At 43.2% G+C, this 142,645-nt stretch overlaps 1 protein-coding gene across 4 annotated transcripts; it reads right to left on the bottom strand.

Annotated features, from left to right (window-relative positions):
• Positions 1–22,597: 22,597 nt before the first annotated feature.
• SPIN1 (spindlin 1) lies at positions 22,598–89,765 on the bottom strand. 4 transcript variants are annotated; one of them, XM_040416960.1, is made up of 7 exons: positions 89,538–89,765; positions 49,444–49,650; positions 48,488–48,536; positions 40,354–40,607; positions 36,648–36,881; positions 25,610–25,642; positions 22,598–23,633 (listed from the first exon to the last, which is right to left on the bottom strand). In XM_040416960.1, the coding sequence occupies exons 2-7, from the start codon at positions 49,493–49,495 to the stop codon at positions 23,434–23,436; spliced, it is 822 nt and encodes a 273-aa protein (XP_040272894.1). In that variant the 5' UTR covers positions 49,496–49,650; positions 89,538–89,765; the 3' UTR covers positions 22,598–23,433. The 4 variants fall into 4 exon arrangements, with proteins under 4 accessions (XP_040272894.1, XP_040272896.1, XP_040272895.1 ...); XM_040416962.1 differs by lacking the exon at positions 89,538–89,765 and adding an exon at positions 89,137–89,330; XM_040416961.1 differs by lacking the exon at positions 89,538–89,765 and adding an exon at positions 89,042–89,155.
• Positions 89,766–142,645: the final 52,880 nt, after the last annotated feature.

The raw sequence follows: 142,645 nt of genomic DNA, 5'->3' as shown, positions 1-142,645 counted from the left end.
GTGGGCACCAGCCCCACTTTCCACGTTGGTGTGGGAACACCGACTTTGCCATCTATGTAAACAGCCAGGCCACTTCAAGTGTCCAAAATGCCCGAGGGACCAGTCCCAGTCATCCACCTGGAAACCGTCCACTGTGTTGTGTGTGGGGGTAGGTCCCTTGACAATGTTCAACCGGTCACCGTGGGCCAGGCCGTGGCCTGAGATGAGACTGGTACGGCCTGAACTGGTGGCACCCCATGATTTACTGCCCGGGAGATCCCTTACTGTCTCCGGGATCATAGTAGTAGAAACGGCACTGCCCGTCGCCAAGGTCTATTTGGACTGGGGCGCCGATGAAGAAGTAAGGGAGGTGGGGTATCCGCAAATATCCCTGCCAATGTTTTGCTGGGGACGGAACTGGGGCGACTTGTGTCTAAGTATGTGGCCGATGACACCCAGAGGTCCGATTCCCCAGAATGTGATGTAATTTCCACCCCTGATGATACTGTGAATGTTCATAACATGCTTGTTGATGGGGATGTGGGATGTAATGTGTACCTCTCCCCTCACTGGGGAAGGGGTCATTCCTGCCAGCTGTGCTGAGGCCCCAGGGTGTGGCCAGCAAGCCTGCTGGAACCTGTTGTCCTCTGGTGTTGTGACTGAGGGGACAAGCAGGGGGCAGACAGCTGTAGGGGAAGAGGATGCAAATGAGGTCAGGAGAAATAGGGCTGCCAGGTAAAGCCTCAGTGCAGGGTTCCTCCACAACTGGGATGTCAGAGGGCTAGGTTAGTCCGTCTGGACTGGCGATTTGGTCAGGAGCTGAGGGGAAGCAGGCACTACCAGCGGTGGCAACGGCCATAGCTGCTGTCACGCGCAGTGGGAGTGCTGGGGCCCCTCAGGGGTCTGATGGCTTTCCCCCTTCCGATCCAGTGGCTGCCGAATCAGATGGAGGCCCGGAGACAGGTCCCAGGGACCTGACAGTGGAAGTGGCAGTTTTGTCTATTCTGGCCACGTCCGGTCAGGGGGTTTCAGGTGGCGTTAGTGGCAGACATCAGCCTGAACGCTCTCAGGGAGCAAGCAGCCCTGCCTCCCTCAGACTCGGACTTCGAGCGGGTGGTCTGGGACCAAGGATGGCTGAGCCAGGTCACAGTCTAGCAGGGCTCACCGGAGGAGTGGCCTAGGGACCAGCAGTTAGTAGAACTGACAGGGTACGTGGCAGTCTCATCTATTCTGACCACGTCCCACCAGGGGTTTCAGGTAGCACCAGCTTGAAAGCTCTCACAGAGCAGGTGGCACGGCCTGTGCATGAGATTCCGGTGGCCAGATACCCAGGGGCCGATAAGACAGAGACGTAGTCACCCCTGGGGCGTCGGTCATCGAGTGTGTCATGCGCTTCCAGGAAAAGGCGCAGGCCTGGTCACGATTGGTGCATGACCAGACCGACCAGAAGTGGGGGTACAACCAGGAGGCCTGTAAGAGGACCCACGTGGGTCAGCAAGCGTGGATACTGGTTCCCGTACCTCAGGACAAGCTTCAGGCAGCCTAAGAAGGCCCGTACCTCACGCGCCAACGGCTCAATCCCAGGATGTACCTGGTCACCTTGGACCACGTCTGGGGAAGGCAGAAGGCCTTCCCCGTGAACCTGTTGCAGGCGCATCAGGAGTGGGAGTCAGGTGCCGCCCCTTCCGGGAAATGTTAACCAAAAAGCCCAGAAGTACGGAGTCCACCGAGATGCCCTTGGGCACGCAGTATGCCCCTGTCACTTCTAAACAGATGGTCCACCTGCTTAAGGGACTCGAAGGGTACAAGGCCACATACCTGGAGATTGTTTCCGTCTTTCGGCCCAACAGGGGGGATCCCCGGAAGTATCTGGCGCAGATCTGCCAGGCAGGCTTAACCATTACGCCAGGAAAGTGCCAGCTGGGCATAAGTGAGGGGCCCTGGGCAGGCGGGGAAGCTTCGGAACCGGAGCCCGGTAGTGGATGCCAGTGCATCCTGGCCCACCCTCCAGGACAAGAACCAGGTGATGTCCTTCCTGCTAACCGGGTACTATAAGGGGTTCACGCCCCACTATAGTAGCCTGGCAAGGCCCCTGATGGACCACACCAGGAAGAAGCTGCCCTCCACAGTCGATTGGACAACAGACTGCGAGACGGCCTTCCAGGCGCTGAAGGCTGCCCTTTCCAGCTTCCCGTTACTACAGGCAGCCGACTTCCCGCGGTCGTTTATAGTACCAACTGACGCCAGTAATTTTGGCCTCAGTGTCATGCTCAGTCTGGGTGACTATTGGCCAGGAACAAATGGAAGGTGGGTACACCGGAGACTGGCGCTCCAGCTGTACCACTTTGCCATTCGCCACCAGAGGGTGCAGCGGGGCACATAGGGAAACACAGAAATGTGCTTCCCCTAGCACCCTGTAAAGGGGGGAGGTGTGAGGAATATGGTTTATCATTTATTGGCAGCCCTGATTGTGTACATGCCAAAAGGTGAATCAAATGACAGTTAGTGTACATGCATAATAAGTTCTCACCCCTCAGCCATCTGATGTCAGCTAGCAAGGGAGGAAGCCCCAGGCTTCAAGTCACACCTCAACCAGCCAGGTTGGAGGCAAGCTAATCCTACAGGAAAAACCCCAGCAGGAGGTCTAAGCTCTGGCCCAGGATCAATGATACCTCCCAGACATGTTGCTGCTTTTTTTTTTTTATGGTGTCCTACCATGACCACCATGTTTGTTCACTGCTTTTCTAACAGTGGACAAATGAACAGTCACCTCTGGGTTTTTCCTCACCTCTTTCAGGATTAATGGTTGTGCTCTTGCATGCCCATGACAAGTAAAGTAGCAACAGTTCTGGATTTAAGAATTAAGAAAGATTAAAGGGAATAAATATTACACATCGTGCCTTAAGTAAAGACAGATTCAGGTTGAAAATCTTAACTGACAAATTGTGTAACGCAGCAAGAACAAATTCATTTATCAACAGTTAATGGAAACCAAAATCATCGATTAAGTGAGGGCTGGATTCCAAATCATACCAAAATAAAAAGTAAAATATATAAAATCAAGGGTGGATCCAATCTGTGTTAATTTCATCACAGTGACTCAGTAATGTGTACCACCCCACAGTCCTGTATGCATGCCCAACAATGTCTAGGCATAGAAACATAGAATGTGTCGGCAGATAAGAACCATTTGGCCCATCTAGTCTGCCCAATATATCTGAATCCTATGAATAGTCCCTGGCCCTATCTTATATGAAGGATAGCCTTATGCCTATCCCATGCATGCTTAAACCCCTTCACTGTATTTGCAGCTACCAGTTCTGCAGGAAGGCTATTCCATGCATCCACTACTCTCTCAGTAAAGTAATACTTCCTTATATTACTTTTAAACCTTTGCCCCTCTAATTTAAAACTGTGTCCTCTTGTGGTAGTTTTTCTTCTTTTAAATATGCTCTCCTCCTTTACCGAGTTGATTCCCTTTATGTATTTAAAAGTTTCTATCATATCCCCTCTGTCTCTTCTTTCTTCCAAGCTGTACATGTTAAGGTCCTTTAACCTTTCCTGGTAAGTTTTATCCTGCAATCCATGTACCAGCTTAGTAGCTCTTCTCTGAACTCTCTCTAGAGTATCTATATCCTTCTGGAGATATGGCCTCCAGTACTGCGCACAATACTCCAAGTGAGGTCTCACCAGTGTTCTGTACAGCGGCATAAGCACTTCACTCTTTCTACTGCTTATACCTCTCCCTGTACATCCAAGCATTCTGCTGGCATTTCGTGCTGCTCTATTACATTGTCTTCCCACCTTTAAGTCTTCTGAAATAATTACTCCTAAATCCCTTTCCTCAGATACTGAGGTCAGGACTGTGTCAAATATTCTATATTCTGCCCCTGGGTTTTTACGCCCCAGGTGCATTATCTTGCACTTATCCACATTAAATTTCAGTTGCCAGAGTTCTGACCATTCTTCTAGTTTTCCAAAATTCTTTTCCATTTGGCGTTTCCCTCCAGGAACATCAACCCTGTTACATATCTTTGTGTCATCAGCAAAAAGACAAACCTTACCATCGAGGCCTTTTGCAATATCACTTATGAAGATATTAAACAAAATTGGTCCCAGTACAGATCCCTGTGGAACCCCACTGGTAACATGACCTTGTTTTGAATGTTCTCCATTGACTACAACCCTCTGTTGTCTGTCACTCAGCCACTGCCTAATCCACTCAACAATATGGGAGTCCATGCTCAATGACTGCAGTTTATTGATAAGTCTTCTATGTGGGACAGTGTCAAAAGCCTTACTAAAATCTAGATATGCGATGTCTACTGCACCTCCACCGTCTATTATTTTAGTCACCCAGTCAAAAAAATCTATAAGATTTGTTTGACATGATCTCCCTGAAGTAAACCCATGCTGTTTTTCATCTTGCAATCCATGGGATTTTAGATGTTCCACAATCCTATCCTTTAATAGGGTTTCCATTAATTTGCCTACTATTGATGTCAGACTCACTGGTCTATAGTTGCTCGATTCCTCCCTACTACCTTTCTTGTGAATGGGCACGACATTTGCCAATTTCCAATCTTCCGGGACGACTCCTGTTACTAATGATTGGTTAAATAAATCTGTTAACGGTTTTGCCAGCTCACCACTAAGCTCTTTTAATAATTTTAGGTGTATCTCATCAGGCCCCTGTGACTTATTTGTCTTCACTTTAGACAGCAAACTTAGAACATCTTCCTCTGTAAAGATACATGCATCAAACGATTTATTAGTCATCCTTTCTAGTCGAGGTCCTTCTCCTTTTTCTTTTGTAAAAACTGAACAGAAGTATTCATTAAGGCAGTCGGCTAGCCCTTTATTCTCTTCTACATACCTTCCGTCCTTTGTTTTTAATTTTGTTATTCCTTGTTTTAATTTCCTTTTTTCATTTATATATCTGAAGAATGTCTTATCCCCTTTTTTCATAGACTGAGCTAGTTTTTCTTCTGGCTGCGCTTTAGAAGTTCTTATAACTTGCTTGGCCTCTTTCTGCCTAATCTTGTAGATTTCCTTATCTTCATTGCTCTGGGTTTTTTTATAATTACAAAATGCTAGCTTTTTATTTTTAATGATTTGGGCCACTTCTGCTGAGTACCACAGTGGTCTCTTCCTTTTTTTGCTTTTACCGACAAGTCTAATGCAATTTTCTGTTGCCTTCAATAATGCACCTTTTAAGTAGTCCCATTTCTCCTGGACTCCATGTAATCCGTTCCAGTCTGATAAGGACTCATTTATGACTAATTTCACTTTTGAAAAGTCTGTTTTTCTAAAATCTAAAACTTTTGTTTTTGTGTGGTGGGACTCTTTCACAGTTCTTATATTAAACCACACTGACTGGTGATCACTAGATCCCAAGGTTTCGCCTACAATGACATCATATACCGAATCCCCATTTGTGAATACAAAATCCAAAATGGCCTCCCTCCGGGTTGGCTCCTCAACCACTTGTTGTAGAGATAACCCCAGTAGGGAATTTAGAATATCTGTACTCCTGGTAGAACTTGCTATTTTGGTTTTCCAGTTTATATCTGGAAGATTGAAATCTCCCATAATGATAACTTCTCCTTTCATTGTCATTTTAGCTATTTCTTCAACTAGTAGATCATCTAGTTCTTTAACTTGACCAGATGGTCTATATATCACACCTACACGAGTTACTGCATGGTTAGCAAACTGCAACGTAACCCAAACTGACTCTATGTTGGCCTCACCAACTTGTATTAGGTTAGATTTAATGCTATCTTTCACATACAGGGCCGCCACTCCTCCTTTCTTGCCTTCTCTGTCTCTTCTGTATAAAGAGTACCCTGGTATGGTTATGTCCCAGTCATTTCTTTCATTAAACCATGTCTCCGTAACAGCCACTAAATCTACATTCTCAGATGCCAGTATTGACCCAAGTTCATTGATTTTTTTACCTAAACTGCGAGCATTTGTAGACAGGACTCTGAGCTTATCATTTCTTAACCTCTGTGCTTCTGACCTGTTCTGGCATTGTTTCGGGGGGCAATTGGACTCTTTTATTTTCACTCTTTTGCCCCCCCCTTCCTAGTTTAAATACTCTTTTGCAAATTCTTGGAGTTGTTCACTAAGTACATTTGTTCCTTTAAAAGAAAGATGCAAGCCATCTTTTTTGTACAGTTCCTTTCTATTCCAAGTAGAGATATCATGAGAAACAAAGCCAAATCCTTGCTCTTGACACCATTTACCAAGCCATATGTTGAACTCCTTTATGCGCCTCTGCCTATCATTCTGAACATTATGCACAGGCAGAACTTCAGAAAATGAAATGGTGGATGCAAAATCCTGTATGTCATTACCAAGTGTGATAAAAGATTTTTTTTCACCTCTGACACTTCATTGCAAGCCAGGTCATTTGTCCCTAGATGGACAAGAACATCCACGTCCCCTTCCTGCTTTGCTTGCTTAACAATATTAATAATACGTCTTCTATCTCTTCTAGCAGTAGCCCCAGGGAGACATCTCACAAAACCATTTTCTTTAAGCTCCACACTTCTTATGATTGAATCACCCAGCAACAGCTGCTTCCTTTGAGACTTCACTTTATCTTTTTTGTCCTTGGCTGCAGTCTTGCATACATTAGACATAGCAGTCGATGGTTTCACACACCCTCTGTGCTTGAGTCCATATCGATGTTGTCCTTACATTCTGAGAGTGCTGCAAATGAATTATGGAGAACCACAGACTGTGGGACATGTCTTCTATCCACCACTCTAAGTCTTCCAGAACCTACAGTAACCCATCTGCCATTTCTGGGGGTCCTCTGTGGCAGTGCAGCAGTCCTAGCTGGAGTTTGTTTAACAGATAATTTAAATATTTCAGCTTTCAAAAATGCAATTTCCTGCTGCAGTAAGGAGACCTGTCTACAGATCTGACAGCATCCGAATCTCCAAAGAGTGGAACATGAAATAAATGCACAACTATTCCTGCACTGAACCAAGTCTGCCATTTTAACCACTTCAGCCCCCAGTGCTTAAACACCCTGAAAGACCAGGCCACTTTTTACACTTCTGACCTACACTACTTTCACCATTTATTGCTCGGTCATGCAACTTACCACCCAAATGAATTTTACCTCCTTTTCTTCTCACTAATAGAGCTTTCATTTGGTGGTATTTCTTTGCTGCTGACATTTTTACTTTTTTTGTTATTAATCGAAATTTAACGATTTTTTTTGCAAAAAAATGACATTGTTCACTTTCAGTTGTCAAATTTTGCAAAAAAAACTACATCCATCTATAAATTTTGCTCTAAATTTATTGTTCTACATGTCTTTGATAAAAAAAAAATGTTTGGGTAAAAAAAAAATGGTTTGGGTAAAAGTTATAGCGTTTACAAACTATGGTACAAAAATGTGAATTTCCGCTTTTTGAAGCAGCTCTGACTTTCTGAGCACCTGTCATGTTTCCTGAGGTTCTACAATGCCCAGACAGTACAAACACCCCACAAATGACCCCATTTCGGAAAGTACACACCCTAAGGTATTCGCTGATGGGCATAGTGAGTTCATAGAACTTTTTATTTTTTGTCACAAGTTAGCGGAAAATGATGATTTTTTTTTTTTTTTTTCTTACAAAGTCTCATATTCCACTACTTTGTGACAAAAAATAAAAACTTCCATGAACTCACTATGCCCATCAGCGAATACCTTGGGGTCTCTTCTTTCCAAAATGGGGTCACTTGTGGGGTAGTTATACTGCCCTGGCATTCTAGGGGCCCAAATGTGTGGTAAGGAGTTTGAAATCAAATTCAGTAAAAAATGACCTGTGAAATCCGAAAGGTGCTCTTTGGAATGTGGGCCCCTTTGCCCACCTAGGCTGCAAAAAAGTGTCACACATCTGGTATCCCCGTACTCAGGAGAAGTTGAGGAATGTGTTTTGGGGTGTCTTTTTACATATACCCATGCTGGGTGAGAGAAATATCTTGGTCAAATGCCAACTTTGTATAAAAAAAATGGGAAAAGTTGTCTTTTGCCAAGATATTTCTCTCACCCAGTATGGGTATATATAAAATGACACCCCAAAACACATTCCCCACCTTCTCCTGAGTACGGAGATACCAGATGTGTGACACTTTTTTGCAGCCTAGGTGGGCAAAGGGGCCCATATTCCAAAGAGCACCTTTCGGATTTCACAGGTCATTTTTTACAGAATTTGATTTCAAACTCCTTACCACACATTTGGGCCCCTAGAATGCCAGGGCAGTATAACTACCCCACAAGTGACCCCATTTTGGAAAGAAGAGACCCCAAGGTATTCGCTGATGGGCATAGTGAGTTCATGGAAATTTTTATTTTTTGTCACAAGTTAGTGGAATATGAGACTTTGTATGAAAAAAATAAAAATAAAAAAAAATCATCATTTTCCACTAACTTGTGACAAAAAATAAAAAATTCGAGGAACTCGCCATGCCCCTCACGGAATACCTTGGGGTGTCTTCTTTGCAAAATGGGGTCACTAGTGGGGTAGTTATACTGCCCTGGCATTTTCCAGGGGCCCTAATGTCTGGTAAGTAGGTAAATGACCTGTGAAATCCGAAAGGTGCTCTTTGGAATGTGGGCCCCTTTGCCCACCTAGGCTGCAAAAAAGTGTCACACATCTGGTATCTCCGTACTCAGGAGAAGGTGGGGAATGTGTTTTGGGGTGTCATTTTACATATACCCATGCTGGGTGAGAGAAATATCTTGGCAAAAGACAACTTTTCCCATTTTTTTTATACTAAGTTGGCATTTGACCAAGATATTTATCTCACCCAGCATGGGTATATGTAAAATGACACCCCAAAACATACTCCCCAACTTCTGCTGAATACGGAGATACCACATGTGTGACACTTTTTTGCAGCCTAGGTGGGCAAAGGTGCCCAAATTCCTTTTAGGAGGGCATTTTTAGACATTTGGATACCAGACTTCTTCTCACGCTTTGGGGCCCCTAAAATGCCAGGGCAGTATAAATACCCCACATGTGACCCCATTTTGGAAAGAAGACACCCCAAGGTATTCAATGAGGGGCATGGCGAGTTCATTGAAAAAAAATTTTTTTGGCACAAGTTAGCGGAAATTGATTTTTTTGATTTTGTTCTCACAAAGTCTCCCTTTCCGCTAACTTGGGACAAAAATTTCAATCTTTCATGAACTCAATAAGCCCCTCAGCGAATACCTTGGGGTGTCTTCTTTCCAAAATGGTGTTATTTGTGGGGTGTTTGTACTGCCCTGGCATTTGAGGGTCTCCGCAATCATTACATGTATGCCCAGCATTAGGAGTTTCTGCTATTCTCCTTATATTGAGCATACGGGTAATGAGATTTTTTTTTTCCGTTCAGCCTCTGGGCTGAAAGAAAAAAATGAACGGCACAGATTTCTTCATTCGCATCGATCAATGTGGATGAAAAAATCTCTGCCAAAAAAAGAAAAAGGAGGGGAAAGGCGTCTGCCAGGACATAGGAGCTCCGCCCAACATCCATACCCACTTCAGCTCGTATGCCCTGGCAAACCAGATTTCTCCATTCACATCAATCGATGTGGATGAATAAATCATTGCCGGGATTTTTTTTTTTATATATACAAAGTGTTTGCCAAAGTATATGAACACCGCCACCTCCTCAGCTCATATGCCTCGGCAAACGTATCTTTTACTGCAGAGGAGAAATCTCGTCTTGCAGCGCCGCATACACCGACTTGCGTGTAATCTGACAGCAGCGCAATGCTTCTGTCCGAATGCACATCAGTGCTGCAGCTGGTCGATCGGTTGGTCCACCTGAAAGGTAAAAAAAACAAAACAAAAAAGAAAAAACCAGGCCGCAAAGCAATAACTTTATTAACTGTTGAACAGAACATAGAAACTTTTTTTAAACTTTTTTAACTGAACGTTTAACTTTTTTACTTACCGGTATTTTTTTTTTTGTTTCGTTTTTTTTTACCTTTATAGAACAAACCTCTCCTTCCCCATGGGACAATGTGCAAAGCGCAAATCGCCCAAAGATGTGGCGAAGTACGTTATGCACTTTATCCCAGGTGAAAGGAGAGGTTTGCAGCAGCTGTGAGTGAATGGGCCCTAATAGCCCTGTGTGCCTGTCCTGGTGAGATGTGATCCCTATGCTAGGTGTACCTGTGTGTGGTACTTCCGGAAACACTCTCCATAGCATAGGGCAGGGTGGTCAGCACAGTCAGGACAGAAATAGCGGGTGTCACGCCTTATTCCACTCCTGCTACAGACACGACATCTTTTTCGGGGTGACGGTTGGGTTGAGGTACCAGGAACGACACTGGGGAAATGTCGCTCGTGTAGACGGCTAACTACACTGGTGGATGGGGCCACGGAACCTCCTGGGTAAAGGAGGTTCTCGATGATCTCTTCCTGGAATTTGAGGAAGGATCCTGTTCTCCCAGCCTTACTGTAGAGAACAAAACTATTGTAGAGCGCCAATTGAATTAAATATACAGACACCTTCTTATACCAGCGTCTGGTTCTGCGGGAAACTAAATACGGAGACAACATCTGGTCATTGAAGTCCACCCCTCCCATGAGCGCATTATAGTCGTGGACACAGAGGGGCTTTTCAATGACACGGGTTGCTCGCTCAATTTGTATCGTCGTGTCTGCGTGAATGGAGGAGAGCATGTAAACGTCACGCTTGTCTCTCCATTTCACCGCGAGCAGTTCTTCGTTACACAAGGCAGCCCTCTGCCCCCTTGCAAGACGGGTGGTTACAAGCCGTTGGGGGAAGCCCACGCGACTAGTTCGCGCGGTGCCACAGGCGCAAATCCGTTCTAGAAACAAATGCCTAAAGAGGGCCACACTTGTGTAGAAATTGTCCACATAAAGATGGTACCCCTTGCCGAATAAGGGTGACACCAAGTCCCAGACTGTCTTCCCACTGCTCCCCAGGTAGTCAGGGCAACCGACCGGCTCCAGGGTCTGATCTTTTCCCTCATAGATCCGAAATTTGTGGGTATAGCCTGTGGCTCTTTCACAGAGCTTATACAATTTGACCCCATACCGGGCACGCTTGCTTGGGATGTATTGTTTGAAGCCAAGGCGCCCGGTAAAATGTATTAGGGACTCGTCTACGCAGATGTTTTGCTCAGGGGTATACAAATCTGCAAATTTCAGGTTGAAATGGTCTATGAGGGGCCGAATTTTGTGGAGCCGGTCAAAAGCAGGGTGGCCTCTGGGACGGGAGGTGGTGTTGTCGCTAAAGTGCAGGAAACGCAGGATGGTCTCAAATCGTGTCCTGGACATAGCAGCAGAGAACATGGGCATGTGATGAATTGGGTGCGTTGACCAATATGACCGCAATTCATGCTTTTTTGTCAGGCCCATGTTGAGGAGAAGGCCCAAAAAAATTTTAAGTTCAGAAACTTGGACTGGTTTCCACCGGAAAGGCTGGGCATAATAGCTTCCCGGGTTAGCGGTTATAAATTGTGTGGCATACTGGTTGGTCTCTGCCACGACTAAGTCCAAGAGCTCCGCAGTCAAGAACAGCTCAAAAAATCCCAGGGCCGAACCGATTTGAGCTGTCTCAACCCGAACTCCAGACTGGGCGGTGAAAGGGGGAACTACTGGTGCGGCTGAAGTTGGTGACTGCCAATCAGGATTTGCCAGCACCTCAGGGACTCTAGGGGCTCTACGGGCCTGTCTGTGCGGTGGCTGCGACGGGGTAACTATTGCACGTGCCACCGTACCAGCTTCAACTGCCCTTTTGGTGCTCGCTACTTCACCAGGTTGTACGGCAGTGCTGGTACTAGGTCCAGGAAGGGCTGCGCTGCTGGTGTATGCCTCACCACGTGATCTGGCAGCGACAGCCCCACTCTGCTGCTCTTGAAGCGGATCCTGCGTAACCTGTGGTCTAGCGACATGGGGCCGGGTACGCCTGGTGCTGCCAGGGACCTCCACCTCCTCGTCCGAACTTTGGGTCAGAGAGCCACTGCTTTCCACAGGTTCATATTCTGACCCGCTAGATTCGTCAGATGAGGGTTCCCACTCCTCATCCGACTGGGTCAGAATCCTGTAGGCCTCTTCAGAAGAATACCCCCTGTTTGACATTTTGGACTACTAAATTTAGGGGTATTCCCTGAGACTACCCAAGAAAAAAAGCAAACCTGTCTTACAAAAGGGGAGGCTAGCGAAGTACCGGAGGCCGCTGCGGTTGATAAAAAATATCAAAACTGATTTTTTTATCGCCGCAGTGCGTGTAAAATGAATGTGCAGTGATCAAAAAATATATATTTTTTGTCACTGCGGTGGGGCGGGCGTGGGTGAACGCACGTGTGGGCGACCGATCAGGCCTGATCGGGCAAACACTGCGTTTTGGGTGGAGGGCGAACTAAAGTGACACTAATACTATTATAGATCTGACCGTGATCAGTTTTGATCACTTACAGATACTATAAAAGTACAAATGCTGATTAGCGATACGCTAAACAGCGAATAAAAGTGACTGCGGTGCGGTGGGGTGGGCGCTAACTGACGCTAACTACCTAACCAAGGGGCCTAAACTATCCCTAAAACCTAACAGCCAATACCAGTGAAAAAAAAAAAGTGACAGTTTACACTGATCACTTTTTTTCCTTTCACTAGTGATTGACAGGGGCGATCAAAGGGGTGATCAAAGGGTTAATTGGGGTGCAGGTGGGTGATCTGGGGCTAAGGTGTAGTGTTGGTGCTACTCACAGTTCAGTCTGCTCCTGTGCTGGATCCAACCGACGAAAAGGACCAGCACAGGAGCAGACAAGCCATATAACAGATCATATTTACTAATATGATCTGTTATATGACTTTGGATTGGATTTTTTGAAAATCGCCAGCCTGTCAGCCAATGATCGTTGCTGGCAGGCTGGTGACGAAATACTTCTTTTAATTTTGCCGGCCCGCGATGCGCATGCGCGGGCCGGCTTTGAGCGAAATCTCGCGTCTCGCGAGATGACGCGTATATGCGCGACTCTGCGCATCGCTGCCACCTCCGGAACGCAATCCTGCGTTAGGCGGTCCGGAGGTGGTTAAAGAGGGAAAAAAGAAAAAAAAAAAATTGTAAATTTAAATCAAACAAATCTTACCTTTTTTTTTTTTTGTATTGTTTCCACCTTCCAGCCTACCTCCTGACCATCTCCTGCAATATCTCTTCACTGTACTTTAATGTAGTACTTGAAGGTAATGAATTAGGCCAGCTAATGAGTCTGTCTCTATATATACACACACTCCTCCCCCAGCAACAAATGTAACACCTTAGTGAGCTAGGCTCATTAGCAAACGCACAATAGGAAAAACCTGACCAAATTCCTTACCTCTTCTCAAGCAATTGTCAGCAAAAAAAACACAGATGAGCCAGTTGCAATCTCTTGCAGTGTCTCTTCAGTCTCCTGCAATATCTCTTCACTGTACTTTAATGTAGTACTTGAAGGTAGTACTTGCAGCTAATGAATTAGCATGCTAATGAAACACTGGTGTCCTGGTCTGTGGCGCTATTTGATGATGTTGGATGCCTTGATAGAGAACATCCCCAAGCTTGTAAACTGGATTCAGGTCTGGGAACTGACTACACACTCTGATTACATTAGGCAGGTATTATTTAGATAATTCTAAACCCGAGGTGTTCCCATGGTGATGGGGACGCACCTCTGACAGGGCGCTGCCATACGCGGCACCTGAAGGGTTAACTGCACAGACGGGAGCTCCCTGTCAGAGTTTGGGTGCCGGGCAACCCCCCCATCCCAGTATTTAAATCATTGGTGGCAGCCGAAGTTCTGATCGGAGTCCCAGCTGTATAATGCTGTGGGTCCGATCGGTTACCATGGCAGCCAGGACACTGCCCACCAATGCAAACATTGTAGAAACATTCCCGATACCTGACCTCTGAAAGGGAGCTGCTGTCCGTGCAATTAACCCCTCCGGTGCCAGCTCCCTGTCAGAGGTGCATCCCCATCACCATGGGAACACCTCGGGTTTAGAATATACCATCGGATCAGAGTTTTCTCCAATCCCATGGTATATTTTAACTTCAAGCATCCCCATCACCATGGGACGCCTCTGTGTTAGAATATACCATCGGATCTGAGTTTTCACGATCAGGGGCGTGGTGTAGTGATAGCGTGGGGAAGAAGAAATGACAGAGCTGGAGGGGTGGAGCAATGAAAGGTTCTGTCACGTCTCCAGCTCAGGGGGAGGGGCAGTGACAGAGCGAGGGGCATTGATATAACTCTCAACTCTGCCAGCATCCCTCAGAGGACCCCCTTTCTGCAGGTGTTGTCAAACTGGGAAGGTGAGGAGGGTCCTTTCCTTGCCACATCAGCAGCTAATTTGCCTAAACCACCTAGAGGTACGGGTAGTAATGTGCTAAGAGTAAGGCCTAGTTCACACAAACGTTTTTTTTGCAAGTGTACGGGCAGTTTTTTTGTGTTCCGTATACATAACCATTCATTTCAATGGTTCCGCAAAAAAAACAATGTACTCCGTATGCATTCCGTTTCCGTATTTCCGTTCCGTTGAAAGATAGAACATGTCCTATTATTGCCCACAAATCACGTTCCGTGGCTCCATTCAAGTTAATGGGTCCGCAAAAAACACGGAACACAAACGGAAATGCATCCGTATGTCTTCCGTATCCGCTCCGTTTTTTGCAGAACCATCTATTGAAAATGTTATGCCCAGTCCAATTTTATCTACGTAGTTACTGTATATGCCATACGGAAAAACGGAAACAAAAAACGGATCCGTGAAAAACAGACCGCAAAAAAACTATAAAAGCCATACGTTCGTGTGAACTAGGCCTAAGAGTTTGCACTAAACTAATTGCTGTGATCACATTAAGGCCTCGTTCACACCAGGCAGTGCGTTCCAGACGGATTCTGTCCAGAATGTACTGCACCGCATTGTGGGCGTCTAACTATATTGTGGGGCAGGAGGGGGGGTAGTGGTCTGTTGAAGTGATTGGCACCATAACCATACCCAACGGCTGCAATGCGATCGGCTGCACAGGATCGCAAGGCACATTATGCCTGCGGTGCAGTCCAAATAAAATGCTGCGAGCAGCATTTTGACCGGACCTCAGGCCTAATTGTGCATTGCAATCACGTGCATCCGATCACCTGCGGCTGTGGCTACGGTGCCATTCACTTCAATGGATTGTCACGCCCCCTCCTGCCCCACAACATAGTGAGCCGGCCGCGATGTAATGCATTTTGGACAGAATCATCTGGTGTGAACGAGGACTAAACTTAGAGTCATTTCACACCACAAAGACTGGAACGCAAGCCAGCCACCTCACTACATAAGGAGGCGTGGCAGTGCATTGAAATATGGTTTTGATTTAAAATTATTTTTTGTATCAGGACAAGTAGATTGTCATGAGGGACAAGTAGATCGAGCCCCCGCTTTAGTCCTTCCACAAGTATTTTATTTATTTTTTTAATTTCCACACCCCTGAATCAGTGTATAAATTCTAATGTGCTGCATTATGGTTAGAAAGTAGAACTTCAAGTAATCAATTAAATTCTTCTAAATAGGACCATCTACTGTATGTAGTAGTGGACAGCTTAATGCAATCTATAGATTTTTCGAGTTCATTGTGTTGATATCTAGGATAGTGTCTAATTGGTGTGTCAAATTTTGATACTTTATGACCAATGTATACTTTCAGCACGTAAGAGATTAACCCCTTGGTGATAATCAATACACGGTCACTAAGGGACCTCAGGTTGGGCTGCCGTAAAAAGGCGGCCCAGTCTAAGTGCTGCACAGGTCTCCAGTGCAGCAGAGAGCTGGGGCTTGGCTCTCCCGTGAGAGCTGCACTTCTGCTCCAACGCCCTGGACAGACAGGAGCAGTGCTGGAAAACAGGGTATTACAGATAACACGTCATCACTAAGGCCTCTTTCACACGGGCGTCATGTTTTTGGCCCGGATAAGATGCGGGTGCGTCGCGGGAAAATGCGTGATTTTTCCATGCGAATGCAAAACATTGTAATGCGTTTTGCACGCGCGTGAGAAAAATCGTCATGTTTGGTACCCAGACCCGAACTTCTGTGAAGTTGTGTAGATTGCTATTATTTTCCCTTATAACATGGTTATAAGGGGAAATAATAGCATTCTTAATACAGAATGCATACTACAATAGGGCTGGAGGGGTTAAAAATAAATAAAATTTAACTCACCTTAATCCACTTGTTCGCGCAACCCGGCTTCTCTTCTATCTTCTTCAAGGAATAGGACCTTTGATGACATCACTGCGCTCATCACATGGTCCATCACATGATCTTTTTACCATGGTGATGGATCATGTGATGGATCATGTGATGGACGTAGTGACGTCACCACAGGTACTTTTCCTGTGCACAGCAAAGATGAAGACAGAAGAGAAGCCGGGCTGCGCGAACAAGTGGATTAAGGGGAGTTAAATTATTTTTTATTTAATTTTTTAACCCCTCCAGCCCTATTTTACTAAGCATTCTGTATGAAGAATGCTATTATTTTCCCTTATAACCATGTTATAAGGGAAAATAATGATCCGGTCCCGATCGTCTCCTAGCAACCGTGTGTGAAAATCGTACTGCATCCGCACTTGCTTGCGATTTTCACGCAGGCCCCATTCACTTCTATGGGGCCTGCGTTGCGTGGAAAACGCACAAAGAGGAGCATGCTGCGATTTTCACGCAACGCACAAGTGATGCGAGAAAATCACCGCTCATGTGCACAGCCCCATAGAAGTGAATGGGTCCGGATTCCGTGCGGGTGCAATGTGTTCAGCTCACGCATTGCACCCGCGCGGAAATCTCGCCCGTGTGAAAGGGGCCTAATAGTGATTTGTTTGTTTCCTGTCATTTAAAGCTGAAAATTGCAAAACCAGAAGACCCCTATAAGCAAAGTTTATCTCCTTATCGGTTATTGTTTGGCTATGTATTTGCTTGATAATATTTGGTTGAAAAACTAAATAAAAATAACCGCTATATAGGTTATATACATGTGACCAAATGGCCAGTACGAACATCTGCAAACCAAACTGCATGTACAAGATTTATTTTGAACATTTTCAGAATAGTCACACCAGAGACGTAGTAAAAAAAATATTTACAGTAGCATATCGATATGGGATATATTTTCAAATACAGCAGACAGGTTAACATTAGTAAAATAAAACGGAGAAGAAAAAAAAAAAAAAAAGTCAAGAGATCTGAGCTACATCCATACATACGGCATAAAAATGCTGACAGAAGTCAATCATTAAACTGGCTTCCTGAAGGTTTTACCTCTTAACTTTCAACAGGAAATTGCAACACATCATGCTTGTTCAAGCTGCATAGAGTTCTGCTTTATGCAGAATTTATTTCCATACAAAGAATGCCCACGGAAATCATTAAAATGCCTAAAAAGACAAAGTAGTGTTCTAAAACAATTTATGTAGCTTACTATACACAAAATTGTAAAAAAAAAAAAAAAGAAAAAGAAAAAAAGTAAACCCTCATGCACACTGCCATGTTGCAGATCCATTTTGTACTACATTAATAAGGCTTCCCATTCACTGATGAACACAGAGGCTTTTTTCTGCTCCATACATATGGAAGCTCGTAGGAGAGCATCACTCAGTATACAACCTTCCTTAGAGCAGACACTGCAATGGCGCCCAGTCCATACATCGCTTCCCTCCTCTTAAATATTTCTTCATTTTGCTATTCGCTGATTTCCCTGTTAAAAAGGTCAGAACAGTGTCAATTTAGATTTCATCTGAGAAATCTGATAAAGCCAAAGTGCTAGGAATCTACTGCCTTCATTTTTTAAGCAGTGCATCTCTAGAAAACAGGCTCTCAGATTAAGCTAGGTACACATCTGCGGTGGATGTCCTGGCAGGAACTCCAGTCACAGATTCCAGCAAAAAAATTTAATTTTTTTTTAAATACTTCCGTCTGCATCCAGTGGTAAGTTGTCTGGCATAATGCCAGCATTTACAGCGGAAACCAAAGGACCCAATTCTAGTGAATGGGTTTTGTGGGGCTCCAGCAGTGTTTGGCATATGTTAGATCAGGAGGTTTAAGTATTCTCTTCCTATGCCTAACTACAGATGTGCACTTAGTCTTTTCAGTAAAGTCTAAATTGGCACCAACCTGAGGGCCAAGAAACTAAACTAATGACAAGCGTTGATTTTCTTGATATTTCATAAACATTAAAGGGATTCTGTCACCAGGTTTCACCCCTGTCAGCTAAACATATGCTGATGTTCAGGGCGTCTTCACGATTCCCAATGTGGGCTTATAAATGTCATCTGTGGGCTTATTTAGCTAAAAAACAGCTTTTACTAACCTGTCAGTCAAACAAATAAGGTGCCCAAGGGGATGTTAATGGGTGCAAGATGCCCGCCGCACCCACCGCCATTTGTGCCCAGCGCCGCCTTTCCGGACTTCTGCGCCGCCTCCTAATCCTCTGTGCCGCCTCTCGCTCTCCCTCCCTCCCCCTCCTCCTGCTGTAAGATCTCGCGCTTGCGCACAGGGCTCTGCCTGATGCGCCCATGCGGACTTCTCCATTTGACTTCTTACAGCGAAGTGCGCATGCGCCGGCACTTCGCTCAACCCCTGTATGCGCAAGATCTTACAGCAGAAGGAGGGGGGAGGGAGAGCGAGAGGCTGCACAGAGGATTAGGAGGCAGCGCAGAAGTCCGGAAAGGCGGCGCTGGGCACGAACAGCAGTGGGTGCGGCGGGCATCTTGCACCCATTACCATCCCCTTGGGCACCTTATTTGTTTGACTGACAGGTTAGTAAAAGCTGTTTTTTAGCTAAATAAGCCCACAGATGACATTTATAAGCCCACATTAGGAATCGTGAAGACGCCCTGAACATCAGCATATGTTTAGCTGACAGGGGTGAAACCTGGTGACAGAATCCCTTTAAGCCCTCTTTTACACGACAGTATTCTGGTCATTATTTTGCAATAATATTTGTAAAGCCAAAACCAGGAACAGAACCTGAAGGGGAAAAAAAACAAAAAAACACAACAACAACAACCTGGCTTTGACTTAAATATGGATGCAAAAAATTACCAAAATTCTGTTGCGTGTATCAGGATTATGCTTTCTGTAGAATATGCTACACAAAAATATTTTCATAGGGTGACATCAAATAAAAGATGTGAGAAATAGTCCAGTTAGGGTGGAAGATCCTCTTATCTGCAAGAGCCACAGTAATGTGCATGAGAAATAGGAAAGATTTTGGTAAAGACAAGTTATAAATGTATTTCTATTGGTTTCCCAGTGGAGGGGAGGTTCCATTGCTATACAATTATCTCAATGTTGAAGCCGTTTTTTATTAACCTTTGTTTATATTTCAACTGGAGACAATTCTCTGGATAGGTCATCAGTATCTGATCAGTGGGGGATCCCTGCCGATCAGCTGTTTGAGAAAGCACCTCTGCTTGGAGTAGCACTGCTGCCTTCTCGCAGCTTCGCTTAGGCCATGTGACGTCACGTTCATCGGTCACATAGAAGCGAACAGGACTGAGCTGTGATACCAAGCACAGCCGCTATACAATGTACTGCACTGTGCTTGGTAAGCTGCGAGCAGGCTGCAGCTTTACTGCAAATGCCAGTGCCTTCTCAAACAGCTCACCGTTGGGGGTCCTGTGGGTTGGACACCCACCAATCAGATACTGATGACCTATCTAGAGGATAGGTCCTCAGTTTAAAATTTCTTGGAAAATCCCTTTAATGGTCAATCTGACCCGATCGTTGACCTGAACAGGTGCTCACATTTTGAGTTACAATTTTGAGGAGGGGGAAGGAGGGGTGGGATTGAAAAAATAAATAAAATATTGTTCCTTTATTTGCTGACCGCAAGAGTGCCTTTTGAATCTAATTCTCTCAAAGCTAGGCAAGCAAATTTGCAAAAGTAAAAATTATATGGGGCAGGGAAGGGGTGGCAGTTAAAAAAATAATAATTTAGGAATGAAAAAAAAAAAAAAAAAAAAAGCAACAGTTCACACATGCACCTTTATTTTGTAACAGTAAGCATACTAACTAAGCATGCAATAAAGAATGGTCTGGTCAATTATAGTCTTCATATATATTTTTATGTATTATTACATGGCAGCCTGACATCACGCACACAAAATACAATTATACATCAGAAAAAAGGGTTGAAAATAGGATTACAAAACAAAACAAAGCTTGCAGTTCAGTCCGGTGAAATTTCTGGACAATGACTTCAAACCACTTGTATCCAGGTAGCGAGATGTAACGTAACTTTAAATGCAAGCACTGCATGCAGATCTAAAACGTGAGCCCTAACAAAAACCTGAAAAAAAGAGATGAATGGTGAAAGTTCTTTAATGTACATGCACCTGACTTAGGTGAAAACAAGTAACAGAAGCCTAAAAAAAAAAAAAAAAAAAAAAAGTACAGAAAAATGTATATAAACAGCAAGTATACATGTAACCATAAGGACAAAAGGAGTTCTTTAGCATCCAAAAGAAAAAAAGCCCAATTTGACAATACATACTGTGCGTTTCCAACTGCGCGCACACACACACACATTTACAATGTGTTACCAAACTATAGTGGTGGGCTCACGGAGCCAGGCTCTGCTTTGAGATTTACATGCAGGACTCTCCAGAGTCAATATAAGCCACTTTAGAGATCTGCAGGGTAGAAACACTGTTGCAAATCTATGCACTTTGCTGAATACACAAAAAACATGATTCAAGACCTTTTTTTAGTGTGTAACACAAAAAGACAGATGGATAAGCTATTCACTGTACACTCTCTGCCTCTGCTTGCCCGAAAGAACATTCAAGGAAGTACTGAAATAGCAATGGACAGTTACACAGACAAAAAAAATTAAAATAATAAAATACAAGGCATTTGCCATAAGGCTAAATATGAAACATGGCAAAAAAAAAAAAAAAAAGTTGTAAAAATAACGCCACAAGGGTTTTGAGTAACAGTTCAGCACTCTCGTGCACCGACAGGAGGTAAGTGCTAAAACTTAGCAGCACATGGGGACAAAACGAAAACCCTATAAGCTCTGTGGTTACAAAATCGAAAGCTATATGGGAGGACACATGCGGCATTTCTGTATCCATTGCACACAAGTCGCAACTCTTGCAATACTTGGTAGCAGTGGGTGAAATACGTGGTACACTACATGATCATTCATTAAGTACCAGTAAGATGCTGATATAATGCATTCATTTCCAATGCAAGAGCTTGAAGTTCACAGAGGAAAAATTATTATAGGTTGGCACCAACACAACTTGTAAGCCAGGTCAGTGTTGTAGACGGTCACAATTACGCTCCTATTACACTGCATTTTTGATATCCAATACTTCTAGAATTGTGGGGAGTGTAAGGTTACGTTGACTCTACAAGTCAACATACAGAAGGCTTAAAATGATCTGTGCAAAATAATGCAGAATGCAACATATAGGTGAAAAAGCCACCCCTAATAGAAAGAGGCTTACATATAAACCTGCATTGCAAGCCCTCGCTGCTGGAGCAGACACCATTCGTGTGTAAGAACGAGTTCTCACTGGCCATTTCCCTACTGGAGGAAAAGGATTTGAAAACGTATGTATTTCACCTGTAACAGAACCTGATGAGAATGCACTTTTAATTTGGCACAGCCAAAATTTGTGCCGTTTTTTTTACTGCTATGTTCAAGAAGCTTACATGCTTGTCTCAAGCTATAGATCAGAACTGTACTTGAGGGGGTGCAAAACGTAGTCATAACTCAAGTTCTGTATAGGTCTTAAAGGGAACCTGTCACCTGAACAATGGGTATTAGGCTGGCTGACAACAGAACTATATTAGTGCCATCTCACTGCCTGCCGCCGTTATTGAGAAAAACAAAACTTTTATAATATGCTAATTAGCCTCTAGGAGCAGGGGGGGGGGGGGGGGGTTTGCGTTGCCCCTGCTCCTAGAGGCTCCGTTCTCCCACCTCTGGCCACACTAGATTGACAGGGCCAGGCATCGTTTGTCTCCTACCTCCGGCCCTGTCTGCAGTGTAAATCTCGCACCGTTCAGTATTCGGCGCAGTGAGAAAGCTGGCGAGATCCCTTCACTCACAGCGCCTGCGCCGAATACTAAACAGCGCGAGATTTACACTGCAGACAGGCCCGGAGGCAGGAGACCAAGGATGCCTGGCCCTGTCAATATAGTGTAGCAGGGCGTGGCCTATAGAGGCTAATTAGCATATTATAAAAGTTCCGTTTTCTCAATAAACGGCGGCAGGCAGGGAGACGGCACTAATATAGTTCTGTTCAGCTGACATTAGCACATCGCTAATGTCAGCCAGCTGAATACCCATTTTTCAGGTGACAGAAACCCTTTAAGATTTACTACATCGGATAGGAAAATGTTATTTCCATTCTGTCACTTGTTTTTCAGCATTTTCAAATTCTTTTTTAAGATAGTCGAATCCATAAAGGGCACACCATTTTGATAGGACTTGAAATACAAAGTGACCAGCAGCAAATGACAAAAAAAAAATAAAACAAAAGCGTGTAGCCAAAACACAACGGAAATAAGAGGGGGGGATGGGGGGGAAAGAAATAAAAAAAATAAAAAAACTTAACAAAAAAAACACGTGGGAAGCAGAGACACTTCTCACTCACAAGACAAACATAACACTGGAAATATGCTTTCAACACAGTTTAACTTGGGGCAGAACTGCCCCACAATCTAAAACATCATGTCCACGGTAAAGCAAAAAATTAGGAAATGTTAGGTCTTTATTTTTGCATCAATACATTTTCTCTCATTTACACAGCTGCACTAGTGTTGCCATATTGAATGTGGAGCTTCAGGCCAATTTACAGCCAATTAACATCCCGCCGATACTCAACTGGATTGTGCCAAGTATTTGGCACAAAGTTGGTGTGAACGAAGTCAATACTTCACAGTGCAATGATTTGCTGGGACTCACAGCACAAGTATCAATTACCCCTACGGCCTTCAACAAAGACGCTGAAAGCTAAAATATTGGACACCTAGTTTACGGACGTTAGACATACCAAACAGTTCTCTGTAGAGCAAGGAATGAGTGCTTAGAAATACACATCTATCCCGTTATTTCGTAATCTGCATGGCTGGGCTTGCTCGTCTTTGCATGGAGACGCCTTCAGCTCGTCTTTGCACTGAGACACCTTCAGCTTTAAAGATTCATGTTCAAAAACGTAGCATCCTCTAGATCCAAACATGTCAACCTGTGAAAGTGGTTTGCTCCTGTTTAAGAGAAAGATGGGCAAGTATGTTCTTCAAAAGAAAAATGACTTTTCCCTTTCTTTTGTACGCAACACCAGGGATTGTGGGTTCGCAGGAATATCTGAACATTTCTGTAACCAGAAAACAAAGTCTTTCTACAAATTTTTACATATATTTAGATCCACAAGTTTGGCAAGGCTGTCCACAATCCTACTTAGGATGTCTTCACCAAATCGTAGACATAAATATGGAAATCGTCATCAAACTTTATGAAGTAAACAGAGGGTTTGGCTTCAACTTGATGAATAACCATGCCAGTCCTTTTTGAGCCATCTTCTTTGGCATATTCCACTTGCTTCCCCACCAGGCTGTCAACAACCTCACCAGGTTCTCTTTCAGCCGGAGGAGAATCATCTATTGGTAGCATAAGAAAAAAAAATAAAGAAAAAACAAACATTAGTACACATCTAACAAAACATTAGCTATCAACTTCCTAAGGCCCCTTTCACATGAGCGATATGGAATGGGTCAGCGAAAAATTGCTTTCTATACAAGTTGAATTAGTTTTGTCTGCAATGGCACTCTCAGTTTTTTATGCGTTTTTCAAACATGTGAAGAAGAACTGAAGAGTAACAATTTACATCTCCTACCAACCATCAATACAAAAAATAATTGCATCCGGACGCCTTCCGTTTTTCACACAAACCCCATTCACTACTATCAAGCCAGGGCTGCATGAAAATGCACAATATAGAACATGCTGCAATTTTTTTCTGAACACCGAGATGAACAGTGATAGTCCAGATGCTAAGCGTTCACTACACACATCTCATCAGGACGGAGAACTCGCTTGTGTGAAATTAGACATGTTTTGTTTTTTCCCTCCCTGCCTTAGGGGGCTTGCATATGCGATCTTCTGATCACTTATACCACAGACTGCAATATGGGCAGCCTATTGGATTTTTACAGGCTCGCCTGTCGGGCCATACTATGACAGGCCTGGGAGCCTTCACAAGGCCACGGGCTGTCATAGCAACTGATCTGAGCCCAGTGATACTGCCGCAGAATTTCCAATTGGAGGGCAGAGGAAGTCCCCTCCCTCAGTCTAAATGCTCAAATGCCATGGCAGCGATTGACCATGACATCTGAAGGGTTAATGACCAGGATTAAAGTTATCTCCCAGTCATTGTGCCAACTGTATGGAGCGGGACCAGCTGATAACCCAGCTCCATACACCGCTCGTACTCTGCTGACATACTAGTAACATCAAGGGCCGTGAACGGGGTTCAACTTTAAGGGTGGGTTTCAAAAAAAAAAAAAATTGTGGTTTGGAAAAAAAAATAATGCAATCTGTTTCTATGGCATTTTTTCTGTGGTAGAAAAACACCAGTGCAAAATCTAAAAGTGAGCCAATTTTAGGTGCATATCCATGAAGCAAACATAATTACAAAAAACAAGATGGCTGCACACCGTTAACTATATAATGGTGTGCAGCCATCTTGTTTTTTGTAATTATGTTCGTCTGTTGCTATGCTATTTATTACTGTCTGAACCCCTGAAGAATTGTAAAGCAATGCGGAATATGTTGGTGCTATATAAAGATTATTTAGAAAATGGGTCAGTCGCCACCACCAGGATTCCAGTGCATCCTGATAAAGGAGGGATATCTGTAATGAAGTCTATGGCCACGTGCTACCAATTGGCTTCTGGCACTGGCAAGGGGAGTAGGAGACTTGCAGGTCTCCGTTTTCAGTTGTGTTCTGGGCACAAGTGGCACATGCGGCAACATAATCCCAGACACCCTTAGAGATGGTGGGCCCCCAGTAACGTTAGGCAATTAGGCTAGCAGTCTTATGGAGACCTGGGTGACCTACGACTTTGGTGGAATGCCTCCAGACCAGAACCCCTCTATGTAAATCATACTGGGCACAATACATAAGCTTTTCTCCATTAAAAGGCATTCTACTGTATTTGACTAAATCTGCATTGATAAAATAAAAATTGATTTTCATTTGATTTTTTATACACATGTAAAACCAGATTCTGCAGCTGAACAAATTTTAACAGACACAGTAGAAGTTTTCTGACACAAGAGGAAGATGTGAAAGGGGTAATTAAAAAGTACCAAGGAACACGTTGAAAACAAACTCATGGCCACCATTCCTTATAATACATGAGTAGTAGTTTTAGGACAAAGAAATTAGTACTTCAAAATATCAATGTTATATGGCTTTATGATTTTTTGTCCCCAGAAACGAGGTATATGAAATAGTCACCCAGTTTTTCAGCAGATGGGACTCTTGATGTAGCACATATACAGGAAATATAATTTAAAGAACTTTAATATGGCATATTAAAATGATGATATGAACAAATGCAAAATGTATTACCTTTGTCATTCTTTGGCATGGATGAAGAATGTCCTAATAGGTATAACGATATGATTAATAAGGTTGTAAATGATAACAAGAAAATAAAAGTGATAGCCACCATCTCTGGATGGATCAGTGAAACCAGAGGATGAAGCAAGGACATAGTTCAGAGGCTTATATGCTTTGCACCACTCATGTATTATACAAGGAATAAAAAGAATGATATAAAGGAGCCACAATTTAAACCCCAAAAGGACCTAGGGGGAGGTTTATTAAATCTGATCCAAATGAAACTGGCCTGCCTATAGCAAGCAATCAGACTGATCCTTTTCAGAGTTCCTTTGGAAAATGAAAGGTGGAATATGATTGATTACCAAGCCATTTTTCATTCGCACCAGTTTTGATAAATCTCCCCCTCAATTTTTTTTTAATGAAGACTCATGGAAAAAGTGATACACTGTTATACCTAGCGCAGGGCTTAACGGTGGGTTGCAAGACTGAGATACCAGCAGAGGATAGTCATGCTCCACCCCCTTCAGGATTTGCCTTAAGCGTTCCCGTAAGTAGTACGCACAACCCCTTACATGCCACACAATCTGACACAGCCATGACAAAAACCAAAACCACTTCAAGGATCTCACTTGTGAATAAAGAGTAATCAAAATGTTACGGACACTCCAAAACTATATCAATAAAAACTACATATCACCCCACAAGAGAGCCCTCCCTCCCACAGCTCCATAGACATAACTAGAAAAACGTTATGTGGGTCAGAATATGGCATTGTAAATTTAACCACTGAACAAAACCCATAAAACTATGGCTGAACTGCATTTTTTCAAATTCCACACCATTTAGATTTTTGTTCCAGCTTCTCACTACTTCATATGCAATATTAAATAGTGCCATTAGAAAGTGCAACTTGTCCCACAAAAAACAAGCCTGCAAAAGCTTTGTGAAAGGAAAACTAACATTTTTGGCTCCAGAAGGGTAAGGCTACTTTCACACCTGCGTTAGGTGCGGATCCGTCTGGTGTCTGCACAGACGGATCCGCACCTATAATGCAAACGCTTGCATTCGTTCAGAACGGATCCGTTTGCATTACCATTTTTTTGTTCATGATAATGCATTGCAAACGGATCCGTTTTGACTTACACTGAAAGTCAATGGGAGGCGGATCCGTTTTCAATTGCACCATATTGTGTCAGTAAAAACGGATCCGTCCCCATTGACTTACATTGTAAGTCAGGACGGATCCGTTTGGCTCCGCATCGCCAGGCGGACACCAAAACGCTGCTTGCAGGAATGGAGGCTGAACGGAGCCAAACTGATGTATTCTGAACGGATCCTTATCCATTCAAAATGCATTGGGGCTGAACTGATCCGTTTTGGGCCGCTTGTGAGAGCCTTGAAACGGATCTCACAGGCGGACCCAGAGACGGCAGTGTGAAAGTAGCCTAAGGAGTAAAAAACTAAAATGTAAAAGAAAAAAAAAATGCTAAAATTGTTAGGTCAAAGACGGGTTAAGGGGAATGTATCACCTAGATTTTATTTTTTACCAATTAAAACTAGATACTGAAACTTTTTCTAATCTGTTATGTTCTGACTGGTGACTGGAGATGCACCTGACTTCTACCGGAGTGTTCAAGCATGCTCTGACCTTTGCAGAGTTCACTGTGCAGGGAAGGGGAGGAGCTGTGAGTGGTGTCATCCTATAATACAGCATTTACCTTTCAATCTAACCATGCCCTGTAATGCGATGACTGCAGAGAAGAGATCTTTACAGATCAGGAAGTGCCAACCTATCGATAGGCTTAGAGGTCTGTGTGAAAAGATTTCAGGATTTTTTTTCTAGCTTTTAGCCTTTTTTTTTTTCTGTCTTAACTCTACCCTTTTGAAACATAATAGAATCAAGTTTAAAGAGGGCCTGTCACCTCTGACACGTCTTTTAGTAACTACTTGCATTCCTCATGCAATAACAATTCTGAAGCATCTTTTCATATAACTGTTGGGTTATTTCTTTAATATTCCTCACAAATTTCAAAATGAATTTCCAAATGGGTGTCACCTGCAGTTTACCACTGATATAAAAGGGTTCTCTCATCTTGCCGTTACTAGGGAGAGATGAGATACAGTCCCGACCACCAGCCGGCTGGCAAACAGCAGAGCGCTCCGGTAGGTTAGGGAAATAGTACAGCTTGCTATGCTACACTGCTTCTATAACTCTCATGGACTGCAATAGGAACTACTGAAACAGCGAGCGCCAGAGTGCTCTACTGTTTCCCGGCTGGCTGGTGTTCGGGACTGGGTCTCATATCTCCCTAGTAATGGCAAGATGAGAGAACCCTTTTAAATCAGTGCTGTCAGTGGTAAACTGCAGGTGACACCCAGCTGGCATTTCATTTTGAAATTTGTGAGGAATAAAAGAAATAGCACAAGTTATGTGAAAAAAATGCTTCAGAATTGTAAGTTAATGAGGAAAACAAGCAGTTACTAAAACAAACACCAGGGGAAATGAAAGGTCCTCTAAAAGAGCCGCCATCTGAGATTTTAGAAGAGTGGAACCACAACAGAGCAAAGCTGACCATAAACACAAGATATTTCAGTCAGCTACAGTGCCTTGAAAAAGTATTCATACCTCTTGAACTTTTCACATTCCACAAACTTCAATATATTTAATTGGAATTTTATATGATAGATCAACACAAAGTAGCAAGTAAGTGTGGAGTGAAGAGAAAATGATACCATGGTTTTCAAAATTTTAATAAATAAAAATCTGAAAAGTGTGGCGTGCACTTGTATTCAGCCCCCTGTACTCAGATTCCCCTAAATAACATCCAGTCTGACCAATTGCCTCCAGAAGTCACCTAATTAGTAAATAGAGTCCACCGGTGTGTAATTTATTCTAAGTATAACTACAGCTGTTCTGTGAAGGCCTCAGAGGTTTGTCAGAGAACATTAGTGATCTAACAGCATCATGAAAACAAAGGAGCACAACAGACAGGTCAGGGATAAAGTTGTGGAGAAGTGTAAAGCAGGGCTAGGTTATAAAAAAAATCTACATCTTAACCTCTGAACATCTCACGGAGCACTGTTTAAGCCATCATCCAGAAATGGAAGGAGTATGGCACGACTACAGACCTACCAAGTCATTGCCGTCCACCTAAACTGATAGCCTAGGCAAGGAGAGCACTAATTAGAGAAGCAGCCAAGAGACTCATGGTTACACTGGAGGAGCTGCAGAGATCCACAGCTCAAGCGGGAGAGAGTGTTCACAGGACAACTATTAGTCGTGTACTCCACAAATCTGCCCTTATGGAAGAGTGACAAGAAGCATGCCATTCTTGAAAGCAAGCCATAAGTAGTCCAGTTTGTACTTTGCCACAAGCCATGTAGGGGACAAATTAAATATGTGGAAGAAGTTGCTCTGGTCATATGAGACCAAAGTTGAACTTTTTGACCAAAATGCAAAACGCCATGTGTGGCAGAAAACTAACAGCACATCACCCTGAACACACCATCCTATTATGAAAAATGCTGTGGGGATGCTTTTTTTCCGCAGGAACAGGAAAGCTGGTCAGAGTTGATGGGAGATTGGATGGAGCTAAATACAGGGCAATCCTTGAGGAAAACATGGGGACTGGGGAGGAGGGTCACCTTCCAGCAAGACAACAACCCTGAGCATACAGCCAGAGCTACAATGGAATGGTTTAGATTAAAGCATAGTAATGTGTTAGAACGGCCCAGTCAAAGTCCAGAGGTAAATCCCACTGAGAATATGTGGCAAGACTGAATTGCTGTTCACAAACACGCTCCATACAATCTGACTGAGCTTGAGCCTTATTGCAAAGAAGACTTATAGCAAAAGACTTTCAGCTGTAATTGCAGTGAACGGTGGTCCTACAAAGTATTGACTCAGGGGGGCTTAATACAAATGCACGCCACACTTTCCAGATTATTTATTTATTAAACATTTTTAAAACCAGGTATCATTTTCTTCTCACTTCACACATACTTACTACTTTTTGTAAAATCTCAAAATACATTTAAGTTTCCGCATGCAGTTCTCCCCCCCCCCCCCCCCATCTAAAAAATGGATCTCAGACAGAAATGGCTCAAACGGATCCCAAATTGTGCTTAAAGAGGACCTGTCACCACCCCTGACATGCCTGTTTTAATAGCTACATGCGTTCCCCATGTAATAATGATTCTAGAACATCTATTCTTATGACTATGTTATGCCATTCCTTTATTATTTCTACTTTTTACTAAGCGATGAATGAATTGCTAGCAGTCTGCAGTAAGGCTGGTTTCACACGGGCGTTGCGGGAAAAGGTGCGGGTGCATTGCGGGAACATGCACAATTTTTCAGCGCGAGTGCAAAACATTGTAATGCGTTTTGCACGCGCGTGAGAAAAATCGGCATGTTTGGTACCCAAACCCGAACTTCTTCACAGAAGTTCGGGCTTGGGATCGGTGTTCTGTAGATTGTATTATTTTCCCTTCTAACATGGTTATAAGGGAAAATAATAGCATTCTGAATACAGAATGCATAGTACAATAGGGCTGGAGGGGTTAAAAAATAAAAATATAAAATTTAACTCACCTTAATCCACTTGATTGCGCAGCCGGCATCTCTTCTGTCTTCTTCTTTGCTGTGCACAGGAATAGGACCTTTGATGACATCACTGTGCTCATCACATGGTCCAATCACATGGTTCATCACCATGGTGAGGGACCATGTGATGTGACGTCACCACAGGTCCTTAGCCGGCAGCTCAACATTACAGAAGACAGAGATCCGCAACTACGCGATCAAGTAGACTCTGAGTTTTACTATGCATTCTGTATTCAGAATGCTATTATTTTCCCTTATAACCATGTTATAAGGGAAAATAATACAGATCGGGTCCCCATTCAGATAGTCACCTAGCAACCATGCGTGAAAATCGCACCGCATCCGCACTTGCTTGCGATTTTCACACGACCCCATTCACTTCTATGGGGCCTGTGTTGCGTGAAAAGAATATAGAGCATGCTGCGATTTTCACGCAACGCACAAGTGATGTGTGAAAATCACAGCTCATGTGCACAGCCCCATAGAAATGAATGGGTCAGGATTCAGTGCGGGTGCAATGCGTTCACCTCACGCATTGCACCCACGCAGAATACTCGCCCGTGTGAAAGGGGCCTAAGGGTACAGAGGGGAGGTAACAAGTTGGGGGGTGTACCTGCACAGTCTGACTATGGCAGCACTGATTGGATAGAGTGAGTCTGTGCAGGTACACCCCCCCCCCCAACTGGTTAAAGGGTTTCTATCACTTCGTATGACATAATTAGCTGTCAGACACTAGCGATCTGCTAGTGTCTGCTCTGGCCAACCATCCTACTATAATCACTTGTGGGGCAGCGGTTTTGCTAAAAAACTAACTTTTATAAATATGCTAATGAGCCTCTAGGTGCTATGTGGGCGTCATTAGCACCTAGAGGCTCCGTCTACCTTCATACACAGCGGCCGCCCAGCGCGTCCCTCCAGCCCGCCCATGTCCTCCTCCGTGTGACGCAGCGGACGAGTTCTCGCGCATGCGCCGTGCGCGCCTGTATTTGGCGCATTTGAGATCTCAGCTCTGAGCGGTCAGACATTCAATGCGCATGCGCGGCTGTATTCGGCGCATGCGCATTGAATGTCTGACCGCTCAGAGCTGAGATCTCAAATGCGCCGAATACAGCCGCGCACGGCGCATGCGCGAGAACTCGTCCGCTGCGTTACACGGAGGAGGACATGGGCGGGCTGGAGGGACGCGCTGGGCGGCGGCTGTGTATGAAGGTAGACGGAGCCTCTAGGTGCTAATGACGCCCACATAGCACCTAGAGGCTCATTAGCATATTTATAAAAGTTAGTTTTTTAGCAAAACCGCTGCCCCACAAGTGATTATAGTAGGATGGTTGGCCAGAGCAGACACTAGCAGATCGCTAGTGTCTGACAGCTAATTATGTCATACGAAGTGATAGAAACCCTTTAACAGCCCTCTGTACCCTTACTGCAGACTGCTAGCAATTCATTCATAACTTCTAGTAGAAATAATAAATGCATGTAGCTATTAAAAGAGGCATGTTAGGAGTGGTTACAGGTCCTCTTTAACTGATGCATGGGATTTAAATTATTATTTTTTTTTTTTAAAGGATCCTGTTTTTTTTTCTGTTCCTCGAAAGGACCAAAAGAACGGAAACTGAAACCGTGATGTGAAGGTTCCCTTAGCTATTTCAATGCACATCTGATCTTTTAGATAGAAGATTGGATGAGTTAGAATCCAGCCTGCACCTTTCTTCCAAAATTTGGGATTGGGCAAGGTTCAAACCACGTCGCCATTACACAAATATGTCCCAGATGGATACAACTGTATGCCTATAAAGTTCTATATAACCACCTTTCACTCCCATTTTTTTTTGCATAAATTTGTATTAAAACAGTTGAAGCAATATATACACACACACACCATGTAGGTCAAAAGAATATACTTTTGGCATAGGTCTAGGCCAGATATAGCAGCTGAGATCCTCTGAAGTGAATGGGGTCAGGAACTCTCCACTGCCACCAATGATGGGGGAACATGATTTTAACTAGGGGGGGGGGGGGAAGAGGTGAGGCCGCACTGGCCACCAATGGTGGGGGATTCAGAACGTGATTTTAATTAAGGGGGGGGGGGGGGGGGAGAGAGATGTGAGGCCGCACTGGCCACCAATGATGGGCGATTTGGAACGTGATTTTAACTGGGGGGGGGAGGGAGGTCGCACTGGCCACCAATAAATATAATATTGGGGAGGGAGGGGGTCTGCCTGGCAGCACCTGATCTCTTATAGGGGGCTATGATACGCACAATTAACCCTTTAGGTGCGGCACCTGAGGGGTTAATTGTGAGGATCACAGCCCCCTGTAAAAGCAGGGGGCAGTCGTATACACAGTTCTCAGTATATTCTAACTTGAAGCGTCCCCATCACTATGGGAACGCCTCGGTGTTAGAATATACTGTCTGATATGAGTTTTCACGAACTCATATCTGAAAAAGCTCTCTGCAGACGGATCTGCAGATCCATCTGTGTGAAAGTTGCCAACGGCCACGGACGCGGATGCCAATCTTGTGTGCATCTGTGTTTTTTCACAGACCTATTGACTTGAATGGGTCCGTGAACCGTTGTCAGTCAAAAAAATAGGACAGGTCATATTTTTTGGACGGACAGGAAACACTGATCACGGCCGCGGATGAACAACGATGCATTTTCCAAGTTTTCAACGGACCCATTGAAAGTCAATGGGTCCGCAGAAAATCACGGAAAACGGAACAACGGCCACGGATGCACACAACGGTCGTGTGCATGAGGCCTTAAGGAAATGTTTGAGAAAGTGATTTAACCCTTTCCTGACCGCCGCCATACATGCATAGCAAAAGTCTTTAAAAATGGTTCCCACTCGCAAGCGCAGCGGCCAACATAGCAGCGGGGTTTCTGCCGTTTTAAATAGCAGACACCTGGGGCTAATGTCCCTAATCAGCAATAATGACGATCACAGGCATTTGACCCCTCAGATGCTGTGGTCATCTGAGAGCTAAAAACCTGGAAGCGCTGCGCCATGGGGTGATCGGGAGAGCCATTCATTCACTGTGAAAGACATTTTATAGGTATATTTCAATGTAGGCCAGCAAGTGGAAGACACTACATTTGAATATACTGATTATATTTAGCAATATACTGAATCCCACTGCTAAACAGAAATGTACACTGCTCAAAAAAATAAAGGGAACACAAAAATAACACATCCTAGATCTGAATTAAATATTCTTCTGAAATACTTTGTTCTTTACATAGTTGAATGTGCTGACAACAAAATCACACAAAACTAAAAAAATGGAAATCAAATTTTTCAACCAATGGAGGTCTGGATTTGGAGTCACACTCAAAATTAAAGTGGAAAAACACACTACAGGCTGATCCAACTTTGATGTAATGTCCTTAAAACAAGTCAAAATGAGGCTCAGTAGTGTGTGTGGCCTCCACGTGCCTGTATGACCTCCCTACAACGCCTGTGCATGCTCCTGATGAGGTGGCGGACGGTCTCCTGAGGGATCTCCTCCCAGACCTGGACTAAAGCATCTGCCAACTCCTGGACAGTCTGTGGTGCAACGTGACGTTGGTGGATAGAGCGAGACATGATGTCCCAGATGTGCTCAATTGGATTCAGGTCTGGGGAACGGGCGGGCCAGTCCATAGCATCAATGCCTTCGTCTTGCAGGAACTGCTGACACTCCAGCCACATGAGGTCTAGCATTGTCTTGCATTAGGAGGAACCCAGGGCCAATCGCACCAGCATATGGTCTCACAAGGGGTCTGAGGATCTCATCTCGGTACCCAATGGCAGTCAGGCTACCTCTGGCGAGCACATGGAGGGCTGTGCGGCCCTCCAAAGAAATGCCACCCCACACCATTAATGACCCAATGCCAAACCGGTCATGCTGGAGGATGTTGCAGGCAGCAGAACGTTCTCCACGGCATCTCCAGACTCTGTCACGTCTGTCACATGTGCTCAGTGTGAACCTGCTTTCATCTGTGAAGAGCACAGGGCGCCAGTGGCGAATTTGTCAATCTTAGTGTTCTCTGGCAAATGCCAAACGTCCTGCACGGTGTTGGGCTGTAAGCACAATCCCCACCTGTGGACGTCGGGCCCTCATATCACCCTCATGGAGTCTGTTTCTGACCGTTTGAGCAGACACATGCACATTTGTGGCCTGCTGGAGGTCATTTTGCAGGGCTCTGGCACTGCTCCTCCTGTTCCTCCTTGCACAATGGCGGAGGTAGCGGTCCTGCTGCTGGGTTGTTGCCCTCCTACGGCCTCCTCCACGTCTCCTGATGTACTGGCCTGTCTCCTGGTAGCGCCTCCATGCTCTGACAGAGGCAGCAAACCTTCTTGCCACAGCTCGCATTGATGTGCCATCCTGGATAAGCTGCACTACCTGAGCCACTTGTGTGGGTTGTAGACTCCGTCTCATGCTACCACTAGAGTGAAAGCACCAGCAGCATTCAAAAGTGACCAAAACATCAGCCAGGAAGCATAGGAACTGAGAAGTGGTCAGGTCACCACCTGCATAACCACTCCTTTATTGGGGGTGTCTTGCTAATTGCCTATAATTTCCACCTGTTGTCTATCCCATTTGCACAACAGCATGTGAAATTGATTGTCACTCAGTGTTGCTTCCTAAGTGGACAGTTTGATTTCACAGAAGTGTGATTGACTTGGAGTTACATTGTGTTGTTTAAGTGTTCCCTTTATTTTTTTAAACAGTGTATATTTAGCAATATACTGAATCCCACTGCTAAACAGAAATGGCAATCTGACCACAGCATCTGAGGGGTTAAATGTCTGCGATCAGTGTGGAGTGGGCACCATCTTTAAAGTCACTACTGCCAACATATATAGTCATGGGGCGGTAGGGAAAAGGTTAATAATAATTTTAAACAATTTTCTGGTGTTATTTGTAACCTTCCATCTCAATACCTACAGTAAAAAAATTAAATAAAAACACACAACATAAAATTTTGCAGTTGATATCAAAGCTCATCTATTCCCTTCTGATCTCTGCACAGGTCACATAGCAGGCATAAAAAACTCCCACAGAAGTCAATAATGTCCCCCTCCTGTCCAACGTGTCTATGAACCATGGTGGCTGCTGTAAATCATCTCTCTAAGGCCTCATGCACACGGCCGTTGTTTTGGTCCGCATCCGAGCCGCAGTTTTGGCGGCTCGGCTGCGGACCCATTCACTTGCACTCCCGTGTGCTGTCCGCATCCGTTGCTTTGTTACTTGGCCCCGCTAAAAAATATAACATGTCCTATTCTTGTCCGCGCTTTGCGGACAAGAATAGGCATTTATATTAAAGGCTGTCTGTGCACTTTCCGCAAAGTGCGGAACGTGCACAAACGCCATCCGTATTTTGCGGACCGCAAAACACCACGGTTGTGTGCATGCGGCCTAAATGTTATCAAGAACAGTTCTAGCAAAATGGCCGCCCCCATAATCATGTTCAGGGAGTAGATTAAAAGAAATCTGCAATCAAAAAATAAAAACGGATTAGAAAGAATGAATGTGCGTTACCATTTGATTTTAACCCCCTGAGGACCCTGTGATTTTCAATTTTTGTGTTTTCATATTTTATTCCCTGCCTTCCCGAAGTTGTAACTTTTATTTTTCCCATTCACATGGCTGTATGAGGGCTTGCTTTTTGCAGGACAAGTTGCACTTTCTAATGGCACCCCTTAATATTGCACACGATATAGTGAGAAGCTGGACGCCATAGCTTTATTGGTTTCGGGTTTACTGTATTCCACATGTTGTAAAACAGACCTTCATTCGCCAGGTCAGTACTTTTACAATAAACTACATTTACATAATTTTTCTTGTGTGTTAATACTTAAACATCAGAATTTTTTGCATTGCCATATTCTGACCCCAATAACTTTATATTCAAATCTACCAAGCTGAGTGAGGGCTAATTTTTTGCGTGGCCATCTGTATGACTTTTTGATCACTTTTTATTATGTTTTTGGGGAGCTCAAGGAACGGAAAAAAACCTGAAATCACCATATGGGATAAATACATTTAATTTCTAATGGTATGGGCATTTTGGGACATAGCAGTGATAAATGATTATTTTTTTTATTATTTTGTCCCATAGACTGCAATGATTTACCATTTCAGCCTATGGGAGTTTCATGAACTTCACTTTGGCAGGCCTCGAAGTGTTCACAAGAAAAAAGCTGCACTGAAAACCGAGGTGAAGCCGCTCAAGCCCCACACTGTCGCCAATCACAGACATTGCTTTCCGGTGTCTGCTGTGTAAAACGGAAGCTGAGTGGAAGCCATGTTTAACAACCAAACTTCTGCCATACGACAAAGGCCGGAAAGGGGTGAAGCAGCAGAAATTTTTCTGTGGCACATTCACGTTTAAGTGAAAAAATATTTCCATTCATATTGCTAACAAATTTAAAAATACTAGCATGACTTACTTGAATCTGGCATAATGCGAAGGTCTCCTTCTTTGTAGTCATCTAAAAGTTGATACATGTATAAGACAGGGTCCTTTTCATAGGTGATATAAAACCATGTGTTCATAATGGGTGCTCGTGCCAGTACCATCCCCCTCCATTCATCCTTAGAGCCATCTTCTGTTTCAAACATATGCTCTACAGCTTTACCAATCATTGTGTCTGCTAAATGGGCATCGCTGATTCGAGATGATGCTTTGAATAAAGAAACAAAAAAAATTGTTTCACAAAAATGACCAATCGTAACGATATAAAACAATTCTACAAATTAAACAATGCTATATTTGTGTGAAGTTAGCTCCACTGCACTGCTTTCAATTTTCTAGTCTGAGTTGTCCACCCTGCGCCCATTTTCTCTAGAAGTTGAAATATATAATAATCAGGGGAGAAGACAAATTGAGAAACATAAAAGGGAACCTGTCATCACCTTTCTGCTGTCCATACTAACAGCAGTATAAAGTAGAGACAGGTGAGTGGATTTCAGCGGTCTGTCATTTATAAGTTACAAGTAAGTGGTTGCCGAGAACCAACATCACAAACATTGCCGACTGAGCCTGGAAAAGAGTCCCTGGAGAAGAGTCCTGGTTATCCATGAGTTCCTGCTCTCCTGCCCACCTGCTGATGACTGACCGGCTTCTACCTAGTTTCCCCCCATCTCTCTAGGAGAGAACTGCCAATCATCAGCAGGTGGGCAGGAGAGCAGGAGATTATGTATAACCAGGACTCTTCTCAGGTAGATGTGACTCTTCTCAAGGCCTGGGCTGCAAGGATTATGATGCTGGTTCTCAACAACCACTTACTTTTAGCTCATGAGTGACACACCGCTGACATCAGCATGTCTGTCAGTGAGATCAGCATAAAGTTGATAACGGGTTCCCTTTAACAATTGAGGTGGTACATTCAGCCTAATGGCTCATGCACACAAATGTATTTTTTGTCCGTGTCTGTTCTTTTTGCGGCCCATATGCGGAACCCATTACTTCAATGAGGCCACAAAAATAAATAACTAAAAAATAGAACAGGTACTACTATTGTTCGCATTATGGACAAGGATAGGATTGTTCATTTAGGGGCCAGCAGTTCCGTTCACAAATACGGAATGCACATGGCCTGTATCAGTGTTTTGCAGATCTGCAATTTACAGACCACAAAACATCCAAATGGTCGTGCGCTTGAGCCCTAAAGACTGTATTAGACAGCCCAATTTAGCAGGCATTTGTTGGGAAGGATGCGTTCCTACCCGCCAATCGCCTGCTTGTTGGTGGAGGAGACTGCTGCATGTTATACCATCGCTCTTCCCTATACTAAATCATTGTTTGTCACAGCAGGTAGTGATTGGGCACCACGATCTGCCACCTGCGATGATTTTATAACCTGTCAAAAAGGCAGACTGCCCGATGAGCAATCGGCAGCAGTATTAGACTGCCAGATGATCGCTAACAAGGATCACTACAAACGCTCGTTGTTAGCCATAATCTGCCAAAAAAACACTAAACGGTAGGTGTAATACTGGCTTAAGGCCACAGATCCCACGGTCAGTGGAAAAAGCATAATAAAAATATTTTTGCCTCTTCATGTTTTGGATACATTACAATCTTATTTTACTGGAATGTAGAGTGCTGCATACTGCACTAGTTTTGCTGTGGTAAATATAGCGGCTGTGAACAATGTCTAAAGGCCCTTTTACATGGGGGCGGGGGGTGTCGATGTTTGGGAGCCAACTTTCATACAAATGTTTTTGTGGCTGATCGGCCCATATAAACACCACCGATCAGGGGACAAATGTGTCTGTTGGATGATCGGATCTTTTAAGGAAGCTACAAAAGCATTGTGTGTCTGCAGCACATTGCCTCGTGTTAACAGGACAATGCTCATCCTCCATACAGTTTGCGCAATTATTCTAACCATCGTCCATGTAAAAGCCCTTTAAATAAGCGCCGATCTTCTTATATTGTCACTCTCCGCTCATTATGGCCCCACATCAGGCCGCATTAGGGTACTTTCACACTAGCGTTTTTCTTTTCCAGCATAGAGTTTTGTCACAGGGGCTCTATACCGGAAAAGAACTGATCAGGCATATCCCTATGCATTCTGAATGGAGAGTAATCAGGATGTCTTCAGTTCAGTCATTTTGACTGATCAGGCAAAAGAGAAAACCGTAGCATGCATGCGCAGACCTTGAAAAATGAGAAAAAAATAAATACCTGATCCGTTTTGCCTGATGACACCGGAAAAACGGATCCGGTATTGCAATGCATTTTTCTGACTGATCAGGCATTTTTCAGACTGATCAGGATCCTGATCAGTCTGAAAAATGCCTGATCAGTCAGAAAAAAAATGACCTGCGTTTGCATACAGTTTGTCTGATCAGGCATGCAGTTCAGGCAACGGAACTGCCTGCCGGAATCAAACAACGCAAGTGAATCCGGCATTCAAAATACCGGAATGCCGGATCAGTCCTTCCGGGTTGCGCAGACCGGTAAAAATGTGAAAAAAAAAGATACAAGACAGATCCGTCTGTCCTCATAACAAGCGGAGAGACGGATCCGTCCTTGCAATCCATTTGAGAGACGGATCAGTCTCACAAATGCTTTGAGTCAGCGGCAGGTCGGCGGCCAGTTCAGATGACGGAACTGCCTGAAGGATCACACTGCCGCAAGTGTGCAAGTAGCCTTAAAAGGACCCCAACTCATCTCAAAGGGTGCAATTCTCAAACTGCTTCACTGTAGGCTTCTGCATGCAGTGTTTTGATTTTATGCACACATCCACCATATTCTCCTCTGGTTTGTCATTTCTACCCTATATATCTGTTAAAACCATTAACCCTTAAAGGGTTTCTATCACTTCGTTTCACCTATTTAGCTTTCAGACACTAGCGATCCGCTAGTGTCTGCTTTATCTAACCATCCTAATATAACTGTTTATTGGGCAGCCGTTTAGCTAAAAAAATAACTTATATCTAGTGTCTGAAAGCTAAATAGGTGAAACGAAGTGATAGAAACCCTTTAATACTAGTTTTAAGGTATTGGGTCTACTTGTTCGTCAGAACCTTCACGCTTAAGTCTCAAAAATGTCTTGCACTTATCTAAACCACAGGTGAAGGTTAATATACAAAAAATGCTTATATATATATATATATATATATCTCGTATTGCAGTAAATGTAAAATATATGTCTAATGCACATGTTAGATATATGTGTAACAGGTATATATGTGCATATATATGTTTCTGCAGCTATGATACCATGCATTCGGCAATTCTCTCTTCATGTACCTTTAGCACAAATGTGGCCTTCTTTTGCTAAAGCATGCATATCTCTTTTTAGCCATGCGGTTTTAAGCTTCAGACAGCCATTTCCTGTTTAGCTTGTGTTACTAGACCTTGTTGTCATAAGAGTATAAAATATTACCTTTAAAGAAGAACTCTGCATATTTATTACAAGCATATAAAGCTGAATATATATATATATGTGAACGTGTGTGGATACAGACATAATTTCCTTACATATATCTGTTAAAACCATTAACCCTTAATACTAGTTTTAGCCTATGCTTTCCTGCTACATTTTGTTATTATAACGTACCACATACAAGGTTATTCTTTGTACATAAACTGCTGGTTTACATGATCACTTGTGCAGTAAATCATGATTTTGGTGCACTTACCAACTCTGTCTGGAAGAACTTCGAGAGCAGACACCCTTTCATCCTTGTGAAGCTCAAGTCCATACACACAGTCAAATCCATCATATTTTATAAGATAAAGAGAAGGGTTAACTGGTACTTGATCCAAAACAGTTCCTTTCCATTGAGTTATTGGACCACTGCCCTCTTTCCAGCCATGCTGTATTCTACAACCTACAATATTTCTTCTTGGTTGAGAGATTGGTTTACTTGGTCCCATATTGCTTCGATGTTTCCTAAAAATGAGAGGGTCTATTAAAGCTTAGCAGAATTTAATCCCTCCTTGAGATTGTCAGAATATTTATACTGTTCTGATGAATAGTTTTCCATTTATGAAAACAAGCAAGGATCTGTAAGTTGAGGAGATTCCAACTTCTTTCCAAAAATCCTAATTAAAGGGAGTCTGTCACCTCCATATGGCCATATACAGTGCTTGTTGTCCTATAGCACACCTATACATGAATGTAATGGTACCTTTGTTATTTTCTTTAGACTTGCAGAAGCTGGAAAAACTAAGTTTAATTCATATGCAAATGAGCACTGGCAAGTCTCTGCCTTTAATTGTTTTCCCGCCCCAGCCTCTGCCCGCCCTTCTAGTCCCTTGCGTCATCCCAGCGCCTGTGCACTGCCTCGCCGGAGAATGCACACTGCGATGCCCATTGTGGGCACGGCATCGCTTTAAGTACTGTGCATGCGCCGGCAAACGCCACATTGCCGCTGGATTTGCGCCGTTCACCGGCATGGGATCTAGGCCGAACCGAAGGATGACGCAAGGGAATAGGAGGGCTGGCATAGGCAGAGGAACAATGAAAAAAGGCAGAGCAATCTGGGCTCCAACACAGTGAACGCCGCCCCTGGACACTTGCCAGTGCTCATTTGCATATGAATCAAAGTTCGTTTTTTCCAGCTTCTGCAAGTGTAAAGAACATAACAAAGGTACCATTACATTCATGTATAGGTGTGCTATAGGACAATGTAAGCACTGTATATGGCCATATGGAGGTGACAGACTCCCTTTAACAAGAATTCGTCATCTGCGCTGAGTTGAAGACGAGAGAAACAATTGTATACAAAATATATATATTTATTTATTTATAAACCATTTCAGTGCAAAATAATAAAATATTAAATTGGTGACAAAGAATAATGATCAATTAGGTTCAATCGGAAAAATATGTAACTTGTAAGATATAAATACAACCAATAAAATAACTTTTTAAATGAAATGGGTATCTTATCAATAGCCCACAGAATAAGGCCGAATGCACACGGCCGTGAACGGTCCGTGGTATCCCGGCCTTGATTCCTGCTGACAGCAGGAGCGCACGGCGTCATTGGTTGCTATGACGCTGTGCGCTTTATGCCGCCGCTGCCCACACTCGTATAGATCATACTGTAGTGCAGCGGCGGCATAGCATAGCAACCAATGACGCCGTGCGCTCCTGCTGTCAGCAGAAATCCAGGTCAGGATACTACGGACCGTTCACGGCCGTGTGCATTTGGCCTAAGTAAACAAAAAGCTCAAAATTGACACGTGACTTCTCCCAGGAGAAAGATGTTCATAACTCAAAAATTTAACAGCACATGGGCAAAATTCTCTCCTCATGCACAAGTTTGGCTATAATCCAATATTATATTCAAAGTAAAGTTAAACTTCCACCAAATATATAACATACATATATATAAATAATATCTCCGACAAGACCATTGACTAGAAACTAAAATCAGTTTTCTGAAGATTATACAAATGTACGGTATATATCACATGTACTGTATTTTTCGCTTTATAAGACGCACTTTCTCCTCCTCTCCAGACCCCATACCGCCCCCCCCCCCGCAGGCAGTTTCTCCTCTCCCCAGGGCAGTTTCTCCTCACCCCTACGCTACTTGTCCGGTGCTGATTGGTGGAGGAAGGGGGAGCAGGACTCGCCACCAATCAGCTACCGGTACACTGTTCAGTGCCACATGACATCCCCCCCACCCCCCTCTGGGTACCGTAGATTAAATCCTAAGTCCCAAGGTGAGGACATCTTAAGGCAATTTATGGTACCCAAATTAAAAACTGTGTGCCAAATATGACTAACCCCCATAATCCATAGAAATCCAATGTACTGCAAAATATGGGTGGATTCCTATGGATGAGGGGGGGGGTTATAGTCATATTTAATATAGACACATGACTATTACAGAAGCGTGTTCATTTTAAATATGACTATAACCCCCACATCCATAGGAATCCACCCATATTTTGCAGTACATGGGTGGATTTCTATGGATGAGGGGGTGTCATATCTAGACAGATGCCAATTATAGAACAGTCCCTGGACAGTGTTCATTTTAAACATACTGTAACTACAACCCCCCTTTTAGTTCAAATTCTTTTTTTCTCCATTTTCCTACTCTGAAAAATGGGTGCATCTTATCAGGTGCGTCTTATAAAGTGAAAAATACGATATATATTTATCTCCCAAGACTGAAAGACATAATTTGCACTGCAGTTGAAATGATCTCAAATCTAGATCCTACAAGAACGATATCGTCTATTCGAATATAAAGATAGAAATGTATAATATACCAGCAAATTAGAATTTTAGTTGTCTGAGAGAAGTCAGCGGTCACAGTTCAGAAGCAAGGGATGGTCAGGTTCTATCTCCCTACCTCTAATTCCTTCCTCTCCAGTTTCTCCTCTGCCTCATCCGATCTCTCCCTTGTCGGCTCATCCTATCCTTTACTCCCCCCCCCCTCCCCCCTGGAAGGTGGACTTGGTTTGGTCTTCCACATGACCAATCACATCATAGTAGGGGTGCACCGAAATGAAAATTCTGGTCCGAAACTGAAAATTCAGGATGCCCTTGAGAAAACCGAAACTGCCTTTTTGCCCAAATACTTTTAAAATACTTTTTTTTTAATGATTTTATTAATAATTCTTTTTCATGAATGAAATTCATCTGTGGGTGGCGCTGTTATGGAGGGGGGGATATGTGCACTGTTATGGGCATAACAGTGCACAGATCCCTTTCCCCATAACAGTGCACAGATCCCTTTCCCCATAACAGTGCACAGATCCCCCCTCCCCATAGCAGTGCCATAGACCGATCCCCCTACCCATAACAGCCCCGGCCCTGCTGCTCACAGCAGACTAATCACTCACTGCATCTTTATTTTACCTTACAATCGTGACGCTCCAGTAACAACTCTGCAGGCAGAGCGGAGGGCGGCGTAACGTCACTTACTCACGTGACGCACCTGCTCCGCCCACTTTATGAATGAAGGAGGCGGAGCAGGCGCGTCACGTGAGTAAGTGACGTTACGCCGCCCTCCGCTCTGCCTGCAGAGTTGTTACTGGAGCGTCACGATTGTAAGGTAAAATAAAGATGCAGTGACTTAAAGTAAACCGCCCGCCCGGCGCGGGTGACAAATCCCACAAATCCCAAACCCCATATTTTCTGCCGATATGTACCAATATCGGCCGAAATGGATTAGGCCCATTTTCGGTGCACCCCTACATCATAGTGCATCAATCTGCTACTTATCTCTTACTCACCACCACCACAAGGGGACACTAGTGTTCTATGTAAAAGTTTGTATAATTACATTTAATTCTTCTATTTTCTAAAGATCTAACAGAAAGATAACCTTTGACCTAAGCTCTGGACATAGCCCTAAATATGAGGAAAGGGGATTGTAATGGATACCAACTGACAGACACAGTCTGCTTATAGATCTACTACTTTAAGACCATCTACCAAAGCACTTAATCTTCTTTCTCAACATACTTTGAAAATTAGGCAATTAGTTCCCAACATTAGCCTTTGCAACACAAAAAAAAAAAAAAAAAATCTAATAAAAAAAATATTGTATATCCTACCTAATTATATAGATAAAAAAAAAAAAAACACAACCTTGTTAATAAGACATACTAATACGTTTCAATGGGTATACTTAAAACAAGATATAATTTTACTTCCAATTAATCAAACATATAGATGTAGCCTATAACATCATAATACAACAACATTATTGCTAATATCACTGCTATGAATAGTAAATTTACATCAGGCAACTTTTCAATAAACCCCTTTTCTATTCATGGAGAAGAAAATAAAATAAAAATTCTTTAGAACATTCCATTCCTTGTTCATTATCTTTTGTAGAAGCCTGAAGAATCTTTTATGGTACCTGTCAGAGTCCCCCGCAGTTTACGATATGAGAATGTTTACACAAAGATTCCCAACTCTTTCCTTGTAAGTCTTTGTCCAGAAAGAATAAACTCGCATTGACCTTCTAGCAAGCAGACAAAATGGCTACCATGATGCCCCTATATCAATCTGTAAAGTAATAAGCATAGGCCTCTACAACATTGAGTCCTTTAACCCCAATATTTGACAAGACAGTACACAATGTTAAATACCAATTAGCACCGGCAGTGCTTAACCAGTTCAGGACCAATGCTACTTCGGGCTTTAGGACCAGGGACAGTTTAGCCGGTTTTCATACGTTTAATAGCTATACTATTTAGTTACATTTTTTATTTGTTCCCGCTAGCATCGTGAGTTATTTCATGAATAATGCAGGCTCCTTTTCATATAATTTATTTATTTTATTTATTTTTACATGAGAATTTTTTGACTTTTAGTTTGAAGAAAGTAGTAAAAACACATTACAATTTAGATTTTTTTTTTCTGGTAATATAGTCTCAATCTGAAATGGACTTCAGATTTGAGTTTGTTATAAGTATACTGTAAATCAAAATATTACTTTTTTAATTAACTGTTATAAGGGAGTGGATTTTTTTTTTTGGGTGGGTTATTTTATGTAATATTCCATTCTTGTACTCTGTCCCTCAAAACATCAGAAAAGACCATTGCAAGGCTTTGCTAAATTTCTTTACACTTGGACTATACAGGGGAAATCTGCCCAGATGCAGTGACAATTGTCCCCGTTAGGACTAACAGCAGCCTCCTAGTATCAGTATCCCAGCAATGACCTGATCATCACCTCACCTTTATGATCACTGCCTGATCGCTTGGCCAGCTTGCTAAAGCCTGTGAAATAAATATGTTATTTTTTGGCTTTATAAAACGCACTTTCCCCCTCAAAAGTGTGGGACAAATGGCAGTGCCTCTTACAAAGCGATCGCTTCCATTATGGAAACGCTCACTAGTATGCAGGAGGCACGGGGAGTGGTGACAGTAGCGATGCTAGCTCTTGCTGTACTCACAGCTCCCTGGTGTTCTCTGGGCACCACTGTACGTGTCCTGACTGCATACAGCAGCCCGACGTAGTGCGCAAACTGACCTGACGCTGTACGCAGTCAGATCACAGTGAGGCGCGAGCCCGGAAAAGACCGGGGAGCAGTGACTGCAGGAAAAACTGCCAGACCTGCAGCGGAGCAAAATAAGTGAATTTATTTTATCGCGGATATGGGTCTGACCTGAGCTGTGATGGGAGTCTGATTAGAGCGCTAAATTCTTTTTTTCCCTTTCTCCTCTAAAACCTAGGTGCATCTTATAAAGTGAGAAATACTGTATATTATAGCACAAACTTTAGGAACACAGGACATCCACTGTAAAATATACGGTGGGCAGTCTTTAACCGGTTAATTCAAAATGCCAAACAATACACTAATTAATCGCACTGAAAAACTTGTAATATTTAAGTCGCAAAAAAAATAAATAAAAAGCTTTCATGTTATCAGGCGAACAAGACAAGCATAAAGCAAAGGTTTATATCAGGGGCACGACAGTTTGGAAATTCTGGTGTTGCCTTCAACAGGATTTTCATAGCTGCAAAACTGCAGGAAAAGAAGCTGCTATGTAGGGCTAACTACTACTGAACAGCAGGCACAAGGGAGGACAGTCTAATATACAGTTGTGTTCAAAATAATAGCAGTGTGTTTAAAAAAAGTGAATAAAGCTCAAAATTCTTCTAATAGCTTTTATTTCCATACACACAAATGCATTGTGAACACTACACATTCTATTCCAAATCAAGACATAAAGAAAAATATATCAAATTTGTGTTGTTCCTGTAAATTCTTTTAAGAAAAGTGAATATTAGACTGTTCAAAAAAATAGCAGTGTTTGTATTCTTCTTTACAAACTCAAACATTCACTATATAAACTGAAAAATGTTTGAAGATTTTGCTTTGAAATCACTTAACTAATATTTAGTTGTATGACCACTGTTTCTGAGAACTGCTGTACATCTGTGTTGCACGGAGTCAACCAACTTCTGGCACCTGTAAACAGGTATTCCAGCCCAGGATGATCGGACTACATTCCACAGTTCTTCTTCTCTATTTCTTGGTTTTGCCTCAGAAACTGCATTTTTGATGTCACCCCACAAGTTTTCTATTGGATTAAGATCCGGGGATTGGTCTGATCACTCCATAGCGTCAATCTTGTTGGCCTGGAACCAAGATGTTGCACGTTTACTGGTGTGTTTGGGGTCGTTGTCTTGTTGGAACACCCATTTCAAGGGCATTTCCTCTTCAGCATAAGGCAGCATGACCTCTTCAAGTATTCTGATGTATTCAAACTGATTCATGATCCCTGGTATGCGATAAATAGGCCCAACACCGTAGTAAGAGAAACATCCCCATATCATGATGCTTGCACCACCATGCTTCACTGTCTTCATAGTGTACTATGGCTTGAATTCAGTGTTTGGGGGTCGTCTGACAAACTGTCTCCGGCCACTAGACCCAAAAAGAACAATCTTACTTTCATCAGTCCACAAAATGTTGCACTATTTCTCTTTAGGCCAGTCAATGTGCTCTTGGCAAATTGTAACCTCTTCAGCACATGTCTTTTTTTCAACAGTGGGACTTGGCGGGGGCTTCTTGTAGATAGCTTGGATTCACATAGGCCTCTTCTAATTGTAACAGTACTCACAGGTAACTTTAGACCTTCTTTGATCTTCCTGGAGCTGATTGTTGGCTGAGTCCTTACCATTTTGGCTATTCTTCTATCCATTCGAATGGTAGTTTTTCGCTTTCTTCCACGTCTTTCAGGTTTTGGTTGCCATTTTAAAGCATTTGCGATCATTTTAGCTGAGCAGCCTATCATTTTCTGCACTTCTTTACATATGTTTTCCCCTCTCCAATAAACTTTTTAATCAAGGTATGCTTTTCTTCTGAACAATGTCTGGAACGACCCATTTTCCTCAGAGAGAAATGCACTGTAACCAGCATGTACAACATTTGCTGCCTTCCTTCCTTAAATAAGGGCAATCATTGCTGCCTGTTTTTCAAAGAATAAATAACCTCACTCATTGAACTCCACACTGCTATTATTTTGAACATGTCCCCTTCAATTAGTGATTGAATTACAGAGAATCGGCAGCATGCATGTCATGACTGTTGGGTCTGTTGGATTTCTATTACTCTACTACACCTGCTAGTAAATTATTTGCCATGTAGAAATATCATTTCTACCAAAAACAGCGATTGATGAGGTTAGGCTACTTTCACACTAGCGTTCGGGGTTCCGCTTGTGAGCTCCATTTGAAGGCTCTCACAAGCGGCCCCGAACGGATCCGTAGAGCCCTAATGCATTCTGAGTGGATGCGGATCCGCTCAGAATGCATCAGGATGGCTCCGCTTGGCCTCCGTTCCGTTCAGCAGACGGACATCCAAACGCAGCTTGCACCGTTCGGGTGTCCGCCTGGCCGTGCAGAGGCAAACGGATCCGTCCAGACTTACAATGTAAGTCAATAGGGACGGATCCGTTTAAAGTTGACACAATATGGTGCAATTTTCAAAGTGATCCGTCCCCCATCGACTTTCAATGTAAAGTCTGGACGGATCCGTCTGACTAACTTTCACACTTAGAATTTTTTCTGAACTATAATGCAGACGGATCCGTTCTGAACGGATACCAACGTTTGCATTATAAGAGCGGATCCGTCTGTGCAGACACCAGACGGATCCGCTCTGAACGCAAGTGTGAAAGTAGCCTTAGTGATGTCTGACTGCTATTATTTTGAACACAACTGTAAAGTGTGCTAAGGTCACACTGAAGCATCCTTGTAGAATGAGGAGCTATTTTCTGTTACCAGCTGGATGCACTAGTAAAGGCCTAAACCAAACCCACAAAGATTCTTCTATACTCACTTGTGAGAGGTCCTTTTCTTCATCATATTTGCAGAAACACCTGCATGTGCTGGTAGATAAGAAAAAACAATACACAATAAATAGATACAATTTCAAGGGCATAAAAGAAATGCATATTATAAATAAATAAATACAAATCCTGCAGTTTTCACACTGGCCACTGGAAGCAATGGGTCCGGGGTCTACAGAGCACAGGTCTGCAGATATTCTGCTTATTCCTATACATCTTATAGTATACAGTTGCTAAGCGCTAAACTGGACAAATGCGAAACCACTGTTCTGTTATTGGTGACCCCTGGGTCTGGAAATTCGTCCCTAGTACTAGTGCACCCTACGCTCTATAAGCCCTATCACCTAAGCATTTTGCCAGTTAATTAACCTGCCTTGACAGGGAGGTGACTGGTAGCATGAGTTTGCGCACAGATGGCAGAGGGGAGAAAAAGGCATATTCTCTGATAAGATATATTACAATATTTCTTATATTCACCTGTACTATTGATTCATGCAAAATTTGGTGAAAGTGCAGTGATTCAACACAAAATCAAGAATATATTTCTTAGGTTTGTCAACTTTCATAATTTATAAGGATGTTTTCTAGTAACATGAAAACACATGATGCAAACCATGCTGATATGTGCAGTTATGTATGTTGTTCTGTCAATTACACTACACATGGCTTATTCAAAAATAAAACAAACCCAGTGGGCCAAATGTATATAAAAAGATTGATACTGTTATAAATACATTTACTAGAAGAACTTTTAAATGGAGGACCAGGAGTTTGTTTCTTCACATTGCTTTAGTAGACAGACTCCTGGTGCTACTACGACTTGCCCATGAGAAGTCAAAATAAAAAAAAGTGTGAAAACTCGATTAATGAATAACTGAACCAAATCAAAGAATTGTCCCTTCAGTATCCCAGTAGCACTTACAATCTACAGCCAACAAAGTTTTACCTGCATCAGCTCTTGATCGCTGAGCGGCTGCCTTTCCAAATGGAGTCTTCATTCATCTGTGTATGCCAGGGCAGCAATGCTGCCAAACTAGGGTGAAAACTAGTCACTCCAAGTTTGATGTAGTAGTTGCAGTCTACATGAAAAAGACAGCCTTTCCTTCCACCGCACAAGGGGCTCTTCAACCATGAAGTGCCATCTCCAAATTACCTGTAAAACAAAAAACAATATTTTCATGTTTCATATTTCTTGCGCCTTAAAAAATATTTTATTAATAATAATATTTTATTAATATTATAATAATTCAATAATATATTATTATTATTTAGTGTGAGTGGGATAATCACCTGACTACCAAAGCAGGTCACAATATTGGAAGTCATCGAATAACTTTTTACGGCGGCCTAGTCCAAGCGCTGCACGGGTCTCCTCATGACAGCCAGGCTCCTGCTCTAATGGCCCAGATAAAGCGTTGATCATGCCCGTTTAATACCTTAGACACTGTGGTGAATAACGATTGCAAATAAAATCATCGGATGCCTATGTCTGTAGTCAGTAGCTAGGGGTCCACAGTGAAGACCCCTAGGTCTGCCTTCAGTGTATGCCTATTTGGCCATTCCAGAAGCACAGCCTAAAAGATTGCCTGTCAGTTTTATAATGACAAAATAATACACTTCACTACATAAGTAGTACAGTGTAATATGTAAGCAATAAGAGGATTACATGTCAAAGTCCCCTTGTTAGTCTAGTAAGAGGTAAAAAAAAAAAAAAGACATTTACAAAAAAAAAATCCAAGTAAAAAAAATATTCCCATAAAAAAGCTTTAAAAAAAATAAAATAATGAAAAGAGAATCTCCTCCACATATTTGGCATCACTACATCAGTAATGACTCGAACTGTACAATTATCACAATTTATCCTGCATAGTTACGCTGTAAAGGCAAAAAGCAAAAAATATATACATAAAACAGTTAAGGGACTTAGAATGTGGTGATGTAAAAAATTTTTTTTTTTATGGTGCAAAAATAGCAAAACTAATATATATATTATATATATATATATATATATATATATATATATATATATATATAATCTATCATCACTGAAATCGTACTCTTAAAAAGGTCAACGTAAGATATGTTAACAGACATTGGTGGTATTGCCATCTATAAAATGATCATGGTACTAAACCACGCTGTACAAAAAAAAAAAAAAAAAAAAGGCGGAATTGCAGTTTTTTTTCCTTACCTCTATAAAAAAAAAAATAATTGAATAAAAGATGAAAGTCATATGCATCCCAAAAATTATACCAATAAAAACTACAGCCGATTCTCGCAAAAAATAAGCCCTCATACAACTATGTTGAGACAAAAATTTATGGGTCTTAGATTTTGGTGATGCAAAAAAAAAAATATATAAAAATTTAACAAAAAGTGATTTTATGATATAAAAGTGGTACAACAAAAAAAATACAAGTTTGGTGTCGCCATAACTGTATTAACCCACAAAATAACATATCAAATATACCACATTGAGAACCCCATTAAAAAAAACTGACAGAAATGCAATTTTAGCCTACTTCACCTCTTAATAAAAAAAAAATGGAATAAAAAGCGTTCAAAAAGTCATAGACCCCAAAAAACAAGCTCACACAACTACATTGAAGGAAAAATCTAAAAGTTGGGCTGCGTTCACACGGGCGAGTATTCCGCGCGGGTGCAATGCGGTAGGTGACCGCATTGCACCCGCACTGAATCCTGACCCATTCATTTCTATGGGGCTGTTCAGATGAGCGGTGATTTTCACGCATCACTTGTGCGTTGCGTGAAAATCGCAGCATGCTCTATATTCTGCGTTTTTCATGCAACGCAGGCCCCATAGAAGTGAATGGGGTTGCGTGAAAATCTCAAGCATCCGCAAGCAAGTGCGGATGCAGTGCGATTTTCAAGCATGGTTGCTAGGTGACAGTCTATTCACTATATTATTTTCCCTTATAACATGGTTATAAGGGAAAATAATAGCATTCTGAAAACAGAATGCTTAGTAGGTGATCAATTGAGGGTTAAAAAAAATTAAAAAAATTAACTCACCTTCTCCTCTTGTTCGCGTAAGTCCCGGTCTCTTCTTTACTTCTTTAAAGATGAACTATGGGCTAAAGGACCTTTGGTGAAGTCAGATCACATGCGCCAATCACATGGTCCATCACCGCGGTGAGTTAATTTTTTTATTTTTATTTTTAACCCTCAATTGATCACCTACTAAGCATTCTGTTTTTAGAATGCTATTATTTTCCCTTATAACCATGTTATAAGGGAAAATAATAACATCTACACAACACCGAACCCAAACCTGAACTTCTGTGAAGAAGTTCGGGTCTGGGTACCACAGTCTGTTTTTTATCACGCGCATGCAAAACACATTGCACCCGCGCGATAAAAACTGAACATCGGAACGCAATCGCAGTCAAAACTGACTGCAATTGCATTTCTACTCGCGCGCGTTTGCTGCAACACACCGGGACGCATACGGAACTAATCCGGACACGCTCGTGTGAACCGGTCTTCAATTTGGTGATGCAAAAAAATAAAAATAAAATAAAGTTTAATAAGAAGTCATTTGATATAAAAGTGGTAGAACAGAATAAAACAATGTAACTTTGGTATCACCATAACCGTATAAACCAGGCATCCTCAAACTGCGGCCCTCCAGCTGTTGCAAAACTACAACTCCCAGCATGCCCGAACAGCCTACAGGTATCAGCCTACAGCAGGGCATTGTGGGAGTTGTAGTTTTACAACAGCTGGAGGGCCGCAGTTTGAGGATGCCTGGTATAAACCCATAGAATAAAATTATCTTATCAAATATACCAAATGGAGAACCTCAAATAAAAAAAACTGTGGCAGAATTGCAATATTAGCCCATTTCAAAAATTCTATAAAAAGGGATCAAAGTCATATGTACCCAAAAATTATACCATTAAAAACTACAGCCCACCACGCAAAAAATGAGCCCCCACTTAGCTCAGTCAAGTCAACAATAAAATAAAAACGTTATGGCCCTTAAAATCTATTTCAGCAAATTCCATGTTAGAAAATGCAGATGCCGCTCCTTTCCTTTTGAATTCTGCCGTCTACTCATACAGCAGCTTATGACCACATATGGGGTGTTGCCGTATTCAGGAGAAAATGGGTAACACCTTATGAGGTGCATTATCTCCTTTTATCCCTTGTTGAAGTGAAATTTTTCATTTTCACAGCCAAGTGTTTCTAAATTTATGACACGCCTCTGAGGTAAAAGTGGTCATTGCACACCTCACTAAATTCTTTGAGGGGTGTAGTTTCCAAAATGGAGTCACTTTGGGGGGGTTTCTACTGTAGGGGTGCCTTAGTGTGCCTTTAAATATGACACGACACCTAAAAGCCATTCCAGCTAAATGTGCCCCACAAAAACCATGTTGCGCCTTTTCTTCTGAACCCTGCCTTGTGCTCATACAGCTGTTTACGGACATAAATGGGGTGTTCCTGTAAACTGCAGTATCAGTAATAAATATTGAAGTTCGTTTTGCTGCTAACCCTTGCTATGTTATAGGAAAAATTTGATTTAAATAAAAAATCTGTACAAAAACAGAAAATTGTAAATTTCACCTCCATTTTCCTTTAACCCCTTCACGCAACATCACGTACATGTACGTGGGGGAATGTGGTGCCTCACCGCATCCCCACGTGCATGTACGTGATCGGCTTTCACTGTCAGCGCAGGGAGCGAAGCGCTGAAGCTTCAGTGAAGCCGGCGTAATGGGGTTGCTAGGCAACCAGAGAAGCCGGCAGGCACTGTATAGGCGCTCTGACCCGCCCGCAATCGCTGTGATTGGTCCATTACTGCAGAGGGACCAATCGCAGCGTATCGGGGCAGGTAAGGGGGGGTTAGGGAGGGACTATGTGCTTCTCCTTCTCTAATTGCCCCAATTCCTGTCAGGGAAGCGATCAGAGAAGGAGATAGTGTGAAAATCTTCCCGACCCATGACGAGTATACTCGTCATGGCGCACTGCTACTTAGCGCGCCATGATGAGTATACACGTCATGGCATTTAACTGTCACCATGTCTGCAGACATGGTGACAGCGATGAGATCCCGGCTGTCACACACAGCCAGGCACCTTGGGTCAATGCCGAGGGGGGTCCTGTGACCCCCCCCATGTCGGCGATCACTGCAAACCGCAGGTCAATTCAGACCTGCGGTTTGTAGCGCTTTCTGCAGTTTCTGATCAGAAACTTTAGTATGTCTAAAATAAAGATTTTTCACCCCCCCCTGCACCCCTGAATGATATTATGTGGGCGGGTGGTGCAGGGGGGGTGTTGCAGGCGGTGCGGCAGGCAGGATCGCGATCCCCCGCCCGCCTCCCCTTGAATGATTGTTGGTGTCTAGTGGGTATACCAGGGTGCCAGCACATTGCTGGCACCCTGGTATAAACGGCTGACATCTGCGATGTCAGCCGTTTAACCCTTTCCATACAGCGGTCCGTACGGACCGCTGTATGGAAAAGGTTAACAGCGCAAGGAGCTCCCTCCCTCTCCCATCAGGGGGCTGCTGTGCCTTTGCAGCCCCCCGATGGGAGAGGGAGAGAGCCCCCAGAGAGCCCCCCTCAGCCCTGTGCTTACCCTTCCCCGTCTGCGCAGTTCTGACCAGTACTGAGCAGACGGGGAAGGTTCCCATGGCAACAGGACGCCTCTCAGGTGTCCTGCTGTCCATGGCGCTGAACAGATCTATGCTAAAAGCATAGATCTGTTCAGTGTAAGTAAAATACAGTACAGTACAATATATATTGTTCTGTACTGTATTATACAGACATCAGACCCACTGGATCTTCAAGAACCAAGTGGGTCTGGGTCAAAAAAAAAAAAGTTTAAAAAAAAAGTGAAAAAAGTAAAGTTTCAAAAAAAAACAACACATTTATCACTGAATAAAAATAAAAAAAATAAAAAAAATAAAAATACACTACACATATTAGGTATCGCCGCGTCCGTAACGACCTGATCTATAAAACGGTCATGTTACTTTCCCCGCACGGTGAACACCATAAAAATAAAAAAATAAAAACTATGAGGAAATTGAAATTTTGCCCACCTTACTTCCCAAAAAAGGTAATAAAAGTGATCAAAAAAGTCGCATGTACGCCAAAAAAGTACCAATCAAACCGTCACCTCATCCCGCAAAAAATGAGCCCTTACCTGAGGCAATGGCCCAAACAATAAAAAAAACTATGGGTCTCAGACTATGGAGATACTAAAACATGATTTTTTTTTTGTTTTAAAAATGATATTGTGTAAAACCCTGATAAATTATAAAAAGGTAGACATATTAGGTATTGCCATGTCCGTAAGAACCTGATCTATAAAAATACCACATGACCTAACCCCTCAGGTGAACACTGTAAAAAAAAAAAAAAAAAAAAAACGGTGTCAAAAAAGCTATTTTTTTGTTACCTTACATCACAAAAAGTGTAATAGCAAGCGATCAAAAAGTCATATGCACCCCAAAATAGTACCAATCTAACAGTCATCTCATCCCGCAAAAATGATACCCAACCTGAGACAATCGCCAAAAAACTGAAAAAACTATGGCTCTCAGATGATATTATTGTGTAAAACCTAAATAAATAAAAAAGTATACATATTAGGTATCGTCACGTCCGTAAGAACCTGCTCTATAAAAATAGCACATGATCTAACCTGTCAGATGAACGTTGTAAATAATAAAAAATAAAAACAGTGCCAAAATAGCTATTTTTTGGCAAATTTTCCATTTTAATTCATTTTTTCCCATAACAAAGCAAGGGTTAACAGCCAAACAAAACTCAATATTTATTGCCCTGATTCTTTAGTTTATAGAAATGCCCCATATGTGGTCGTAAACTGCTGTATGGCCACACGGCAGGGCGCAGAAGGAAAGGAGCGCCATATGGTTTTTGGAAGGCAGTTTTTGATGGACTGGTTTTTTGACACCATGTCCCATTTGAAGCACCCCGATGCACCCCTAGAGTATAAACTCCAAAAAATGACCCCATTTTGGAAACTACACCCCTCAAGGTATTCAAAACTGATTTTACAAACTTTGTTAACCCTTTAAGTGTTCCACAAGAGTTAATGGCAAATGGAGATGAAATTTCTGAATTTCTATTTTTTGTTACTTTGCCTTACAAAAAAGTGTAATATAGAGCAACCAAAAATCATATGTACCCTAAACTAGTACCAACAAAACTGGCACCTTATCCCGTAGTTTCCAAAATGGGGCCACTTTTTTGGAGTTTCTAACCTAGGGGTGCATCAGGGGGCTTTAAATGGGACATGGTGTCTAAAAACAATCCAGCAAAACCTGCCTTCCAGAAACCATATGGTGTTCCTTTCCTTCTGCGCCCTGCCGTGTGCCCGTACAGAAGTTTACGACCACATATGGGGTGTTTCTGTAAACTACAGAATCAGGGCCATAAATAAAGAGTTTTGTTTGGCTGTTAACCCTTGCTTTGTTACTGGAAAAAAAAATATTAAAATGGAAAATCTGCCGAAAAAGTGAAATTTTGAAATTGAATCTCTATTTTCCATTAATTCTTGTGGAACACCTAAAGGGTTAACAACGTTTGTAAAATCAGTTTTGAATACCTTGAGGGGTGTAGTTTCTTAGATGGGGTCACTTTTATGGAGTTTCTACTCTAGAGGTGCATCAGGGGGGCTTCAAATGGGACATGGTGTCAAAAAAAACAGTCCAGCAAAACCTGCCTTCCAAAAACCGTATGGCATTCCTTTCCTTCTGCGCCCTGCCATGTGCCCATACAGCGGTTTACGACCACATATGGGGTGCTTCTGTAAACTACAGAATCAGGGCCATAAATAAAGAGTTTTGTTTGGCTGTTAACCCTTGCTTTGTAACTGGAAAAAAAATATTAAAATGGAAAATCTGCCAAAAATGTGAAATTTTGAAATTGTGTCTCTATTTTCCATTAAATCTTGTGCAACACCTAAAGGGTTAACAAAGTTTGTAAAATCAGTTTTGAATACCTTGAGGGGTGTAGTTTCTTAGATGGGGTCACTTTTATGGAGTTTCTACTCTAGGGGTGCATTAGGGGGCTTCAAATGGGACATGGTGTAAAAAAAAAAACAGTCCAGCAAAATTAGCCCTCCAAAAACCAAACGGCGCACCTTTCACTCTACGCCCCGCTGTGTGGCCATACAGTAGTTTACGGCCACATATGGGGTGTTTCTGTGAACAGCAGAGTCAGGGCAATAAAGATACAGTCTTGTTTGGCTGTTAACCCTTGCTTTGTTAGTGGAAAAAATGGGTTAAAATTGAAAATTAGGCAAAAAAATGAAATTCTCAAATTTCATCTCCATTTGCCAATAACTCTTGTGCAACACCTAAAGGGTTAATGACGTATGTAAAATCAGTTTTGAATACCTTGAGGGGTGTAGTTTCTTAGATGGGGTCATTTTTGGGTGGTTTCTATTATGTAAGCCTCGCAAAGTGACTTCAGACCTGAACTGGTCCCTAAAAATTGAGTTTTTGTAAATTTCTGAAAAATTTCAAGATTTGCTTCTAAACTTCTAAGCCTTATAACATCCCCAAAAAATAAAATATCATTCCCAAAATAATTCAAGCATGAAGTAGACATATGGGGAATGTAAAGTCATAATTTTTTTTCCTGGGGTATTACTATGTATTACAGAAGTAGAGAAACTGAAACTTTAAAATTTGCAAATTTTTCCAAATTTTTGGTAAATTTGGTTTTTTTTTGTGCAAAAAAAATAATTTTTTTGACTTCATTTTACCAGTGTCATGAAGCACAATATGTGACGAAAAAAAAATCTCAGAATGGCCTGGATAAGTCAAAGCGTTTTAAAGTTATTAGCACTTAAAGTGACACTGGTCAGATTTCCAAAAAATGGCCTGGTCCTTAAGGTGAAAATGAGCCCGGTCCTTAAGGGGTTAATTCTTGTGGAACACCTAAAGGATAAACATAGGCTGTATAACCAGTTTTGAGTAATTTGAGGGGTGTAGTTTCTAAAATGGGGTAATTTATGGGTGTTTTCTATTATGTAAGGCTACTTTCACAGTGGCGTTTTGAATTCCGTTTGTGAGATCCGTTTCAGGGATCTCACAAGGGACCCAAAACGGATCAGTTCAGCCCCAATGCATTCTGAATGGATAAGGATCTGTTCAGAATGCATCAGTTTGGCTTCGTTCTGCCTCCATTCCGCTCTGGCGATGCGGAGCCAAACTGATCCGTCCTGACTTACAATGTAAGTCAATAGGGGCGGATCCATTTTCACTGACACAATATGGTGCAATTGAAAACGGATCCGTCCCCCATTGACTTTCAATGTAAGTCAGGACGGATCCGTTTGGACTTTGTTCTTCATAATGCAAACTGATCCGTTCTGAACAGATACAATAGTTTGCATTATAGGTGCGGATCCGTCTGTGCAGATACCAGACGGATCCGCACCTAACGCAGGTGTGAAAGTAGCCTAAGCCTCACAACTGAACTGGTCCTTGAGAGAGTCGGTTTTGAAAATTTTATAGAAAATTTGCTTCTTAAATTCTAACATCCTAAAAAATAAAATGTAATATTCAATATGATGCCAACATTAAGTAAACATATAGGGAATCTTAAGTAAAAACTATCTAATGAGGTATTACTATCTGACTTTAATGCGTAGAAATTCAAATTTAGAAAATTACATTTTTCCCCCAAATTTTCTGTAAATTTGGGATATTTTATAAATATAAAAACTTATTGACCCAAATTTACCCCTAACATTGAGTACGAGATGTCACGAGAAAATCTCAGAATGGCTTGGATAAATAAAAGCATTCCAAAGTTATTAACAGAAAGTGACATGTCAGATTTGCAAAATTAAGCCTGGTCACGAAGGTGAAAAATGGCTTGGTCTTGAAAGGGTTAAGGAGAGTCAATCTTCAGTTCTGTTGAGTGGGGAAGACGCCTGTGTGTAATATACAGTGGCCTCCAGCCTGCCTCTTGTCACTACCCAGTCCCAAATTATGTATATGTGCCCCATCACTAGGGATCGACCGATTATCGGATTTACCAATGTTATCGGCCGATATTCATGATTTTCTAAGTTATCGGCATCTAACCTTGTCGATAATGCGTCCAACGCGCGCGCCCCAAAGCTGTCCTGAAGTCTCACGGCTCCGCGCAGCAAAACAAGGCGTGCGCACAAATCACGGGACTTCTGCAGAGGAGCTGAAGTCCCGACCCTGAAGTAGTGCTGTCTGGAGGAGTGGCTGCAGTGCCGTGTGCCGCCCAAGTCTGCTCTGCCGCTTATGTGCCAGCCCAGTTGGACAAATTGGTTAGCCAAATTGCCACCTTTTCTTCTGGACTACTAAAAAGGTAATTTTAAATTTTCTTTCATCTAATACTATTTTATTTATTGGAGTAGTTACTAAGTCACTGAGGTAGGGGAGGGGTGGTGGAAATTGGTATTTGGCACTAGTATATTATGTACCGTAAATTATAAATTAAAGGGGTTCTGCACTTTAATTTAACTGATGATCTATCCTCTGATCGGCGGAGGTCAGACACCCGGGACCCCCGCCGATCAGCTTTTTGAGAAGGCAGCGCCGCGGCCTTCTCACCGTTTACCGCCGGCCCACTGACGTGACGACTAGTATCAACTAGCGTGGGCAGGGCTAAGCTCCGTTCACTTGAATGGAGCTTAGCCCCGCCCATGCTAGTTGATACTAGTCGTGACGTCAGTGGGCCGGCGGTAAACAGTGAGAAGGCCGCGGCGCTGCCTTCTCAAACAGCTGATCGGCGGGGGTCCCGGGTGTCTGACCCCCGCCGATCAGAGGATAGATCATCAGTTAAATGAAAGTGCAGAACCCCTTTAATAAAGCAACTATACTAAATGATAATAAGCAAGCAGGCCATGGTAGTCAATGAGGGGGGGGAGGGGTGGTGGTGCTGCTGGATATGGCACTATCTATACTAATAAAAGCCCTGTGTACGTGCTCAGGGCTGTTGTCCGTGCGTGTGCGCCGATTAGTGAAGTGCACATGCGCAGCGCACAAACCAATCAGCACACATGCAGCGCACAAACCAATCAGCACACACTCCACACACACACACACACACACACACAGCAGGGTGTGTGTGCCGATTATATACCATCGGATCGGCGTTTTCTCCAATCCGATGGTATATTTTAACTTGAAGCGTCCCCATCACCATGGGAACGCCTCTATGTTAGAATATACCATCGGATATGAGTTAGATCGTGAAAACTCAGATCCGACAGTATATTCTAACACAGAGGCGTTCCAATGGTGATGGGGACGCTTCAAGTTAGAATATTCTAAGAACTGTGGACATAACGGCTTCCTGCTGCCTGGCAGCACCCGATCTCTTACAGGGGGCTGTGATCCGCACAATTAACCCCTCAGGTGCCGCACCTGAGGGGTTAATTGTGCGTATCATAGCCCCTGTAAGAGATCAGGTGCTGCCAGGCAGCAGGGGCCATTCCCCCTCCCTCCCCAGTTTTAAATTCATTGGTGGCCAGTGCGGCCCCCCCCCCCCTCCACAGATCCCCCCATAACAGTGCCATCCACAGATCCCCCATCACAGTGCCAGCACTACTGTTCTAGCGCCAGTTATTGTAACGGGCTTAATGTCTAGTATATTATAATAAAGCTCTGGGCGTAATTGTTTGCATTAGATTTATATTATAAAACATGTTTATTTAACAGCAGATATGTAGGATTTTTTTTTTCTGATATATAAATAAAAATGGCGAATCGCGGTTTTTATTTATTTTTCTGTTACGGCGTTCACCGCATAGGAGATTTTTTAAATATTTTATAGTTTTTACTTTTCAGACGTGGCAATATAAAATATATAAACAATAAATAAACATTACATATGTAAAATTGGGAAAGGGGGATTTATACTTAATATTTTGGTGTGTCTTAAAATTATTATTTTTTTACTTTTTATTTAATAACCATTTCCCCCCTTAGGGGCTAGAACCTAGGATCTTTTAAACCCTTGTCCTATATAGGGGCAGCAAAAACTAGGCTCTGTTCGGCTCAGTTGTGTGCCGAATCCGTCCTTTCCGTTTTTCCTGCCCCTATAACGGAGTAGGAGAACGGAAAGGCTGAACGCTGATGTGAACGAAGCCCAAGTTGTTTCTTTGCCGGCAGCTTGCATTCTATAGGTTAATCTTAACCATAGCAGGGACTCCTGGAATTTTAAGCCGATACCAGGAAGTAAAAAAAACTGGAAACTGGAGCAGCACTGGAACGGAAAATTAGGGGGAAATGGTGTGACTTTTTTCCTATATGGTTTTCAGGTGGTTAAATTAAAAATTCTGTTGTACAACCCCTTTAAGCCCATTCCTGAAGAGTGTTATTTTACAAGCTTTCCCCACATGTTCTAGCCTGAGAGGTATGCATAATCACTGCTGTAACTGGTGAGAGCTGTGGAAAAGCTTACTTCCATTTGGAGCGTGATTTTGCTCACTTTTGTCAGGAAAAATGACGTCTCTATATACTTTGCTCACACTAAAGGGTTGTGCCACAAATAGGAGAATTTGGGGTAGTCATCTGTTCCTGCTACATCATGTATAATAGCTTTACAGAACGCTCTTTGTATGTTCGCAGTTGTGGAAAACCCCTTTAAAAGCCATTTAAAAAGACCTTCACAGCTGACTCCAAGGCAAATATGTAGCCATGTACCAAAGTCAAGAATATAAATGGGGAAAAGGGGAGTTCCGCAACAGATCCTTCGTACACAGAAAAGCGATCAGATTTCAGGTTAATGAGAAACACTATACTGTGGAACATAGGATAATCACTCTTATCCACTGGGGAACATGGATTATTCAAAAGACGCTTTAATTACCATCTGTGACAACTGATAGACATTGCCATTACATCAGTGCTATACAAAGAGGGACAAATAGTAAAAAACAGCCACAATCTCCACACTCATAGAAGGCCATGCTGTGAAATAACACAATTTTTCTAAATTCCATCTTATTTTATTTGGGAGGAGGTATTCAAGGGCAACAAACTTGTAAGGCTACTTTCACACTGGCGTTTTGTCTTTCCGCTTGTGAGATCCGTTCAGGGCTCTCACAAGCGGTCCAAAACGGATCAGTTTTGCCCTAATGCATTCTGAATGGAAAAGGATCCGCTCAGAATGCATCAGTTTGCCTCCGTTCCGCTTTGGTGTCTGTCTGATGAAACTGAGCCGAACAGATCCGTTCGGACACAATCTGGCACAATAGAAAACGGATCCATCCCACATAGACTTTCAATGGTGTTCAAGAATAGGACATGTTATCCGGCTCCACGCTCCGGAAAGGCGGATGCGGAGAGCACAGTGTGCTCTCCGCATCTCTTCCGGCCCCATAGAGAATGAATTGGTCCGCACCCGTTCCGGACCCATATGCGGACGTGTGAATGGACCCCAACAGTTGATGTGCCTGGATTTTTTTAAAAGGCACACCAAAAAGGAGCCAATAAAATGCAGACTGCCATTTCTAATGTTAAATTATACTGAGCAATAGAGCTTGTACACGACAGGGGTCCATGTTCCATCTACACTGACAGCTTAGCACAGCAAAACATGTAATAAGTATAAGAAGATGTACCAGCAGGAACTGACCTACCATACCTGGATTCTAGCTGCTTTCCATTACTCGGGTCCCACGTCAGACCAATTTAGTAGCAGTCTAGAGCCTTTCAACAATCGGTCATAAACATGGACAACGTTCCATAATGTCGTGACACGGCTACGATACGACTGAAGAACCATTTCATGTATCACTAAGTTGATATATTATGCATGCAATGGAATTAATGCAGTTATATAATAATGCTACATATTTTACGTCCTAGATAGTTGTTCCTGCAACTAATAAGGCATGAGGTTCCTCAACAAGGTTTGACAAGCAGCATTATTCTGAACACAGTTAATTCCTATGACCTGTGATGCAGGTGGTCCCACCCAGTCATGCGTTCTACAACATGGGACCAGTTTTGGTCACCCTCTCGCAATATTACTATTACTACTGACATTTACAAAAGAAAAGAAAAAAAATTCTGCCAATCCAAATTGCCAAGGAAATGCTGGGGAGACTAGGCAGTTCCTCCACAATAGACCCATGATCAGATAGAAACTAACTGCATCATAAACCACTGACAGTCAGTTCTAGTCAGGGGAGCCGCCGCCGGTCATGTAAATCAGCCAAGCAAGCACATTGTTGGCCACTTCCCACAGAACCTTCCCATCTCATCTTCTCAAGTAAAGTAATAGATCACATTCTTCACTAAAATCAATGGAGAAAGCCAAAACTGCAAAATAGCCCACTTTTTAATCAGTTGCCCACCAAATCAGGTGTCCATGACAAACGGTCATGACCCCATCCATGAGAGCAGGATCCCCTGGTGAAAATCACTTGAAGAACTTAGCTGATAGTGCTCCATTCACACATGTGCTAAACGATCCACCCTTCAGTCACGTCATTTTCCTCAGTAAAACTACAGAATAGGTAACATTATTATGTAAATTCCCCACAAAGTGACACTTGAGTTCTAACATATTAGATTACAAACAGCTATGTTTTTCTCAAGATACATGGAAAAACAACATCCAGGGAAATGCAGGGTGGGAATACCCGAATGCTCCTTCCGTATTAGATTTCACTTCGAAGCTATAAATACCTCTTTTCACCAGAAGACTCTCGATCTCTTCCTCAGGGATTTCAAAAATACAAAAAAAATAGGTGCCTCTATATAAGCAAGTAAACAAGAAAGCGGAGCACCTGTCAAATCATTTACAGCAAAAGGGACACAGACTTGAACCTGGGTTTCATGAGTATCCACAGAGAAGGCAAGAGAAAGGAAGTGATCGGGGTAATAGTCCTATTAGGGGAGTACTAGAAATTAGGGAGCAAGTACATTTTCAAGCAATGTCCAAGAACTAATGAAAAGCAGGCCCTCCTAGCTACGCGAGAGCCAAGGAAGGTATCCAGATATACACTGCGTGCAGAATTATTAGGCAAATGAGTATTTTGACCACATCATCCTCTTTATGCATGTTGTCTTACTCCAAGCTGTATAGGCTCGAAAGCCTACTACCAATTAAGCATATTAGGTGATGTGCATCTCTGTAATGAGAAGGGGTGTGGTCTAATGACATCAACACCCTATATTAGGTGTGCATAATTATTAGGCAACTTCTTTTCCTTTGGCAAAATGGGTCAAAAGAAGGACTTGACAGGCTCAGAAAAGTCAAAAATAGTGAGATATCTTGCAGAGGGATGCAGCACTCTTAAAATTGCAAAACTTCTGAAGCGTGCTCATCGAACAATCAAGCGTTTCATTCAAAATAGTCAACAGGGTCGCAAGAAGCGTGTGGAAAAACCAAGGCGCAAAATAACTGCCCATGAACTGAGAAAAGTCAAGCGTGCAGCTGCCAAGATGCCATTTGCCACCAGTTTGGCCATATTTCAGAGCTGCAACATCACTGGAGTGCCCAAAAGCACAAGGTGTGCAATACTCAGAGACATGGCCAAGGTAAGAAAGGCTGAAAGACGACCACCACTGAACAAGACACACAAGCTGAAACGTCAAGACTGGGCCAAGAAATATCTCAAGACTGATTTTTCAAAGGTTTTATGGACTGATGAAATGAGAGTGACTCTTAATGGGCCAGATGGATGGGCCCGTGGCTGGATTGGTAAAGGGCAGAGAGCTCCAGTCCGACTCAGACGCCAGCAAGGTGGAGGTGGAGTACTGGTTTGGGCTGGTATCATCAAAGATGAGCTTGTGGGGCCTTTTCGGGTTAAGGATGGAGTCAAGCTCAACTCCCAGTCCTACTGCCAGTTTCTGGAAGACACCTTCTTCAAGCAGTGGTACAGGAAGAAGTCTGCATCCTTCAAGAAAAACATGATTTTCATGCAGGACAATGCTCCATCACACGCGTCCAAGTACTCCACAGCGTGGCTGGCAAGAAAGGGTATAAAAGAAGAAAATCTAATGACATGGCCTCCTTGTTCACCTGATCTGAACCCCATTGAGAACCTGTGGTCCATCATCAAATGTGAGATTTACAAGGAGGGAAAACAGTACACCTCTCTGAACAGTGTCTGGGAGGCTGTGGTTGCTGCTGCACGCAATGTTGATGGTGAACAGATCAAAACACTGACAGAATCCATGCATGGCAGGCTTTTGAGTGTCCTTGCAAAGAAAGGTGGCTATATTGGTCACTGATTTGTTTTTGTTTTGTTTTTGAATGTCAGAAATGTATATTTGTGAATGTTGAGATGTTATATTGGTTTCACTGGTAAAAATAAATAATTGAAATGGGTATATATTTGTTTTTTGTTAAGTTGCCTAATAATTATGCACAGTAATAGTCACCTGCACACACAGATATCCCCCTAAAATAGCTAAAACTAAAAACAAACTAAAAACTACTTCCAAAAATATTCAGCTTTGATATTAATGAGTTTTTTGGGTTCATTGAGAACATGGTTGTTGTTCAATAATAAAATTAATCCTCAAAAATACAACTTGCCTAATAATTCTGCACTCCCTGTAGAAGTGGGGCACAATCTGCAGGCAGGTCCACACCATGCAAACAGCAAAACTGCAGCACAAATAGGAGGATCAGTCTACATCTTCTGCTGCAGATTCCACAGCAAATAGACATGAATTTCCAGCAAGATACTCCAACCTTAAAATATCTGCTAATGTGCCATGAGATGCCACCAGTTTGGTCAGTCTGTGTCCTCCAACCCCACTGATCATTCCAACGCAAGACTGAAATTCTTCCATTCAATCCACTGGCTCTACAAAAATCAAAAGATGCCAGAGGAGCACAGAGGCCACATTGTTCTAATGATTGGTGGGAGTCAGAGACAGAGCATGCTAGAAGATGAACCTTCTCTTTCAGGCTCAGTTTACCCCAGGATTTAGGACACACTACCAGAGCTAAAGAGTCTTCTATAGACCTAATCGGGCACCAGGTCTCTGAGATATCAATTTAGAGACCATAAATCTTTCGCACCCCTTATCTGTAAGATAATTAAGGACTCTTTCTAAAGATCTTTGATATGATGTTCTGTTATTTTTCAAATGTCCATTCATTCCCCCATGTCTCTGTTCTTATTGTATATATATTTCTGTTTCTTCATATATTCTTGTAGTACGCCTGATGAAGGGACTGGGGATGTCTCGAAAGCTCACTATGTAACATCATTACTTCTATTTTTGTTAGCCATTAAAAAAAAGGTATCAAACCTGCAATACTCTGGTTTCTCTTAATGTGAGCACTAAACGTATTCTTTCTGGAGATATCACCCTCTGCAATACATGGGGTGAAATCAGTTTCAAAATCCACACGTAAAACATTAGAATTTTGCCACAGATTTTCTGCCTCTCCGTCCCATGTGGACATACCTTCAGACATGTACCAAACACTTCCCATCATTATTAGAAAGAACGCAGCATTTCAAACCTGTTAAGATACAATCTGTGTGGAATAGGCTGGAGAGTTTAAGGTATTGTACATCAAAAGCTGCAGCTGTAAAACTGTGGAGACGGAAGCAGGTGGAGCACACAGCTCTGACATAAGACAGCCTTTGTCTGCTTTCTGCCCTGCAGGAGAGGGCGAGATGAAGCCGGATGCGGTTAAACCATATTAAACTCAATTAAAGGGATTTTCTGGTTAGAAGCTAAACCTACCCGAAGGGATAGGGCATAACTGTTAGATTGGGAGGGGTCTGATAAACTGACAGTCCAATTGGTGTCGACAACGTCAATTTGCAGGAACAAAAAAAAAAGGAGTCAGGAGAGCCGATCAATCCTTTTAACTGTACATGGAGCCACCGCAACTACCTCTCTCTTCCTCCCGGCAGGTCGGGCAGGCATGCTACCACTCTAATCCGTCTCAACAGGACTGCCGGAGATGGAGTACACTGCTTAGGCATCACAGTCCCATAGGGACATACTTGAACATCAAGGGGAATGGTATGAACCAGATGTCAAATTATTGCTACACTGCCAGGAGGAATAACAGAAGACTGCCATAAAAAACTGTGATCTCATGTCAGCAGAGGTGACAAAGTGACATCTTTCACATATTATGAGAACTGAGAAAACATGTCCCACTAAAGAAAGTACTTCAGGAGGCCCCCATTATTTAGAGTACGGCGACACTGGTCGTGCGGCAGCTGCCATGGCCGGGTTCACCAAGTAGCGCCAATCCCATGGAAATGAATGTGATCGCCGCACCCGGAACCAGAAATCCAACACTGCTGGATTTCTTGCAATGGGCACAGCAGTCCCATTTATTTCGAGGTGATCAGCGCTACTCAGCAAACCTGGCCGAGACCAGTGTCACCATGTAGACATACACTGCACCAGGCGGACCACGCTAATGAATAAAGAACTGGACACAGACATAGGATGATGTGAAGGTCTGGGAGCCAGAAGGAACTAAACATTGGGGCATATATATATATACACCTGGGTCCACATGAGCCAGCAGCAGGCAGTTTACTACTGAAGACTGCTTCATGCCACGTTTCTCGCTGTGCTGTTCAGACAAAAAGTCAAGATGCCCATATGGGTGTCCCCCCCACCTCCTTTTTTGAACGGCTTCTTTCAGAAATGGCTACTGCCAACTGGCACAGCAAATCATATAGATGTGGTAGTGGTGCTGAGCATAACACGAGTATTATATATTCTATTCTTTCTTTAATATTAGGACCCAGAAGAAAATCACCAAGCCTTCAGACAGAAAACATCTCATGTAATGAATACAAGCCTGAACACTCCTCACAGAAGTGAATTTCTGCAGCTCGTAAACTGGTGCATGGAAAAAAATGACTATTTTCTGTTACAATGGAGTAAGCGCTCATTGGAATTTTCTGGTGTGTGTAATGCGGTGGCTACACATTACTGCTCAAGCATGGAAGACGGAGGAGAAAAACAAGGCATTTACATTTACATACTCAGCAGGAATCTATTTCACAACTAGTTCCGTGGTTTATATACTCCAGATGAATGAAGGATGGAAGGTGTAGATAAGCGCTGGTGGGACTTCCTTCGCAACTGCATTGTGAAATCTGGCTGGAGTTCACCGTATCCGGCATAGCTGGATAATGCCGCAAACCGTTGGATCCCCACTGAACGCAGGGTTAAAAAGCTTCCAGTCCATTAGGACCTAAACAGGAACTCTCTGGTATAGCAGCATAAAAATGATAGTTTGGAAAAAAGGGGATGTGCTGCCGACACACAAAGTGAGAGGAGGGGTTTGAATGGACAATCATTGAAGTGAAAGAAAAATTAAACAAATACAAATTGACTATCAGCTGCCGACTGCTGCAAGTTCAGGCAATTCTTCTGCTTGTATAAAAGGAGCCTCATGACACTTCCCATACTGTAGAGATCGCTTTTCTGTAGTTATCTCAATATCACAGGCAGGAATAACATCTAAGGCTACGTTTCTGGGTCCGCCTGTGAGATCCGTTTCAAGGCTCTCACAAGCAGCCCAAAACGGATCAGTTCAGCCCCAATGCATTCTGAATGGATAAGGATAAGGATCCGCTCAGAATGCATCAGTTTGCCTCCGTTTAGCCTCCATTCCGCTCTGGAGGCGGACACCAAAACACTGCTTGCAACGTTTTGATGTCAGTCTGATGAAACTGAGCCAAACGGATCCGTCCTGACTTACAATGCAAGTCAATGGGGACGGATCCGTTTTTACTGACACAATATGGTGCAATTGAAAACTGATCCGCCTCCCATTGACTTTCAATGCAAGTCAAAACGGATCCGTTTGCATTATCATGAAAAAAAAAATTTGTTCATGGTAATGCAAACGGATCCATTCTGAACGGATACAAGCGTTTGCATTATAGGTGCGGATCCGTCTGTGCAGATACCAGACGGATCCGACCTATATATATATATATATACACACACACACACACAGTGTCTTGCAAAAGTATTCACCCCCCTCCTTTGACTTTTTTCGTATTTTGGTGCATTACAGCCTTAAGTTCAATGTTTTGTTAATCTGAATTTTATGTGATGGAAGTGAAATGAGAAAACATATATAAATAAAACTATTGTTTAGAAATAAAAAACAAAAAATTGGCTTGTGCGTATGTGTTCACCCCCTTTGTTAGGAAGCCCATAAAAAGCTCTGGTGCAACCAATTAACTTCAGAAGTCACATAATTAGTGAAATGATGTCCAGCTCTGTGCAATCTAAGTGTCACATGATCTGTTATTACATATACACACCTTTTTTGAAAGGGCCCAGGGGCTGCAACACCTAAGCAAGGTGGCATCACTAACCAAACACTGCCATGAAGACCAAGGAACTCTCCAAACAAGTAAGGGACAAAGTACAAGTCAGGGTTAGGATAGAGAAAAAAAAAAAATTTTATATATATATATATATATATATATATATAAAAAAGGAAAAAGGGGGATGGCAGCACCGTCACAAAGAAACTTGGAAGAAAAAGGGTGCACAGGCCCAGATATGGATATAAGCCAATCCAATAAATGTAAAAAGGGCAGCACTCCACTGGATTAAAATAAAATAAACTTTATTTACCCATAGGCTACAGCGACGTTTCGGCTCATACACAGGAGCCTTCCTCAAGCAGTGTGCATACATCAAAACTCTGGGTACATATAGTGTTACAGCCAATTAAGAACAATTACATGTTAAGTGAACATAATTAATAAAAAATCAAAATACATGATGCCATATATTGATATTTATATGGCATCATGTATTTTGATTTTTTATATACACACATACATACATATACACACACACACACACACACACACACACACACATACATATACCATCAAATCTATCATAACCAAATGGAAAGAACATGGCACAACAGCAAACCTGCCAAGAGACGGCCGCCCACCAAAACTCATGGACCAGGCAAGGAGGGAATTAAATCAGAGAGGCAGCAGAGACCTAAGGTAACCCTGGAAGAGCTGCAGAGTTCCACAGCAGAGACTGGAGTATCTGTACATAGGACGACAATAAGCCGTACGCTCCATACAGTTGGGCTTTATAGCAGAGTGGCCAGAAGAAAGCCATTACTTTCAGCTAAAAAGGCACGTTATGAGTTTGTGAAAAGGCATGTGGGAGACTCTCAAAATGTATGGAGGAAGGTGCTCTGGTCTGATGAGACTAAAATGTAACTTTTCAGCCATCAAAGAAAACGCTATGTCTGGAGCAAACCCAACACATCACATCACCCAAAGAACACCATCCCCACAGTGAAACATGGTGGTGGCAGCATCATGCTGTGGGGATGTTTTTCAGCAGCCGGGACTGGGAAACTGGTCAGAGTTGAGATAAAGATGGATGGTGATAAATACAGGGATATTCTTCCGCCAAAACCTGTACCACTCTGTGTGTGATTTGAGGCTAGGACGGAGGTTCACCTTCCAGCAGGACAATGACTCCGAACACACTGCTAAAGCAACACTTGAGTGGTTTAAGGGGAAACATGTAAATGTGTTGGAATGGCCTAGTCAAAGCTCAGATCTCAATCCAATAGAAAATCTGTGGTCAGACTTAAAGATTGCTGTTCACAAGCTCAACCCATCCAACTTGAAGGAGCTGGAGCAGTTTTGGAAGGAGGAATGGGCAAAAATCCCAGTGGTAAGATGTGGAAAGCTCATAGAGACTTATCCAAAGCGACTTGGAGCTGTGATTGCCACAAAAGGTGGCTCTACAAAGTATTGACTTTAGGGGGTTAATAGTTATGTGCATTGACTTTTTCTGTTATTTTGTCCTGTTGTTTGCTTCAGAATAAAAAAAAACATCTGCAAAGTTGTGTAAATTAAATGATGCAAATCCTCAAACAATCCATGTTAATTCCAGGTTGTGAGGCATCAAAACACAAAAAAGTCAAGGGGGGTGAATACTTTTGCAAGGCACTATTATAATATTTATTTTGAAACGTGAAAAATTAGAATATTGTGCAAAGTTCATTTATTTCAGTAATGCAACATAAAAGGTGAAACTAACATATGAGATAGACTCATTACATGCAAAGCGAGATATTTCAAGCCTTTATTTGTTATAATTTGGACGATTATGGCTTACAGCTTAGGCTACTTTCACACTGTCGATTTGGCTTTCCGTTTGTGAGATCCGTTAAGGGCTCTCACAATCGGTCCAAAACGGATCAGTTTTTGCCCTAATGCATTCTGAATGGAAAAGGATCTGCTCAGAATGCCTCTGTTCCGCTTTGGAGACGGACACCAAAACGCTGCTTGCTCCGTCTGAGACGAAACTGAACCAAACGTTCTGGCACACAATGTAAGTCAATGGGGATGGATCAGTTTTCTGACACAATCTGGCACAATAGAACACGGATCCGTCCTCCATTGACTTTCAATGGTGTTCAAGACGGATCCGTCATGGCTATGTTACAGATAATACAAACGGATCCGTTCTGAGAGGATGCAGATGGTTGTATTATGTGAATGGATCTGTGCAGATCCATGACGGAAAACGCGAATGTGAAAGTAGCCTTATGAAACCCCAAAGTCACAATCTCAGGTACCCTTTGCTCAGGGGGATGGATTAATAAGCTGACCAGAGTGTGACACTTTGAGTCTAGAATATTGAATCTTTTCACAGAATTCTAATTTTAAGCTGCATTACTGAAATAACTGGACTTTTGCACGATATTCTAATTTTTCGCGTTACACACACACACACACACACACACACACACCGTTTTCATCTGACATGTATTTCTGATCATGTGGTATATGTACTGTCCTGTCCCTGCAATATTTTATATGTTGGGGAAACATCTACAGACTTTAAGTCTAGACTAAACAACCACCGCTTAAGTATCAGACAAAAGAGATTGGATCTTCCAGTCTCAACACTTTACGGATCTCAAACACAAGGAAAGGGATCTTAAAGGGCTTCTGTCAGCCCACTAAACAGTTTTTTTTTTTTGCTTAATAATAACCCCTACACTGCGATTTATCCATACATAAGTAAAATAATAATTTTGGTTCAGTAGAATTTGCTAAAACTAGGGGTGCACCGAAATGAAAATTCTGGTCCGAAACTGAAAATTCAGGATGCCCTTGACCGAAAACCGAAACTGCCTTTTTGCCCAAATACTTTTAAAATACTTTTTTTTTAATGATTTTATTAATAATTCTTTTTCATGAATGCAATTCATCTGTGGGTGGCGCTGTTATGGAGAGGGGGATCTGTGGGTGGCGCTGTTATGGAGAGGGGGATCTGTGGGTGGCGCTGTTATGGAGAGGGGGATCTGTGGGTGGCGCTGTTATGGAGAGGGGGATCTGTGGGTGGCGCTGTTATGGAGAGGGGGATCTGTGGGTGGCGCTGTTATGGAGAGGGGGATCTGTGGGTGGCGCTGTTATGGAGAGGGGGATCTGTGGGTGGCGCTGTTATGGAGAGGGGGATCTGTGGGTGGCGCTGTTATGGAGAGGGGGATCTGTGGGTGGCGCTGTTATGGAGAGGGGGATCTGTGCACTGTTATGGAAAGGGAATATGTGCACTGTTATGGGCATAACAGTGCACAGATCCCTTTCCCCATAACAGTGCACAGATCCCTTTCCCCATAACAGTGCACAGATCCCTTTCCCCATAACAGTGCACAGATCCCTTTCCCCATAACAGTGCACAGATCCCTTTCCCCATAACAGTGCACAGATCCCTTTCCCCATAACAGTGCACAGATCCCTTTCCCCATAACAGTGCACAGATCCCTTTCCCCATAACAGTGCACAGATCCCTTTCCCCATAACAGTGCACAGATCCCTTTCCCCATAACAGTGCACAGATCCCTTTCCCCATAACAGTGCACAGATCCCTTTCCCCATAACAGTGCACAGATCCCTTTCCCCATAACAGTGCACAGATCCCTTTCCCCATAACAGTGCACAGATCCCTTTCCCCATAACAGTGCACAGATCCCTTTCCCCATAACAGTGCACAGATCCCTTTCCCCATAACAGTGCACAGATCCCCCCTCCCCATAGCAGTGCCATAGACCGATCCCCCTACCCATAACAGCCCCGGCCCTGCTGCTCACAGCATCACTCACTGCATCTTTATTTTACCTTACAATCGTGACGCTCCAGTAACAACTCTGCAGGCAGAGCGGAGGGCGGCGTAACGTCACTTACTCACGTGACGCACCTGCTCCGCCCACTTTATGAATGAAGGAGGCGGAGCAGGCGCGTCACGTGAGTAAGTGACGTTACGCCGCCCTCCGCTCTGCCTGCAGAGTTGTTAGTTACTGGAGCCTCACGATTGTAAGGCAAAATAAAGATGCAGTGACAAAGTAAACCGCCCGCCCGCAGATGGTGGGTGACAAATCCCACACCCCATATTTTCGGCCGATATGTAACAATATCGGCCGAAGTGGATTAGGTGCATTTTCGGCCGATATTTTCGGCTGCCGGAATTTCGGTGCACCCCTAGCTAAAACCCTATTTTTATAATATGTAAATTACCTTGCTACCAGCAAGTAGGGCGGCTACTTGCTGGTAATGACGCCCCTTCTGCTTGTTGATTGACAGGGCCAGCGGACGGGATTTTTCTCCGCTGGCCCTGCCTGTTTTCATTCAATATCTGGCGCCTGCGCCGCACCTATCTTCAATCGGCGCAGGCGCCCTGAGAGGCGGCCACTCACTCGGCCGCTTCATCCTCAATGCGCCTGCGCCGGGTGTAGATGTGACGTCATCGGCGCAGGCGCATTGAGGAGCGAGCGGCCGAGTGAGTGGCCGCCTCTCAGTGCGCCTGCGCCGATTGAAGATAGGTGCGGCGCAGGCGCCAGATATTGAATGAAAACAGGCAGGGCCAGCGGAGAAAGATCCCGTCCGCTGGCCCTGTCAATCAACAAGCAGAGGGGGCGTCATTACCAGCAAGTAGCCGCCCTACTTGCTGGTAGCAAGGTAATTTACATATTATAAAAATAGGGTTTTAGCAAATTCTACTGAACCAAAATTATTATTTTACTTATGTATGGATAAATCGCAGTGTAGGGGTTATTATTAAGCAAAAAAAAAGGTTTAGTGGGCTGACAGAAGCCCTTTAAGTGTTGGATTGTGGATTATGTACCCATGCCGAGGAGGGGTGGTAACAGAATTGCACTTCTCAAAAAAGAAAGAAATCCATTGGATTTTTACTTTAAACTCCATGAAACCACATGGCCTCAATGTTGATCTCCATTTAGGACAGGTATTTGGTCGATAGCTTGCCCTGACCCATTTTTTTATTCACTCTATGCTCAATTCCTGTGAGGGGTAGTAATGGAATTTTTATTCTGTTATCTATATAAACATACAGATACTAATTAAGCAAATTTTTTCTCTCTTTTACTCACACAGTTATATCATGGTCGATGGCCGAAGGTTGCGTGAAATGAGCATGGCCTTGCGCAGTCATCCCAGCTACAATCCCCGAACTCCACTATATGTCTATCACCAGTGTCAACAATACATCGCTATATAATTACAGTCTCCCGAGTATGGATGGGTTGAGGAGATCCCTCATTGTTACGAGGTCTATGGAATGGATAACATATGGGGAAGCTGCTACCGTGGTCTTGCCCATGTGATGTCCCCTATATATGTGTCAAGCGGTGGTGCCTGACTGCGCTCAGATTTGGACACAGCAGACCAAAAAGTAACGATTTGTCTGTGGTGTGTATGCACAGTACATTGGTCAATGGTTGGCACAGGTCATGACGCGTTGCTTATGCGCCTGACCTGGCTTTACCTTCACCAATATGGTGGATTGTGCAGGAGTACTGGGCGCTTGTGAATTATCGTGAGGCTTTGTGATGACACTGATGTGACGCGATTATCTAGCCATGCGCTTACTGTGTATTTAGGATGACGCGAATGCATCCGAGTATTGGCGCATGCACACTTGATCGCATACGTGTTGGTCCGTCGGATGACACATTCAACGGGCGCACGCGCATCCGAGATGCTCAGACGCTGAATTTGGCAATGGAGTCGCATCGGGTATTGGTAAGGTGTTTGATTGTATGCATGCATCCGTGTCCATAGTCATGTGACCTGACCACTCCCCATGATGAATGTGTAGTAATGGCTCCTTAGTTTAACCAATTGTTTCCTGGGTCATTGCACAAGTGCACTTTATACACATGAATTTTGTATTTATTCAGATAATGTATTATGATATGCAATCGTATCATGGCTCTATTTTATGTCCAAGCACTGTGTTCACCTGATTTACAAATGTATACACATGTATCATCATTATTTTTTTAATTATCACCTGTATAGGCATGGGTTAATGCTAATTATGTTTGATGATGTCACTTCCTCACACTAAGGCTACATTCACACGTCAGTATTTTTCTATAATCCGATTTTCTGTCCGTTTTTTGCGGATCCGTTGTTCCTGAAAATGTTTCCGTATGTCATCCGTTTTTTGCGAATCCGCAAAAAGCGGAAACATGTATAAATTTCAATAAGCAAATAAAGTTGTTTGGATTTCTTTAAAATAATTAAAATGTAATTTTCAGGAACGGATTCCGTATAAAACGGATGACATACGGAATGACATCCATATGTCATCCGTTTTTTGCGGATCCATTGACTTTGTATTGTACCAGGATCCGATTTTTCAGGAAAAGAATAGGACATGTTTTATATTTAAACGGACATGCGGAACGGAACAACGGAAACGGACAGCACACATTGTGCTGTCCGTTTTTTTCCAGGACCCATTGAAAATGAATGGGTCCAGATCTGTTTCAGAAAAAACGGAACAGATCAGGAAAGAAAAAACGGACGTGTGAATGGACCCTAAGTATGTTCAGTTTGCTTTGTAACATTGCTTGAGAAAGGCTTCATGTTGGAGCCGAAACATCGCGTCACCACTGGGTGAATAAACCGCTTTCTTTTTTTCACCATACTCAAGTGCTGCTCTATTTTTCATACACATACACACATACACACACACACACACACACACACACACACATATATATACAATTCTTAAAAGGAAATGTGTTGCCAAAAAATGTTATCTGCCAATTAAAACTAGATAGTGAGGCACATCCTTTTTTTGTCTAAGGCTAAGCTCTTTATTTTCTGATTGCAGTTTTCTGAAGATTATTATGGGGGCGGCCATCTTGTCTGAGCTGTTCTTAACAGCATTAATAAAATTGCTTTACGGCAGCCCCATGGGCCATAGACACAATGGTCAGGAGGGGACCTGATGACCTCTATGTGCAGAGGTCATTGTACAGGGAAAGGATAGATAAGCTCTGACAATCACCTATTGTGTATGGAGGATCCTGTCTTATCTGTACACAGAGGTGATATCTCCTTCTCATTACTGGCAGGATTAGAATAATATATAACTGCCGTAAGTGATCTGTACAGACCAAGAGGTGGCGCCTATTAGGCATAAGGGTACTTTATAAAAGCAGGGAATCGCACAGATTATCGTTAACGAGCATTCATAGTAACGGTCATTAGCGACGATAGGGAGGTGGAAATGTACTGCAGATTAACTGATGAATCTGATCGTTTGTGCGCATGTGAAAAGGATAGTTTACTGGCACCCGATCGTGCTGTGTAAACAACTAGACAGTATAGGGACGAGTGATGGCATTAGCGATCGCGCCTCCCCATACTCTGGAGGAGATTGCTGCATGTAAATGCACCGGTGTCCTCCACCAGTGAGCAGCAGATTGTTGATAATGAAAACTTCCTTCACAACTATCTGCTGCAATATTGTCCCATGTAAAGGGACCTTAAAATACCATAAAAAGGCTTCTGGTATTAAAAAAAAAAAATACAGCCGTTAGCCCTTAACATAGCTGTGTTGGTGTCACAGGTACATTTGAGTAATCCCTCAATTTTTTTTCTCCATAGAATCTCTTAATAGGTTCATAATGTCAAAGGGTAAAAAAGGTTGCTTGTTAAAACAGGCAACTGGACATCTATTTTTGCGGTTTTGTCCCAAAGAAACAAATCTTGTTCTGCTAAAGGATATTTCCTTTTAAAAGCATTTGAGACGGCATTCCTTTTTACTGGGTCCCTCCACTCTCTAGAGATCAAGGTCTTGATTTTATGGTGTATGGGTAAAGCTTTTTCCTTTCCTTAGAGGCCCTGAAACATCTCATCCTAGATGGATTGAAGTTCTTTTCTATCTTCAGTATGCAGAGTAGATCTTGCAGTCTTTGGAAGAGATGCAGTGTCTTCCGGAAGATAGAGGCTGGCCAGACCCATCATCAGAGGAATCAGTCTACACTGAGGAAAATTACTTCATTTATATCAATACCGTAGCTACAGGGGTCCAGGACTAATGATCTACTAGAAGTAGATGGCTAAGGAGACAGTCTCAAGATGCATTAACTATTCCTTAATAAGGGCTCTTTAACACCAGCGGATCCCGTGCATGGAATCCACTGTGTGAAAGAGCCAAGCCGCATTAACATGATTGATAATGCTCTTTGCCTCTCTGACTTTTTTACTAAAAAAGTCACAGTGACAACTTTATCTCCCTGTGATTTTGTATTAAAAAGGTCACAGAGAGGATGAAAGAGCCCTAAGGGTTCTCAAGGGGTCAAACAAGGAGCCTCTATTGTAACCACTTTTTCAGTACTTCTAGAGCAAAGCGGTTATTTAGAGTGCAGTGGCCAGGACTTTCTGTAGATAGCACACATTAGCTGCCCTAAGATCATACAATATTGAGAAAGTTAATATTAGTTTTTTTTTAAAAAAAGTGAGGAAAATAGAGAGCCCCGAATTAGAGGGAGCACTGTGAGGAGACATTGCCAGAGGGTACCAACACTTTAATAGCACACGAGGATACACAACCCTTAGAACAGTGGAGAAGGAGGATTACTGGGTTTAGGGCAGTAAAGGATCCCCAGTTGCAGGGAGGATTGATTGGAAGGGCCGCACGGTACAGACAACCTCCGCCAGGGAAAGCCGGAGAGGATCTGCTGCTAAAGAAAAGGATGCTTTAACTCTCAAGGAGGCATCTTCCCTGCACTAGCCTACATCGCCAATGTAACCAGAAGTATGGGCGTGGGATTCTCTTGGCAAGAAGAATCCCAGTCTGGAGATGAGCAGGCATCCGCCTGATGCAAAAGTGCGGGCGCCAACTGGAAGCCTTCACAATAAAGCAAAGGGCTGCCTTCGATCAGTGGGCTTAGGCCAAGAACAAAGAAGGGACACTACAGCCCCGCACCAGACCCTCTGATCTCTGCATCAACCCTCCCAGAACGCTGAAGGATAAAAACCTGAGTGATAAGAGGAGTATTCCTGGCACTGTTAGGCAGAGGCTTCTACACATACTAAAAGGGACATGAAACCATTGAAGCAGTGAATGGTCACAAAAATTCATGTGACCACAAATGGGATGACTCTTCCAGTCCACTGGGAACAAACAAGCCTGGATGGAAGCTTTGGTGATGGAACGGAGTGATGGTGAATTTTTTGTATTCATGTTAAACACTTTCCAAGACCTAAACTAAAACTGGTTTGGAGCTCAGACCATCCCTTTAAGAAATGGTCTACTTGATATTTATTTAGGGATGGGACTCTTACGCCTACATTTTTTGCCAAGATACAGTATAAACTAAATGATGGGTGTCAATTTCCTTCTATGTATTTCATATATTTCCAAATCAATGGTGTGTCCTGGGCTCCACACATGTGATCGATAAAGGCAGCGACGTCTACTTTATCCACTAGAATTCCAGCACCATCTTTCTTTCCCTCTGCTACAACAGCATCCCCGCCATGCAGATTCAGATGTTTTGAGCGGCTGTGTGACCATGGAAGGAGTGTGGTGATGCAGCTCACTCCATTTATGTGTTTGGCCTATGGGCAACAGTGGTGCTGTCTTTAGGTTAAAAAAAAAAAAAGCTTCAAATTCACAGAATATGGTAAACTCAGAGATCATGTTTTGCCTGCAATAAGAACATCTGTTAACGACACTGAAGGACCAACACTTGTTCCAAAATATTTATAAAAAATAAAAAACTTCTGGACTACGAAGCAAGTTTTTCAAGCCACAAGATCTCTCAAGAGTCGATCTGAGGTCAGAGAACCATATATAGCACTAATAAATCCAGGCAGTCTACAACTGGTGGTCCCAGACACTGCATACATGAAAGTATATGGAAACTGCAGAAGAGCTCATAATTACAAGGCAGAGCTCAGCGCACGTGAGAAAGGTTTTACATAAATGCCACATCACAAAAATGGATCATACAAGCTAAGGCAATTTCACATTGGCGTTTTAGCTTTCCGTTTGAAATCCATTCAGGGCTCTCACAAGCGGTCCAAAACGGATCAGTTTTGCCCTAATGCATTCTGAATGGAAAAAGATCCGCTCTGAATGCATCAGTTTGCCTCCGTTCTGTCTCCATTCAGCTCTGCCTGCAGCGTTTTGGTGTCCGTCTGACAATGCGGAGGCAAACGGATCCGTCCTGACACACAATGTAAGTCAATGGGGACAGATCCGTTTTCACTGACAATATGGCACAATAGAATCCGTCAACCATTGACTTTCACTGGTGTTGAAGACGGATCCGTTTTGTCAATGTTAAAGATAATACAAACGGATCCGTTCTGAACAGATGCATGCGGTTGTATTTTCGGTGCGTATCCATCTGTGCAGATCCATGACGGATCCGCACCAAACTCGAGTGTTAAAGTAGCCTTATCTGCAACATCAGCTCTCACCTCCACAGATCAACATGCACGTACATTTAGGGTCAATTCACACGAAGCAGACCGAGAGACTCCCATTTGTGTGAATGGAGCTCGAGGAAAACCTTCTGCAGAATTAACTCAGATGACCGGAACAGATTTTTCAGTCGCAACAATTTCTGCAACAAGTCTGCCACAACAGTTATTATTACTCTTACAAAAGGGTACGGCTACACTGATTTGGGGCGCGACACTGGTGGATCTTTTGTGATTTGTGTGTCGCAGTCACAACAAACATGACTCACATTGCGATACTTGGACACGACACGCGTCACACCCAAAATTGTGCCCTAAGGATCGAGTGCATGTGCAAGTGCATGAGAGGAGTACAAGTTCCCCAGTATAAATAATGTCCCCCACCTCTGGTAGTGCCGATGGATCCTTTAAAAATAAAATAAAAAAACACCTCATCCACTTGCTCAACACTGGAGGCAGCAGGACCTCAAGCTCCCAGTATTAGGACATCACATCATGTGATGCTGGGAGTGTCAGGTCCTGGTGTCTCCAGTGTGCAGCAAGTGTTCCTCTTATGCAAATGGATTTTATTTTTATTTTTTTAAATAAGGATCTGTCGGCACTACCCGAGGTGGGGGTAATATACTGTATATTATACATTGATTCCAAAGCCCCAAAATGCCATCCAAGATAAGAGAAAATGAAGATTTAAGAAAAATAAGCAGATAAAACAAGTCCTTACATATTACCAGCAACTAATAAAGTCACGATGGGTCAGAAAAGACCATTTTATGTAGAAAATATTGTATCCTGAGGCCATTGTATCTTGAGGGATCACTGTATATATACGCACACATACACTGATGCAAAATGGCCATGAACTACTGACAGCATCTGTTTTTCGTGTGAATGTACGCTAAGATGACTACAACCACCACAACTGCTGCTATTAAAAGCAGGGCTGTGGAGTCGGAGTCAACTTTGGGTACCTGGAGTCGGAGTCAGCAAAAAATGAACCGACTCCTACTAGATTTAAATTGGAATAATAAAAATAAAAAAAACAAGTTTAAATGTCCCAATTCACAAAAAGTTATAATTAATTACCGTATTTTTCGCCCTATAAGACGCACCTAGGTTTTTGAAGAGGAAAATAAGAAAAAAAATATTTTGGGTTTTGAACTAATGGTGGTCTGTGGATGGCACTGTTATGGGGGCATCTGTGGGTGGCACTGTTATGGGGGATCATTGTGGGGGCATCTGTGGATGACACATATATAGCATCTTATCTTATGTGTCATCCACAGATCCCCCCATAACAGTGTCCCTGTGTAGTGAATGGGGGCCAGCATCTGTTTCTGTAATGGCAGCGGGGCCCGGTGCCTGCTTCATTCATAAAGTGGGCGGAGCAGGCGCGTGACGTAGTGAGCTACGCTACGAGCGCCCATCCGGCCTCCTGACTGCCAATAAGTTAGTAGTAAGTAGTACAGCGCTAGATTTAAGATGATTGGAATACTTTAACAATACCCACAAGTTACATATGATTACCGTATACTACAGTGAGCAGGGCCCGGTGTAGTAGAATACAGTGACTGCACCGGGCCCCTCTGCCATTACAGAAACAGATGCCCTCCCTCTCAGCCTTTTCACCGGACGGTCGCAGCATTTGCTCCATAAGACGCACTGCTATTTTCCCCCCACTTTTGCAAAAAATTCGGTACTTCTCTACTGTAAGAATAAAGGCCAATGCATGCAGTGCGTCACATTACCGCAAAACAAACACGTTAAGTGACCATAAAGAAGCATGCTTTTCATACGCTTCACTATATGGCACGCAACGCACAGTTAAGGAGCGGCAATACTTATACTTTCCATTGTGTTGTGTTCCGCTGTTACAGGGAACGCAACGCCCATGATTAACCTAGCCTCTCACTGATAACTGATTAAGTAAATGTGTTTTTTGCAGGACTAGAGACACTTGTATAAGTGAAGGGAATGGATAGTCAATAGCTCAAGACTGAAGCTGTAAACCATTTGAAAAACTGCTGTCATTCAGCTAAGGCTATAAAAACTTGTAAACTCAGATTGTTAGCTTAAACTTTAAACATGACTATGGGATTCTACTAGGGAAATCATGTTTTACAAAAAATGCCCCTTCCTGGATCCCCCCACTGCCCTATCTTCAGCAGAAGATCAGCACACAAAGGAGAAAGCAGCTTCCTAGCCAGTAGTTCTGTGGTAATGACATGTATGTTGCCTTTCTTTCCTTCAAGGAATGTATAAAATATATTTGCATATTAAATACAGAGGAGTCGGAAGTACCAAAAGCGGAGGAGTCTGAGTCAGACCATTTATCTACCGACTCCACAGCCCTGATTAAAAGGAACCTGTCTGTCCAACTAAATATAGCAATAAAGAAAAAATGTGGGGGGTTGAGCCCGCACAACCTGCCTGTAGGTGCAGATCACTATGGCGAAATACATATACAAACGGAAAATGCAAATGTGATCGCACACTACATCCAGCACTCTGCCCTCCATGCTGGATGAGACATTGGTGTACATTTTGGCCAAAGCGTAATTAAGCCACTCACCGCGTCAAGGTAGTCTCACTTGAGTGGTCCCTAACCACTCCATTTGAGGTGCCCCAGTCTCTAATGATGCGACCTCAACGAGCTGCCGCATTGTCGTCCATGAAGATTAAATTAGGCCTGTGTTGTTCATGCAGAGGCCCAATGACTAGATTAATGATGGTATTCAAGTAGTATGGGCTTGTCATTATACCATTCATATAGTGTAGGGCAGTTCTGTATTGACTAGACACACCTGCCCACACTAACACCACCACCAAAGGCTCATCCGGTGACAACAGTGGTTGATGCATAGCGCTCTCCTTGACGTCTCCAACATAGTTGGTGGCCATCCTTTCTGCTTAGCGTGAATCGACTGTCATCAGTGAACAGCACTGAGGCCATGTAAGATGGTGACACCCATGTCTGGTGAGGTACCCTTGCAGGTTGTCTAGCAAACAGAGCACACTGATGTAAACGGTTTTGAATGTTCTGACGTGGCACTTGGGTGCCTCTCATCTCCTTTAAATGTGTCTGGAGTTGTGTGGCATTCATCATCCGGTTCTGCAGGGCATTGTTCACAATGAAGAAGTCATCAGTGTGGGATGGAGCCAAAAGACGTCCACTTCTATGCTTTATCTGTGTCTGTTGCAACCTGCTGATGACACTGACACTAAGGCTACTTTCACACTGGCAATTCTGGGTCCGCTTGTGAGATCCGTTTCAGGGCTCTCACAAGCTGAACTGATCAGTTTTGGGCCACCCCAATGCATTCTGAATTGATAAGGATCCGTTCAGAATGCATCAATTTGGCTGCGTTTGATCTCCGTTGCGTTTTTTAGACGGTCACTAAAATGCAGCTTGCAGCGTTTTGGTGACCATCTGACGATGCAGAGCCAAACTGATCCGTCCTGACTTACAATGTAAGTCAATAGGGACGGATCAGTTTTTCACTGACACAATATAGTGCAATTGAAAACGGATCCGTCCTGTTTCCCTACCATCTGAGAACATCTTGCTTGAAGCCTTGCAATGGCGAGGTACTGTTGATCAATTGTTAGGTGTTGTCTTGGTCTCATGATGTCAAAATGTGAACAGCATTATGAGGAGGACTGTTTAAATACCTATTCTAATTGATCCAAGAAACTTATTTGGCAATTCATGGATCAAACACCTGTTGTGAATTTTGCAGTTAAGCTCCTTGTTAGAGAACAGCAAGTTGTGTAAAAAGAACTAAACAGTTGGACATGTGCATTCAAAAGTTTAGAGAAGGTCACATTAAGTTCACCTGTAAAGGTTAGAGTGCATTTTAGGTTCATCCTGAAATTTCACCCACAAACCAAATATCCCTAACTTTTTGTTAATGTATATAGAAATACTGTAAGTTTTTAAAGGACACAATATGGTTATGATATAACCTAGCACTGCACACATGTAGAGCAGAATAATATACCATGAATAATACAGGTAGTCAGGTATAAATGCCAAGACTATAATTATAATGCTTCCGTAAGGCCTCCTCCATACTTGCGCTATTGGTTTCCACTGTTCCTCACTTAACTAAATCAACAAACTAACGAAAATAACAGAATTCCTGGATTTGGCACATAACTGACCCAATGGGGACTGTTCAGGAATCCTTATTTTAGCAGAGAAAAAGAAAAAAAAAGTTCTGCATGCCCATTGTTTTTGCTGAAATCTTCAATGGAGGTCTTGAGTGCAGACTCCGAGGAAGACATGAGCAAGTCCTAGATCTTTAGCACTGAAAATAATCCCCAGAATCCTGTAAAGTTAGGAACCATTTGCTTACAACCATTGGTGGCCACAAAAGATCAATTCCACAGATAGTCTTAAAGGGTTTATCCCACGACTAGTGTAAAAAATGAAACTCAGACATCATATAGTACATAACAATCTCTTTTTAAAACAGCTAGAAGCAGCCCTGTACCTTACATGGATCCAGAGATCTCCACATTCACTGCTCGGCTAGGTTTATATCAAGCTGGCAACGTTGCAAATTCTGATATTGTTAGGTTCCCATCTGTAGAAGCCACCTTGCCTTTGGTATATGGGCCAGACACAATTTGGATCAAAAATGTGCACAAAAGAACTTTACATTTTCATATATAGAGAGCACAGCAGTAATACACTTCATAGTAATCAATTTTCCAGTGTTTGCATGTCTCATTGTGCTGGCAGCAGGGGGCCGCTATATACTAAATGTAAAATATAAGAAAAAGAACTGGATCGCACAGCCCCATTCAAAGAGGCAACCTTGTCGTGGTGAGTGGGCCTATGCTTTTTGATCAAATTGTATACTAATGCAACATAGGGTTAGGTATATGACAAATTGCGCTGAGAAGCGATGTTAATTATGCCGAGAAGCAGTTATTAGATAAAAGCATAGTATTGTGGATGTGCGATCCAGTTCTTTTTCTTATATTTAATAAGTTTTCAATAATCTATGTTCTTTTCCCCACTGGTATCAGCACTCTTCCCCATTCGGCCCAGGTGCTTTTAATTAGCAGGAGTCTGCATAAGGGTATAAATTCCTACCTCTCAGTTGGAGTTCCTGAGAGGATGTGATAGGGCGAGTTCCACACCTGTTCACATGGTGCAGTACTGCACGGTGGCCATTTTTTGCTTTGGTGCTGTCCTGATGGGTTGGTGGGGCCCGGTGCCAAGGTGGCTTTGCCAGACAGCGGGGGTGCTGGTTGGCTTCCGGGTCCTGCTGCCTGCTGGGGCGGTGCTGTTGCGTTGGTGGTCACCGTGCAGTGCTGCACCAAATTTAGGTTAGGGTCCCATTCAAAGAGGCAACCTTGTCTTGGTGAGAGGGCCTATGCTTTTTGGTCAAATTGTATACTAATGTCTCATGTACAATATGTAACATAGGGTTAGGTATACGATGAATTGCGCTGAGAAGCGATGTTAATTATGCCGAGAAGCAGTTATTAGATAAAAGCATAGTATTGAGGATGTGCGATCCAGTTCTTTTTCTTATATTTAATACGTGCTGCTATATACTGTTTGCTTTAATTTTAATAAAAAATAAATAAAAAAAAAGAATAAAAAAAATGTATCATTCTTTGTCTACATTACTATGCTTTTCTATGGTAACAGACTACAAATAAACTGTGTGTAGTCTGATCCTATAGTCCCTGTTAAAGATCTGTCCCCAACCTCTTGCTATCCTACCAAATATATGTAAGGCCTCATTTACACAACTATTTTCTGGTCTGTATGGTATTTTGTATCACTATTTATAAGCTAAACTCAGAAAGTATGACAAAAGAACTGTACTTATGGGTTTTGGCTTAAACCTTTCAGGACCTAGAGATTTCTTGTTTTCGTATTTAACGCCCTGCTTTCCCGGAGGCATAACTTCTTTTTCTATTCGCATATCTGTATGAGAAGGGGCAATTTGAATTTCTATATAATAAAATAAAAATATTAAGTCCCCCTAAGGGGAATTAAACATGCAATCGCTTCTCCTTTTCAGGGCAACTAACCTATAGTAAGCCACCAAATTCAGCTGGACTGGCTGGTGGTTTAATGTGTAAGGGCCCTCTCGATTTCTGTGTTGAGGAGAGAAGGATCAAGCTGCTGGATTTCAACATGCCCGATCATTTTGTTTCAGGTGAGGTAAGCTGCTATCACAGGATTATAGCAGTGGAAGGAGAAATAGCTGTTGGCTGAACAGGAGACTAATATGTAGGGGCGGCCTAAGGTCACGGGCACCATTTTTAGGGGATCCACACAAGTCTTTTCTGCACAGAAGGAGGATCAAATCTCAGCACAAGGATAACGGGAGGTACTGTTTAAGAGAATGGATTAGGTGTCCCAGAAAACCTAGTTTGTCAGAAATGTAGATTACCAAAAGAAACAAAAAAGTACATTTCTGATCTCCTTGTAACTATGGGGCTGGAATAGCCTTAATAACAAATGGAAGGCGTTTTCAGGGTTGTAATAAAATGTACTTTGGATGCCTCAGTCCTGCATTGTTCCTCACTCTGCTGCTTCAGAAGATGTACTAGCATGTATGCATCAAGAAAAGCAATGAACCAGACATGCCCAGAGATCAGCAGCAAATCCATGAAAAGCATGCTATGACTAAGGATTTGTATATCCAAAACGCGTAAGGAAAGTTTTACTACTATTAGATCAGTGTGCAGACTACAATAAAGCAGAGGTTTTTGGAGTACGGGATTTGGTTGCCAGCATTTATGGATGGCAGCCAGACGAGAAGTCCATGTCCATAGAGGACAGGCTATAGAGGTCGTTTGGTGTGTGCCTATGGTTTAAGATCACTGCACAGCGACATAATACTTAATTTTCAGCGCCCCATTCATTGCGCTAATAGTTTTGGTGGGATAACCTCTTTATAGTCTTGGTCATTTGTGGGATCGTGCAGCAGCGCACATCTGTATGCGATTCTGGACGGGGACATTATTTCATTTCAGAGGACACCAGTTTAGAGTAGGACTCTTCAAAAGGTGGTTTTAACACTTTACTGCACAATAGTAACAGCATTATGTTTATTTTATTCGGAGATTAGCTATACTCTTTAGGAGAGACGAGCACTTATTTAGTCTGTTCAGTAGTTGTCAGTTTCCTTCACCCACAGGTCATACAGAGTGCATTTATCAGCAACGGCCATTAAGGTGGACAGCAAACAAGTCTACCAAGCAAGGAACTGACTTCTAAAATGCGTCAGTCAGTAAACAGGGCGATGGCCCAAATATACTCATCTGAGCGCACCTGGATGTTCTTGCAAACTGCACCTAGTTTTAGAAAACTCCACTGCATGTAGATGACCAAAGGGGGGCATGGCTTCGCAGGAAAGCGCGTGTTGCCTAAAATGTGACATTTTGCTACAAAATTGCGTCACAGTTCTTGGGTAAAATTCTGATGTAAAGTTATCAAAAATGAAAAATGTCTATTTGCCAAACTTATCAACAGCCAGAGTCCCTGTGAAAAGTCTGGTGCAGCCCGTCTTAAAGAGGACCTTTCATCAGTTTAGCCCTAGTCTAATTATGGTCTTACCTTATAGGGCGGCCCCCACTGATTTCAGCGCCTTATATTATAATGAGCCGACTCGGTTATACTAGTCGGAGATTCAGTTTCACTGGGGGTGGTTCTCTTCTACCTGGCTGTGAGCGCATTCCAATCAGAGCGCACCGCTCTTAGCCAGGGAGAAGCGCATTCCAATCAGAGCGCACCGCTCTTAGCCAGGGAGAAGCGCATTCCAATCAGAGCGCACCGCTCTTAGCCAGGGAGAAGCGCATTCCAATCAGAGCGCACCGCTCTTAGCCAGGGAGAAGCGCATTCCAATCAGAGCGCACCGCTCTTAGCCAGGGAGAAGCGCATTCCAATCAGAGCGCACCGATCTTAGCCAGGGAGAAGCGCATTCCAATCAGAGCGCACCGCTCTTAGCCAGGGAGAAGCGCATTCCAATCAGAGCGCACCGCTCTTAGCCAGGGAGAAGCTCGTTCTCCCTGGCTAGGAGTGGTGCGCTCTGATTAGATGCGGGTCTCCGCCTAGTATAACTGAGTCGGCTCATTATAATATAAGGCGCCGAAATCAACTGGGCCAAGAGCGGACGAACAGGGTGGGTCTTTGGAAAATAAAAAGGTCCCATGGCATCAGTGGGAATCCAGGAAATAGCCGACACTCGGACCCAGAGCACACCCGCATGGGAAGGACACAGGATCACAGCGTAATGGAGTAAATCCCAGCGAGTGCCTGTAATAGTCTTCAATTCTTTATTTCATATAAAAATAATACATAACATATACGCGTTTCAGCCTGTCCAGGCCTTCGACGGGCTGAAACGTGTCCATGTTATATGTATTATTTTGATATGAAATAAAGAATTGAAGACTATTACAAGCACTCGCTGGGATTTACTCCATTATGGCATCAGTGGGAGCCGCCCTATAAGGTAAGACCATAATTAGACTAGGGCTAAACTGATGAAAGGTCTAAGTTTTATGTATTACCAATGTGAAAAATAGTGTCTGGACCTGCCCTCTAAAAAAGGTAGCCATAGGCTTAGAATTCAAAAAAATTAAAATTAAAATTAAAAGGGGCTGTCCAGAGAGGCAAGTTAAAGGGGTTTTGTGGGAGTTCCTCAGGATAGGTCATCAATATCTGATGGGGTCCAACTGCCAGTACCTGCTTTTTGGATGTTTGAGGTGCATCATCTTTCTAGGCCAGCGACATTGATCACAAGGCCTATTTGCAGCTCAGTTCCATTCGAATGTACGGGGCTGCAATATCTAGCACAGCGCTGAGCTTGGTAAGCTGTGAGGAGGCCTCTTCAAACATTGTGATTGCCAGGGGTGCTGGACTTAGACCAATCAGATACCGATGACCATTCCAGAGGAGAAGCCATCAGCGTTGAACTTCCGGAGAAAACACCTTTAAAAAGGAGCAAAAAAATAAATAAAATAAAAATAAAAACTTTACTGATGACGGCATGTGTGAAGGGGGTCGACTGTCTGGCTCGCTTCATTAGCTGAGCCAGCCCCCCTCACTCTTTCATCCTCAGCCAAGACAGAAAATGGGACGGCAATGCTTTCTTCTGTGTCAGAACGAATGCTGAAGTGGAGTTTCCTGGACCAGCACTGAAACCAGTGAAGATTTCTTAAAGCATATTAGTGACTTTTATTCATTTCAATTCTAAAGAACTTTGTATGTCAGCAGACACTAATCGTAAGACCACCACCATTCAGGTGGCGGATTTTCTAGAAGAAAGGCAGGAGCAGATACGAGCGAGAGGTAAAGTAGTAGTCCTTTCCTTCCTTTTGGATCCACTCCTGGCTTAGACTTCAGCCTTCTGGTGGCGAGCCCAACGGTGCTGTAAAGTTTCCCCAACTTCTCAGACTATTCAGTAGACTCTAAATCAATAACCAATGAAGGAGATCACATTTCACTACAAAACCAGCCAAGAGGATCCCTCATCATCCATAGAAAGCACCCCTTTACAGCGACAAGGTCAAAATCACAAGGAGCCTTGAAGGAATCCCTAGCAGGCAGCAGCTCCTGGGGAAATCCACAAGGAACCTGCCCCTGACATTCATGGATCTCCATAAGAAGGGTTCTCCTAATGCTAAGCTAGCCCTCAGCGCATTGTGGTGCATCACTCCCCTCCCCAAGCCCTCCACTGGGTACCGAGGCCTGCCATCGGACTTCAAACTTGGCATTCCTATGCCTGCAGATGGAAAGCCAGCCTTACCCTTGGGAGGAGAGGATGCTGGAGGGCAGCAGGTTGATCAGCGAGGAAACAGCCGGGTGTCAGCCATGTTGTGTGCGCCTCCAGTATTTACAAACCTGCAGCGGTCCAGTCCTGGAGAAAGAGACGAGAGGGGGAGGGGGCGGAAGGCAGCAGACAAAGGAAGCCAGAGCCCGAGACGCAGACAAGACACCCAGCCCGTGCCTGCCTCTATCCCCGCCTCGTGTGTCTGCTGCCTCCCCCAGCCCGGCTATCGCATGCCGCCTGCAACAAGCGCATCACAAAGCCAACATTCCCAAAACCAGGCGGAACAATAGCAGCGCCTCTCTGACGTCATACATTCTCCAGCCGCCGTGACGTCACTGCCCGAAGGGGAACACAAGGGGGCGTCGCTGCGCGCTAGGGGAGAGTTGGAAGTAGTGTGGCGCTCGCAGCAACAGGACGACGCTGATGGAGACGGCCCGACAAAGGGCTCCAGGCCCGCACAATAGGCTCTTACCTTGAGAACGAGAGGGGTTTCCCTCCACTTTCTCCCAAGAAGGCTGCGACACTGCTCCGGTGCGGCCGAGCGCCCCCCGTGCCGCCCCCCTCCCTCCTTTGTCAGATGCCGTCAGCGCTGTTTTCTGGCACAGCAGCTCCCGCCTCACTCTCCGCTCCCCCCCTGAACTTCCAAGCCCTCCAGTTCTCGTTTTCTCCCTCTTCCCTCCCCCCCTTCAGACACTGCCAGATTCGGAGCTGGCTGCTAGTATACACTGTGCTGAAGTCTCTCCTGCAAGGATAAGGCCTCGCCTTCCTGCCAAATAATGCTCCCCTCAGAGCTGGGCCCCTCCTCCCTGTGTTGGTGCAGACCTGAGCTGTGCGCACGCGCAGACGGAGCCCGCTCTCCGCAGCGGTAAGAGTGGAATGCGCATGTCCGCCGCGTTTTTTATCTTCGTGTGGCCAGAGTAGGTTTGGTAGACGGGTCCCAGGCTGTCCTGCTTTATAATGAGCGCATGGTGGCTGTGGGGGTTTTCCTACATGGAAGTGCTTGTAGTATAACATGTGAGCTCACTGCATTGCAAACAATCCCAGCACTTTGATGGTGGACAGACATTTTAGGACTGCATTAGTTACATAGATCTTCTGTTCACATACTCTGTTTGATGGCTGCATTTCTTGGACTGAATGCCGCTCCTCTGACCCATAATAACTAAGGGTACCAGCACGTGGTGCTGCCATATAAAGTACTGAAGAGCGCATTGTTAAGGAAGAACGCCCACAAACAATGTTATTCTCTGATGATGTAATCTGTAGTGAAGGTAGTTTTCTTACCAGAAACTGTATTTGTGAGTTATAACCTCCCTTCTGATCCTCAGCTGTGTGTCATGTGACCAACACTGACTTTCCAAATCACACAGCATCTTATGTGTGGACAGGAAGTCAGTTTCTCTATGTATCCTATGGGAGCCTCAATGTCTGTCTCATAGGAATGGATAGAGAAGTAACTGACTTCCTGTCCTGTGTCAGTTGGAGATCAGAGAGTTGGTCACATGACACAGCTGAGGATCAGAAGGGAGGTTGTAACTCACAAATACAGTCACTGGTAAGGTTACTTTCACACTTCGTCTGAGGATTCTGGCAGGCAGAACTGCCTGCCGGATCCGGAAATCTGTATGCAAACGGATAGCATTTGTTTCTGGATGCGGATCCGTCTGACAAATTCATTGAAATACCGGATCCGTCTCTCCGGTGTCATCCGGGAAAACGGATCCGGTATTTTTTTTTCTCCACAGATTTAAAGGTCTGCGCATGCGCAGACTGGGAAACCCGATCCTGTTTTCCAGAACACTTGGTACCGGATCCAGCATTAATACATTTCAATGGAAATTAATGCCGTATCAAGTGTTCCGGAATTTTGGTCGGAGAAAATATCGCAGCATGCTGAGGTATTTTCTCCGGCCAAATACCGTAAGAGGGAGTGAACTGAAGACATCCTGATGCATCCTGAACGGATTGCTTTCCATTAAGAATGCACTAGGACAAAACGGAAGCGTTTTTCCGGTATTGAGCCCCTGTGATGGAACTCAATACCGGAAAACTTTAACGTAGTGTGAAAGTACCCTAAGAAGATTACATTCACTACATAATCTATCTTTCTAACAGGTCAGAGAATAAAACATTCTTGCGGGTGTGCTACTTTAATGGCTGCGCGGCACCTTCAATGCTGCACAGCCATTAACGATGCAGACCGAACAATGCTCTCTTTAGTAGTTTAATTAGAGCCCGCTGCGTGGTGCCGAACGTGTGGTCATACTGTAATGCATAGTTGCTAACAGTTCCAAATTTGCAGGGGGCATCCCTAATTTTTACAGAGGGTCCCTGCAACTTCAGGCTGTCCTGTGCTGAAAATGGATGGAGCTTATGTGCGGCAAGCCCACATGGTAATGGCTCTGGCTATTACAGTCAATCACAGTGGTTTTCCTTACACTGTTGCTCCCTGGGGCCGTGAAGTGAAAGGAGGGGGCACCCTTTCTTCCCTGGGGGCACACCCTGTTTCTGGGGCTCCTCCCTGATGATAGTTGGGGTGCCTGTGATGTATGGATGGATTGGAAGCATAAATTAGCCCAGGAAAAAACTAAAATATGTGGTAAGCAGGTCCAAATTGACAAGAGGTGAGGCAACACACGTTGGTAGGGACAATTTAAGTAAGCGTTAAGGAATACAATAGTGCAGCACATAATACCACCCCAGCAGAAGCAAATACCACAGTGCAGCAGAAAATGCTGCCCAAGCAGGAGCAAATACCACAGTGCAGCGCAATATACTGCCCAAGCAGAAGCAAATACCACAGTGCAGCGCAATATACTGCCCAAGCAGAAGCAAATACCACAGTGCAGCGCAATATACTGCCCAAGCAGAAGCAAATACCACAGTGCAGCGCAATATACTGCCCAAGCAGAAGCAAATACCACAGTGCAGCCCAAAATACTGCCCTATTAAGTACCTGACATTCCTAGCATTAATAAACGCTAAGATCGTAAGGTTGCTGTTATGTACCCGGCTGGAGGCCGCAAGGAGGGCTCAGACGGCCCCTGGACATAGGTCCATTGGGAAGTGTCCCTGTAGGGCAGTGATGGCTAACCTTGGCACTCCAGCTGTGGTGAAACTACAACTCCCAGCATGCTCCATTTATTTCTATAGAGTTCTGAGAGCAGCCAAGCAAGGGGGGCATCTTGGGAGTTGTAGTTTTACCACAGCTGGAGTGCCAAGGTTAGCCATCACTGCTGTAGGGTCTATAGCCATTCCACCCCTGTATGGGTGCATAGCAGGGTGGGTAGCGTACGCTGGCCGGCGTATGGTGCAGGAGTCAGTAAACAGGCCCAGTATAGCAGAATCAAGTCTCTCTCTACCAAGGTGCAAAATGTGAGTTATAGTACATGGAATGATGGCAAAGCACAGTTTCAACTGTACACAGTGCAATTCCTTCCAGGTAACGATGTATGGATTTGAATAATGATGAGAGTTATGGCCTTCTCTCTGTCTCAAGTCTCTTCCTGTGGCAGGCAATCATATTCTTGCAATAGTGACTGTAATGTCCACTGAGAGATGCAGGGTTTTAGAGATAGGACTGGCCAGGATGTGTCTTGGTGTGAACGGTGTCTTAACAGTGTCCCTCACTGCAGTAAAGTCTTAACAACCACCTTACTGACCCCAACGCTCAGCCATGCAGACTCTAGGTTCTCTAGTTCTCTCCTTTGTCTTTCTCCTTCTGTAGAAATGCAGAGATTTTGATTTGATTCAACTTTATTGTCATTACACATGTAAAGTACAGGGTAACAAAATATAGTTTGTATCTAATCAGAACTGCAAAGGGCAGCAAGTGCAATAAAAGATTGGATTACACTTACCGGTAATCGGTTTTCTTTGAGCCTATGACAGCACCCCTGGAGAGACCGCCTCCACCTCCTCAGGACAGGAAACAAGAACCAGAATCGCCTTTTAAAGGAAGGATCATCCCCTCTATCTCCAGTCCTTTTTTCAAGAACTATGAAGCATAACATCTTAAAGGATAACTGTCACATTTAGACCCTAATTTAAATTTTCATATATGTAGTTACTAATAACCTGATATTCCTGAATCAGTTACTATTAGACTGACTTACCCCATATTTAATAAGATTCAGCCCTTAGCAACCAGTCTGCATAAAACTGCAATTTCACTATTCAGTTAAGATGGCCGCCACTGCCCTCACCCTGAGGCTAATCCCGCCTGCCCTCACTAGCCAGTAACAATAGCCCCCCAAAAGTGTCAGTAACCAGAGCCCTCCCCCCTAAAGGGTTAATCTCCTGCAGCACAAAGGGGTCCTCTTACCACATGTTGCTTTCATTTATACACTGAGCAGATGGCAGATCTCCCTTCCCTGGTCTGCGCTGCTTCAACTCTGCATTCTCCAGCTCTGCTGAGTGAGGGAGCGTCTGCCAAGCGCAGGGACAGGGAGAAGTGCACACAGCCCAGGCACTGTTATCAGCTGCTGGGGAGGACCTGGCTTTAATCATTTACTTACAGTCCCTGGCTGTCAGTAATGTGACCTTGCACACAGCCTGCTTTTGCGTCCTCCGTCCTTCAACAGAGGACGGACCATGCCTAGCAACCCTATTTTAAGCACAGGTAAAAGTAGGCAGTACAGGGAACAAAACTGTGGAATTAAGGGATAATTGAATACACAGTGAAAAATTGAAATAGGGCCACCAAGGTGATATTAATCACCACAATCCAATACTCCAAAAAAAAAAAAATACGACAGTTACCCTTTAACAACCTAACAATATATCTTTTTTTTTTTTTTTTACACACACACATATATATATATATATATATATATATACACTGCTCAAAAAAAATAAAGGGAACAAAAATAACACATCCTAGATCTGAATTAATTAAATATTCATCTGAAATACTTTGTTCTTTACATAGTTGAATGTGCTGACAACAAAATCACACAAAAATTAAAAAATGGAAATCAAATTTTTCAACCCATGGAGGTCTGGATTTGGAGTCACCCTCAAAATTAAAGTGGAAAAACACACTACAGGCTGATCCAACTTTGATGTAATGTCCTTAAAACAAGTCAAAATGAGGCTCAGTAGTGTGTGTGGCCTCCACGTACCTGTATGGCCTCCCTACAACACCTGTGCATGCTCCTGATGAGATGGTGGACGGTCTCCTGAGGGATCTCTTCCCAGACCTGGACTAAAGCATCTGCCAACTCCTGGACAGTCTGTGGTGCAACGTGACGTTGATGGATAGAGTGAGACATGATGTCCCAGATGTGCTCAATTGGATTCAGGTCTGGGGAACGGGCGGGCCAGTCCATAGCATCAATGCCTTCGTCTTGCAGGAACTGCTGACACACTCCAGCCACATGAGGTCTAGCATTGTCTTGCATTAGGAGGAACCCAGGGCCAACAGCACCAGCATATGGTCTCACAAGGGGTCTGAGGATCTCATCTCGGTACCTAATGGCAGTCAGGCTACCTCTGGCGAGCACATGGAGGGCTGTGCGGCCCTCCAAAGAAATGCCACCCCACACCATTACTGACCCAATGCCAAACCGGTCATGCTGGAGGATGTTGCAGGTAGCAGAACGTTCTCCACAGCGTCTCCAGACTCTGTCACGTCTGTCACATGTGCTCAGTGTGAACCTGCTTTCATCTGTGAAGAGCACAGGGCGCCAGTGGCGAATTTGCCAATCTTGGTGTTCTCTGGCAAATGCCAAACGTCCTGCACGGTGTTGGGCTGTAAGCACAACCCCCACCTGTGGACGTCGGGCCCTCATATCACCCTCATGGAGTCTGTTTCTGACCGTTTGAGCAGACACATGCACATTTGTGGCTTGTTGGAGGTCATTTTGCAGGGCTCTGGCAGTGCTCCTCCTGTTCCTCCTTGCACAAAGGCGGAGGTAGCAGTCCTGCTGCTGGGTTGTTGCCCTCCTACTGCCTCCTCCACGTCTCCTGATGTACTGGCCTGTCTCCTGGTAGCGCCTCCATGCTCTGCACACTACGCTGACAGACACAGCAAACCTTGCCACAGCTCGCATTGATGTGCCATCCTGGATAAGCTGCACTACCTGAGCCACTTGTGTGGGTTGTAGACGCCGTCTCATGCTACCACTAGAGTGAAAGCACCACCAGCATTCAAAAGTGACCAAAACATCAGTCAGGAAGCATAGGAACTGAGAAGTGGTCTGTGGTCACCACCTGCAGAATCACTCCTTTATTGGGGGTGTCTTGCTAATTGCCTATAATTTCAACCTGTTGTCTATCCCATTTGCACAACAGCATGTGAAATTGATTGTCACTCATTGTTGCTTCCTAAGTGGACAGTTTGATTTCACAGAAGTGTGATTGACTTGGAGTTACATTGTGTTGTTTAAGTGTTCCCTTTATTTTTTTGAGCAGTGTATATAGCTCTATACAAATTTTATATAGGGCTGGGAATTAACCGGGTGCTGTCATAAGCTCAAAGAAAACCGATTACCGGTAAGTGTAATGCAATCTTTCTTTTTCACCTATGAAAGCACCCCTGGAGAATAGGCAAGAATTTGTCTAGGGTGGGACCACAGCCTGAAGTACTTTACGACCAAAGGTAAGACCTTCATTAGAAGGTAACTAGTCTATAGTGTCTAGAAAACGTATGTGGAGAGCTCCAGGTAGCTGCCTTACAAATCTGCTCTATAGAGGCAGAGGCTCTCTCTGCCCATTACATGGAGACAGATCTCGTAGAGTGAGCCCCAAACCCAGAGGGTGGAACAATCCCTTTAGAAGAGTAAGCAAAGGAAATGGCCTGTTTAATCCACCTAGCAATAGTGTGAGAAGAGGCTGCAGATCCCTTTTTTGCTCCCTGAAACAAAATCACGTGAGGAGGATCTCCAAGGCTGAGTGACCTGTAGATATTGCAAAATACATCTCTTAACATCTAGACAGTGGTACTCTGATTCCTTTTTATTTTTAGGGGAAGCACAGAAGGAAGGTAAAACTATCTCCTGAGAATGGTGAAAACGTGAAGAGACTTTTGGTAAAAAAGAAGGATCATGAGAAATTCTTCCACTACCAAATAGGGAGGGTCAATCGAGAGAGCAGAAATCTCACTAACTCTTCTAGCCGAAGTAATGGCTAGAAGGAAAGCAAGCTTAAGGGAGAGCAACCTTGGGGAGATTTTTTCAATATGCTCGAAAGGGTCTGAAGTAAGAGAGAAGAGGACCAAATTTAAATTCCAGGGGGAATTCTATTTTTACAGACCGGGGATAACACTGCTGTTATAAACCTCCTAATCCATGGATGTTCCGCTAACTTAAACTCAAATAAGACGCTTAAGGCAGAAATCTGGACCTTCAAAGTGCTGGACCTAAGTTTTTTGTTCCATCCCTCCTGTAGTAATTCTAATACGAGCAGGATATCAGGAGCTTCTAGCACATCCACAGGTTTTTGGCGAATCTGAAAAAAGTCCTCCAAACTCCAAGGTAGATATCAGAAGTTACCTTTTTTATTTTACCACATCCTCGGAGAGACCTCTTCTTTAAAATCTCCCTCTCAATAACCAGGCAGTCGGTTGCAGATTCTTCACCTCTGGGTGAAAAAGTGGACGCTAGGACAGAAGCTCCTGAGATTTTGGAAGCACCCATTGTGTTGCTATCGACATTTTGCAGAGCCATGAAAACCACACCCTTCTCGGCCAAAAGGGAGCTATAACTATTACCGTGGCCTCATCCTCTCTGATTTTTTTGAGGACTCTCGGTAGCAATTCTAGCGGGCGAAAGGCATACAGAAGGGCCCTGTCTCCAAGACTGAGCCAGTGCATCCACTGCTCTCGGATGCTCCTCCTGAGAAAGAGAAAAGAAGACCTTTAACTTCCTGTTTGCCCTGGTGGCAAAGAGATCTATCTCCAGAGTACCCCACAATGCTGCCACTTAATTGAAAACTCCCTGATCTAGGGACCACTCTCCCTGGTATAGCTGATGACAACTGAGGAAGTCTGCTTTCACATTGTCTGAACCCCTTAGGTGTACTGCAGAAATAGATAATAGAAAAGATTTTGCTAGGCTAAAAATCTGATGAGTGAGAGACATTAGGCCCTGAGTCCTTGTACCTCCCTGCCGGTTGATATAGGCCACTGCTGTCATGTCTGAAAATACCCTTACGTTCCTGCCTCTGATGGTGGCGAAACTTTGTACTAAGGCTATCCTGATTGCATCCAATTCCCTGAAATTGTGCGAATGGGACAGAGATTTGTTGTCGCAATTTCCCTGCATTAGCAGGGACCCCACATGGGCTCCCCAACCAGATGGGCTCGCATCTGTCGTTAAGGTGAGAACCACCTCCCTGGACCAAGGAACTCCTCTTACTAGATTTTTTTGATCCATCCACCACCCCTAGGAATCTAGGGTCTGGGAGGATAGAAATATCTTTGTGTCCAGAGGGGAGAGACTTCCATCCCAATCCTGCAGGATCTTAAGCTGAAGAAGCCTTGAATGGTTCTGGGCCCATTACATTCCTGGAATAGTGGCTGTCATGAGACCCAGTACTCTCTTAAGGTGACTGACTGAGACGAGTGAAGAAGCTGAACTTTTGATCTGATTAGTAAAGCTTTTTGCAGGGGTAGCAGGCACTTCTGGGAACTAGAGTTCAAAAGAATTTTTAGGAACTTGCATCTCTGGCCTGGGCATAAGCTGGATTTTTCTAGGTTTATCTCCCATCCCAGCTTCTCTAGAATTTCCCTCAACCAGGCAATCTGACCCTGAAGAATCTGACCTGAGCGGGCCACCAGCAGAAAATCGCCTAGGTATGGTATAATGATGATCTCCTTCTCTCTGACGTGGGCCATCATTTCCAAAACAATCTTTGTGAAAACCCTCTGAGTTTGAGCGAGGCCGATGGGTAACGTCCGGAATTGCAGATGCAGAATCTCTCTAACTGAACTGCTACCCTCAAAAACCTCTGGTGGCTGGGATGAATGGGGACATGATAGTACGCATCCCTTAGGTCTACTGTGGCCATAAAGCAATCCGGGTAGAGATTGTTCACTGCTGACTTGATTGGTTCAAACACTTCTTCAAGTTTATTATAGTCCAAAACGAGCCATTTGGCTTCTTGACCAGAAAAATAGTTGAATAATGGCACATTTTGACTTGGCAAGATTTGCCCACTCTTCATTGCAAAAACACTCCAAATCTGTTAGATTGCGAGCGCATCTCCTGTGCACAGCCCATTTCAGATCACCCCACAGATTTTCAATCGGATTCAGGTCTGGGCCATTCCAAAACTTTAATCTTCTGGTGAAGCCATTCCTTTGTTGATTTGGATGTATGCTTTGGGTCTTTGTAATGCTGAAAGATGAAGTTCCTCTTCATGTTCAGCTTTCTAGCAGAAGCCTGAAGGTTTTGTGCCAATATTGACTGGTATTTGGAACTGTTCATAATTCCCTCTAGCTTAACCTCTTGCGGACACAGGGTGTACAGGTACGTCCTGATGTCCGAATCGTTAAGGACACAGGGCGTACCTGTACGCCCTGTGTATTTCCGATCACCGCCGACCCCCCGTATCAGCGATCGCTGCAAACTGCATGTCAATTCAGACCTGCGGTTTGCAGCGTTTACGGGTCATTCCGGCCCCCTGGATCCTACCGGCGGGAAGCTGTATGAGTAATACACACTGTATTACTCATACAGCCGATGCATTCCAATACAGAAGTATTGGAATGCATTGTAAAGGGGATCAGACCCCAAAAGTTGAAGTCCCAGAGTGGGACAAAAAATAAAGTGTAAAAAAAAGGTTAAATAAATAAAGTTTTACAAAAAAATTTAAAAGTTTCAAGTAAATAAAAAAAGTGTCCCTTTCCCAAAATAAAGTTAAAAAAAATTGTAAAAAATAGGGAAAAAAAGAAAAGTAGACATATTAGGTATCGCCGCTTCTGTATCGACACATGACCTAACCCCTCAGATGAACACCGTCAAAAAAATAAAATAAAAACTGTAAATAAACAATTTGTCACCTTACATCACTAAAAGTGCAACACCAAGTGATCAAAAAGGCGTATATGCCCCCCAAAATAGTGCCAATCTAACCATCCCCTCATCCTGCAAAAAATGAGCCCCTACCTAAGGCAATCGCCCAAAAAAGAAAAAAATATATAGCTCTCAGACAAATTTTTTTTGTTTCAAAAATGCTTTTTTATGTTAAATGTAAAAATAAAATTAAAAGTAGACATATTATGTGTCGTCGCGTCCATAAGAACCTGCTCTATAAAAATACCACATGACCTAACCCCTCAGATGAACACCGTAAAAAATATTTTTTTAACGGAGTCAAAAAAAGCCATTTTTTTTTCACCTTACATCACAATAAGTGTAATAGCAAGCAATCAAAAAGACGTATGCACCCTAAAATAGTACCAATTCAACCGTGATCTAAGACAATCGCCCAAAAAATAAAAAAAACTATGGCTCTCAGACTATGGAGACACTAAAATGATTTTTTTTTTGTTTAAAAAATTATATTATTGTGTAAAACTTAAATACATTAAAAAAGTAAACATATTAGGTATCCCTGCGTAAGTAAGAACCTGCTCTATAAAAATAGCACTTGATCTAACCTGTCAGATGAACGTTGTAAATAATAAAAACGGTGCCAAAACAGCAATTTTTTTGCAAATTTTTTTTAGCCATTTTTTTCCAGTAACAAAGCAAGGGTAAACAGCCAAACAAAACGCAATATTTATTGCCCTGATTTTGTAGTTTACAGAAACGCACCATATGTGGTCGTAAACTGCTATATGGCCACACGGCAGGGCGCAGAAGGAAAGGAATGCCATATGGTTTTTGGAAGGCAGTTTTTGCTGGACTGTTTTTTTGACACCATGTCCCATTTGAAGCCCCTCCTGATGCACCCCTAGAGTAAAAACTCCCAAAAAGTTACCCTATTTAAGAAACTACACCCCTCAAGGTATTCCAAAGTGATTTTTTAAACTTTGTTAACCCTTTAGGTGTTCCACAAGAGTTAATGGCAAATGGAGATAAAATTTCAGAATTTCTATTTTTTGTTACCTTGCCTCACAACAAGTGTAATATAGAGCAACCAAAGATCATATGTACCCTAAAATAGTACCAACAAAAAGTGGGTTTTGGAAATTTTCTGAAAAATTTTAAGATTTGCTTCTAAACCTCTAAGCCTTCTAACGTCCCCAAAAAATAAAATGTAATTTACAAAATGATCCAAACATGAAGTAGACATATGGGGAATGTAAAGTAATAACTTTTTTTGGAGGTATTATGATCTATTATAAAAATAGTGAAATAGAAATTTGCTAATTTTTCTAAATTTTTAGTAAATTTTGTATTTTTTTATAAATAAAAATGAAAAATTTTGACTTCATTCTACCACTGTCATCAAGTACAATATGTGACGAGAAAACAATCTCAGAATGACATCGATAAGTAAAAGCGTTTAAAAGTTATCTCGACATAAAGTGACACTGGTCAGATTTGCAAAAAATGGCCTGGTCCTCAAGGGGTTAACTAAGGCCCCAGTTGCAGCTGAAGAAAAACAGCTGCAAAGCATGATGCTGCCACCACCATGCTTCACTGTGGGTATGGTGTTCTTTTGGTGATGTGCAGTGTTGTTTTTGCGCCAAACATATCTTTTGGAATTATGGCCAAAAAGTTCAACCTTGGTTTCATCAGACCATAACACCTTTTCCCACATGCTTTTGGGAGACTTCAGATGTGTTTTTGCAAAATGTAGCCTGGCTTGGATGTTTTCCTTCGTAAGAAAAGGCTTTCGTCTTGCCACTCTACCCCATAGCCCAGACATATGAAATATACGGGAGATTGTTGGCACATGTACCACACAGCCAGTACTTGCCAGATATTCCTGCAGCTCCTTTAATGTTGCTGTAGGCCTCTTGGTAGCCTTCCAGACCGTCTTTACATTAATTTTGGAGGGACGTCCAGTTCTTGGTAATGTCACTGTTGTGCCATATTTTCTCCACTTGATGATGATTGTCTTCACTGTGTTCCATGGTATATCTAATGCCTTGGAAATTCTTTTGTACCTGCTTAATTCTGAACACAGCTACATCCCCAGTTATAAGAGGGTGTGCACACTTGAGAAACCTCATTTTTTTTGTTTTTCTTTTTTTTCTTCCCTCCACCTAAAAGATTTCAGTTTGTTTTTCAATTGGGTGGTACAGTTTATAGGTCACATTAAAGGTGGAAAAAGTTCTGAAATTGGAACAGTTTCAATGGAGTCCAGGAGAAATGGGACTACTTAAAAGTGGCACTATTGAAGGCAACAGATAATTGCATCAGGCTTGTCAGTAAAAGCAAAAAAAGGAAGTGTGGTAGCAGAAGTGGCCAAAATCATTAAAAACAAAAAGATAGCATTTAGTAATTATAAAAAAAAAAAAAAAGAGGATGACTAAAACAAGGAATTATCAAATTAAAAACAAAAAAAGGAAGGTATATGGAAGAAGATAAAGAACTAGCTGACTGCCTCAAAGAATACACTTCTGTTCAGTTTTTACAAAGGAAAGTGAAGGAAAAGGACCTCGGTTAGGGAGGAAGACTAATGAATCTTTTGATGCATGTGTCTTTACAGAGGAAGAGATTCTAAGTCAGCTTTCTAAAATTAATACAAATCATAGGGGCCTGATAGATACACCCAAAGCTATTAAAAGAGCTTAGCTGTGAACTAGCAAAACGATTAACAGATTTATTTAACCAATCACTGGTAACAGGAGTCGTCCCAAAAGATTGGAAATTAGCAAATGTTGTGCCCATTCACAAGAAAGGTAGTAGGGAGGAATCGGGCAACTATAGGCCAGTAAGCCTGACATCAATAGTGGGGAAATTAATGGAAACCATACTTAACCCCTTAGGGACCCATGACGTACCGATACGGCATGGATCCCGAGTCCTTAAGGACCCATGACGTACCGGTACGTCATGTATAGTTCCAATCACCACCGCCGCCCGGCGGGCGGTGATCAGAACCTGGTGCCTTCTCAAATCACTGAGCAGGCACCTAGGCTAAATGCCCAGGGGGGTCCCGTGACCCCCCCGTGTCGGCGATCGCCGCAAACCGCAGGTCAATTCATACCTGCGGTTTGCGGCTTTTTATTGTGCGGCGGCTGGCGGAGGGGCCATTGGGTGCCCATGGGGCTGTGGGGGGAACCCGATGGCATGGAAGGCATTGCGCTGCCTTCCGGTGAAGAGCCTGTGAGATCCAGCCCCCTGGATCTCACAGACCAGAAGGTGTATGAGTAATACACACAGTATTACTCATACAGCCAATGCATTCCAATACAGAAGTATCGGAATGCATTGTAAAGGATTAGACCCCCAAAAGTTCAAGTCCCAAAGTGGGACAAAAAATAAAGTGAAAAAAAAGTTGAAAAAATAAAGTTTTCCCCCCAAAAATTAAATTTCAAGTAAAAATAAAGAAAAATGTCATTTTCCCCAAATAAAGTAAAAAAAAATTGGTAAAAAATAGGGGGGAAAAAAGTATACATATTAGGTATCGCCGCGTCCGTATCGACCGGCTCTATAAACATATCACATGATCTAACCACTCAGATGAACACCGTAAAAAAATAAAAACTGTGCTAAATAAAAAAATTTTTGTCACCTTACATAACAAAAAGTACAACAGCAAGCGATCAAAAAGTCGTTTGCCCACCAAAATAGTACCAATCTAACCGTCACCTCATCCCGCAAAAAATGACCCCCTACCTGAGACAATTGCCCAAAAAATAAAAAAAACTATGGCTCAGAATATGGAGACACTAAAACATCATTTTTTTTGTTTGAAAAAAGCTGTTATTGTGTAAAACTTACATAAATAAATTAAAAAAAGTATACATGTTTGGTATCGCCGCGTTCGTATCTACCGGCTCCATAAAAATATCACATGACCTAACCCCTCAGATGAACACCGTAAAAATAATTTTTGTCACCTTACATCATAAAAAGTGTAATAGCAAGCGATCAAAAAGTCATATGCACCCCAAAATAGTGCCAATCAAACTGTCATCTCATCCCGCAAAAAATGAGACCCTACCTAAGATAATCGCCCAAAAACTGAAAAAACTATGGCTCTCAGAATATGGAGACACTAAAACATGATTTTTTTTTTTTCAAAAATGATATTATTGTGTAAAACTTACATAAAAAAAAAAAGTCTACATATTAGGTATCGCCGCGTCCGTATCGACCGGCTCTATTAAAATATCACATGACCTAACCCATCAGATGAACACCGTAAAAAAATTAAAATAAAAACTGTGCTGCTAAAACCATTTTTTGGTCACCTTACATCACGAAAAGTGTAATAGCAAGCGATCAAAATGTCACACGCACCCCAAAATAGTGCGAATAAAACAGTCCTCTCATCCCCCAAAAATCATACCCTACCCAAGGTAATCGCCCAAAAACTGAAAAAATTATGGCTCTCAGACTATGGAAATACTAAAACATGATTTTTTTTGCTTCAAAAAAGAAATCATTGTGTAAAACTTTACATAAATAAAAAAAAGTATACATATTTGGTATCGCCGCATCTGTGACGACCTGGTCTATAAAAATATCACATGATCTAACCTGTCAGATGAATGTTGTAAATAACAAAAAATAAAAACGGTGCCAAAACAGCTATTTCTTGTTATCTTGCCTCACAAAAAGTGTAATATAGAGCAACTAAAAATCATATGTACCCTAAACTAGTACCAACAATACTGCCACCCTATCCCGTAGTTTCTAAAATGGGGCCATTTTTTGGGGTGCATCAGGGGGGCTTCAAATGGGACATGGTGTCAAAAAAAGCTGTCCAGCAAAATCTGCCTTCCAAAAACCGTATGGCATTCCTTTCCTTCTGTACCCTGCCGTGTGCACGTACAACTGTTTACGACCACATATGTGGTGTTTCTGTAAACTACAGAATCAGGGCCATAAATATTGATTTTTGTTTGGCTGTTAACCCTTGCTTTGTTACTGGGAAAAATGGATTAAAATGGAAAATTTGCCCAAAAATTGAAATTCTGAAATTGTATCTCTATTTTCCATTAATTCTTGTGGAACACCTAAAGGGTTAACGACGTTTGTAAAATCAGTTTTGAATACCTTGAGAGGTGTAGTTTCTAGAATGGGGCCATTTTTTTGAAGTTTCTACTCTAGGGGTGCATCAGGGGGGCTTCAAATGGGACATGGTGTCAAAAAAAACTGTCCAGCAAAATCTGCCTTCCAAAAACCGTATAGCATTCCTTTCCTTCTGCGCCCTGCCGTGTGCCTGTACAGCGGTTTACGACCACATATGGGGTGTTTCTGTAAACTACAGAATCAGGGCCATAAATTTTGAGTTTGGTTTGGCTGTTAACCCTTGCTTTGTAACTGGAAAAAAATTCTTAAAATGGAAAATCTGCCAAAAAAGTGAAATTTTGAAATTGTATCTCTATTTTCCATTAATTCTTGTGGAACACCTAAAGGGTTAACAAAGTTTGTAAAATCAGCTTTGAATACCTTGGGGGGTGTAGTTTCTAGAATGGGGTCATTTTTGGGTGGTTTCTATTATGTAAGCCTCGCAAAGTGACTTCAGACCTGAACTGGTCCCTAAAAATTGGGTTTTTGATAATTTCTGAAAAATTTCAAGATTTGCTTCTAAACTTCAAAGCCTTGTAACATCCCCAAAAAATAAAATATCATTCCCAAAATGATCCAAACATGAAGTAGACATATGGGGAATGTAAAGTAATAACTATTTTTGGAGGTATTACTATGTATTATAGAAGTAGAGAAATTGAAATTTGGAAATTTTTCAAAATTTTTGGTAAATTTGGTATTTCTTTTTAATTTTTTTTTACTTTTTTGACCCAATTTTAGCAGTGTCATGAAGTACAATATGTGACGAAAAAACAATCTCAGAACGGCCTGGGTAAGTAAAAGCATTTTAAAGTTATCAGCACTTAAAGTGACACTGGTCAGATTTGCAAAAAATGGCCAAGTCCTTAAGGTGAAATAGGGCTGAGTCCTTAAGGGGTTAAGGAGAGGATTGTGGAACATCTAAAATACCATGGATTGAAAGATGAAAAACAGAATAGGTTTTTTTTATAGATTTTTTTGATTGGGTGACTAAAATAATAGATGGGGGAGGTGCAGTAGACATCGCTTATCTAGACTTTAGTAAGGCTTTTGATACTGTCCCACATAGAAGGCTTATCAATAAATTGCAGTCTTTGTGCTTGGACTCCCATATTGTTGAATTGATTAGGCAGTGGCTGAGGGACAGACAACAGAGGGTTGTAGTCAATGGAGTATATTCAGACCATGGTCTTGTTATCAGTGGGGTACCTCAGGGATCTGGGACCCATATTGTTTAATATCTTTATCAGCGAAATTGCAGAAGGCCTCGGTGGTAAGGTGTGTCTTTTTGGTGATGACACAAAGATTTGTAACAGGGTTGATGTTCCCGGAGGGATACACCAAATGGAAAAGGATTTAGGAAAACTAGAGGAATGGTCAAAAATCTGGCAACTAAAATTCAATGTTGATAAGTGCAAGATAATGCACCTGGGGCGTAAAAACCCAAGAGCAGAATATAAAATCTGTGATACAGTCCTAACCTCAGTATCTTGAGGAAAGGGATTTAGGGGTCATTATTTCAGAAGACTTAAAGGTAGGCAGACAATGTCATAAAGCAGCAGGAAATGCTAGCAGAATGCTTGGGTGTATAGGGAGAGGCATTACCAGTAGAAAGAGGGAGGTGCTCATGCCGCTCTACAGAGCACTAGTGAGACCTCATTTGGAGAATTGTGCGCAGAAGGATATTGATACTTTGGAGAGCATTCAGAGTTCAGAGAAGAGCTACTTTACTTGTACATGGATTGCGGCACCGAGCGCTGTGTATACAGTGCAGGAAGCGCTGTGCTCTTCCTGTTCCTGCCCGGCGGTCATGTGATTGCTGGGTGAGTGCAGGAGCTGTGAGGTCTTTCAGAGACCTCGATCAGCCCTGCACTGAGGCTGTATTGCGCTGTACAGCCTCTCTGGGGGGTGTATTTCTCCTGTAACTGGGGCTGCTATGTCAGGAGACAGGAGAAATCAACAGTGAAAAAAAAAAGGGAAGTTAAATGTCCCCCAGAGGTCTTGTATGACCTTATGGGGGACGAAAAGTGTAAAATAAAAAAATAAAGTGTTAAAATATTTAAAAAAAAGGTTTCACATGTAAAAAAAAAATCCCCAAGTAAGGAATAAAAAAAATAATTTAAAAATAGAAAGAAATTTATAAAATAGACATATTTGGTATTTCTGCGTCCGTGACGACCGGCTCTATAAATATATCTCATGATCGATTCAGTCCGATAAACACCATAAAATAAAATAAAAAAGCTGTGTCAAAAAAAGCCATTTTTGTCTCCTTACACCACAAAAAGTGCAAAACCAAGTGATCAAAAAGGCGTATGTCCCACAAAATGGTACCAATAAAACCGTCACCTCATCCCGCAAAAAATGAGCCCCTACATAAGAAAATCTCTGAAAAAATTGAAAACTATAGCTCTCAGAATATGGACACATTAAAACATATTTTTTTTTGTTTCAAAAATGCTATTATTGTGTAAAACTTAAATAAATAAGAAAAAGTATACATATTAGATATCACCACGTCCGTAACGATCTGCTCTATAAAAATGTCACTTGACCGAACCCCTCAGGTGAACGCTGTGAAAATAAATAAATAAAAACTGTGCTAAAACAACCAATTTTGTGGTCACCTTTCCCCATAAAGTGTTATAATGAATGATCAAAAAATCATATGTACCCAAAAATAGTACCAATAAAACTGGCACCTTATCCCCTAGTTTCCAAAATGGGGTCACTTCTTGGGAGTTTCTACTGTAAGGGTGCATCAGGGGGGCTTCAAATGGGACATGGCATCTAAAAACCATGTGGCGCTCCTTTTCTTTTGCGCCCTGCCGTGTGCCCATACAGCAGTTTATGACCACATGTGGGTGTTTCTGTAAACCGCAGAATCTTGGTAATAAATATTGAGTATTGTTTGGCTGTTAACCATCAATGTGTTAAAGAAAAAACTGAATTAAAATGGAAAATCTGTCAAAAAAGTGAAATTTTAAAATTTGATCTCCATTTCCCTTTAATTCTTGTAGAACGCCTAAAGGGTTAACAAAGTTTCTAAAGTCGGTTTTAAGTAACTTGAGGGGTTTAGTTTCTACAATGGGGTCATTTATGGGGGTATCCACTATGTAGGCCCACAAAGTGACTTCAGACCTGAACTGGTCCTTAAAAAGTTGGTTTTTGCAATTGTCTTAAAATTTTAAGAATTGCTTCTAAACTTCTAAGCCTTCTAACATCCTAAAAAAAATGAAATGACATTTCCAAAATGATGCCAACATAAAGTAGACATATGGGGAATGTTAAGTAATAAATATTTTATGAGGTATCACTTTTGAAAGTATCCTTTCCTTCTCAATGCACCTTGATTCCTTTCTTTGTCTCCGAAGACAGGCCTGGAGAACTATCAATGACACATGCAGTATGATGTCAGAAACAGCTCTGAGTTTATTCTTGACCATACTGGCCTTTTATACATTCATACATACATACAAGAACAGCTGCGGCTCTCATTACAATAGTGCTGACTAGGAACAGTTCCTTATACAGACAGAAGGTCAATGTAAATATATATTCACCCTCTAGTATGATGTCACCCAACCTCCTGTCCTTCATACAGATCATATAGCTTATTCTATTTAACCCTTCAATCCCCTCTTAAGTCATGAATATGACTTATCTTTTTTCTCTCATAGAGAGGTAAGTAGCATATAATTGTCCAGGGTCTGTGGGTTTTGGACACATTACACAAAACATCTGTATGAGGGAAGGGATACATTGGATACAAACAACATATGACAATCAAGTAAGCAATTATAATACTGATCAATAATGTTCTTAACTCAAATCCGGCAGCCAGCTCAATAACCAGTCTTACCAAGAGGATGAATCAACATCTTTCTTGATATTATTAGCAATTTCATGTAACGCTTGAATATGGGACTGGATTGATCTGGAATGATCAGATAAATTAAAGCAACACATTCCTTTAAAATCTTGACATCCTATATTATGTTTAAGTAACAGAAAATCCACAGCAAATCTAGTTTCTAGCACTGCTTCTCTTACGCCTTGTATATCTAAAAGCATGTCTGATAAGGCGATAGAGGTATGATTCAGAGATTTAGCTAAGTCACATGCAATAGAATTTATAGTACGAGTATTATATAGCCAGTCCAGGCACTCCTAATATAGAGGCGCCCAAACTTGTATATTCTGTACGGCTGAGAAGGGGTAAAGTAGAGTCACAGTCTTCTGATAAAGTCTTGGTAACTGATCTGTAAGCTCTCCTGATAGGGGGTTGACTGGGAAGGGCCAAAGTCAGCCTGGATAACGCACAGGGACCTCCAATAACATTAGCAGGAATGTAATTATAAGTGTTGTTACCACAAGACAAAAAACATCCCTTAGGGAGCATTATATTATAGATAAAACTGGGAGTCACAATGGTTTTATTACAACTCATGGAATTATCCAGGGAGCTAGCAAGCCTACTATTCTTTTTACTTTTTAAGTGTCGTCAATATAATCATATACACTATTCTTAGGTAATCCACTTTTTATGTCTCTATTATCACAATATAAAGTCATATCCTGGGAAAAGGTAAAACAAGTCTCTGCTGCAGTCACGTTAATAGTAGTTATTCTAATATTATCCCTGCTATTTCCTAATTTCTGACACTCCCCACAGAAGTCATACAAGGGAATAAAAGATTGTGTATTGTTAGCCTTTGACCAGACTTCAAGGAGGGATTCATCAGGTGTAGGCACAGCAATAACACATGTTTGCATAAGATCCTGTGGGCTCTGTAAGTCTTTAAGACACAATGAACTAACATTTAGGGCATTTGCCATTCTGACTATGCTATTCTGTTCAGAATAAAAGGGGACGGGAGCAAAGGGATCTTGCTCCTGAGCTCATTTATATACTGGCCGATTATTTGGTGCACCGCAGAAAAAAAACTCTGGGTGATAAATACATGTAGTAATAAGCCAGACTGGCAAGAAAACACAATGATTAATAATTATCAGCAGACAAACAAATCTCCCAGAATATTGTGGGGTCATCATCTTCAGCCTGTGGCAAGGCACTTTTCAGGGAAACTTCTTCTGAGCTCCCCTCTTTGTTCAGGGAATTCACACCTGCTTCACCCTCTTTGTCTTTGTCTGTCACCGGAGAAGAAGCCTCAGGGACCCTTTTCACTCTGCTAGCGTGAATCCAGATTGGAGCCTCTTCTGTGAGAATCGCTGTTCTGGTGACTGCTACCACTCGGGTGGGTGGTCCAAACGGGAACTCAGTCTGTTTTCGTCCTTTTGCCAGGCGCTGGACTATCACCATATCGCCTGGTTGGAAAGGATGCATAGGTTCCTGTGGAGAGAAAGGAGAGGCACGAGCAACATCTCGTTCAATTTGATCTAAGGTTTCTACAAGTTTCCTCACATATTCTGCCTGTACTACTTCTAGATCCCCTTTTTCTATCACAGGGGCCTTTGGACCCCAAGGGGTGAGGAAGGGTCTTCCCATTAGGACCTCAAATGGTGAGTAACCAGTATTCTTATTAGGCTGCATCCTAATTTCTGCTAGGGCTATAGGCAAGAACTTTTTCCAATTAGTGAATGTGCCTCCAGTAATTTTCCTTATTTTCTCTTTAATTGTTCTATTCATTCTTTCTACTACCCCTGAACTCTGCGGGTGATGAGGAAGATGAAACTTCCAGTCAATCCTAAGGGCTTTGGAAAGCTCCTTACATACCCTGGACGCTAAAGCTGGGCCATTATCTGAGTCAATTTGAACAGGACACCCCCATTTGGGAATGATCTCCTGTAACAAAATTTTTACCACAATTTGTGTGGTTTCATTGGTGGTAGGAAAGACCTCCGGTCATCTAGAGAACATATCCACAATTACAAGGGCATATTCCTGCTTTCTTCCTGTCTTTGGGATATGTGTGAAGTCAATTTGTAAGTGAGTGAATGGTGAAGTCGGGTAATTCAGATGCTGATGTTGGGCCTTCTTTGAATTATTTGGATTGTTTCTGAGACATATAATACACTGTGAAACATAAGATCGTACCTTTGATCTAAGACCTGGTATAAAAAAATCTCTCCGAATGAGGTCAGTGGTTGCCTGTGCTCCCCTATGGCCAAGACCATGATATTGTGCAATTAAAATCGGGGCGCTTGCAACTGGGATACATGGTTTCCCCTCTTTGCAGATAAGACCCGTATTAGGGTCTTGTACTGCACCTACCGACTGCCATTCTATTTTGTCACTACTGGTAGCCAAATCCTGGAGGCTGAGCAATAGATTGTCAGTAAGGGTAATGTCTGGAACTAGGGAGGGCATTTGAACTGTTGCTGCCGTTCTAATAGCAGCCTCTTTTGCTGCCTGATCAGCTAGGACATTCCCTTTAGCTATGTGCGTTTGTAGACCAGTATGTGCCTTACAATGGATAATAGCAACTTTGCTTGGTAATTGGATGGCGGCCACGAGATCATGTACTAGGGTGGAATGTGAGATTTGTCTCCCATCTGCAGCTATGAAGCCTCTCCTCTGCCAGATTACCCCATGATCATGTACAACCCCAAAGGCATACTTGGAATCGGTGTAAACATTTACATCTCTCCCCTCAAAAAGACAACAAGCTTTAGTGAGGGCAATCAGTTCAGCTGCTTGGGCTGACTGAAAAGGTATAGGATTTGATTACAGTATAACATCAGGGAGTTGAACCACAGCGTATCCTGCATGATAAGTGTTGTCATTAGGACCGGAACAAGATCCATCCACAAAAATATCAGGTGCTCCTTCAATGGGTGTGGACTGTAAGTCAGGCCTAGGTGAGGTATGTTCATGTATAAGTTCAGAACATGCATGGGGAGAAGGCAAATCATCCTGCTCTCCCTTGTAGCCAAGTAGGGCATTCAGTATAGCCATTGGACCGAATGTGGGTGCTGAGTATTTGATATGAAGTTGAGGATTAGATAGCAACAAAACTTCATATCCACTCAGTCTTTGTGCTGACATATGTTGCGTATGTATGTTCCTCAATAGGGCCTGAACATTGTGTGAGGTATATAGAGTGGTGGGATGACCTAGGGTGATAGGCGTGGCCATCTCAGCGACCATAGCACAGGCTGCCAAACTCCTGAGACACGCAGGCATGCTCTAAACCAGTACGGGAACCACTTTTGAGAAAAAAGCAACAGGGCGGAATTTGCCTCCATGATCTTGCGCCAGGACTCCCGCCATGGTTTTACAATTCTGCCTGGCAAATAAGTGAAACATCACGCCATAGTCGGGTAGGCCCAAACCAGGACTTGAAACCATTGCACATTTCAAATGACTAAAAGCTTGTAACATTTCATCACACTATTTAATGAAGTCAGGCATCTCAGTATTAGTGGCTTGTCTCAGAATATTATCATAGTAGGAACAATCAGCAATCCATTGGCGGCAGTAACCAATCATGCCAAGAAAGGTCAACATGTCTTTCTTGGTTTGTGGGCGGGGTAGACCCAGTACGGAGGTAATTCTGGCATGGCTGATTTTCCTCTCACCTTTACTGAGAACAAAGCCCAAATGCTCAACACTTTTAATACACCATTGTAAGTTCTTCCTAGAAACTTTGTGACCACATTCACATAACCACAGTAATAAACGAACACAGTCTGCCTGGCAGGCCTCTCGAGTAGAACTACATATGAGGAGATCGTCCACATATTGTAGAAGGACAGAACCATGAGGGGCAGTCCAAGGGCGCAGTGTAACTTGGAGGACAATGGAGTAGACTACTGGGGAGTCTACATATCCCTGAGGCATTCTACACCAAGTATACTGGCAAAATTTAAATGTGAAGGCAAAAAGTGGCCGTGTCTCTTTGTCAACTGGGACACAAAAAAATTCATTCTTTAAATCAATAATAGAGAAAAACTCTGCATGAGCAGGAATACCTGATAGCAGAGATGGTACGTCTGGAACCACAGGGGCTATGGGTATGATCTGTGCATTTACCGCTCTAAGATCCTGGACAAACCTAAAGGTATTATCTGCCTTTCTCACTAGGTTGATAGGTGTATTATAGGGGGAGATAATTTCCTCAATAACCCCTGCCTCTATGAATTCCATCAACATAGACTCAATCCCCTTTTCTTTTTCTGGGGAAAGGGAGTATTGTTTAATGTAAACAGGTGCAGTGCCGGGCTTAAGCATTGCCTTATATGGTGTACAAGAGATAAGGCCAACTTCTTGGTCAGTATTTGCCCAAACCTCAGGAGGTACCGGATCAAGTAGCGGATACTGAGGTTGGCATTCCAAATATAAAAAACAATTATCCTTTGGAACATGAATGGGCATAACTGAGGATCTGACATGTAGGTGTCCCGTCTTGCTAATCCCCAACTGCAACTTTAACAGAACAAACAAATCTCTCCCTAATAAATTCACAGGAGAATTTGGAATGATCCTAAAACTGAGTGTGAACATTGACTGGTGCTGGTATGGATGTTGGATCGAGAGGGGAGGAGTTTTATAAGATCTGGTCAGTATCCCATGAATTCTCAGCATTCTCTCTTGGACCACTATAATAATCCTCACATATAGTACTACTAGTAGCACCAGAATCCCCAAGAAAAGGGAGAAGACGTCCCTCTATGGTTAACACAATCAGAGGTGATTCCTTATAGGGGTTTGTGATGAGAGTGAATGCTGGGATACTGTCCCCCGGGCATCCTCATTGTGATGTCTGTTGCCCCCGGGCTACGGGAGAACGAGGGGTATTATTCTGGGGCTGTGGCAATGGTGGGGGAAGATCTCGGATCTGAGCTTGTGGGTAAGGTTGGGTGCCTTGAGCTTGGGTATCATTTGGGGCATGTTGCCTGAGTGGGTAAGGGCATCGACTGATCCAGTGGTCAGTTTTACCACAATTAAAGCTACCTGCAGGACGATTTCTATTATTCCCTCCTCTCCCAGAGCATGGCCCTCTACCCCTTCTTCTGCCGCTTCCCATATTGAGCTGATTTGAGGGACAATTCCTATCCTGAGTTTGGTAATGGGCCTCTTTAGGTCTTACTATTTCAAAACAACCCGCCGTATCTTTCTCCAGTAACTTATTTTGGAATTGATCTTTATTAAGACTAGGCCATTCGGAGATCATTTGTTTAACAGTAAGCTGGAGATGTGGCTGTAAATTGGTAAGGAAAGTCTGAATGAGCATAGAATGCATATTATCCTGAATACTCATTCCTGCCTCTAGAGTCCAAACTTCATTGAACCTCTTCCAAAAGTCTATAACAGACTCTCCTGATTTTTGTTTACAAGCTACAGCAGTTGGCAATGAGGACCTAGTCTGAAAACACGTCTCCATTTCACACTTAATTTCTTCCCACATTGTGTCTATGCCTGCCTCAGTATTTAATTTATAATTTCCAGCGGGCGTATTCGGAGGCTCTATAGTGCTTATAGAGGGGACCTTACTACAATCCCAGGGGGAATTGTGTCCAACTATCCCATCTATTATAAGGCGCATATCCTCCTGAGTCAGACATCTCCCTTTACAAGCTCTCTTCAAATAATGAAATGTCCCAGATGAAGAGGGTTTAGGGCAGTGTTTAACAATCTTATTAATATCATCTACTTCAATAGGTTTCTTTAACAAGGTCTCCCCTACAGTCATAAAAGGGAACTGTTCCTCAAGGTCACTGTCCTCATCATGATGAGGTATATGTTCAGGTTTGGGAAAATTCTTTTGTGATCTAAGGCGCATGGGAGCTATGACATCCCCAGCACCAACAGCACCAGCCACTGGATCCTGACCACTCTGATAAGGCATAGGTGTCACTACCAGAGCTTTGGGACGTTCTCACAGCTCTGTTTCTCCACCCCTGTGATGATGTCACTACTAGAGCTGGGAGGAGTTCTCACTACTCTGTTTACTTTTGGTTTCTTTCACCACAGCTGTCCTTCATGTGTTTGATTTTCCTCTCTTTATATCACCCCACCTCCTATGATAGGATGTGGATTATAGTTCTCACTTCAGTTGTAGCTCTGGCTTTAGTTTCTTCACTTGTAGCTATCAGTTCACTGGACCTGTGTTCTGCTGCAGCTAGCACTCCGGATATTGCCAGCCTGTCCTTGGATCCGTCTTCTCTGCGGCTGCAACACCGTCAGCTAAGTGTGCAGACATTGTTGTGTTCCTGTTTATTTTCTGACTGGATCTGAGGTGGCCACGGTTCCCTCCATATACTGAGTAGGGCACTGGTGGCCGTGCCCCTTCCACTATTGTAGGGGTTACAGTGGTCATTAGTCTTAGGCACGTGGGCATGCCTCTTTCCGCCATTTGGATCCGGGCATGTGCTTTAGCAGAATAGGGAGAGCGTTGAGGGTCGGACAGGGGTCACCCGTTATCCTCCCTAGTTCTGGGTCCAGTCAGTAGCTCTGTACTGTGTATTACTATTGTTGCCCACATACAGCCGTGACATTATAATCCACCAAAACCGTCCTTTTTTGACATGGATCCGCTTTCTGGCCTGGTTGACCGCATGCAGGGTCTTTCTTTGGAAGTAGCGGATCTCCGTCAATCTATGACTCAGCTTCAAGCATTGGGCCCTGCTCCGGCTCATGGAGTCTGTTGCGAGCCAAAGGTCTCACTTCCGGAGACGTTCTCCGGGGGCAGTGAGAATTTTGTTCGTTTCAGAGAGGCATGCAAACTCCATTTTTGCTTGTGTCCTCACTCTTCTGGTAATCAAGAGCAGAGGGTGAGGATTGTCATCTCCCTGCTCAGGGGTAATGCTCAGACTTGGGCTTTTTCGCTGCCATCAGGGGATCCCTCCCTTCGATCCGTGGAGGGATTTTTTGTGGCCCTGGGGCAGATTTATGATGACCCGGATCGTGTTGCTCTGGCCGAATCTAACCTACGTGTTTTATGCCAGAACAAACGGTCTGCGGAGCTTTATTGTTCTGAATTTCGGAGATGGGCAGCTGATTCGGGTTGGAATGATGCTGCACTCCGGAGTCAGTTCTGTCATGGTCTCTCGGAGAGATTAAAAGATGCGTTTGCTTTCCATGAGAGACCAACGTCCTTAGAGTCTGCCATGTCATTGGCGGTACGCCTTGACAGGCGTCTAAGAGAAAGAAACGAGACCTCTCTGTCCAGCCATTGTCAGTCTAGGGGAAGTGGTGCGGACTCATTCAGTGTGCAGGGGCCTCATCCTGTCTCGCTCCCCTCTGAGGAGGAGCCCATGCAGCTAGCTCGACTTGCCCCTGATAAAAGAGGATTTAGTCCTCAGAGTATGGTCTGTTTTTGTTGTGGGGGCATAGGTCATTTGGCAAATGTTTGTCCATCTAGGAGATTCTTGAACCGTACTAAGAGCGATAATAAGAGAAAAATCTCAAAAGGTAAATCATCAAGTTCTGCTTCATCTGCTACTTTGGGCAAAGTTGATGTAGGATTTGATGCTTTTCCTCTGACCTGCAGTTCCCGTTTTCTCCTGTCTGCCAGGGTGGCGCTAGAGAGCAAAGTCATTTCTTGTGAGATTTTTGTCGATAGTGGAGCGGCCGTCAATCTTGTTGACGCTCAATTTGTAGCCATGCATGGTTTTCAGGTTTGCACATTAGATAAAGATATACCTGTTTTTGCTATTGACTCTGCTCCACTCTCACAGAGATCTCTGAAAGGCATTGTTCACAATATCCGGCTAGCTGTAGGTGACACTCATGTGGAGGATATATCTTGTTTTGTCCTTAACGGATTGCCGTCTCCTCTAGTTTTGGGGTTACCCTGGCTCACTAGACATAACCCCACTATTGATTGGCAAGGAAGGCAAATAAATGAGTGGAGTGACTTTTGTAGAGAGAATTGTCTCACAGCGACTTTTGCAGAGGTGTCTACTAAAACGGTGCCATCATTTCTCTCTGATTTCTCGGACGTGTTTTCCGAGAGCGGTGTTCAGGAGCTACCTCCTCACCGGGAGTTTGACTGTCCCATTAACCTCATTCCCGGCGCCAAGCTGCCAAAAGCACGCCTCTACAATCTCTCACAACCGGAAAGAATCGCTATGCGAACTTACATCTCCGAGAGTCTCGAAAAGGGGCATATTCGTCCCTCAAAGTCACCTGTGGCCGCGGGTTTTTTTTTTGTTAAAAAGAAAGATGGCTCTCTGAGACCTTGCCTAGATTTTAGGGAGCTGAACCGTATCACGATTCGCGATCCCTATCCCCTTCCTCTGATCCCGGACCTCTTCAATCAAATTGTTGGGGCCAAGGTGTTTTCCAAATTGGATTTGAGAGGCGCGTACAACCTGGTCAGAGTCAGAGAGGGGGATGAATGGAAAACGGCCTTTAATACCCCTGACGGGCATTTCGAGAATCTCGTTATGCCTTTCGGCCTGATGAATGCTCCGGCCGTCTTTCAGCATTTTGTTAATAGTATTTTCTATCATTTAATGGGGAAATTTGTATTGGTGTATCTTGATGATATTTTGATTTTTTCCCCTGATGTTCAGACCCATCAGGATCATCTTTTTCAGGTTCTGCAGATTCTGCGGGAAAATAAATTGTACGCCAAGCTGGAGAAATGTCTTTTTATGGTATCGGAGATTCAATTTCTGGGTTTTCTCCTCTCTGCTTCTGGTTTTCGCATGGATCCCGAGAAGGTCCGTGCTGTACTTGAGTGGGAGCTTCCTGAGAATCAGAAGGCATTGATGCGCTTTCTGGGTTTTGCGAACTATTACAGAAAGTTCATTTTGAATTATTCCTCTGTTGTCAAACCCCTCACTGACATGACAAAAAAGGGGGCGGATTTTTCCTCTTGGTCGGAGGAGGCGCTTGCAGCCTTTTCTAAGATTAAAGAGAATTTTGCGTCTGCTCCCGTCTTGGTGCATCCCGATGTTTCCTTACCTTTTATTGTTGAGGTGGATGCTTCCGAGGTGGGTGTGGGTGCGGTTTTGTCCCAGGGCCCTTCCCCTGCCAAGTGGCGACCCTGTGCCTTTTTCTCTAAAAAACTCTCCCCGGCAGAGAGAAACTATGATGTGGGCGATAGGGAGTTGTTGGCCATCAAGTTGGCTTTCGAGGAATGGCGCCATTGGTTGGAGGGGGCCAGGCACCCTATCACCGTTTTTACCGACCATAAGAATCTGGCATACTTGGAGTCGGCCAGGCGTATGAATCCGAGACAGGCCAGATGGTCTCTGTTCTTCTCCAGATTCAATTTTGTTGTTACATTCCGACCTGGGATAAAAAATGTGAAGGCTGATGCTCTCTCTCGCTGTTTTCCGGGAGGAGGAAACTCTGAGGACCCGGGTCCCATTTTGGCGGAGGGGGTAGTTGTTTCTGCTCTATATTCCGATTTGGAGGCCGAGGTCCAGGCTGCCCAGACTGAGACACCTGCCCGTTGTCCTTCTGGGAAGTTGTTCGTGCCTCCTGAGCTACGTCACAAACTCTTTAAGGAGCATCATGATACGGTTCTTGCTGGTCACCCCGGGAGTAGAGCCACGGTGGATCTCATTGCTCGGAGATTTTGGTGGCCGGCTCTTCGTAAGTCGGTGGAGGGTTTTGTGGCTGCTTGTGAGACGTGCGCTCGCGCTAAGGTCCCTCGTTCACGGCCTTCAGGTTCCCTTCTCCCGTTACCCATTCCTTCCCGTCCTTGGACACACCTGTCCATGGACTTTATCACGGATCTTCCTCGTTCCTCGGGGAAGTCGGTGATCCTGGTGGTGGTGGACCGTTTTAGCAAGATGGCTCATTTCGTACCTTTCCCTGGTTTACCTAATGCTAAAACGTTGGCGCAAGCTTTTGTCGACCATATTGTTAAATTGCACGGCATTCCCTCTGATATTGTTTCCGATAGAGGCACGCAGTTTGTGTCCAGGTTCTGGAAGGCTTTCTGTTCTCGCCTGGGGGTTCGGCTGTCCTTCTCTTCTGCTTTTCATCCGCAGTCGAATGGTCAGACTGAGCGCCTCAATCAGAATCTGGAGACATATTTGCGCTGTTTTGTTTCAGAGAACCAGGAGGATTGGTGTTCATTTCTCCCTCTTGCTGAGTTTGCTCTGAACAACCGTCGTCAGGAATCTTCTGATAAGTCACCATTCTTTGGTGCATATGGGTTCCATCCACAGTTTGGGACATTCTCGGGAGGGGCTCTTTCTGGTTTACCTGAGGAGGAGAGATTTTCCTCGTCTTTGTCTACCATTTGGCAAAAGATTCAGGGTAATCTTAAAAAGATGAGTGAGAGGTATAAGCGTGTGGCTGATAAGAGACGTGTGCCTGGTCCGGACCTGAATGTGGGTGATCTGGTGTGGTTGTCTACTAGAAATATTAAACTGAAGGTTCCCTCCTGGAAATTGGGTCCCAAGTTTATTGGGCCTTATAAAATCTTGTCAGTCATCAATCCTGTTGCCTTCCGTCTTGATCTTCCACGGGTTTGGAAGATACATAATGTATTTCACAGATCTCTCTTAAAACCATATGTCCAGCCCACGGTACCCTCCTCTTTGCCTCCTCCTCCGATTTTGGTTGATGGCAATCTGGAGTTTGAGGTTTCCAGAATTGTGGACTCTCGCATGGTCCGCGGTTCTCTTCAGTACCTCGTTCATTGGAAGAGTTATGGTCCTGAGGAGAGGATGTGGGTTCCGGTGTCGGACATTAAAGCCACTCGCCTCATCAGGGCATTTCATAGGGCTCATCCTGAGAAGGTGGGTCCTGGGTGTCCGGAGTCCACCCGTAGAGGGGGGGGTACTGTCACTACCAGAGCTTTGGGACGTTCTCACAGCTCTGTTTCTCCACCCCTGTGATGATGTCACTACTAGAGCTGGGAGGAGTTCTCACTACTCTGTTTACTTTTGGTTTCTTTCACCACAGCTGTCCTTCATGTGTTTGATTTTCCTCTCTTTATATCACCCCACCTCCTATGATAGGATGTGGATTATATTTCTCACTTCAGTTGTAGCTCTGGCTTTAGTTTCTTCACTTGTAGCTATCAGTTCACTGGACCTGTGTTCTGCTGCAGCTAGCACTCCAGATATTGCCAGCCTGTCCTTGGATCCGTCTTCTCTGCGGCTGCAACACCGTCAGCTAAGTGTGCAGACATTGTTGTGTTCCTGTTTATTTTCTGACTGGATCTGAGGTGGCCACGGTTCCCTCCATATACTGAGTAGGGCACTGGTGGCCGTGCCCCTTCCACTATTGTAGGGGTTACAGTGGTCATTAGTCTTAGGCACGTGGGCATGCCTCTTTCCGCCATTTGGATCCGGGCATGTGCTTTAGCAGAATAGGGAGAGCGTTGAGGGTCGGACAGGGGTCACCCGTTATCCTCCCTAGTTCTGGGTCCAGTCAGTAGCTCTGTACTGTGTATTACTATTGTTGCCCACATACAGCCGTGACAATAGGTTGTGGTAACTGCGGAGGTGGCTGCGGGAGCTGGGGAGCTGTAGGTGGTTGGATGTTGGTAGCAGTATATGCAGCCAGTAAATCTAAGTCATCTTTTGATGGATATATCTGTGGGATATTTCCTAAATAGGGAGGAGGGGGCTTCTGGAGTGAACCCCTTGTCAATTCTTTTTCTAACTCATGTTTCTTTTTATATCCCTCCTGGTTCTCTGCCTTCTGTTTGTTAACCTTTTTATTTGGTCTATCATACCAATATGGTGCATTAGTAAGCCAATTTTCCCCTCCCGACTTCATATACTGCATGTCCCACTGGAGGTCTGGACCATAATATGGGTAAGCTTCTCTAATCCACCTCTCTGCTTATAAAGAATCCGTTCGTAGTTTTTCACTTTGTTAACCAGGTTTATCCAATTGTTTACCTCTGGGGCATGACGTGCAAACCAGTTCCGACTAATCAGGAGCCTGGCCAATAGTAATGTTCTGCCTAGTAGGATCTTTTGGGGTTTATTGGGCTCAAGAGGAATCCGTACTTTTAATTTGTGGGTGAGGAAATTGTTAATACCACTCCAGTATGCACCGAGTTCTGGGCATGCCCAGATCATATGTAGATAATCCGCACCATCAGTATCACATTGAGGACACTTGGAGGTATCTCTTATTCCACACTTGTTTAACCAAATAGGGGTAACATATAATCTGTGATAAATATTAAACTGAATTAGAACGTGATGCAGACACTATTTGAATTCTTCCCAAAATAATTCCTCTTTTAAATCCTTCCCTAAAGAATTTATCTGTTAGACTTGGCCAGTAGTCTATAGTCTATCTTGCCTAAAGATAGATACTATTCCTTTCAGTGTGTCTAAAGTGGATTCAAAATAGAAGCAACAGAAAATTGTTCAGAAAGCATCTGAATGTCCCCAGTCTTTAAAGACAGGAATCTTCCATACTTACCGAATTCCTGTATTTTCTATCCCGGACAGAGCTCCCAGCTGAAAGTATCGTTTCCTTCTCAATGCACCTTGATTCCTTTCTTTGTCTCCGAAGACAGGCCTGGAGAACTATCAATAACACATGCAGTATGATGTCAGAAACAGCTCCGAGTTTATTCTTGACCATACTGGCCTTTTATACATCCATCCATACATACAAGAACAGCTGCGGCTCTCATTACAATAGTGCTGACTAGGAACAGTTCCTTATACAGACAGAAGGTCAATGTAAATATATATTCACCCTCTAGTATGATGTCACCCAACCTCCTGTCCTTCATACAGATCATATAGCTTATTCTACAGGGAGTGCAGAATTATTAGGCAAGTTGTATTTTTGAGGATTAATTTTATTATTGAACAACAACCATGTTCTCAATGAACCCAAAAAACTCATTAATATCAAAGCTGAATATTTTTGGAAGTAGTTTTTAGTTTGTTTTTAGTTTTAGCTATTTTAGGGGGATATCTGTGTGTGCAGGTGACTATTACTGTGCATAATTATTAGGCAACTTAACAAAAAACTAATATATACCCATTTCAATTATTTATTTTTACCAGTGAAACCAATATAACATCTCAACATCTACAAATATACATTTCTGACATTCAAAAACAAAACAAAAACAAATCAGTGACCAATATAGCCACCTTTCTTTGCAAGGACACTCAAAAGCCTGCCATCCATGGATTCTGTCAGTGTTTTGATCTGTTCACCATCAACATTGCGTGCAGCAGCAACCACAGCCTCCCAGACACTGTTCAGAGAGGTGTACTGTTTTCTCTCCTTGTAAATCTCACATTTGATGATGGACCACAGGTTCTCAATGGGGTTCAGATCAGGTGAACAAGGAGGCCATGTCATTAGATTTTCTTCTTTTATACCCTTTCTTGCCAGCCACGCTGTGGAGTACTTGGACGCGTGTGATGGAGCATTGTCCTGCATGAAAATCATGTTTTTCTTGAAGGATGCAGACTTCTTCCTGTACCACTGCTTGAAGAAGGTGTCTTCCAGAAACTGGCAGTAGGACTGGGAGTTGAGCTTGACTCCATCCTCAACCCGAAAAGGCCCCACAAGCTCATCTTTGTTGATACCAGCCCAAACCAGTACTCCACCTCCACCTTGCTGGCGTCTGAGTGGGACTGGAGCTCTCTGCCCTTTACCAATCCAGCCACGGGCCCATCCATCTGGCCCATCAAGACTCACTCTCATTTCATCAGTCCATAAAACCTTAGAAAAATCAGTCTTGAGATATTTCTTGGCCCAGTCTTGACGTTTCAGCTTGTGTGTCTTGTTCAGTGGTGGTCGTCTTTCAGCCTTTCTTACCTTGGCCATGTCTCTGAGTATTGCACACCTTGTGCTTTTGGGCACTCCAGTGATGTTGCAGCTCTGAAATATGGCCAAACTGGTGGCAAGTGGCATCTTGGCAGCTGCACGCTTGACTTTTCTCAGTTCATGGGCAGTTATTTTGCGCCTTGGTTTTTCCACACGCTTCTTGCGACCCTGTTGACTATTTTGAATGAAACGCTTGATTGTTCGATGATCACGCTTCAGAAGCTTTGCAATTTTAAGAGTGCTGCATCCCTCTGCAAGATATCTCACTATTTTTGACTTTTCTGAGCCTGTAAAGTCCTTCTTTTGACCCATTTTGCCAAAGGAAAGGAAGTTGCCTAATAATTATGCACACCTAATATAGGGTGTTGATGTCATTAGACCACACCCCTTCTCATTACAGAGATGCACATCACCTAATATGCTTAATTGGTAGTAGGCTTTCGAGCCTATACAGCTTGGAGTAAGACAACATGCATAAGGAGGATGATGTGGTCAAAATACTCATTTGCCTAATAATTCTGCACGCAGTGTATTTAACCCTTCAACTTTCTGTTTTAAAAGAAGAGACATTGAAATTTAGAAAATTGCAAATTTTTCAAAATTTTTGGTAAATTTGGGATTTTTTTCATAAATAAAGGTGAAATATATTGACTCAAATTTATGACTATCATGAAGTACAATGTGTCACGAGAAAACAATCTCTGAATGGCTTGGATAAGTAAAAGCGTTCCAAAGTTATTACCACATTAAGTGAGATATGTCAGATTTGCAAAATTAGGCCTGGTCAGGAAGGGGGCAAATGGCCCAGATGTGAAGTGGTTAAAGGACCTTAACATGTATAGCTTGGAAGAAAGACGAGACAGAGGGGATATGATAGAAACTTTTAAATACATAAAGGGAATTAACAAGGTAAAAGAGGAGAGAATATTTAAAAGAAGAAATACTGCTACAAGAGGACATAGTTTTAAATTAGAGGGGAAAAGGTTTAAAAGTAATATCAGTAAGAACTACTTTACTGAGAGAGTAGTGGATGCATTGAATAGCATTCCTGCAGAAGTGGTAGCTGCAAATACAGTGAAGGAGTTTAAGCATGCATGGGATAGGCATAAGGCCATCCTTCATATAAGATAGGGCCAGGGGCTATTCATAGTATTCAGTATATTGGGCAGACTAGATGGGCCAAATGGTTCTTATCTGCCGTCACATTCTATGTTTCAAAATGATTTATCTTTGTCTCATTTTTTTTACAGCACAGAAACCTGACATTTTAACAGGGGTGTGTAGACTTTTTATATCCACTGTATATACAGATATGCAGATAAACTGTTCTATTGCTATACAGACGGCGAATACACAGATGTACTATGAACAAGTATACAGATGTACTACGAACAGTTATACAGATGTGCTACATATATACAAATTTACAGTATAGTAAACAGATCTGCAAAATGCTATGAATATAGCTCCAGAAGTGGAATAGTAGCGCTATGGACAGACTGTAATAGTGAACAATGTAGTGTAAGTACGTACTATAGCAGAGACTTATACTATGACAGTGTCCCAACTATAGCAGAAACCATTATGAACATACCGTGTATGTTGAGAATATGTGAATGACTGTCATGATCATGGTCATAGGAAGGGGATGGAGGGAGGAGGAGTGTAGAGGGTTAAAGGGTTTCTGTCTCCAGAATTAACCCTATTAAACTGGCTCACATTAGCTATGTGCTAATGTCAGAAGACCCTAACTGTACTATTTTTATTCTTCTGGATGCCCCGGTTACTGCACAATTTTAACTTTGATGATATGCAAATTAGCCTTTAAGAGTAGGGGGGGGCATTGCTCCTGCTCCTAGAGGCTCAGTTCTCCCATCTCAAGTCACGCCCTGCCGTCCTTGATTGACAGAGCCAGCGTTCGTCTTCTCCTGCCGGCCCTGTGCACTGGATAAATCTCTCGCCTGTGCAGTCCCAGCACACAGGGCCAGCAGGAGGAGACGAACGCTGCCTGGCCCTGTCAATCAAAGACGGCTGGGCGTGACTTGAAATGGGAGAACCAAGCCTCTAGTAGCAGGAGCAACGCCCCCCTGCTCCTAGAGGATAATTTGCATATAATCAAAGTTAAAATTGTGCAGTAACCGGGGCACCCATAAGTATAAATAGTACAGTTAGGGTCTGCTGACATTAGCACATCAGCCAGTTTGATAGGGTTAATTCTTGTGACAGAAACATACAGTGAGTATGGATGAAAGGGTTCAGCGGGAGACTGAGTTAGTTCAGTAGGGTGACAGCTGTGGGGAAGAAACTGTTCCTAAACCTGCTGGTAGCGCCTTCTTTAAGGGAGTAACTGGAAGAGATTATTGGCAGGATGACAGGAGTCCCTAAAAATGATGCGTGCCCGACGTAGACATCTCTTCTTGTGAACATCCTCAATAGTAGGAAGTGGAGTCCCTGTGATGCGTTTGGCGGTTTTCTCCACCCGCTGCAATGTCTTGCCGTCAGCAACAGAGCAATTCCCATACCAGACTGTAACACAGTTGGTCAGGATGCTCTCTATCGCACAGCGATAAAAGTTACCCAGTATGTTTTTTTTTTATCAGTGTCCTCAAAAAAAAGAGGAGCTGATGTGAATTCTTGACCAGGCTAGAGATGTTGGTTGATCAGGACAGATTCTCAGAGATGTAGGTCCCCAGGAACTTAAAGCTGGAAACCCGTTCAACAGCCGTGCCATTTGAAGTCCACAATGAGCTCTTTTATTGCTGGTATTGAGGAGCAGGTCATTGTCAGCGCTCCACACAGCTAGGTGCTTTACCTCTTCCCTATAATCAGACTCATCGTTGTCAGTGATGAGACCGATCACCGTGGTCTCATCTGCAAACTTGATAATGGAATTGGATCCATACCTTGGCCTGCAGTCATAGGTGAAAGGGGAGTAAAGGAACGGGCTCAGCACACAGCCCTGTGGAGTGCCAGTGTTGAGTGTGATGGTGGTGAAACAGTTATTTCCTGACCTAACATGCTGGGGTCTGTTGGTCAAAAAGTCCATTATCCAGTTACAGATAGGGTTGCTGATTCCAAGATCCACAAGTTTAGTAATAAACTTGGAGGGAATGACTGTATTGAATGCTGAGCTGAAATTAACAAACAGCATTCTTGCATAAGTATTCTTGTTGTCCAGTTGTGAGAGTACACAATGAAGCGCTGCAGATACAGAATCCTCTGTACTCCTATTACTTTGTTAGGCAAATTGGTGAGGATCCAGTGTGGGGGCCAAGCATACCGTTAGATGTGCCAGGACCAGTCGCTCAAAGCACTTCATAACTATAGGCGAGAGTGCTACAGGGCGATAGTCGTTCAGGCACATTGGTGATGAGTGTTTCGGCACTGGTACAATAGAGGTGGTCTTGAAGCATGCTGGTACTACTGCCTGGGTGACAGGTTAAAGATTTCAGTGAAGAGCCCTGCAAGCTGCTCAGCACATGCTCGAAGCACACGTCCAGGAATGCCATCAGAGCCAGCAGTCTTGCGAGCATTGATACTGCTCGGTGCGTTATAGACATCTATGATGGTGAGAGTGAGGGTATGGCAGTCATCAGAGGGTAGGGTTTTGGCAAACTTTTCCTTATTGTCCTTATCAAAACGAGCGTAGAAGTAAATTTAGCTCATTGAGGGGAGAATAATCACCAAAAAATGAAGCTGACTTTCGTGTATATGAAAATCCAAAAAGCTTTATTATAAATATATATGAACAGTACATACATGTATTATAAAACAGGCAGCACAAGGCGGGACACACAAATGAGGAGCAGGACCCAAGGAGAGGCGGGGAGATCAGTGCACGAAAATACAGGGAAAAAGAATACTAGCTGAAAGAGCATACCTCAGAGCCTCATGGCAGCAACGCCCCAAACACAATGCAAAAGAGGCGATTGTAGAGACTGAGGTTAAGATGGAACACAAAGGAACACAATTAAACATACCCTGAATGGTGCAAAGATCTCTCGGCCTACTCCTGACCCTTCTCATATGCATCACGGGGCCACACCACCACATTACCGCCTTTATCGGCGGGTTTAATCACCACCTCCTTCATTTTTTGCAGCTTTTTAACGGCCCTTCGCTGTGTCAGATTATTAAACTTAGTGGGATAGGAGGCAGAGATCTTATGGAGATCTCGGGTGACCAACTGTACGAATGCCTGAATGTTGGGGTACATGCTGAAGGCCGGGAACCTAGTTGATTTTGGTAGGAGGGAGGAAGGAAACTTACCACACGGCCCAATTGCCCCTGGTTCTTGTTCCTCCAAAATGGTAACCGCCTCTATTTCTTGTGGCGTGGTAAGGGTTGCTTGCGGTACATCTCTCGTAAAAAACATCCTTTTAAAAATCAGCTTGCGAGCAAAGAGATTGAGATCTTTAACTACTGTAAAACAATCAAAATAATCAGATGGCACAAATGATAGGCCAAGACTAAGTACCTTTAATTGTGCTCTAGACAATTCTGTATTTGATAGATTAATTACCTTGGGGTTGGTGACAGATGTTGAGTTATCAGCATTGCGCTTAGGATAGTTTTGTTTATGATGTGTCGGGGATGCCTTCCTCTTCATTCTGCGGCTTGAATATCGTGTAGGTAGCCGCACTGACTGATTAGAATCACCACCCACGGATGTATTTGAGGACATAGAACTGGATCTAGATCGGGACTCAGCCGGAAATTTGCGCCATTTATAGACGAAGTTGTTCTCATAGTCTAGTTTATCCCGTTGGAATTTTTTACTTTTTTCTGATTTTATTTGTTTTTCCCATATGTCGTATGAGTCTTGAATCTCTTTTTCCCATTTTTCATGTTCACCAGTGGACAATCGAGATACAAGTAGTTCAGTACTACATTGAATAACCGGTTCCAACTCACATAGTGTTTTTTTTTTTGTTCAAATCGATAATAGCCTGTATCAAAGACCTGGAGCAGATGTTGCATGACTCCTCCCACTTTGTCAGGAAATCCGTGTCCTGGCTGTTGTAGGTGGGAAAAATTTGGATCCTTAGGCCTCTAGGGATGTAATTGCATTTTAAATAATTTTCCAGGGATACCTGGTTCCACCAGGTTTTCACCTGTTTAAGATGGTATTTTTTGAGTTCGTTCTTGAGGTCCCGTATCTGCCGACCATCCACCTCCTCACTAGTGCTCCCACCATTGTTAAACAGATCTTCTGCCTGCGTATGCCATAGAGCAGTGTGCGTCCGGAATTCCATCTCAAGTGAATGCTTGAGGATACAAAAATGCACTCTGAAGAAACAAACCGGACAGATTGATATAAAAAAAACGGACCCCCGAGTCATAATAATCACCAAAAAATGAAGCTGACTTTCGTGTATATGAAAATCCAAAAAACTTTTATTTATATTGGTTACTCATTGAGGGGAGGACACAGTCATGGCAGTCTGTGTGGAATTGCTGAGCTTATAGTCAGAGATGGCCTGAATGCCCAGCCACGTGTCGTGGTTCAGAGTTGACAAAGTGTTCCTCCACTTTCAGCTTGTAGCTGTGCTTGGCCTTCTTGATGCCCCTCTTCAGGTCTGCCCTGGACGTACTATAGGCCTGAGCGTCACCTGATCTAAAGGCAATATTACGTGCCTTTAGTAGAAGCCGCACTTCCTTGTTCATCCATGGTTTCTGATTTGGGTACATTGTGATCTGCTTTTCTGTGGTAACATTGTCAATTGTGGTATTGATGTATTCCAGTACTCAGTACGTATAAGAATCAATGTTAGTGTGAGAACCACAAGTGGCCTGAGAGGCAAACATGCTCCAGTCCGTGTCTTTAAACCTGACCTGGAGTACAGAATCTCCCCCCGCTGGCCACTCTTTGATTGTCTTCAATGATGGTTTCACACGGTTGATACGCGGCAAGTACTTGTGGGTGAGAAACAAAGAAAGGTGATCCGACTGTCCCAAGTGGGGGAGGGGCGTTGCCTTGTAGGATCCAACAATGTTTGTATAGACATGGTCCAAGGTTTTATCCCCTCTGGTATGGCAGGAGACATGTTGATGAAATTTAGGTAGTAGTGACTTTAGGTTGGAATGGTTAAAGTCACCTGCTACAATAAATGCAACCTCAGGGTGTGCAGATTGTTGTTTGCTGATGACCGCATGAATTTCGTTCATAGCAAACTTGGCATTAGCATCCGGTGGGATATATGCAGCTGTTATTATAGTGGAGGTGAACTCCCTTGGCAGATAGAACGGTCGACACTTAACCATGAGATACTCTAGGTCAGCTGAGCAATGTTTTCCAACAATGACAGAGTTCGTACACCAAGCCTTGTTAACATAAATGCACAGTCCTCCGCCTCTTTTCTTACCGGAATCATCCGCTATTCTGTCCGCCCAGAGAGTATGGCATCCGACCAGCTCGACTGCACTGTGAGATATTTCACTGTGTAGCCATGTTTCTGTGGGTATTATGGCATTTCAATCCATAAGTATCCTGTTGTTGGTGATCCATAGTCGTAACTCATCCATTTTGTTCACCAGGGACCGCACATTAGCAAGGAAAATGCTTGGTAAAAAAGCCAATATGGTGTTAGCCTTAGCTTAGCTGTTAGCCCGCCACACTTCCCCCACCTTTGTTTGTGGTCCCTGCGCCTTCTTCAAGCACCTCCGATCAGCAGAGTAGCCTGCAAAGAGTCGGGTGTTCTTATTTCAGGGATGAGTCGAAGGTTGCTGATAAAACTGTCGGAGTTGTGTAATCAGGGCCGTCTTTGCCGCAGGGCAAAAGGGGCAGCTGCCCCGGGCCCAGTTGCTCCTGAAGGCCTGGGGCAGCTCCGTTTCCCGACTCCCACATTCACTTGTTGTCTATGCGAGCGAGCGGCGTGTGTCAATTGCAATTACTTACTGCCGAGTCTGCCGGCCAGTGCCGTGCTAGCTCCTCCTCAGGCATAGTCATTTGTATTGCCGTCCTCAGGAGAGGAAGAGATGTGTCTGGGATTCGAACCCACAACCTTCTGTATCAGAGGCAAAGCACCTAATCACACAGCCATAAGAGCTGCATTACCATTGACTGAAAAAATATGAGACTTCTACTGTTATAGGTGGCTAAGTGTACATCTATACACATGACAGCTACCCTAACACACACAGCACTGCTATATCTCTATATGACAGCTGTCCCAGCACACTGAGCTCTGCTATATCTCTATATATGACAGCTGCCCCAGCACACCCAGCTCTGCTACATCTAATACACATGACAGCTGCACCAGCACACTCAGCACTACTATATCTCTATATATGACAGCTGCCCCAGCACACCCAGCTCTGCCTCTGATACAGAAGGTCGTGGGTTCAAATCCCAGCAGAAACTTTTCTGAAATACAGGCTAAATTAGAATACACAAGCACTGATTCCATATATGGACATACAGGGCGGGACACAGGATGAGGCTGCAACGCATCGCTGATATGGAGGTAAGTATAAGTGTTTATTATATTTTTTTAATACCGGACTGTTACTGCCATGGGGGGAGCGGGAGGCACTTGATACTGGCATATGGGGGGAGGGGGGTTTGCACCTTATACTGGCACATGAGGGGGGGGGGGTTGGCACTATGATACTGGTACATGTGGGGGGGGAGGGGGGTTGGCACCTGATACTGGCACATGGGGGGGTTGGCACTATGATACTGGCACTTGGGGGGAAGGAGAGAGGCACTTGATACTGGCACTTTGGGGGGGGGGAGATGGCACTATAGTATGATACTGGGACATGGGGGGTAGGAGAGAGGCACTTGATACTGGCACTTTTAGGGGGGGGGGGGTGGCACTATGATACTGGGAAATGGGGCGGAAGAGAGAGGCACTTGATACTGGCACTTTTGGGGGGGGGGAGATGGCACTATGTTACTGGGACATGGGGGGGAGAGAGGCTCTTGATACTGGCACTTTTTTTTGGGGGGGGTGGCACTATGATACTGGGACATGGGGGGAGAGGCACTTGATACTGGCACTTTTGGGGGGGAGATGGCACTATGATACTGGGACATGGGGGGGAGGAGGAGAGAGGCTCTTGATACTGGCACTTTTTTGGGGGGGGGAGTGGCACTATGATGCTGGGACATGGGGGTAGGAGAGAGGCACTTGATACTGGCACATGGGGGGCATCTATGGGGACACTTACTGGCACATTATTGGGGGGCATTATGGGGGACACTAGGCCGGCAGCCTATCAGAGGCCGGACACTGAGGGCATCTACTGCGGCACTATATATGGGGCATTTTATACTGGTACATTATGGGGGGCACTAGCAGGAAGGGGGGAGAGGAGCACTATGGGGGAATTTACTGGGGGCACTATATAGGGGTATTTTATACTGGGACATTATGGGGGCACTATGGGGACATTAGCTCAACTGGGGGCATTACAAGGGGGTATTTTTTGCACTGTCACATTAAAAGGATAATTATTTCTACTGGGGGGGGGCATTATGGTGGGCTTTATTACTCCCCCATGGTATGACCCCCTAGTAGCAGCACCAGCCTCTCCCTGCTCTGCTATCCCTCTTCCCCTTCCCCAAATCCTTATTATGAAATCTTTCTCATTAGGATAAAACACAACATCAGCTCCGCCGAACCCCCGGCCAAAGTGTTGAAGTGGTGTCCGAGATCCCCAAGGGCCAAGCAATTGTAAGTTTTCATGTGAAATATGTTTATGTTATACACATATAGCCTACACTGTGCCACACAATATACAGTATACCGCTACACTGTGCCACACAATATACAGTATACCGCTACACTGTGTAGTCTGTTCTATAAGCACCATTGTTTTGTGGCGGCGGACAGAAAATAATCTGGAAGTGCCCCTCCCGAGACCAGGCTCTGACTGCTAGCACCACCATAGCCCCCATATATGGCAAAAATATTATTGCTTCGGGGGGAGGGGTGACACCATTTTCTACCACACCGGGTGACACCAGCCCTAGCAACGCCACTGTACGCTGCCTGCCTCTGTGCCACATTCTGCCTCGGCCCTCAAGTTCCTCAACTTGTAAAGGCGGCCGCGTCACAGAGGAGACACCCAGTCCATCACCACCACCATCACTAGTCTAGACACTCAGTAACGGTTCGGTTACTCACCTGAGTCACGGTCACCTCTAGACTATCTGTAAGTAAGTCCCTTGTCGCTGGTGTGCACTGCAGGCTCGCTTGTCTAAAGGAAGTGGAACTGTCTGAATGGCTGTACAGTACAGTCAGAATGGCATGTGAGTCTGTGACACATGATGTGGCAATAATCATGTGTCTGCTGGCCTGCAGCCTGCTGCCTGGACCAGTATCTGTACACGTATGTATGGCATAATTAATGGAATGACACATCACACATGACATGAGTGACACAGGTCTTTACCAGGCAGCCTGGTAACTCATGTCATGTTATGTGTGATGTGTCATTCCATTAATTATGCCATACATATGTGTACAGATACTGGTCCTGGCTGCAAGGCAGGGGTGTGGTGTGGACCACTCCTGAGACTGCATGTGCTTACAGTCCCTAAATAAATAATACTGCAGTGATTAGCAACCGTATGACAGGCATTTATCACCGATCCTCAGGACGACCGTCGCTTGGAAGAGCTTAAAGTGTAACTGCCATTAAATTTTTTTTGCTAAAGTGTAGGGCAAGTGATAAGTAACATTTTTAGAATATAGTTTATTTGGCCAAAACTTTTAATTTTAGTAGAAAACTGTGGCTGAAATGGCCCTTAGCAGCGCTCTCTGAAATGAGCGTTGCTAAGGGCCACCCGTCTTCTATTTGAAAAGGGGAGACTGGCTGTGCGGGAGCTGTGCTTCTGCCTCCTGTGCCCCCGTGGTGGCCACAGGTGTCTTAAAATCTAATGCTCGGGTACACTAACTAACCTGCCTTCCCTGCGATAATCACTCATGAAGACAGATGGCATTTCAGGGGGCCCAAGGAAATTCTTGCCCAGGGTCCAATCAATATTAAAGACGGCCCTGTGTGTAATCGTATATCCAAAAGATCTTGTCGGGTGTAAGATGTAAAAGCAAAGCTGCTATGAATGAACAGACCTGAAATGAAGGAATAACACTGATAACTTGCAAAATCTGAGGAGACGCTGGGCCTCGCGTGTTGCACACGCCACCATCTTATTCTGTGGTCCTAAAGACCCTTGTAGAGATGGTGAGATCAGTAAATGTCTAGCTTTTTGGACCTGAGAAGAGGGAGCATAAGGCACAGCTTCCTCTCTCTCTCTCAACTTCAATCTGTACTGACTTAGGGCTCATGTACACAACCGTAGCCTGTTTTGCGGTCTGCAAATTGCAGATCTGCAAAACATGGATACCTGCCCATAGTAGAACTGTCCTGTACCCTTGTCTGTAATACGGACACGAATAGGACATGTTCTATTTTTTTTTTCATTGAGGTGCATGGGTCCGCATCTGACCTACAAAAAATGCGGACAAAAAATGTTTGTGTGCATGAGCCCTTAAGTTTAAGATCGGGCCAGCCCTCATCTAACCTCCTACAAGGACTGAGCCAATATTGTTAACCCTGGCTTTGCCGTCCATCCATAGTTATGCTGGGTGTTTGAGGGATGAGAATCCATTTTGTATAAACATGTCCTCCATCTTGTGCATATGTGGAAAATTACTGAGCCAGCTGTGAAGGATGGGGGGGGGGGGGGGTGTTCTGTGAATAAACCAAATGTTCTAGCTACAAGGCCAAGGTAAGCAGCTCCCTCTCTCCCTTTATCAGAGTTTGATGTCCAAGAAAGTTATGTTTTGTTTTCTCAGTTTCGGGATGTGGACCATTTCCTGACTGAACATAGGAGGAGGGCTTTTGTCAATTTGTCTCTAGAAGACTGGGAGAAAACTCTACCATCAGGGGCAGAGTTTGTCCAAGTTTTCAAGGAATGGACAAAGGGAAAAGAAGATGAGAGTTCCAGGAGTCTAAAAGACGTAGCTCAGGGACCTCAAGAGACAGTACAGACGTATGCAGCTGGACTGCGGACCATTTGGACTGACATGGGTTGGGATTAGACTGGAATGGGTGAGAAATTGTTGACATCAGCATTTATGGAAGGCTTGAGACATGCTCTGCAAGCCAAGTTAAAAGCCTGTAAACCTGAATGGCGAGTCACTCCACTGCCACAATTGATTGCTGCTGCAAAAGGTTTAGAACTAGACATGAAAAAGAATTCAGGGGCTGCAGTCAAATATGTCAATCAGCGCCAAGGACAGCAACAAACATCCCGTAGAGAGTTAAGATGATTTAACAGTGGGAAACCTGGCCACATAAACCGTGATTTCCGCGCTCCGCGTTGGCAATGGGAAGCGCCTGATGATACTGACAGTGGAGATCAACAGACCTCCACTGCCATTTTTACCCCCTGCTAGGAAATGGGCAACCCCATGTCCTGGTACTTAAGGACACAGGGCGTACCTGTACGCCCTGTGTATTTCCAATCACCGCCGCGTGGCGGGCAGTGATCGGAACAAGGTGCCTGCTCAAATCATTGAGCAGGCACCTTGGCTAAATGCGCAGGGAGGTCCAGTGACCCAATTCAGACCTGCGGTTTGCAGCTTTTCATGTTGTGGGCGGCGGCGGTGCCATCGGGTCCCCGTGGGGCTGTAAGGGGGACCCGATGGCATGGAAGGCAGCGTGATACCTTCCTGAGGCATCAGTGCTGCCTTCCTGTGACGAGCCTGTGAGATCCAGCCCCCTGGATCTCACAGGCCGGAAGCTGTATGATTAATACACACAGTATTACTCATACAGTCAATGCATTGTAAAGGATCAGACCCCCAAAAGTTGAAATCCCGAAGTGGGACAAAAAAAAGAAAGTGAAAAAAAAGTTGAAAAAATAAAGTTTTCCCCCCCAAAAATTAAAAGTTTCAAGTAAAAGTAAACAAAAATTTAATTTTCCCCAAATAAAGTAAAAAAAAAATTGGTAAGAAATAGGGAGGGGGGGGGGGGGGGGTAAGTAGACATATTAGGTATCGCCGCGTCCGTATCGACCGGCTCTATAAAGCATATGACATGACTTAACCCCTGAAAAAAACTATGGCTCTCAGAATATGGAGACACTAAAACATGATTTTTTTTTTTCAAAAATGATATTATTGTGTAAAACTTACATAAATAAAAAAAAGTATACATATTTGGTATCACCACGTCTGTAATAAGTTGCTCTATAAAAATATCACATGACCTACCCCTCAGATGAATACCGTAAAAAAATAAAAAAAAGCAATTTTTTGTCACCTTACATGACAAAAAGTTTAATAGCAAGCGTTCAAAAAGTCATATAAACCCCAAAATAGTTCCAATTAAACCGTCATCTCATCCCCACAAAAAATTAGACCCTACTTAAGATAATCGCCCAAAAACTGAAAAAACTATGGCTCTCAGACTATGGAGACACTAAACATGATTTTTTTGTTTCAAAAATGAAATCATTGTGTAAAACTTACATAAATTAAAAAGATTGTAAATTAGGTATCGCCGCGTCCGTGACAACCTGCTCTATAAAAATACCACATGATTTAACCTGTCAGATGAATGTTGTAAATAATAAAAGAAAACTGTGCCAAAACAGCTATTTCTTGTTACCTTGCCTCACAAAAAGTGTAATATAGAGCAACCAAAAATCATATGTACCCTAAACTAGTACCAACAAAACTTCCACCCTATCCCGTAGTTTCTTAAATGGGGTCACTTTTTTGGAATTTCTACTCTAGGGGTGCATCAGGGGGGCTTCAAATGGGACATGGTGTCAAAAAACAGTCTAGCAAAATCTGCCTTCCAAAAACTGTATGGCATTCCTTTCCTTCTGCGCCCTGCCGTGTGCCCGTACAGCAGCTTACGACCAAATATGGGGTGTTTCTGTAAACTACAGAATCAGGGCCATAAATATTGAGTTTTGTTTGGCTGTTAACCCTTGCTTTGTAACTGGAAAAAAAATATTAAAATGGAAAATCTGCCAAAAAAATGAAATTTTTAAATTGTATCTCTATTTCCATTAATTCTTGTGGAACACCTAAAGGGTAAACGACGTTTGTAAAATCAGTTTTGAATACCTTGAGGGGTGTAGTTTCTTAGATGGGGTCACTTTTATGGAGTTTCTACTCTAGGGGTGCATCAGGGGGGCTTCAAATGGGACATGGTGTAAAAAAAAACTGTCCAGCAAAATCTGCCTTCCAAAACCGTATGGCATTCTTTTCCTTCTGCGCCCTGCCGTGTGCCCGTACAGCAGTTTACGACCACATATGGAGTGTTTCTGTAAACTACAGAATCAGGGCCATAAATATTGAGTTTTGTTTGGCTGTTAACCCTTGCTTTGTAACTGGAAAAAAATATTAAAATGGAAAATCTGCCAAAAAAGTGAAATTTTGAAATTGTATCTCTATTTTCCATTAATTCTTGTGGAACACCTAAAGGTTTAACGACGTTTGTAAAATCAGTTTTGAATTTCTTGAGGGGTGTAGTTTCTAGAATGGGGCCATTTTTGGGTGGTTTCTATTATGTAAGCCTCACAAAGTGACTTCAGACCTGAACTAGTCCTTAAAAAGTTGGTTTTTGAAAATTTCTGAAAAAATTCAAGATTTACTTATAAACTTCTAAGCCTTGTAACGTCCCTCAAAAATAAAATGTTATTCCCAAAATGATCCTAACATGAAGTAGACATATGGGAAATGTAAAGTAATAACTATTTTTGTAGGTATTAATATGTATTATAGAAGTAGAGAAATTGAAACTTGCAAATTTTTCTAAATTTTCTTACAAATTTTGTATTTTTCATAAATAAAAATGATTTTTTATTACTCCATTTTACCAGTGTCATGAAGTACAATATGTGACGAAAAAACATTCTCAGAATGGCCTGGATAAGTCAAAGCGTTTTAAAGTTATTACCACATAAAGTGACACTGGTCAGATTAGCAAAAAATGGCCTGGTCCTGAAGGTGAAAATGAGCACGGTCCTTAAGGAGTTAAAGAAAACCTGCCAGAACCTCTTTTAGGGAATGATGTTTTGCAAGCACTGGGAGCCCACATACACTTTTACCCCGACGGCACTACCTGAAGTATTATGTCCCTTAATAGCGACACTGGCCCTGCCTGAAACTGAACCATCAGAATTAACCCTTGTAGACCAGGCTGTTCTTGAGCTGGTACCGAAGTATTTATGAGCAACATCAAAAACAGACATAGGGAAACTCCTTGTGTCTCTGGTCACTGTGCATCTTAAGCCAGGATGTCAGCCCCCTCAAGTGAAGCAGTACCCCCTGTCTTACCCAGGAGATAGCAGTGGCCAGTCAAATTTATGCTTTTCTCCAGGCCGGTGTATTGATAAAAACAGTATCTCCCGCTAATACCCCGCTGTTCCCAATAAAGAAGAAACCAGTTAAGGGACAGCCTGTCAGTTACAGGATGGTTTATGATCTTAGTGAAGTCAACAAGGTGACAGTCTTACAAACTCCAATAGCGCCAAACCCACATACCTTACTGTCACAAGTTCCATCCACTGCTACATGTTTCACAGTGATAGACCTGACAAATGCTTTCTTTAGTGTCCCGCTGCATCCTGACTGTCAGTATCTGTTTGCCTTTATATTAAAGGGCAACCAGTATACTTGGACCGTCCTGCTTTAGGGAGCGCAGAACTCCCCGACAATGTATACACAGGCTTTGCAGTCTGTCCCTACAAACTGGGCCCAGCCCGGCTCAGTAGTCCTGTATTTGTTGTAGGTTGTATTTCTAGGACACGGTCTCTCCCATGGAACTTGCCACCTTACCCCAGAAAGAAAGGAGGCTGTTGAAAGGATACAAGCCTAAGGGCTCTTTCACACGAGCGGATGCCGTGCGGGTAATCCGCTGCGTGAAAGAGTGCCAAGCTGCGCTCTGGACAGCAGAGACACAGAGCATTAACATGATTGATAATGCTCAGTGCCTCTCTGTGTTCTTTTTACTACAAAATCACGGTGACAACTTTATCCCACTGTGATTTTGTAGTAAAAAGATTACAGAGAGGCACGGAGCATTATCAATCATGTTAATGCTCTGTGTCTTTGCTGTCCAGAGCGCGGCTTTCTCATTTCTAAATCCCGATAACTGGTTCAAATCGGTGGGTGGTTAGTGGGAATTTTACAAACAATAATGCAAGTAGTGTTGATTATAATAGTAGTATATGCTGTGATTAAGCTTATGTTTATGTGCACCAACAGGTTCTGTACCAAAAGGAGAAAGTACCAAGATTATTGAGCGGTCTTGGGAACTGCATCAATACCTGAGAGGGAATCTGGCCTCCGGGTGGCAGTTGGGCCTTTCCCAACCGAAGTACCACTGGGTTAAGATGTCAGTTCCAAGATATCTCAAAATGGGGGAATTGTGAGGGATGAGAATCCATTTTGTATAAACATGTCCTCCATCTTGTGCATATGTGGAAAATTACTGAGCCAGCTGTGAAGGATGAGGGGGGAGGGGGGTTTCTGTGAATAAACCAAATGTTCCAGCTACAAGGCCAAGGTAAGCAGCTCCCTCGCTCCCCTTATCAGAGTTTGATGTCCAAGAAAGTTATGTTTTGTTTTCTCAGTTTCGGGATATACTGCTGAAGAATGTCAACTTTGATATAAGATGCTGCAGAAACGTTTTAATTATTAGAATTCTGTTAGTATAGTGCAGAAGTATTGACCCTTTTGTGAATAACGAATCAAATTATTAGTTTCGATTTCCACCCCCTTGGTGGTGGGCCAGATTTGTCTATGATATTTATCTGTGTAGTGTTATAAAGATGTATATGTGTGTGGAATAAAGGAGAGAATCTGATTAAGTAGTGTGTCTGTGTCAGCTCTCTGAGCGCTCATAAGGACACTTCAATTGGGACCCCGACAATTATAGAAGGGGTTTTTTCCCCAACAGGTGCAATACATTACATAATCAATCTATATACTCCTGTATGTTATTTAACACTAGGCTGACTTAGAGTCTCACTCTGACTCCACAATCACAATCAGACAGCACAAAAAAATAACTCGGACAACCTTTTTAATGGGGCCCAGCAGTATCTGACTAGGCCAGATTCGGTGAACTCCAGTAGGCTGTTCCTCTGCCAGAACAGTTAAACACAGATGTTAAATTAGACCTCCAGTTGGGCAGAAACGCACAACATCCTAAGCATACTTTATAACATTGCAGTTTGTATATTAGGGAGAAATAGACACTGCCCCGGGATGGCTGAAACTGACACAGGAAAGCCCATTTCTGGGTTGGGCTTACCTGTGCGGTACACTAGAGCAGGGGTTGCTAGATGAGAAGAATGTTACTCACGCTTATGAAGAACCTTTGGTACATTCATTACTTTATTCTTTAAAATTAAAAATGTTGCATGGCTCGCAGGCCCATATATTCAGAGAACGCCAAGTTTTAGCACATACATTCAAGCGCATTCTAAAGTAGTATTCTTCTCATCTATCAAAATCTGCTTTGAATGATATACGGCTGAAGTACATGCAAAGATTGCAATACATTACATAACAATATATCACAGAACAATCCATTTGCATATAACCACTGCTCTAGTGTACCGCACAGGTAAGCCCAACCCAGAAATGGGCTTTCCTGTGTCGGTTTCAGCCATTCTGGGGCAGTGTCTATTTGTCCCTAATATACAAACTGCAATGTTGTAAAATATGCTTAGGATGTTGTGCGTTTCTGCCCAACTGGAGGTCTAAGGCTAGTTTAACATCTGTGTTTAACTGTTCTGGCAGAGGAACAGCCTACTGGAGTTCACCAGATCTGGCCTAGTCAGATACTGCTGGACCCCATTAAAGGGGTTGTCCGAGTTATTTTTTTGTGCTGTCTGTCCTGTGTCTCCCTCCCACTGGATTCTTCAGGTACCTTTAACCCCTTTTGCAGCAGACAGGGCTGGAGGCTTTGCTGAGCAGCTGTAGGCAGTGAAGAGACACAGGATCCTCACCCTGCAGACACAGAGCTGACAGACTGGAGGAGTTCTGCAGAGCATTGCACAAGAACAGGTAGGGGGAAGATCCTGTGTGTATCAGCAGTGTCATTGAACAGCTGGGACTTGTAGTCATACACATATAACATGCTGCTGGGTATCCCAGCAGTCAAACATTTCACTCATGGCAGCATTTGTATTTATTCTGCAGAGCAGGGGGAGGGGCACAAATATTCATGAGGAAAACCTTAGAGATTGTTGTTTTTGCAGGTAAACAAAGGGCTAAAAGAGAACTAGGGAAATTAGGAAAATATAATTTTTTTCTTGCCTAAAACCTGCTCAGCTTATGCATATATTTCTGACCATCAGACTTACAGTGCAATGGTTTTTTATGTCATAATTCAACTATAATACGACCCATTGCATGCATCGGTCAAAACCCGGCACTCATTGTCATTAAAGGGGTTGTCCTGGCTTTTAATATTGATGACCTATCCTGAGGATAGGTCATCAATATCGGATCGGCAGGGGTCCAACACCCGGCACCCCCACCGATCAGCTGTTTGAGGAGACGGCAAGCGCAATGCGCATGTGCTGTCTCTCACATTCTGCTCGCTGCTGTATGTCTATTGGAAAGCAGCAGTAGTGGACAGGAAGAGAGAACCTAAACTGTTTCTTATGATAAATAAAGACCAACAATGGGGGAGGAATGAAAGGAGGGACTAGAACAGTTCAGAATAAAAGGTGTAGGGTAAAAAATATACATAAACCTCTCAATTGTATGTATACTAATGCCAGAAGCCTGACTAATAAAACTGGTGAACTGGAATTAGTGATGTGTGAGGAGGACTATGACATAGTGGGAATAACTGAGACATGGCTGGATGATAGCTATGACTGGGCGTTTAACATACAGGGTTACAGTCTGTTTAGAAAGGATCGCAAAAAAATGAAGAGAGGGAGGGGTCTGCCTTTATGTAAAGTCCTTTGTAAAGCCCACAGTCCGAGAAGATATAAGTGAGGGATATGAACATGTGGAGTCACTGTGGGTATAAATACATGGAGGCAAAAACAATAATAAAATACTAATAGGAGTTTATTATAAACCACCTAATATACCAGAGTTCACAGAAAATATTCTACTAAATGAGATAGATGAGGCGGCAGATCATAATGAGGTCATTATTATGGGGGACTTCAACTACCCAGATATAGACTGGGAAACTGAAACCTGTATATCTCATAAAGGAAACAGGTTCTTGGCAATAACCAAAGACAATTACCTTTCCAAACTGGTTCAGTACCCGACTAGAGGGACGGCCATACTGGACTTAGTATTAACCAATAGACCTGACAGAACAACAGATATGCAGGTTGGGGAATACCTGGGAAATAGTGACCATAAAGTAATAACATTCCAATTGTCATTCAAAAGAGTGTTTCTACAGGGAGGAACAAAAATACCAAACTTCAAAAAAGCTAAATTTAGCCAACTAAGAGAGGCCATAGGCCTAACTAACTGGGACAAAGTCCTCAAAAATAAAAATACAGCCACAAAATTTGATATTTTTAAAACCATCCTAAAATCTAATTGTGAGAGGTACATACCTTATGGGAATAAAAGGTTAAGTAACAAGAAAAAATCTATGTGGATAAATAGAACTGTAAAGAAAGCAATAAATGACAAAAAGAAAGCATTTAAATCACTAAAACAGGAGGGTGCGAGGAAGCACTGAAAAACTATAAGGAAAAAAATATAATATGTAAAATACTAATAAAAGCAGCGAAACTAGAGACCGAGAGATTAATTGCCAAAGAGAGCAAAACTAACCCTAAAATGTTCTACAATTATATAAATGGTAAAAAGTATAAATCTGAAGGTGTCACACTCTACAGAGTAATGAGGGGGGAGTTGCAGAGAGAGATGAGAAAGCAAAGCTATTAAATATTTTTTTCTCCACTGTATTCACTGAGGAAAATAAACTGTCAGATGAATTGCAGAACGTAAAAGTAAATTCCCCATTAAAAGTGCCCTGTCTGACCCAGGAAGAAGTACAGCGGCGTCTTAAAAACATTAAAATAGACAAATCGCCAGGACCAGATGGCATACACCCCCGTATCCTAAGAGAATGAGGTAATGTCATAGCCAGACCCTTATTTCTGATATTTAAGGACTCTATGCTGACAGGGAGTGTTCCACAGGATTGGCGCATAGCAAGTGTTCCAATATTCAAAAAGGGTCGAAAAACAGAGCCCGGAAACTATAGGCCAGTAAGTTTAACATCTGTCGTGGGTAAACTGTTTGGAGGTTTTCTAAGAGATGCTATCTTGGAGTACCTCAATGAAAATAAGCAAATAACGCCGTATCAGCATGGCTTTATAAGGGAACGGTCATGTCAAACTAATTTAATCAGTTTCTATGAGGAGGTAAGTTCTAGACTTGACAGCGGAGAATCAATGGATGTCGTATATCTGGACTTCTCCAAAGCATTTGACACTGTACCGCAAGAAAGGTTAGTATATAAAATGAGAATGCTCGGAATGGGAGAAAACATCTGTGTGTGGGTAAGTAACTGGCTCAGTAATAGAAAACAGGCTGGTTATTAACAGTACACATTCAGATTGGGTCACTGTCACTAGTGCAGTACCTCAGGGGTCAGTATTGGGCCCTATTCTGTTCAATATATTTATTAATGATCTTTTAGAAGGCTTGCACAGTAAAATATAAATTTTTGCAGATGACACTAAACTGTAAAGTAATTAACACGAAAGAGGACATTATACTGCTACAGAGGGATCTGGATAGATTGGAGGCTTGGTCAGATAAGTGGCAGATGAGGTTTAACACTGACAAATGTAAGGTTATGCACATGGGAAGGAATAATGCAAGTCACCCGTACATACTAAATGGTAAAACACTGGGTAACACTGACATGGAAAAGGACCTAGGATCTTAGTGAACAGCAAACCAAGCTGTAGAAATCAGTTGCATCAAAAGGAGCATAGATGCCGTAATGAGAACATAGTCCTGCCACTTTACCAATCACTAGTCAGACCACACATGGAGTACTGTGTACAGTTCTGGGCTCCTGTGAACAAGGCAGACAGCAGAGCTGGAGAGGGTTCGCAGGGGGGCAACTAAAGTAATAACTCGAATGGGGGGACTACAGTACCCTGAAAGATGATCAAAATTAGGGTTATTCACTTTAGAAAAAAGACGACTGAGGGGAGATCTAATAACTATGTATAAATATATCAGGGGTCAGTACAGAGATCTCTCCCATCATCTATTTATCCCCAGGACTGTGACTGTGACAAGGGGACATCCTCTGCGTCTGGAGGAAAGAAGGTTTGTACACAAACATAGAAAAGGATTCTTTACGGTAAGAGCAGTGAGAATATGCAACTCTCTGCCTGAGGAGGTGGTGATGTTGAGTTCACTAAAAGGGTTCAAGAGGGGCCTGGATGTGTTTCTGGAGTGTAATAATATTATAAGCTATAGCTACTAGAGATGGGTCGTTGATCCAGGGAGTTCTGATTGCCTGATTGGAGTCAGGAAGGAATTTTTTTCCCCTTAAATGGGGAATATTGGCTTTTACCACACAGTTATTTTTTTGCCTTCCTCTGGATCAACTTGCAGGATAACAGGCCGAACTGGATGGACAAATGTCTTTTATTGGCCTTATATACTATGTTACTATGTTACACTTAGCTTCCGAAGTAAATGGACGAGCAGGAACTCAGAAGAGGACCACACACCAGCTCTTCCAATA

This window comes from Bufo bufo, chromosome 2 (genome assembly GCF_905171765.1).
Source record: "Bufo bufo chromosome 2, aBufBuf1.1, whole genome shotgun sequence".
Classification (NCBI taxonomy): domain Eukaryota; kingdom Metazoa; phylum Chordata; class Amphibia; order Anura; family Bufonidae; genus Bufo; species Bufo bufo.
The sequence above is the reverse complement of the archived record's forward strand: the minus strand, read 5'-3'. Positions and strand labels throughout refer to the sequence as shown.

Bases quoted from the DNA above. Each gene is read 5' to 3' on its own strand.
- SPIN1 (XM_040416960.1), bottom strand. From the start codon at position 49,495: ATGAAGACTCCATTTGGAAAGGCAGCCGCTCAGCGATCAAGAGCTGAT. The intron at 36,882-40,353 runs GTAAGTGCACCA...CTTTATTCAAAG, and splicing joins AGTTCTTCCAGACAGAGTTG to CATCATCTCGAATCAGCGAT. The intron at 25,643-36,647 runs GTAAGTCATGCT...TATACCTATTAG, and splicing joins TCGCATTATGCCAGATTCAA to GACATTCTTCATCCATGCCA.